Below are 143,867 nucleotides of genomic sequence, written 5' to 3' on the forward strand. Positions count from 1 at the left end.
TAGGTGGTAAGTAGCTAGAGAGAACGATTACATTCCTATGTGGAAGGTATTACAAAGGAAAAGGCCTTCTGTCCCTATCACAAAACATATTTTCCAGATTGTCTGTATCTGATTGCATGTGTATTTGGTGCCATGTCACTAATCCTCAATTTAAATGTAATTTCATACCCATTCTTTGGTCTGTTTGATTCTCCCCAAAAGTGTTCTGAAATTCAGAACCTCTTTCCTTTGTACCCTTTCATTTTCTCTTCTTCCTAGTTTGTATTTAAATGCTTGCAATGTTATTCTACCAAAAGATCTTAGGGAAAATAGTAGACACTTGCTCAGAAAATGTTCAGATTCAAGAATTTCTCTAAGATGCTGTTCTTGCTTTAGGTTGGTTTTTTTTTTTTTTAAAAAAAAAATCTTTTTTCCTAAATAAATGTAAATATATTTAAAACCTGACTGTTGTTGCTTATATTTGAGAACACACAAAATAATTTCATAACCACAGCTCATAAGAATTTAATATTTCTTACCGTTTTTACCATGGGAACTTGGAAAAAATCATGTTACCAAGTTTTCCCCTTACGAAAAACTCTCTGAGCAACAATATACAATTACAACATCTAATCAGTTTTTGGCAGACTGATTTCCACAGCAGTTTTTGGTTGTTCTTATTAAGCATATGGAGCTCCATGAACTTCATTTTTGTCACTGTGTTTCAGATCAAGATAAATTACCGGCTTTGAGAAAGAGATTAAGACTTATATTTCTGCAAGTTGTAGACATTGGTGTGTGCACGCGTGCGTGTGTGTGTATAAATACCTATCATGGAAGCACCAGATGCTGAAAATAGGACAGACATAAATTCCTGATGTAAGGTTTATTTTCATTTTTCATTTATACAGATCATAGGACAATCCTAGGGTTTTCTTCTGTGACTGGGACTTTCAGGCTCCATTGCAATACCAATAATAAATAACGGGAATAGATGGCTATCCTACGACCACCTCAGAGTTGTGTAGGATACTTGTTATTTGCTTTCTTTGGGATAGGAAGCATACCACTAGCAGAAAAAAAACCCTGTAGCGAGCCTTGGAGACCCTCAGATAGTAGTACAGTCCTAGATCAGGTCTCAGGTTGCTGAAGATTATGCCAAAGGCTATTTTAGCCTTTTTTAGCCTTATTTCTCATGACTGCTGGCCACTGCTGGCCACTGGAAAGGAGGTCTTGTGGCATGACACAGCAGACCACTGCTAAGCTATAAGCAGTCAGACATGCTTAGAAATGTACTGCAAGGAATGTAACCCACAGAACTAAGGAGCTGTAGCTATCTCTAACAAAGGTAAGCTAGATTTGTGACTCAAAATCTATTTTAAATCTAGACCTAAATATGATTTAAAAAAACCCCTTCCAGTTTGGTATCCTTCTTACAGTGTCTGGAACATTCACGGGAATTTGTAACTCTTTCCAGAATTTCCTTTCCTCCCAGAATGTGTCACTTCCCCAAAGAGTAACTGCAAAACTGTTATTATCTTTAATCTTTTGGCCAAACATACTTTTATTTTCAGTTCTTGAAACTCTGAAGGGTTGGCACATGCTTGGTAGGGGGTAGAATCTTTAGAATTTCATTTGTTCTAAGAAATCAGCTGCATTTTTTCAAATGCTTACTATTTGGCAACATTTGGGAAGGTGTTCATGATCATGACTGAGCAAACAGATGGTGTAAAAGGCCACTATTTCTCTTTCAAAATATAGATAATTTAAATTATGACCAAATGGTCTGGCTGTTTTTCTCTTGGGGAGCAGAGAGGTAAAGAGTTTGGCGGATTTTGGCTGTTTTTCCTCTTGGGGAGCAGAGAGGTAAAGAGTTTGGCAGATTTTTGCTTTTTTTTTTTTTTAGAGAATTTTTTTTTTTAGGTTTGGGATAAGTTCAACCTAGGAAAGACACTTTACACAGAACTTTTTTATCATAAGAAATTAATGGTTACTTAAATTACAAACAAATAAATTGAGATTTTGTAGTGGGAAGTATAAGCAACAACAATTATGGTCAGCATCACCATCTCTACACAATTGTCGGTACCTGACCCCCTGTGTAAATGAGATTGTATTCATGAAAATACATTTATTCATTTTTAGCACTTCCTTTTTGCATAGCATAATCAGAAAAGTAGCAAGATGACACTTTAGGAAAACCTTAGACTCTATTATTTAGTTTTGCAGTACACCAAAGAGTTTTTCTGAGGGCAGTAGCATTGCTTCAGCTCTTAATAAGGTTCAAACTATTTAACCACTATCTCACAAACTAAATAAAGCTGGTATAGAGAACTGAAGAAAGCAATGGAATTGTACCAACTGTAACCTTTGCTAAAGTTATCTGTGACTTGTGCAATTTCTAAATGAGACCGCGACAGAAACCTTAATCAGAAAACATCTGTCTTCTAAGACATAAGACTCTACTCTCTCTGAAGTCTGTTTAACAAATTCTGATTGCTTTTTTCCTAATTGCAGTAGGAAGAGTGGGACCAGATTGTTTCTATTTATATATGCAAAAGAATTGCGTCTCTGAGGATAAGATTTTAGCTATGAAAAACAAAGCAAAGCAAAAGTCCTCAAGCCTTCCACAAAATCTTCTATTAATTTATTTCACCACTGAAGCGATTAACAGCCAAACTGCATGATTTAGTTTTGTACTCTGATTTTTAAGACTTGAATGACATCTTTAAAAGTGAGGATAGGGAAGCAGTCCAAGAATGTGAGCTTAGCCTGCAGTGTACTCTTGGGATTTCTTTGTCACACTCCTTTTTCAGAAATGTTTTAAGGAACAGCTATTACTCCAAATGTGGCAAATAGAGCTTTTGGACTAATTCTGATGTCAGTAATTTAGGCCATTCAAAGTCTGATTTCTGTAAAAATAGTATTTGATATTAGTTAGTTATGATTATGTCTCCTTTTGCATTTATTTTTCACCTGTACAAGTTAAAGTGAAATAACTCCCATGATACCCAAATAGTAAACCTACTCTTTTATCAATCTCTCTTCATATCACCCTTTTACAGCAATAAAAATAGTTTTTACTGGCACATTATCCTTGCTAGGTAGATTTCAAACAACTATGCATGCACCACTTTAAAGGATTCCGTTCATGATCTAATGCAAGATAGTGTCTTTTCCACATAAGATGCTTACAATGTCATGGTATAGCACATAGTTATATCCATAACACAGAAAAAATTATAAATTGCCAAATCTCAAAATGATAATCCTTATTAAATTCACTTTTTTAAAGATACGTGACACAACTGGTTAAGACAATGAGTGCTTTCCCATAATAATGACTGATTATTTGTGATCCTGGATATCTCATGTGCCTCTGATAACATGGAGAATAATCATGCAGCCTAGTTAAATGAAGCTCCTTATGCCAGCAGCAGAGTCTGTAAAACGTAGATGACGTGCCTCTTTCTCTTGTTTCATTACGTGAGAAAGCCTAAAATTATGTGAAGGGATTATCCCCGCTATCTAATTGCACAGGTCTCTCTTTACTTTCTTTAAATAATATCAATAAAGGACTGCACAAGAGCATGTGTTCTGTGGTTCTGATCTGTGCTATGGAGGAAAAGGCGAGAGGCACACTCAGCCACAGTTTGCTGACGTGTAATGATAGGCTAACGGTTTATTTGATCACTTGATACTCTGAAATGTTAATCTCTTGCTCCTACTGATTTTCGTAAAAGACTCATCTGTAAATCCAAAGGTGATGATTCTTGTATTTACTGTGTCTCCCTTTACTTCTCCCTTTCAGTAGTACAGAAGTTTGTTAGCGACAAAAACTAAGTGCTCTGAACTGACTCTGAGAAATTGATTGAACACATGCGCTCTACCATGGGAAAGATGACAGTTAAGACTTCCTTATCATCATCAATTTCATCAAAGTATAAAAATGATAAAAGTTACAAGGCACCAAACCCCAACCCTGCAGAAGCAAGGATCTGCAAACATTCTTGTTCTGTAGTAGGAGACATGCACACACATGCAGACAGACATAATTCCTGAAATTCTGCAATTGCCAAATTGTTGCCTATGTCTGAACACTTCACTCCCATGAAATTAGGGATATAGGGATTGAAATCTTCTGAAATGGCATTCTGAACTTCAGGCACATTTTCCAAGACAAGTTTCACCTGAGCTGATACGTTCCAATATTTTGGCTTTGATGAACTGGCAGAAAATTCTTGACAAATTCTTAAATAGGAATATTTTAACTTTATTTTTTGAGTTTAAAACTTACCCCCTCTCCCTCAACTACATGCTCTATTTTCTTTCATAAAATATTAATATGGCATGTACTAGTTTATTATATATTCCTGTCTTTTTTTAAAACTGGGCATTCCAACTTGGCTTAAGAGTTTTGTATCTTTTATAGTTATTGGTATATGGATATATAACGGCTAGTAAATGATTTTAACGGAAGTAGCTTTCTAACATTTAACATTACAATTTCAAAAGCAACCCTCCCCTCCAAAATATTTTTTTTCTGATTTTTGTTTTAACTGTTAGTGAGAGAAATTACTTCATTTTGGATTTTATGCAATGTTAAAACTTCATGAAAACTAACAGCTTTCCTCTCTCTTCTCTATGTTGCATGGGTTAGCTCTAGAATGGACATTGCTTGTGATCTATAGATTCAAGATTAGCATTAGGAAAAGATGCCTTTCTTTCCAAGGAGGTAATCTTTCCTAAAGTAGTAATTGAGGCTTTATAGAAGAAATGGCATCTGGATTTACTTCAAACCAAAAAAGCAGTATCAGCTAGGAAAGATAACTATGAGTGAAATACAAACCTAGTTGTTATCTGTTAACTTAACTGAAGATAAAAGAGTATGATTTTGCTGAATATCACAGCCTGGGAAACATATAGAAGGAATGCTGGAAGGAAGAAATACCAGGCCTTGCCTGATATTTCTTTTTTTTTTTTTCATTCCACCTGTGAAAGAAAATAGATTCACAACCTTTCTTGAGGGAGGTGATTCTGCCCCTCTACTCCACTCTACTGAGACCCCACCTGGAGTACTGCGTCCAGCTCTGGGGGCCCCAGTACAAGAAGGACATGGAGTTCTTGGACCCAGTCCAGAGGAGGCCACAGAGATGATCAGAGGGCTGGAGCACCTCTCCTATGAAGACAGGCTGAGAGAGTTGGGGTTGTTCAGCCTGCAGAAGAGAAGGCTCCAGGGAGACCTAACTGCAGCCTTCCAGTACCTGAAGAGGCCTACAGGAAAGCTGGAGAAGGACTGGTTACAAGGGCATGGAGTGACAGGACAAGGGGTAATGGCCTTAAGCTGCAGGAGGGTTGATTTAGATTAGATATTAGGAAGAAATTCTTCGCTGTGAGGGTGGTGAGGCACTGGAACAGGTTGCCCAGAGAAGCTGTGGATGCCCCCTCCCTGGAAGTGTTCAAGGCCAGGTTGGATGGGGCTTTGGGCAACCTGGTCTAGTGGAGGGTGTCCCTGCCCATGGCAGGGGGGTTGGAACTAGATGATCTTTGAGGTCCCTTCCAACCCAAACCATTCTATGATTCTATGATAATACTCTTTTATGGTAGCAACTGCAACACACTTACAAACTTATTTTGAATGTAGAACTCAAGAGACTGCAGTTATTAAAAACAAATTTCAGGCCCAAAGTTGTACTACCAGAAAAATCCAGAACATTCTCAAAATACTTCCAATTTGACATTTAATAATGGGATTAGAACTGATGTAATAGGGTTAGGTCACATGACCCAAAACTTAAGTACATTATTCTAGTTCTCAGCATTTATTGGTGTGTTTTATGTGTTTGTGTGCCACACTGAAGGACTAACTTTCCTTCTGAATTACAGCCTAGATCACCCTGACACAACTTGATTTAATCTTTAATCATAATTAATCTTTATCTTAATCTTTAAAAATCTTACACAGACTGTGCATTTTCTTGGAATTGTCAGGCCTGATCTCATGCTTCTTATCCTGAGCTTTTTAACTCAAGGCATTTTAACTCCTTGTTGACCTTGCAAGAAGGATTACATATCAATTATTGTACAGGATCCTGAAATGCTACTGCCCTATATAACAAAGTGTTATTAATAAAAATCAAGCTGCTAAATCCAGGTAAATGAAAAACCAAAGGAACTTACGAACAATACCAACAAAGTAACTGCTATATGTAGGATTAATAATGAAACCACATTATGCTCATTTATTGATTTTTATTACTACCATTTAGGAAAACAGAAAAGGCAAGGAAGAAAACTAAAGCAGTTATGGCAAAAGATTTAAGAAGCCAAGCCACTAGGAAGCTTTTCTGGAATTCCCTGTGGTGAAGAGAAAGCTGATCATGTACTTTTACCTGTGGCTCGACGAGGTTGCTTGGAACCAAGGGAGGTTTGTGGCTTGGCTGCAGTTCACCCAGCTGGTTTGGGGAATAGGTAGTGTGAGTGGGGAAGAGTTCTTGCAAAAAGAGTGTGAAAGAATTGTTCTGCTTGATGGGCTACTAAATTAACTACAGCCTAAATAAAGCAGTTGGGCTGGCTTAGCTGAAAGCAAACACAAAGTGACAGTGAGCAACCACAGAACAAATAAACGTGACTTGTGTTGGAGTTTAAAGGTAGGGCGTAGGGAAGACACAATAATGCTGAGAGTTGGGATTGTTCAGCCTGGACAAAAGGCGGCTCTGGGGAGATCTAATTGTGGCTTTCCAGTATCTGAAGGGGGCCTACAGGAAAGATGGTGAGGGACTGTTTATCAGGGCATGGAGTGACAGGACAGGTTTAAGCTGAAGGAAGGTCGATTTAGATTAGATATTAGGAAGAAATTCTTTACTGTGAGGGTGGTGAGGCACTAGAACAGGTTGCCCAGAGAGGTTGTGGAGGCCCCATCCCTGGAAGTGTTCAAGGCCAGGTTGGATGGGGCTTTGGGCAACGTGGTCTAGTGGAGGGTGTCCCTGCCCGTGGCAGGGGGGTTGGAACTAGATGATCTTTAAGGTCCCTTCCAACCCAAACCATTCTGTGATTCTATGACTCTGTGCTGGTGTTAATGGTTAAGCTTGCAGAAACAAAGAAGACAATGCAAAATTTCCAAGATTTATGTGGTACTTTAGTACTTTATTGTTGATAAAAAGTGTTTTAAACAGGAAAAGTTGTCACAATCATGTAATCTTTCTGCCTGAACAATACAGAATATGGAGACAAGTAAAACTTGACCATATGTGCAGCAGTATTAACTGGAGGAAAGACAGACTCAAAAAAGATCATTACACGGAAGAGAAAAAACCAGCTAGTTAAACAATAGTTTACTACACCTGACTCAAAGACTGGGTATGAGCAGTAAGAAATGACATAAACACGCAGCAGTAAATGGCCTGGAGAACAAAATGTGAGAATTTAAATTAGTATTGCAGACTGTAAAACTGGATGTTACATGGACAGCACATTCATACGTGCATTGTTTTAACCCCCAAGTCTAACAAATGATTTAAGCAGAATACCACTTGCTGCCTTCTTGGATAGGCGAACCTCTGACACAGCTTCAGTGCTGCTTGTGTCAGGCTCAAGCTCTACACTCGGTGACTGCAGTAGTTTAAGATACTTTTGCTTCCCTCAAGGCCTTCTGGCATTCCTTCCTGCTGTTGTCTCACAGCACCCTATGTCCACAATCATAAAGGCACTTGGTTTGGGGTGTCACTCTTTCAAATGGATTGCAGAAATGACCCAGATGAAAAATCATCAAACCTCTCCCTCTTCCCCTATCAAAAAAAGTGCTGTTACTTTTCTCCAACAGATCAGTGCCCTGATTTTGTTAACAGAACACCGTCATGCACAGCTGTGCCAATGCAACATGGGAAGCGTGTTAGTTTAGTTTCACGCATGTACTTTCTACGGCATCACTTGTTGGACTTGATGAAATACATGACCTTTTGGAACAATTGACAGATGTGTTGATTATTGTAGCTTTGGAAACATTGATGGTTTTGTAGTTGTTGCTCTGGTGAGATCTTGTTTGATTTTGTGTTTGTTGATTCATAGAAAATTAACTTTTGGGTGGTTAGAACAGGAATGAGGAGGGAGTTTTTTTGAACTATCACCTTTTTCCAGAGTCAGCTACAATTATTTAAGTACTTTTCTGCATAAATTCCCTTGCAGGAAGAAATAGAGCAAAGAGCAATGGATATCCAACGGAATTTCCTTTTCTTAGAATAATACGTAAATTGCAATATTGTGACTTATTCAAAGGAGTGATCTAGTTATTATGCACTAATCCTTTTACTGAAGAAAGTAACATTTAAAGAAGATGGAGGATGTTTCAAGTATTCTTTTCAGAGTAGATACCTGGGCCTAGTCGTCTACCACAAGTGTGTGTGAGTCATGCTGCTGCTCCTGCAGCGTTCTGCTGCTGGAGACTGAATTAAACATGATACATCTATATCTTCTGAAATTCCATTTTGATATTCTTTCACAAATGCCTCTATATATTTAAGATATTATTCTATAGATTTTCTCATGCTCATCTCAGTAGCATTTCAAGTCATACAAAAGTGCACCTAACAATCTAAGCAATTAAAACAAAATTAGTACTGTTGAGCTGAAGACATAGCACTTGCTTTTAGTTATGCAGAGACGGTGATGTGGATGGCACTACTTAATGTTCCTCCACACAAAAGTTAGGGCCAGTCTTAAGATTTCTTGTACCATGGATCTCATTCTTATCTGTGATAAGATTCTGCAAGTTGTCATTGTATTGATCTTCTAATGTCCTCCTCTATGTTTACAGCATAGAGAAAAATCTTCTAAAACAATATCAAAACCACTAATAAAAGTGAAATACCGAGAAGCATGTGTCAATACTCAGTTATTACAGTTAATACAGTAAATCAGTAGCTTTAATACTTAAAAGTAAAGCAGTAATAATACTGCATCACATATAAAATAAATATTACTTCAGTTTGAGATAGTAACAAGACATAAAGATACAGTACATTTTTGCTTCATAAACCCAAGTTCATGTCCATAGGGACCCTCTATATTACAGTCAGCTGAAGCTTCAAATTTAAGCCATATATATATACAGTAGTTCAATGTGGTATTTTTATAGCTAGTATTACACTCTGCTCAATAAAATAAACGACACACATCAAGTAACATAGCCGCTACTGGCAATTCAGAAACAATTTTGTGACAAAATGGATCACTCAGTCTATCCATCTATTTGATACTCATTGCAATAACATCCATCAAAATATTACTGACAAATCTCTGTTTCAGAGCTGAAGGAACAGAATTTCTCTCTCTCCTATGGAAACCCTTACTGGGAAATTCTTATGTCTATGCTCTGCATCAAAGTGACAATCAGGAAATTCCATGATGTGCCTACAGATCATTACTGTGTGTATTGTATTCTACCATACATAGAAATGTTCCTGTTCAACATCTAGCAAGATTGGAGGATAGAATAACCTCGTTTTGACTAAGTAAAAAGTCTTTTAAGCAAACCTGCAGTTTTGTTATTACTATCGCTTATTTCCATCACTACTTCACTGATTAACCAATAATTTTGTATTTCTAGCTCTGATGTTTACATGTCAACTGACTTAGACTTTTTACATTTATGATACAAAAATACTGATATGGAAGCCTGCAGAGTGTTTGAAAGCTGTTTGCCAGTCACTGACGTGAAGGAAGTGATAAGATCATCCCCTCAGCCTAAAAGATAAACTCTACTTGACCATGACCTGTGCTGTGTGAATGAAACAATTTGTCTTGATTATTACTGAAACAAAATTATCAATAAGATCTATTCCATAAAAAAATGTAGTGCAAGTATAGTGACTGAGATCAAATTGTATTTGGGGAAGGGGGGGGCAATTCTGTATCTCCATCCTTTTTACCCTATGTCTGAATAAACTCAACACACATTAACAATACAGACCTGGATTCTTACGCAACTGGATCCTGCTGCCATGTCAGGTGCACTCAGGCACGTCCTCGCCAGCTGCCAACCCCTTAGCACACATCTTCCCATCTGTGACAGCATTCTGCAGAGGAATGGAGATCACTGACTTGACTGGATCACCTAGCAACTTGTGGTAGCCAAGGTTAGCTGCTACAGCAAGAAAGAACTGATACATGACATGAAGCTTACATTACTGACTTTTAAAATACCTTTTGCGTGCAATGGGCTTGAGAGCAAACGGCTAATGGAGTGTGTAGATTATCACATATGAATTCAGCAAATTCAAAAGCGCAGGTGCAGCCAAACCTTCAGGAAATGTTTTCTTATCTGCCCTGCGGAGAACTGTCGGGTCTGCTAGCCCTGCCTGCCATTTCCAACTGGTCTGCACTAAAAGCAGCCGAACTCAGAGATGCGCCCGTGGCTGCACTTGGCTGAAGGGCAGTACTGCGAAGGGGAAGAGTGGGAGAGGACGGCACCACCGCTGAAAAGCGGGCACGGGCTGAGTTCCTAAGAGGCCCGGCGGTACCGTCGCCCGCGGGACCCGGCCCTTCCCCGCCGTGCCCCGCTAAAGGCCGAGGTGTCGTGGCACAGAAAAAGTACGGGCACAACCGGAGCGCCGAGAGATTACCGGTCCTCTTCCCTCACCGCCCGCTTCGCCCCAAGGGCTCTTCCCGTCCCCGCCGACCCAGGCCGCCTCGCACCCCTCTCCTCCCCCCGCTCCGGTGATACAAACGCTCGTCCACGCACCAGCCAATCGGGAGAGCTGGTTCTCTTCTCCCTGGCCTCCCATTGGTCCGCAGCGCAGGGCGGTGCGCGCGCCGCCGCTGCAGTATAGCGGCGGTACCGCCCGCGCCCCCCCACCCCAGGTCCTTTCCGCTGGAGCGCGGGGCGAGCGCGCGCCCGCCGCAGTTCTGCAGTCCGCCGCCGCGCAGGGGCTCGCGCACGCTCCAACCGCCGCAGTAGCTGGGTCTCGGCGGGGCGGGGCCGGGCCGCGCCGCGCGGCTGCAGCGCGCTCCCCGCCGGTGCGGGAGGAGGAGGGAGCGGCGGGGTGGGCTGGGCGCGGAGGTGACTGCCCGCCGGCAGCGGGGATGCTGCTGCCGCTACCGCCGCCGCTTGTGAGGGGGCAGCAGGCGGGAGAGCGGGCGGCCGCGGCTCCCGGCGGCATGAGCAGCGGCGGGAACGTTCCCCGAGCCCCGTGGCAGCGATAGGGGCCCCTCCCCGCTCCGGGCGCCACCTGCGAGCCGCGGCGGCGGCGGCTTCAGCCCGCCCGGAGGCGCAGCGCTAAGGCAGGCCCCCTCCGGCCGCCCAAGAGGGGGGCAGCCGGGCCGGCCACAAAGCATCGCCGCCCGCCCTCCTCCTCGACCCGCGGCGCTGCCCCTGCTGGCCCCCACCGGCCCGCCCGCTCCCGGGGAGGCGGCGGGAGGGAGGGAGGGACGGGGCGAGCGGAGCCCCATCGTCACCTCGCTGCCCTATCCATGGGAGAAGCGGGCCGCCTCCCTCTGGCAAGCGCCGCCGCGGCTCGCCGGGATTGAGCGGAGCGGCCGGCCGCCGGCGCGGAGGGAGGATGCCACTGCTCCGGAAGGTGCTGCGGGTCTCCAATCGCTCCATGCTCGCCTTCATCTTCTTCTTCTCGTTCTCCTCGTCCTGCCTCTACTTCATCTATGTGGCCCCCGGGATCGGTGAGTCGGGAGCCGCCCCTTGGGGGGGGAAGAGGTGAGGGCGGGGGTGGGCGCCGCAGCCCAACGGGCGGGGGGCGGCGGGCGCTGCGGGGCGGCCTTGGCGGTGCGCACCCGGCTTCCCCTGGCCTGGCACGGCGGTGGGGAGGGCACGGGCGGCGCCGGGCGAGGGGCGTCTCGGGTGTCGAAACGCGGGCCCCCCTTTGGAGGGAGGGTCGGGGCGGCTGGCAGGGGCCGTGGCGGCGGCAGTAACGTGTGTTAATCTCGCATCTTTGTTCTGTTGGTTTCAAATGCTCTAGAAGATTCATCTGCTATCGCGAGGTAGGTAAATGCTGTTCTTGCTTCCCGGGCTGGAAAAGTGAGGCAAAAAAGCAGCTCACCGTTTCATCATGTTATAAATTAATGGTAGAAACCAAGAAAGAACTGCAGAACTGCCTGCTGGAGTCACTTGAATGTGTTCATCTTTTAAATCATTAGCAACTACATTAATAATAAAGCACGTGTGAACAGAAATTAAGAACCAGTTTGAATATTTGTTGTTTACTTCTGTCAGTGGGATCTCTCTTCACAGGTTTTACAGTTTGTTAGCTTCCACTAACTACTTCAGAGGGGAGACAAACATTTTCTTTAAGAAAAGCTATGTAAAATAACTGTGCAAGTCTAGGTCAGACAAAAAAAATTGCTGTTTTCCTTACTTCACTCTTCTGTTATTTCTGGGATAGCATCAGGCATTTTCTCACTGGATGATCGTTTCAGAACTGGTTAGCCTTACCCCTGAGCTAAGGCAAGCGGTATCCTGTATGGTGCTCTGTGGTATTTTGTTATGTTGGGTGTCTTTTGGCTAGGCAATGTTTTCCTTTTTTTTTTTTTTTTTCCAGGGAACATTGACACGTTCTCCTCCAATTCTCTTTGCTTATCAGGTGTCACCTAAATGCCTGTAAAACCATCTTGCTGTTTGTCCTCGGTGCTTAAAACCCCTCACTGTGGTCATTACTACAAAATGTACACATTGATTTGGCTGCTGAATCTGCAGGAATTGTTTCCTGTTCACTGGTGTCCTTATGCTGTTTGGCTTCCTCTTGTTCACAGTCTTCTATTTAGCTTGTAAACCCTTTCAAAGTGCCATTACTTTTCCCATACTTATAGCACTTCATACAATATTGACATGCCTATCATTATTACTGGACAAATAAATATTAAAAAATATTAGGGAATATATCATGGATTGAGTTTCTTGTCTGTCAGTGTTTCCCTGCTGAAAGGGATGTAATTTAGTCTTGTAAGTGGGAGAATGCTGCTGCTAGGGTCCATTTAGATATGAGACACTACGATACACTTGTGCAGTATCAGAGTAGACTTTAAGTACAAGCAGTTGATGTATGATTTAGAAAGCAAAGTGCAGTTTCCGAATCTTTACAAGTAAGTGAAACTGTTAACATCATACATAATGTATGCAGCTGGAGTTTTAATTCATTATTTAAATGATACACATTGAAGAAGAAACTTCTCTTAGAAGCATGTTCTCTTCTTACTAAACAAGGCTTATGGAGTACCTTCTTGAGAATCAGAGCCTCTTCTGAGACTTTTCTTTCCTGACTTCATGTTGCTGCTTAGCTACTGGGTTTTAGATATCTGTTAGGTTTCCTTTGTACCAGGGGTGAAATGAAATCCAGTGTGCACCAAAAGAATTCTTGGGCTAGGTTAATTAGGTCTGATCAACCTTAAGGAAAAAGATAATGCTCACTTAAACTGCTTGCTCATGCTATCTCAGACATATATACGCAGTTAGCCCTTTCAAGCTGTGGTTTAACGATACAAAAATCTTCAGTAGTTGACACGAGTTTGTGAGATTACAGCTCTTTCCTGTTACTGTTCAATGGTGTGTGCTGCCCTAACTTTGTATGCAGTTGTGAACTCATCCAGCTTAATCAAATCAAACCCTACAATATTTGGCTTATTCTTTGTCTGTGGCACTTCTTGAATCCAGATCAAAATGCTATTATGCTGTGCTGATGCTCTGCTGGCTTTACTGGGGGAGGGAACATAGAAAATGGTAACAGAAAGGGCAATAGGAAAATTTTACACTGGTAATCTAAGCCTGATTACATTCTATATCTAATATCAGGATTATATATTTTAGATTAGATTATATATTTTAGATTAGATTATATATCTAAATATCAGCCCGATACTGATTTCCCAGGAATTTTCTCCTGGAAATGTTACTGTGTAGAATGGAGATAAAAAAGGACAAATATCTTAAAACTAATAGGTATCCTGGCAATATTATTGGGGAAAATATAAGTTGTAAGAATGGAGGATTTGCAAAAAAACCCCAGTAACGCCCCCCTCCCCAAGTTTATAGGCAGACGATTCATCTAATAATCCTATGCTGTATGCTGATGCCATTTGTATATTGCAATGTGTGCTTCCTCCTTTCCATTATATGTGGTGGAATAGGTGTATCTAAATCAGAGCTGATTGTGTGCAGAGAGAAGGAAGGCTTAAGATTGCCTATGGATGTTCAACCAGCTTATCTGTTAGCAGCTTTTCATGAAATATATTCTGCAGTTAAGTCATAAATGGTTGGGATCTGTCATAATTTATGTGTACAGAGATGTTTTAGTGAAGATACTTGGTTCATCAGAACACTTTCTTCCTCAAGAAGCTACAAGTCACAGTGGCAGAGAGGAAGACAGTTCTAGTAATGTTGTAGGGAACTGGAGCTGCTCCCTGGCTGGTTTCTCTTCCTGATGGTCAGAGGAACTGAAAAGAGAGGAAGAAGTTGGACTCCCAAATGTTTTATGGAGCAGCAGTGTACTGGAAGGTGGGAGGGGGAAGGTGTGGCTTCCTGAGATGTCAAAGCTGAGTGAAAATTTGAATTCTTATGGGCTAATGGAGTGGCATTCCCTCCTAGCAAGCAGCTTATTAAGGGGAGATGTCTGCACAAGTAAGCCCTTAGCACTGGGAGTATTCTTAGAGGTCATTATCACATTCCGTGTGTCCTTCATGCTCATTAGAAAATAGACTTACTGCGTTTTTTTATCAAAATTGCAGATTTTGTGACAAATGCAGTGTGGGTCAATTTGGAATTCTGACAATTTGTTTAGAGGGGAAGAAATCTTAATTACTTATTTTAAGGTCTTTAATTATTTCTGTCTAATATTTAAATGTTTTTATTTGCACAGTAATTAGCTGCATATCACTTTTTTGTAGAGGTCTTGCAGAATGTTAGTTCATTGGGAAATAGAAACTTTTGTTATCCCATGTATTTCAGAATATGAGGAGAGGAAAAACATTTAGGTTTCAGGTTTTCAGACACTGTTTTGAGGCTAAGTCATATAATATTTCACATAATATAAAAATACAGGATTTATATGGTTCAGAAGAATTCGTACATTATATTGGGGTTGTTCATGTGCCTTCTTTCCGCTCTCCTGTAAGACTAGAAGATGGGGTGGGGTAGAGATGGCTGCAACCCTACCTCAGCACTCTGGTGGTCTTTTGATAGTCAGAGGAGCTCAGACATGGAAGCAGATTGATTTCTAACTGCTGATTAGAGAAGACAACTATTTTTCTGTTTTTCATTTTCCATGTTTAATTGAGTGGATGTTTTGAAGCAAAACCTGGAGGGATAGGATGGCAAGGTAAAATGGTAGAAAACATTTTAAATGCTTAAAATTTAAAAATCTCACTTGAAGGGTCCAGAGGGAGCTGGCGGGAGTGCTCACCAAGCCACTTTCCATTGCTTATCAGCAGTCCTGGGTAACTGGGGAGGTCCTAGTTGACTGGAGGTTAGCCAGTGTGACACCCATCTACAAGAAGGGCTGGAAGGACTCTCTGGGGACCTACAGGCCTGTCAGTTTGACCATGGTGCCGGGGAAGGTTATGGAGCAGATCATTTTGAGTGCCATAGAATCATAGAATGGTTTGGGTTGGAAGGGACCTTAAATATCATCTAGTTCAAATCCCCCTGCTGCGGACAGGGACACCCTCCACTAGGCCATGTTGCCCAAAGCCTCATCCAACCTGGCCTTGAACACTTCCAGGGATGGGTCATCCACAACCTCTCTGGGCAACCTGTTCCAGTACCTCACCACTCTCACAGTAAAGAATTTCTTTCTAACATGTGATCTAAATCAACCCTCCTTCAGCTTAAACCTGTTACCCCTTGTCCTGTCACTCCATGCCCTGATAAACAGTCCCTCACCAGCTTTCCTGAAGGCCCCTTCAGGTACTGGAAAGCCGCAATTAGATCTCCCTGGAGCCTTCTCTTCTGCAGGCTGAACAATCCCAACTCTCTCAGCCTGTCCTCACAGGAGAGGTGCTCCATCCCTCCAGTCAGCTTCGTGGCCTCCTCTGGACTCTGTTCAACAGCTTGATGTCTCTCCTGTACTGGGGTCCCCAGAGCTGGACGCAGTACTCCAGGTGGGGTCTCACAAGAGTGGAGTAGAGGGGCAGAATCACCTCCCTTGACCTGCTGGTCATGCTTCTTTTGATGTAGCCCAGGACACAGTTGGCTTTCTGGGCTGCAAGCGCACACTGCCGGCTCATGTTGAGCTTCTCATCAATCAATTCCCCCAAGTCCTTTTCCTCGCGTACAGGACAGCGAGGTGATCAGGCCCAGTCAGCATGGGTTTATGAAAGGCAGGTCCTGCTGGACTAACCTGATCTCCTTCTATGGCAAGGTGACCTGCTTAGTGGATGAGGGAAAGACTGTGGATGTTGTCCACCTGGATGTCAGTAAAGCCTTTGGCACTGTTTCCCACAGCATTCTCCTGGAGAAACTGGCTGCTCATGGCTTGGACAGGCATACTCTTGGCCAGGTAAAAAACTAGCTGGATGGCTGGGCCCAAAGAGTTGTGGTGAATGGAGTTACATCCAGTTGGTGGCCAGTCACAAGTGGTGTTCCCCAGGGCTCAGTACTGGGGCCAGTTCTCTTTAATAGCTTTATCAAGGATCTGGACGAGGGGATCGAGTGCACCCTCAGTAAGTTTGCAGACAACGCCAAGTTGGGTGGGAGTGTTGATCTGCTTGGGGGTGGAAAGGCTCTACAGAGGGATCTGGACAGGCTGGATCGATGGGCCGAGACCAGCTGTATGAGGTTCAACAAGGCTCAGTGCTGGGACCTGCACTTGGGTCACAACAACCCCATGCAGCGCTACAAGCTTGGGGAAGAGTAAACAGAAAGCTGCTTGGCAGAAAAGGACCTGGAGGTGTAGGTCAGTAGATGGCTGAATATGAGCCAGCAGTGTGCCCAGGTGGCCGAGAAGACCAACAGCATCCTGGCTTGTATCAGAAACAGTGTGGCCAGCAGGACTAGGGAAATGATCGTCACCCTGTACTTGGCACTGGTGAGGCCGCACCTTGAGTACTGTGTTCAGTGTTGGGCCCCTCACTGCAGGAAAGACGCTGAGGTGCTGAAGTGTGTCCAAAGAAGAGCAACGAAGCTGGAGAAGGGTCTAGAGCACAAGACTTATGAGGAGCAGCTGAGGGAACTGGGGTTGTTTATTCTGCAGAAAAGGAGGCTGAGGGGAGAGCTTACCACTCTCTACAACTCCCTGAAAGGAGGTTGTAGCCAGGTGGGTGTTGGTCTCTTCTCCCAAGTAACAAGCGATGGGACAAGACAAAATGGCCTCAAGTTGTGCCAGGGGAGGTTGAGATTGGATATTAGGAAAAATTTCTTCACCAAAAGGATAACCAGTCATTGGAACAGGCTGCCCAGGGAAGTGGTGGAGTCACTATCCCTGGAGGTATTTAAAAGATGTGTAGATGTGGTGCTCAGGAACATGGTTTAGTGGTGGACTTGGCAGTGCTAGGTTAATGGTTGGACTTGATGATCTTAAAGGTCTTTTCCAACCAAAATGATTCCATGATTCTATGTTTAAATGATACTTCTATGTGATAATCTGAAGTATTTGATGGAAGCAGATAAGAGGTGCTATTTCTCCAGAAAGACCACTTTTCTGACAGTACTTCATCTAGTGCTCCTTTTCTGGTACATGAAATGACAAGATACAGACTGAACTTGCTGGTTTTGAGTTAGTCAATGAAGATGGCCTGTGGTTCTGAGACTTCACTGGAAGTTACAAATTTCTTTGTATACTGCAGTTAGAGACTGAAGAAGCTAGCTGAGAGCAGGAATCTTTGGCACCAGTATGTTCTTTTTCAGTGTTGTAGATAACGGTACTGATAAAAGGAACTTGAATAGTCGATGTCTGGTACTGACAGCTATATAGAACACGTGTGGGTTCAAGTTTACATCATGGAAAGGATCCAAAGATGAGGAGAATAAGACAAAGTAGCAAGTCAGTGGTGACTGAGAGAGAGAGCATTTGCTGAATCTTATTTCACTGCCAAGCCAATCTGAGTATTGCCAGAGAATTTTTTTCTTTGCTTTTCCTATTTTCTCTCAGCATCATAACTGGAATAACATTGGACAATATATAACTGATTTCAGAAAATGATCTTTTACTCATCTCTGGGTTATTCCTTTCTGTCTGACTCAGCAGAGAACCTTTACCAGATCGGGTGGAAGAGTACCTTGGAGCTCTCAATTATTGTGGTCAATTGCAGTCTAACTTGGCCTGCTTGGACATAATAACCTTTGTGGTTCTCATAAGAACTGGTTATGGAACAGTGGAGTTATCAGGGAAGATGCAGTCTGTCTTGGACATCAGTGACTAGAAATCCTGACTGGTAGAATGAGATTGAGGAGGAAAAAGCAGCTACTATTTTCTCTCTTCTGTTGTTCTGCTTCTCTTATTAAGACTTTACTGCTTCTCTGGCAATCCTAACCAAATGGCAGCTGCGCAAGCTAGGTGGAATTTGGAAATATCTGCATTGGTTTTAGCTCACAATTTGATATCAATCTATTTCCTATTCTGTTATTAGGAAACAATTTTCCTAATAGGAAAGGGTGATATCACTCCTTTATGAACTTGTGCAGAAATGGAGGAAAGAGCTGAAAATGCTATCAGCAAGTTAAATAAATGGTTGTGAGTGCTTCCAGGTGCTGAACCCATAGATATAGGTGCAGCCTTTGTGCTAATATTCTTTGTTCCTGGCATCTGTGGCAGTTGTGGTGTTTCTAAAGACTTACTGTTTGATCACAGAATAATTTAGATTGGCACGAACCTCTGGAAGTCATCTGATCCAACCTCCTGCTGAAAGCAGATCCTACTAAATTGGATTGCTCAGGGCCATGTCCACTCGAGTTTTGAATAACTCCAGGGATGGAGATTTTGCAGTCTCTCTGAGAAACCTGTTCCAATGTTTGACAACTGTGAGAAAATTGTGATCTGTAATTGTAATGTGCATATCGTAATTTGCACCTTTTGTTCATTGCCCTGTGTCTTTTCCCTGTGTACCTCCAAGTGTTCAATTTTATCTTCTCTATACACTTCTACTACATAGTTGAAGACAGCAAAAAAATTCATTCTCCCCTTAGCCACTTCTACTTAAGGCTGAACAAACCCATTTCTTTCAGTTTCTACTTGTACATCATATGCTCCATTTTGGAAGCTTTCCTCTGGGCTTGCTCTGGTATGTTAATGTCTGTCTCTTACTGGGATCCCCAAACTGGACACAGTACCCCAAGTATGGTTTCACAAGTTGCTGAATACAGGAGAATAGCTGCTCCTGTCGATATCTCATTATGCTGTTGCTAATATGGGGCAGCATACTGTTGACTGTGTTTGCCACAGTGATACACAGATGATAATACCTTCTCTGAGGGTTTTGTAATAGAGCCTGTTTCTTCAAGGCAGTAGGTTTAATGCAGCTCGAGGGCTGCACTGAAACAGGAATAATACAGCTAGCCTGTTTAAAACAAAACAAATCCTTTGTTACTTTCCTCCTTTGATGCTGTTTGGAAATACCATCTGATAAAAGATTGATGGGTTTTGCAGGGTGTGGTAGATGTTAATGTTTTTTTGCTGCTATCGTCGTCTTTTATTCCTTTAGAGGGAATTGTTCTCATGGGTCTCTTAGAAGTTTCTTCACTGAATGAAACTTATCTGTCCCTTTGTTTCATAATTTCTGCAGGGAAGCTTCTGTACTTCAGACCTAGTTTTGTTTGGGAGCTATTTTCAGCTATATTACTTTGCCAAGGTTCACATGTTATTAAAGGGTACCTTTGGAGGCAGGTGTAATTTTGTTCACTGCAGTGGTCTTTTTCTTGGTTGCAGTGCAGCTTTTCACTTCCATTCCACAAATTACAACAAAGCCCTTTAACAGAAGCATTTTAGTCAACTAGTCAACTTTCTGATGAATAAGATCTGTGCTTTTTTCTTGTGCAAAGAGGAGTATGAGGTTTACTGATTTCTAGTCATGAAAAATTCCTTGGCATTCTGACTAATGGCTTGAGCTCATTATGAGCTCAGGCAGTTTCATGGGTAAGTTTTCTGCCTTATTCTGGGAGGTGCAAAGATTTTTCTATGATGTTGGCCCAGCACAGTCATTCCTAGCACCTGATGCTGAATAAATTATTGCAGTTCAGTCATTCATGACTGTCTTTCACTTTTACCAACAGATAAACTTTGACTAAACATGCAGGCTTCTTTCTGAATCAGTTGTTATGCATCTTTATCTGATGGTTTTCCTAAAGCCCTTAGGGATACTTAGTTATTAGTCAGGGAACTTGGCTGTGTAAGATTTCATGGAGTACTCATTTTGTGGTCTTGCCCTTAGTCAGAAAAGGCAAAAAAAGGTGCTTATGGTGTGCAGCTAACTTCACAAGAACAAAGTGATTATGAGACTTCATGTGAAATATATTTTCACTTAAGCCACCCAGTTATTTGAATGTATTCTCCTCCATTGAGGAGGAGAAACTGTATGCCCTGGAGACATTTATTGGAACTACGATGTTTCGCTGACATGGCCCATTAACCATTTCCACATCTGTGGTGCAAAATACCTTATCTACTGGCTTGTCATTAAGACTGTTTCTACAAGTGACTATCGCTGCTTGTTTTTCTACAGCTCTTAGTCTGTTTTGGGTAATCTTTTGTACTCAGATAATGCAATGATGTTATGGGGACCAGCATGCAATGGTTGTGCATTGTGTGGGATCCAGTGCTAGATTTGTGTGAATACAGTGCAAAGATTGGTTTCAGGGCTTTCTGGTACAAAAGATGCCTTTTTGCGAGGTATCCCCAATGGTCAGTTAACTTTCTTAAATTTGCAGTTGTCCTTCTTTACTTTCATGTTACCGTGTGTGTATTCTTTTTTATTTATTTGATTTATGATGGTACTTGGAATATTTGATTTACAGATACTACAGTTTTCTATTTTTTTTCTCAATATCTGAACTCATTAAAACAAAATTCTAGGAGAATTGGCAAGGCTTAAAATGTCACCATAAAAGTATTTAATTGTTGGTGTCCAAAGTCATCTTGTTGGTATTTTCAGTAGATTGAGGTGCTTATCTTTGTAATGTATTTTCCATACCAGGAGGTATACATATGTAGACTCAAATGCAGTCTCACCATACACGTGAATTAAGTTTGGATTTATTGTTAAATTACAAGTAGTGCAAAACTGGTATTAAATATGAACAACAAATCAAGTTAAAAAAATGTTTCAAGGCATACAATTTTTTGGTTTTTTTTTTCTGGTTGTTGCATACATTTTAGAAATAACTTCTGATTAACAACAAATGTAGATAAATCCTATAGTCAGTGTTCAACTTCCATAGGATTTTTACATGTTCTACGTAGATTTCAGTTTGCGACTAGGAACCAGTTTATAGTAGTCTTACATTACTTTGGCTATTGTCCTTCACTGCAAAATTGTTTAATGAATCTGTTTTACAGACTAAAGTCCCTATCCTGTTGTTGTGGAAAATACTCCTACCTCCTAAAAATGTGACTGTGATGTTTTCGAAGCAATCTTCAGCTGAGCTCTAGTAACTGTGTATTTAGATTAGTTTGTAGAATTTAATCTTTCACTTCTGTGTTAATTTGCCATGCATGAACTCTGCCAATAGTGTATTTATAACTCTCATATTGCTGAGAATAATATCATACAACCTTGAGATGAGAAGAGATCCATGTGGGACTTGTTCTAGAAATGTCGCCATGAGATGATTCCCCATTTACAATTACTAGTGGAGAACTTTGTGTTAACCCATTTGAATCCGTGTCAATTTTTATGCAGTGTGTTGAATGTGCTTTTCAGAAGTCCTGTGAAAGCAGGTGTTGGCTAGGAGATGAGTAACTGTAGGGACAATGGTCATTTGGCAAGACCTGTTTTCTGTAAGGCTGTATTTATTGCATTTGAGTTTTGCAGTGCACGTGGATTCTCTGTGAAGTATCTCCTATCTGAGTTTTTCAGTATTTTTTTTTTCCTCAGAAGGTTAGTGTGTAATGTTCTAGAGCTGTTCTGATGATGATGATCTCACTTTTTAAGTATGGGGGTGTTAAGTTTTTTTGCTAATTGCTTTGAAAGCATTCTTGATGTAAGGCTTTTTTCTTGTGTGGTTTTGTTTTGGGATTTTTTTTTTCTTGTGCAATAAAAGCTGCATTTTTAAATTAAATTTGATCTCCAAGTCCGTTCATCTTTTCTTTGGCATTTAAGAAATCCTCATTAATGCTTTTCTGACTATCTTGTTAAAATAGCCATAGTTCTGACTTCCTACTGTTCTTCAGAATCTTAGTCATTGATGCAGTTTTAAATTCAGTTGTTCTATTGTATACTTCGCTACATTGACTAGTTCTAAGCACATGGCACATTGTTTTGGCTTTGCTTTGATGTATGTGTACAGCAAGATAAATTACTAAGTTTCTATATAAAACTGAATTTGGTGCTTTTCCTGCAAAGCTAAGAGATGTGAGAATGAAATGTGAGGATGAAGCTAATGCAGTGTTGTCGTAAGTGCTTTAATTTTTGGTGTACTACTTGGAAGGAGCTTGATTCCCTAATGGAGAGTGATCTGTGAATGGGACTTTTTTCTTTAAAAGAGGTGTAAATCATCCATGGGCAAGTATTTAAGTAACAGAAAGCTACCTGAGGTAAAACACTGAGCCATTTTTACGGTTATATTTATATTTTAAGTAGTAATGCATGTCCCTCCTGCCAGTGGTCTTGTTTTCAGTCTAACACATAAAACTATTAATAACCAGTGAGCTATAAAAACTGGGGACAAAAAATGATCCATCTGATATTTTTAACATCTTCTCTGATATACAGGATGATCCCTTTAATGCCCTAATATGCTTTATCAGAATGAGTTTTAAATAATGCCTTGAAACCAGGACTTTTCATGGCTGACTTGGAGCTGTGTGTCCATGATTGCTGATACAGATCTAGATCAATTGCTAGTGAAAATTTCATCTGAATTAGGTATGAGCTCATGCTCACGCTGCAGTTGCTTCAGGTGCAACATTTAGTATGGTATTTATTCCAAGGTGTCCTATACAGGCGTGGTGTTTTATATCCCACACTGCACTTCCCATTTGCTTACCTTGTACACTGGATTCTATATGTTTCATGAATAAGAAGTGCTGTTTCTTACTATGGACCGTATACAGTGAAATAAGGAGAATGTGAATAAAACTAATTCTAGGTGATTACATTTCTAGATGTTTTCTTTGGTTAAATGTGAAATTTTGCCTTCCTGGTTTGTGCACTGCCTTGAACTGTGACAAGAGTGATGGTTGGTGCAAATGCAGGAAGACAGTAGTGAAAGAAAATCACAGAATAGTTGAGATTGGATGGGACCTCTGAAGGCTATCTGGTCCAACCCCCTGCTCAAGCAGGGCCACCTGGAGCCAGTTGCCCAGTACTGTGTCCAGATGACTTTTGAGTATCTCTGAGATAGAGACTCCACAACTTCCATGGGCAACCTGTGCCTGTGCTCAGTCACTCTCACAGTAAAGAACTGTTTCCTGATGTTCAGGTGGAACCTCCTGTGTTTCAGTTTGTGCCCATTGCCTCTGCTCATGTCACAGGGCTCCACTGAAAAGAGCCTGGCTCTCTGCTTTTGTCACCCTCCCTTCATATACATTATATACATATATACCCACCCTTTATATACATTAATATGATCCCCCAGAGCCTTCTCTTCTCCAGGCTGAACAGTCCCAGCTCTCTCAGCCTTTCCTCGTAGGAGAGATGCTCCAGTCCCTTTGTCTTCATGGCCCTTTGTTGGACACTCTCCGGTATGTCCATGTCTGTCTTATACTGGGGAGCCTGGAACTGGACACAGTACTCCAGGTGTGGCCTCACCAGTGCTGATTGGAGGGAAAGGATCACCTTGACCTGCTGGCAATGTTCCTCCTAATGTGGCCCAGGATGCTATTGGCCTTCTTTGTGGCAAAGGAACATTGCCAGCTCATGTTCAACCTGGTGTCCATCAAGGCCTTTTCTGCCAAGGTGCTTTCCATCTGGGTGGCCCCCAGCATATATTGGTGCATGGGGTTGTTCTTCCCCAGGTGGAGGACTTTGCATTCATCCTTGTTGAGCTTCATGAGGTTCCTGTTGGCCCATTTCTTCAGCCTATCAAGGTCCCTCTGGATGGCAGCAGCTACTTATGGTGTATCAGCTACTTATCCCAGTTTTGTGTCATCAACAAACTTTCTGAAGGTACTCTCTGCCTCATCATCCAGATCATTAATGAAGATGTTAAAGAGGACTGGATGCAATATTGATCCCTGGGGTACAGTATTAGTCACTGACCTCCAGCTAGACTTCGTGCCACTGATCCTCACCCTTTGGACCTGGTCAATTTTTGATCCACCTCACTGCTCATCCAGCAACATCAGCAGCTTATCTATGATGAACTTATGGGATCCAGTGTGAAAGGCCTTACTTGAAGTCCCGGTAGATAGTGTCCACTTCTCTCTCCTCACCTACCTGGCCAGTTATTTCATTGTAGAAGTTTATCAAGTTGATCAAGCATGACTTCCATTTGGTGAAGCCATGCTGACTACTCCTGATGATTTTCTTTTTGTTCATGTGTGTTGGGTTTGCATGGCAAGGTTTTGGTAGCGGGGAGAGGGGGGCTACAGGGGTGGCTTCTGTGAGAAGCTGCTAGAAGCTCCCCCTGTGTCTGATAGAGCCAATGCCAGCCGGCTCTGAGACGGGCCCACTGCTGGCCAAGGCCAAGCCAATCAGCGCCTCTGTGATAACATATTTAAGAAGGAAAAAAAACAGTTAGAGGGAGCTTTTGCAGCTGGAGAGAGGAGTGAGAAGATGTAAGAAACTCTGCAGACACCAAGGTCAGTGCAGATGGAGGGGGAGGAGGTGCTCCAGGCGCCAGAGCAGAGATCCCCCTGCAGCCTGTGGTGAAGGCCATGGTGAAGCAGGCTGTCCCCCTGCAGCCCATGGAGGAAGGATGAGGGGGTGTAGAGATTCCACCTGCAGCCCGTGGAGGACCCCACGCCGGAGCAGGTGGAGGCACCTGAAGGAGGCTGTGGCCCATGGGAAGCCCACGCTGGAGCTGGAGCAAGTTCCTGGCAGGACCTGTGACCCCGTGGAGAGAGGAGCCCACACTGGAGCAGGTTTGCTGGCAGGACTTGTGATGACCCCGTGGGGGCCCCATGCTGGAGCAGTTTGCTCCTGAAGGTCTGCACCCCGTGGGAGAGACCACGCTGGAGCAGTTCGTGAAGGACTGTAGCCCGTGGGAGGGACTCCATGCTGGAGCAGGGGAACGATGAGAGGAGTCCTCCCCCTGAGGATGAAAAAGCAGCAGAAACAACGTGTGATGAACTGACCGTAACCCCCATTCCCCGCCCCCCTGTGCCGCTGGGGTGGTGGCGGAGGTTGAAGCCGGGAGTGAAGTTGAGCCCGGGAAGATGGGAGGGGTGGGGGGAGGTGTTTTAAGATTTGATTTTATTTCTCATTCCTCTACTCTGTTTTGCTTGGTAATAAATTAGATGAATTCCCTCTCTAAGTTCGGTCTGTTTTGCTTCGTGATGATAATTAGTGAGTGATCTCTCCCTGTCCTTATCTCGACCCCTAAGCTTTTCGTTGTACTTTTTCTCCCCTGTCTGGTGAACGAGGGGAGTGAGAGAGCGGCTCTGGTGGGCACCTGGCCCCCAGCCAGGGTCAACCCACCACATCATGTACCTGAAGAATGGATTCCAGGATTAGCTGCTCCGTCACCTCCCCAGGGACTGAGATGGGGCTGACCAGCTTGTAGTTCCCTGGGTCCTCCTCCTTGTCTTTCTTGAAGATAGGAGTGACATTTGCTTTCCTCTAGTCCTTGGGTATTTCTCCCAGTCACCATGATCGATCAAGGATTGTTGAGAGTGCCCTCACAATGACATGTGCCAGCTCCCTCAGCACTCGTGGGTGCATCCCATCAGGGCCTGTAGACTTACATATGTCCAGTTTGCTTAAGTATTCCCTGATCTGATCCTTTTCTACCAGGGGTACATCTTCCTTGATTCAACCTTTCCCCCGATCTCTGGGACCTGGGATTCCTGAAGGCCAGTCTTGTGAAGACTGAGGCAAAGGTGTCATTCAGTACCGCATCCTTTTCCATGTCCTATATAACCAGGTCCTCGCTTCATTGAGCAATAACCCCACATTTTCCCTAGTCTTACTTTTGTCACCTGTGTACTTATAGAAACCCTTCTTGTTGTCTTTGACATCCCTGACCAGATTCATTTCCATTTGGGCTTTAGCTCCCTGGATGCTCAAACATTGTTTCTGTATTCCTCCTACATAACCTGTCTTTGCTTCCCTTCCACCTTCTGTATGCTTCCTTTTTGTGTTTGAGTTTGGCTAGGAGCTCGTTATTATCCATGCAGGGCTCCTGGCATTTTTGCCTGACTTCATATTCATTGGAATGGAATTCTCAAGCTTGGAGAAGGTAATCTTTGGATATTATCCAATTTTCTAAGACCTCTTCCCTTCAGGCCCTTATCCCATGGGACTCTACCAAGCAGATACTTGAAGAGGCAAAAGTCTGCTCTCTTGAGGTCCAGGGCTGTGAGCTTGCTTTTCCTTTTCCCTCCTGCCTCTAGGACCCTGAACTTCACCATCTCATGGTCACTGCAGCCAAGGCTGCCTTTGATCTTCACATCTCCAATGACCCTCTTCTTGGTGATTATGAGGTCCATCAGAACACGTCCCCTTGTTGGCTCCTCTGTCATTTGCGTCAGGAAGTTATTGTCAATGCACTCCAGGAATCTCCTGGACTGCTTTTATCTGGCTGTGTCCCCCCAGCCAATACTGGCCTGGTTGAAGGTCCCCTGTGAGGACCAGGGCCTGTGAATGTGAGGCTGTTTTCATATATCTGTCTGTAGAGGGCATGATCCGTTTGTTCTTCCTGGTCAGAGGGCCTATAGCAGACACCCTTTATAATGTCACCTTTAATTCTAACCCATAACCTCCCAGTTGGCTCCTCTTCCATCCCCAGGCAGAGCTCCATGCACTCCATCTGCTCTGTTGCATAAAGGATAACTCTCCTTCCTCGTCTTCCCTTCCTGTCCTCCCTAAAAAGCCTGTATCCCTGTATTGCAACATTCTAGTCATGGGAGCCATCCCACCACGTCTCTGCGATCCCAGTAAGATCGTAGCCCTGGAACTGCACACAGATCTCTTAAGTCATCATGTTTATTCCCCGTACTGTGTGCATTAGAATACAGGTGCTTGAGGGGCACCCAAGTATGTTAAGAGTCATATTCATGACAGCATAGGTAAGGCTTGTGGAAGCCCATACCAAGCTCAGGAAGATGATGAGTATTAAAGTACCAATGACAGCTGAAAAGAGGATTGCTGTGGAAGTCATCAAACTCCAGCCCTCACTATTCTGCTGTCAGTCTTGTTCCCCCACCGCACTCAGAAAAGATGTATTTCTCTCACGCTTCTGGCCGTTGTGGACTATCTTGAATGCTTTGTTGCTGTTGCTGCTGGTTGATGTGACATGTGAGCTATACTCTTTTTCACAGGTCTTTGCTGACAAACCTGTGCCAGTAGATGAGATTTATTTTTAGGACTAAATTAATATCTTTGATTTTTGCCTGATGCTTTTAGCTTCTGAAGTATTTAATTGGCTATTCAAGCATCTGCTACTACCTAAGCAGCTGTTGAATGACAGTGGAATAAACTGGTCAGGTCTGTTGCTGTAACTATGATTGTGCTGGAGACCCAGGCAGCTGGGATAAAGAGTGCACAGAAAGGAAGATGTTTCATTGTGTTTATGTATTTGGGCGGAGCCAGATGGTGAGTTGACAAGCAGATCAGCCGGGAAGAGGACGTGTTGGATTGGGGTAGACCACAAGCATAGCTTGATGAAAACACAGCAAAGCTAGCTCCTCCTCTTAGCAAGAACAGCTCTTGAGTACTTAGGCCGAGGTGGCAACAGACTTTGCCTGGCTGGGGTTTTTTGTTGGGGTGGGTTTTTTTTTTTAATTCTATCTTTTTGTGATGCCTGCTTTTGAGAGAAAGTCTTTTCTAGCTTTGTTTCTCACAAAGGTCTGGTGTGTTTGTTCTAATTTTTCTCCTCTTGGTCAGAAGAAGGAAGTTGTCCTTCAAAAAAGGGGAGATGCAAATGTTTCTGCAGAAAATCTGTTTTATCAAGCTTTATGTCTGCATTATCTGGTCTACAGTAAAATTTCCCATAGGAATTGAGAACAGTTTTTATATATATATATATATTCTTGACTTGTTGACCTGTTTGAAGGTCTTAGTCTCAGCTTTGTACTGTACCAGGTTCCTAAGATTGCAACAGTAACATGTTTGAGTAGATTTTTCTAATATTCCTTGCAGTGACTTCTGGGGCAAATCTTTCATCTCAGCCATATCAGGAGCAGTGCTGGAGAGCATGCTTGTTGGCTGCACAGTGTCCATAATTTCTGTCATTGTGTGTGTGTTTGGTCTGTCTGACAGCTGAAATGTTTGTAATCAATGTGATTTGGTGGCAGCCAGAAAGAAATTCCTAAGGCTGGTAAACATGTAAGTAGAAGAAAAAGCACTGATCTTTATCATTAAGAAAGGTGGTATCATTCTTAGGAAGTTTGAAGATAGAGGCTTGTAGTGTTAGTGATGAAAAAGGAACAAGAAGCAGCTAATGAAATGATTTAAGGGCTGTCAGAAAGAGGTCTAAGCATAGGTCTCCAGACACATGCTTTCAATTTGTGACCAAAACAGTGCTGATAAACACAGTGTTTTAGCTATTGCTGTACAGTGCTTGCACAGCATCAAGGCTTTTTTAGTTTCCGCTCTGTTCCCCACAGTGAGTGGGCTGGGAGGGAGCGCAAGCTGGCACAGCTGACCTGTAGTGACCAAAGAGATATTCCATACTGAGTAATGTCATGCTCAGCAATAAAACTGGTGGGGTTTTTTCCCCTCAAAGTAGCCATTGCCTGGGGACTGGCAGGGCATCTGTCTTCTGGTGGTAAGTGTGGTTGGAGGTTTGGTTTTGTTTATCACTTTTGCCCTTCTGATTCTTTCCCCTATCCCACATGCAGGGGAGTGAGCAAGCAACTGGGTGGGGGCTTGTCTGCCAGCCTGGTCAACCCACCACACCAGATATGTGTGAATTAGGGTTATGTTTCTATAAACTCGCTGTTCTGCAGTGTTAAAAACTCAAGTGACTTTGGCTTTTGGTATCATGTTAAAAGGAGAATATAGTACACAATCTTCCAGAGGCTCTCTCTGAAATCAGTATTTGCTAATTGATTTATATTTAAAAAGAGCTTTATTTTTGTGTTGGAATAGGTAAATATTGAAGAGAAGAGCTATACAGTAATTTGTGAGGGAAAGGAGAAGGGAGGATACTAATTTGAAATATGTTAAAGTTTGAAGAAAATCATTCTTTGTTAATTAGGAAAATTTTATGTTATTTGAAAGGCAAAAATCCACTGAGTTTTACTTTCAGGGAAGCCTTGAGTTTTGAAATTGTTTGTTTGAATGTAAATAATTGTTCTTGAGGGAATAGATCAAATTGCTTTTATGTTGATTCTTGAAGGAGAAGGTTTCTTGAGTAGGTAACTTCATATATGAACTCAAGACTTGCACAGATTCCCTGAAATGTTTAATACAGACAACCTAAAAACAGAATTTGAATGGAAAATTACACATGTAAGAAAATAATTAGAACCCCAAAGTGCTACTTCACAGTGAATTGGGTTAAAATTTTGAGAAGTTTTTGTGCAAGTTTTTGTTAAGGAAATCTGAATGTTACCTGTTTTGAATCCAGTTGTCTTGGATCCCAGTAAGTATCATTCTTGTTGGATTTCCTACCTCTGTCATCAGGCCAAGGTTGTAGGTTGTTGGGGTTTTTTTTCTTTGTTTTGTTTCTGGTGTAGTGGCAGGGGATGGGTGTGTGGGTGTATTTTTTGAGACAACTTCAGGATGCCAGCAGCTGAATAACTTCTTTACACATGTAAAATCTCCTTAACCAAAACAGCTAGTCTTGCTGGCCAAGAGTTTGAGAATTACTTGCCGTGTATAGCACCTGACATATTCAGAGCCTGTCTTTTCAGTGATAGTATTTCTTGTTTTAATAAGGAGTTCTCTGAAAGCCAGGAGGGCCCCTCCAGTTGTTCTTTTAAAACCAAAAACATTATTGTAGGGTTTGCAAATAATATTCCTTAAAACATTAAGTTGGTATTTGTGTCTCTATGGATGTTGGTATTGTTGTTTGCTAATGTGGTGGAATTAGTCACTGTATTTTCCTCTGGAAATGTCCCAGTCCCTTATAAACAGTTCTCTATAGCTCCAGTCTCTTTGTGTTGGGCTGTGAGAAGGTATCAAATGATTTGGAGTTACTTGTGTCATGCCACTGGTGCAGGTCATATGATGAAGTGGTGTTCCTGAGATAATTTTCTAATTTTCTTTAATCTCTTTAGGACAGATTAAGATTAATCTGTTGTTTTTCTGGTATATTTAGTTCTTTCCTCCAAAGTCTCAGAGCATTTTTTGGTTAGGGTGGTTACTAGTTACAGCGAGCCAAGTATCTGTCAGACAGATGGATGCTTAACATAGGTGAAGTGACAGATGATCCCTTTAGTCCTCTTTACTACCCAGAGTAAAAACTGTTCTGCAAAGGGAATTTTTCCCTTTACATTACTTTTTGAGCTCTGTGAGTCCTGGATAGACATTTGCTTACTCAAACATAAATGCAGTTTCTTTTCCAACTTAACTCTTTCCTGTTAAGAAAGAATTGTCTTGAGATCAGATTTGGGGCTTTGAGTATAAGGCTGAGAGAGAGGAATATTTCATGCTGTTGTTATTAGTGAGTCGTTTAGTTACTCAGAATGTTGATTTACTCACCCTTGATGCCTATAATATATACTTCACATATAATTATCAAACATTAATACTTTGAGATTGGCAGTGATTTGTAGCAGTTGTATAACAAAACAGCTGTTGGGGGTGAATGAATAGCAGTACATTTTGACTGAAAGTTTTGTTAACTAATGAGTAAAAAGGGGATCTATTCCATGGAACTAAAAGATTTTCTAGATAATTTTTTCCTATATTTCTGTGATGTATATGTAGATGCATATATGAAGGATGTTAACTACATATGAAAATCTTTTTATTGTTAAATTCAATTGGTTTTTTGGCACTGTCAGTTGCTTTTTGTAAGTTAAAGAGAAATGAAAGTGTCATATAAAATGTGTATTGACATTTTATAATTTTGGGCTTTTATATAGACCTGTGGTTATGAATCGATTTTATTCTTTTCTTTTGTTGCTGTTAGGTTTCACTCTTTGTGGATCTTCATCTCGAAGGATTAATGTTCAGTAGCCGTGGATTCAGACATAGTAACAAATATCGAACACATTATAAATGGATGTTAGAATAATTTGGAAATACGTTATTTTAATTCAAATTCAAAATTGCTTTTTTGTTTTGTTCAGCAAACACGTATCTCTTTATGGTGCAAGCTCGTGGTATCATGTTGAGAGAAAATGTAAAAACAATAGGACACATGATCAGATTGTACACTAACAAAAATACTACACTGAATGGCACAGGTAAGAATATTTCTTGTTTAATTTCGTTTTAAAAAGCTTTATGGGGACAAAAAAAAAAAGGCCAAACCTCAATGACATAGCTTGATTATGAAAACCTAGACCCAAGTCCTACTTCTCTGTCACTGGAGTAAAAGCCAAATAGTTACTGTTTATTAGTTCACTTTAGTAGGAAATATTTGTCATAGCTGTAACAAAGATATCTTAATTTAATTATTGTTCCTTTAGTGCAGTAAAATGTTTTGTTTTTTAATCATGCTGCTAGGAATTTGTTTCTTACAAAGTTAATGCTGTCACCTGCATGATGATATGTTAGAAATCAAGCAGATAACATAGGTTTTTACACAAATGAATTCCTCTTTTTAAGATTATCCTGAAGGAAACAATTCTAGTGACTGTGTTGCTCAAACAACAATGTATCTCCCAGAAAACTTCACTTACTCTCCTTACCAGGCTTGTCCAGAGAAGCTGCCTTACATGAGTAAGTTTTAAACTGACCTTAATATTTATATAGTAAATTGGATTGTGCTTAAAACAAAATACAATTATTTTAATATAAAATATAATTGTAAGTAGTCCAAATATATAGCAGAAAATAATGAATAAAATACATCTGAAAATGGACAATAATGCTTAGCAGAGTTTTGCCTATAACTATTGTGTTACTAAAGCTTTTGGCCTTGTTACTAATCACTTAATGTGTTATAAATTGTATTTACAAATCATTTTCCTTCCTACAAATTAAATACTAAATGTCTTTATTAATATGTAAGAATACTCTATAAAAAGTACCCATTCAGAGTTGCATATTTTGAGGAATAGCTAAAGATTTCCTTTTTGGAAATGGTATTCCTGATACAAAGATTCATGAGTCAGAAACTAGTTCTCAGGTCTTCATCAGGTAATCACAGTTACCTCAACAGATAGGAAACTGAACAAGTTGGTGTACTGAAGTGAGAATTGATGGCGGTAAGAAAGTGCTAAAGCCTTGTCATAATGAGGAAGTAGTACTTAAGTACAATTGAAATGTTGTGATCCTCAGGAAATTTTAAAATTAAGCTTTCAAACCCAGCTGTTTAAGATCCCAAGCTATAAAATAAAACTTGATTAGGTAATCGTAACTTTACTTGTCATTAAGCCTAGAATCTAAACTTCTAATTATTTTGTTTGAAAGCGTTAAGTTGCAGAGGAGCGTCATGCAGAAATAAGAAACTGAATTGACTACTTTAGCACCATTGCTGTTTTGGTTTGCTGGGTTTTTATAAAATCTGCAATATCACAGCTGCCCTAAGTAGCAATATCCTAGTGTATGTAGAAGGTCTTATGAGCAGGTATTGCACAATTAAAGCAGTTACACAAACTCAGATTGCAAGAGTTCCCTGATGTAATTCAGTGTCCTTAACATGATTTAATACTGTGGCTGAAAGGCTGTTGGCATGACTTTTTTTAAATCTTCTTTCTGTAGACAAAGTATAGCTTTGTTTGGAAATATTCTTAAAAAAAATCTTGTTAAGAACTGTAATTTTTCATGTGAATTCCCCTTTCCTGCAAACTTGCCATTTTTCAGATTCAGACAAAATCCTGGGCATTGTTTGTTCTCCTCTGGCTTGTAGAAAAAGCAATCCTTAAAGACCAAGAAGTGTTAAGTAGGAGACCAGTTTTGAACATAAGAAGAAAGAGGCAATTCACTCCTGGTGGTTACTGCTTTCCCTTACCTTCACCACTGGTTGGTTGCTATTAGAGATAGTTCTTATATTTAACTTCTATAAAATTGCAGTCCCTTGGCTAAAACAGAGTTCCTTCTTTGAAAGCACTGTTGAGTTTTCAGCTTTTTTCTCTCTGTCAGGAATTGTTGTTACATTATCAGAGTTGCTGTAGGAAGCAAGGGATGATTAAGTATAAATGTTTTTTTTGTGCTCTGCATTTGGAAGAAATCATAACTTGAGTCACTAATCCATGGAATTACTTCAGTTCTAGTAAATGTTTTGTAGACAAACTTAATATTTTTGAGTGAAGAACTAATAGTAGCATTAGTATAGATCTCAAAACTAATTAGTTAAATCAAAATGTCTCATTTGGTGTCAGAATGTACCACCTAGAGAAGAATCAACTCCAAATAAATGTAAATATGTTACTAGAAGTGACTGTTCATTAGTATCTGTTATGCTAACATGTTTATTTTACTTGCTATATTGAAAATCAAACAAGTAAACTACTGACTTGTAAGAGAGAAAATTTGAAATAGTTTCTGAAGATATTTGTGACACCTTCCAGAATTCTAACCTCTTGTCTTTTAAGCTAACACCTGACAAGCTGTGGGCTGTCATTCAGCATGAGCATATAATTAAGTATTTATTATAGCAGTTCAGATCTATATCATACCAAACAATGTTTCTGATAGCCAGACTGAACTGCTGATCATTTTTTCTTCGAAGAAAAATAGTGGATTTTATTAGGCTAATCTAGATTCCATCATAACTTCCTTTTTAATCTCAACAGAGAAGATTAATTCTGTAATTCTAGCAGAATTTGTCTATAGGTCTCCTTATTGCTGCTCTCTTTTCCATCTTTTTTGTTAGTAATCTCTTTGTATTTATTCTGTCCCGCTGAATTTAATGCAGAAATCATAATTTTAATGGAAAAAAAATCACTGGATAAGTTATTGTTCAGCAAAGATACTTATGTCTCACCCTTTGGTTTTCATGTATACCTTTTTAATCACCATCTGTGTGTTTAATTATAATCTAAATAAAACTTCTTCAAAGATGATTTAATGCAATGAAATGTTGTAGGTGGTCCTCAGATAGCCAGGGAAGAAAGCTTCTTCTTGAATCACATATATTTTGACCTGCTTAATAGTCTAAGGTTGTTACAGAAGTGAGCTACTCTTCTTTACATCAGCTTGCCAGATTTACGTGGTGGAAGGAGTATGGTAAAATCATGTTTTGTTCCAAGTACATACACATAGGACCAACTAGTGCCTTCGGTGTGTGACTCAGTCTTTCAGTTTATAAGCCACTGGTTGAGCACTGCTGTACTAATTCATAAGCAAGATACCTCTACTTCAAGATAGAAGCAGTACAAAAAGAGTATTTAGTCAGCATAATTTTAATACTGACTTGAGAGGTAAATGGAAAGCAGATTATTTTTTCAGTTATGTGAATTAAACCCCTCATGTTAAGAATTTTTAAGCAGTCTGCCCAAGTCAGGTCATGGTTTGTCTAAGAACTGGCTCTTAATGAGCTCTAAGAAATATCCAGATCTTGTAGTTTGATCACCACAGCACACTGCAGTTGAATATACCTAAACTATTTTGAATAGATATTGGAAAAATCTATTTTGTATTTAAAAAAAAATAATAAAAATAATCAGTGGAGGAAGTTCTTCTGTCTCCAGAAGTAGTATATTCTAATATTCCATTAACTGAATAGTTAAGCTTTTCCTAATACTCAACGTGGTACTCAACCTGCATTTACTTTTTTCATTTGTGGATGGTTCATTTTGGTTTTATGTTTGTTTGGTTTTTAATTTTTTTTCCCTTCTGCCAGTTAGTTGGATTTCTCCCTGCCCTTCTTGATGCTTGGAAAAAAGTTGCCATGCATGTACCAAATTATTCTGTCTTGGAAAAGACTTATGTTTTTGTCAGTCTCTTCCTTTGTAGATAAGCCAGTACTTTTAGCCTTTCTAAACTTTATAGTTTCTAAAGCTCTTGTCATTCTTCATTTTTTGTATTGTAGACTTCCTCTAAGTTGATTTCCTTTTGAAGCATCGGAACCGGCTAAAACTCTGATTACAAAACAAATGTGATTACCTTCTCTGTCTTTCTTAGAACAGCAGTTAATGTATTCCAGAATAAGATTTGCCATTTTACTGCAATTGCATTACAGTGTATTGCCTCTTATTAATAGACAATCCATTATAAACCATAGAATCAGAATGGTTTGGGTTGGAAGGGACCTTAAAGATCATCTAGTTCCAACCTCCCCTGCCATGGGCAGGGACACCCTCCACTAGACCATGTTGCCCAAAGCCCCATCCAACCTGGCCTTGAACACTTCCAGGGATGGGTCATCCACAACCTCTCTGGGCAACCTGTTCCAGTACCTCACCACTCTCACAGTAAAGAATTTCTTTCTAACATGTGATCTAAATCAACCCTCCTTCAGCTTAAACCTGTTACCCCTTGTCCTGTCACTCCATGCCCTGATAAACAGTCCCTCACCAGCTTTCCTGTAGGCCCCTTCAGGTACTGGAAAGCCGCAATTAGATCTCCCTGGAGCCTTCTCTTCTGCAGGCTGAACAATCCCAACTCTCTCAGCCTGTCCTCATAGGAGATGTGCTCCAGCCCTCTGATCAGCTTCATGGCCCTCCTCAGGACTCTCTCCAACAGCTCCATGTCTCTCCTGTACTGGGGCCCCCAGAGCTGGACGCAGTACTCCAGGTGGGGTCTCAGGAGAGCGGAGTAGAGGGGCAGAATCACCTCCCTTGACCCGCTGGTCACACTTCTTTTTGATGCAGCCCAGGACACGGTTGGCTTTCTGGGCTGCAAGCGCACACTGCCGGCTCATGTTGAGCTTCTCATCAATCAATACCCCCAAGTCCTTCTCCTCGGGGCTGCTCTCAATCCATTCCCTTCCCAGCCTATAGTCGTGCTTGGGATTGCGCCGACCCACATGCAGGACCTTGCACTTGGCCTTGTTGAACTTCATGCAGTTCGCACGGGCCCACCTCTGCAGCCTGTCAAGGTCCCTCTGGATGGCATCCCTTCCCTCCAGCGTGTCGACCACACCACACAGCTTGGTGTTGTTGGCAAACTGGCTGAGGGTGCACTCGATCCCATTGTCCATGTCACCGACAAAGATGTTAAACAGTGCTGGTCCCAGTACCGACCCCTGAGGGACGCCACTCATCACCGTTCTCCAATTGGACGTTGAGCCGTTGACCAAAACTCTCTGAGGGCGACCATCCTGCCAATTCCTTATCCACCGAGTGGTCCATCCATCGAATCCACGTCTCTCCAATTTAGAGACAAGGATGTCGTGCGGGACAGTGTCAAATGCCTTGCACAAGTCCAGGTAGATGATGTCAGTTGCCCTTCCCTTATCCGCCAACGCTGTAACCCCATCATAGAAAGCCACCAAGTTTGTCAGGCACGATTTGCCCTTAGTGAAGCCGTGTTGGCTTCAAAATATCTTTCTGCATACTGCAGCATAGCCATGTATTTCCTGTTTTGTGTGTGTATGCTTCATTTCTCCTTCAGTAACAATCCATACTCTTTTTATTAATTTCACTCTGTTGATTTCAGTATGTGTCTGATTTGTTGAAATTTATTGTTTTCTGATTCTGTTCTTCAAAATGCTTTCTGCTTCCCCAGCTTTCTTTTTTTTACAGGTTGTACAAATATGTTTTATTACAGCATGCCAGACAGTAATGGAAGTAGTGACTACTAAGCCCAGATATTTACTGCGATGCCTTCTCCTGCCCCCCACCAATGACAGGGAAATCCTGCTGATTTCTGTTCGCCCATCTCCTTTGTACGTTTGATAGTACCAATATTTCAGGGTTTACTGTAGCTACTTTTTAAACAGTCTGGAGGGAATTTCTTCATGTCCCATAAAGGTAGAAGCACTTGCCTTATATAAATACTGTTTTACCATTCTTTTTTTTTTTTTTTTTTAAATTTAAACTCTATAAGCATCTGATTACATCTAAACTTTTCTCAGGAGAGTAAGGCACTCGAGTCCTTTCATCATGTGTTGTTTACTTCCTTTTCTGGTGTAATAATTGACCTTTATCTTTATTTTCCTGTTAGATTGTATAAACTGAAAGGTTCTTGTTGCTTCTCTGTCTCTTGGTAGTTGAAATTTGATTTAGAGATTTCTTTTTTTAAAAAAAAATTAATTTGTACATGTTTATATACAGGTCCTTTGTTGATTGCCCTTGTTTCGACTTTTTGTAAGATTTCTTTTTCAGGTTATTGAAGAGTTTCAGATACAGCCATAATGATCTTCTAAGCTTTTTGTTTTTTTAACTATTATTTTATTTTTATTTAAAGCTCTGTAGGATTAGCTTGTTCTGGTGTATATTTATACAGTCTTTTCAGCAACTGCCAGGTTTAATTTTTCTTATAAAATAAATAATTAAATGTGTTTGTTTAAATCTGCTCTTAAAATATCTTCTCCTTATTGTGCTGTTCCTGATGCATTTTTTCCTATAATTTTCCTTTTTTTTTAAATTACCTTCTACATTTGCAAGTAGTTCTACGTTTAATCATATCCAAAACTAAAATAGCTCTTGCAGTATCTTCTGCCTTCTTCTGAAAACAATAGGTTTTCCTAGTATGTTCCAAAAAATTTCAGTCTTTCCAGAAGATTGAGATAGCTAGACAACTCAGTGTTACAACATGAAGCAATCTTTTGGACATAAATAGGATCTTTCGGGTATGGGCACAGGGGAGAAAATGGGAGTGATTCCTTTCATTCACTTCAAAATTCTGACCCTCACCAAAAGACTTAAAGTTTAAGACAAAAATAAGTAGAATAGTTTATGGTGTCTATCAGATAGTTATTGCAAGATTTTTATTTGATGATCTAGCATAGTAGTTGCTGAAGAACTACTTGAGCTTCTGGTTAATGAGTTTTACATTCCTCTTCTCCCCAAATTTTCTTGATTCCTTCTATTTCTGCTTTTGAGATTATCTACTATGAATCATTATTTCCAGTTTTGAAATTTATGTATGTGCCTAAGCTAATGACTGACAACTTTCAGTTATCAACTAAGTCTAAGTATTTTTTCATAGTAAGTACAAACCTGAATATTTTGCAACCAGCTAATTAGTTCTTTCAGTGGCAATTCTCAAATCCAGCCCCTTGCTATAAATTGGTTTGATGCAGACAGTAGTGAATTAGTGGATGAAGATTGTACATAAAATGTGCATAATTATCTAGAATTTAAATTGAGGAAGCTTGTTGAGTGCAGTGATGATGCATTTTCTTTTTTTGTGGAAATATAGGTAGGAAGACACCCAGAATTTGAGTATCAGTTCAGTAATGCAGATGATGTGGAATTGTTAAGTGGTACTTGAAATGAAAGGTGACTAATAGATACAGAATTCAAATTGCTTTGCTTGTTCTCTGTCTTCTGAAATGAGTATTTTGCTTACAGGATTTATTGAAGGAATGTTTATATTGGGAAATACTGAAATTCATTCTGTAAAACTGAATATTAAGAGGATGCTATAAAGTATTTCTTTTTTATCTGTAGGTAGTGTACCTACAAATTTCTGATGCTATTTGTCTATGAGAAACCTTGTAGCATTAGACCTATCGTCTTAATTGAAATTAATAAATACTTTTTTTTTTACTCTATTTAGGAGGCCTTATCGATGTCAATATGAGTGAAATTAGTTTTGATGAAATTCAGCAACTGTTTTCAAAAGATTTAGACATTAAACCAGGAGGACACTGGAAACCAAAAGACTGTAAGCCACGATGGAAGGTGAGATGCTGCTTTTCTGTTTTTGTATTTTTTTCCCCTGTTGATGTATAAGAATAGTTTACCATTGCAAGCACTCAGTCTTTTACTGCTATGTATCGCATATAATAGGTAGTATGTTATAGTCTATGTATTATGCTACCTGTGCTCAAGAAGAGATTAAAGTGTGAAGAAAAACTTGAAATGGATTGTCAAGAACTTCTAAAGGTTCGTTAACTGTTGTTACTGAACATTTTATCATGTGGATACGAACTTGTCCTATATGTATGTTGCTTAAAGTATAATTAGAAGCAAGTGGAAAGGAAAGTCTTGTTTATATTTTACTCAAATTTTTTTTCTTAATTGTTTGAGCAAAATTCCAACACTCTTTCCTAGTGGGAATGAAAGCGAATTTAAATGTAAAAGTTGAAAGCCTGTGTAAGCCATAGGAAACTTGATCTGTATTGAAACATGAAAATTTGAAAATGCTAATATAATAGCTTTATATATATATATATATATGTAATTTTTTGAAGGTGGCGATCCTTATTCCTTTTCGGAATCGCCATGAGCATCTTCCAATTTTTTTCCGTCATCTGATACCTATGTTGCAGAAGCAGCGGCTGGAATTTGCCTTCTATGTTGTTGAACAGGTAACTGCATTTATTTGAAAAGTGACTCTTCGAGATTCTTTACTAAAGGGGATTTGATATTCTTACTAAGATTTGGATGAATCCAGAATTTAAAAATTGTTACTCCGCTGTTCTAATGCTTTGAATGAAAAAGGAAGGTTCAGCTCCATTCCCCAGTTTAAGCAGTGGCTTAAACATGTTGCTTTTCTTCAAATATGGGCTGATATTTTATAGGGGATAACACAGCCTCTATTATCTTTTAAAATAAATCTATTATCTTCGTAAGTTTTGAAGGACAAAAAAATGGGGCTACATCTGGCTGGCAACCGGTCACCAGCGGTGTTCCTCAGGGCTTAATTCCAGGGTATATTTATCAATGGTCTGGATGCAGGAGTTGAATGCACCATTAGCAGGTTGGCTGATGATACCAGACTGGCAGGTGCTGTTGACTCTCTTGAGAGATGGGGTGCCTTGCAGAGCGATCTAGATAGATTGGAGCATTAGACTAAGATTAATGGGATGAAATTTAACAAGTCGAAATGCCAGATTCTGCACCTGGGACAGAGTAACGCTGGCACAAGTATAAATCAGGAGAGGAGTGGCTGGAGAGCAGCCCTGCAGAGAGGGATCTGGGGGTGCTGCTCAATAGCAGCTCAATATGAGTCAGCAGTTTGCATCAAACACAGCATAACCAGTCGGTCAGAGGTGATTATCCTGCTGTACTCAGTGTTGGGGCAGCCTCACCTTGAGTCCTGTATGCAGTTCTGGTCCCCACAATATAAAAGGGATGTTAAGGCACTCGAACGCATCCAGGGGAGGGCAACAAAGCTCCTGTGAGGAGTGGCTGAGGACTCTGGGTTTGTCTAGTTTGGAGAGAAAGAGACTAAAGGGCAACCTCATTGTGCTCTGCACCTTCCTGATGAGGGGAAGTGGAGAGGGAGGTGCTGATCTCTTCTCCCAGGGATCCAGGGACAGGATGTGTGGGAATGGCTCAAAGCTGCACCAGATGTTCAGACTTGACATCAGGAAGCATTTCTTTACCCAAAGGTAGTCAAACACTGGAACAGGCTTCCTTAGAGAGATGGTTGATTCCCCAAGCCTGTCAGTGTTTGAGGCATTTGGACAACACCCTTAATAACATGCTTTAATTTTTGGTCAGCCCTGAAGTGGTCAGGCAATTGGACTAGATAATCATTGTAGGTCCCTTCCAACTGAAATACTCTGTTCTATTCTAGTTGACTGTTTTAGCAAGAAACAAAATGTAATGTTTCTTTCTTAGTTTGTGCTGGTGTTTCTTTAACTCATAATGTCATGATCCATTAATCCAAACCACCCATATTTTGATGGTTCAGAGTTACTAGTACTATAAGTTAGTGCTGTTAAGTTTTGTGTGTGAGGGGAGAATATCTAGACTTTTTAAATCATGAAATACAGTTGATGTAGTTGGTGCTAACCAGAGCTATTGCTCTGCTTAGCTAGAAGAATAACAGGCATCCTTGTCAATGCTTTTTTTTTTTTTGTGTGTGTGTGTGTGGTAGAGGATGTATTTCTCATAGTATTGGAATTTCATGTCTGTCTTCTTGATACTTACAATGTCTCCTTTGTTTTCTGTTTGAAGACAGGTACACAACCTTTTAATCGTGCAATGCTCTTTAATGTTGGCTTCAAAGAGGCTATGAAGGATGCTGTCTGGGACTGCATAATATTCCATGATGTGGATCACTTACCTGAAAATGACCGAAATTACTATGGATGTGGAGAAATGCCACGCCATTTTGCAGCAAAGCTGGACAAATACATGTACATGTAAGTAATTAGTTAAATTCATGTTGTTTCTTAAAGACCCAGAAACATTCTTAAAGTGTGTATGAATTTTGTGACAGTATATACAGTAGGTGAAACCAATAAAACAGCCTCCTACCCTGCTACTTACATCAATGAATATCTAGTTATTAAAAGGAAGATTTAAGTTTAGTGTCTGCATTTGATATGTGGCTGATTTGAAGATACTATTTATAGTTTTCAGTGTTGAACTTGTTGCAGTGAGGTTGATACCTTATTAGAAATCTTTTCGGGCTACATAAGCCTTTGCAGTGGCTGTTAACAAACATAAGCAGATAATCTGCAGCAAAATACAAGAAAAAAGTCTTAATTTTCTCATAAATGTACAATTTATTTCTGCTTTGTGCTGCTTTTTAAACAGAAGATTTTGTTGCTGCTAGACCATTTTGTATCTTGTATTCAGTCTCTATTGAAATTTGATGAATGTAGTGGGTCCTGCAGTTTTGTTGCTTCCTTTCCTTCTGCCATTTTAATGAATGATGTTTCACTTGCTTTTTAACACTCTGTTTTCTCATGACACTCTTCTAATCACTTCGTAAAAAGCTGTAGCTAATTGCTTACTACACGTATGTATTTCCTGTCCTGAAATTTTATTTGTGAAGGTGATCAACTTGACATCCTGGTCAACCTGACAGATCAGAAGCAATGCATTGAAAATGTGACTCTGAACTTCAGGTTGTCAGCCAATTAGCAGTCAAACCTTTAAAGATTTTATATGTATTTAAAAATACATACATAAGCACATATAAACATATATGATATTTCATCTGTCTTTATATTTATTTATAAAATACTTTATGTATTTATATATGCATTTATAAAATGTAAAAATGTCTACATACAGATATTTACAAAATGTGTGTTTATGAAATAGATAAATGTGTATAAATATATATTTATAAAATATGAAAATACATATGTATTTATGTATATATATTAAAAAGTGCACATGCACCACACACGCATATATACATATGAATAAAAACCTCAGGTTCCAGGTATAAAATGTCATACTCCAGTTGTTTTTATTTTTGGTTGGTGGGTTGTTTTTGGGGTGGTGGTGGTTTTTTGTTGTGTGGGGTTTTTTTTTGTTTTGGTTCGTGGGGTTTTGGGGTTTTTTGGGGGGGGGTGTTTGTTTCCTTGTGTTTTTAGAACACCTGTTATTTCAGTTAAATATTGAAAGGGATATATAGTAACAACCTTCCCCAAAAGCTATTAAGATTTGGTTGAATCCTCTGTTTCCACAGAGATCAGAAATTACATGACTGTGTATTTCTTTTTCTTTCCCCTTGCATTCTGGAGTTATTTGTCCTTCAGTGTGGCAATTGTGTCCTAAGCAATGGTAAATCTTTTTGTAGATAGTTCTAACTCCTTGAAGGTTCCAGATTTGGAAGCATCTCCTGAGAAATATGTTCGATTACTTTTATTTGATGAATGTGTGTGCTGTTTCTGAAAGAGGAACAACACACTTTACTGTAGCAGCTTCTGGGTTAAGGATGCAAGTCAATATCAGTGGAAGTAAATATAGATACTTAAATATATATTTATTATTTTTAGATTGACACAGTGTTTTCAGAACTGGAAATCACATTGCCTGGACCTTAGTGTGTTGTGTTATATAGCTATAGTGGCTGCTTATGTTGGCCAACTGCTTATTACTTAATGTGTTAGTAATTACTGTATGCTTACTGATAAAAATGCCTATAGTTTCTTTTGATTCAAAGTTTAGCTTGTAAAAACTGGATTTTTTTTTAAATAAGTATGTATTTCACTGTGATTGAATATGTACTGTTAAACTTTCTCTCAAGTTTTAACAGTTATGTAGAATATAGTCATGAATTAAAATTACTGAATTGATGTATTACTGATTTGTAATTATTTTCAGTTGATTAAAGAGGTTTTTATCAGTTGAATAGTGTCAAAAGGCAATAGTTTGAGGGCTTCATTTTACACTTCAGCTTTGGGTCTAAATCAACTATCTAAAATATACGATAGACTTTTGTTTCATGTGGTGGTACTAATTTCAGCTGCAGTCTGAGAGTACCTTTTATACAAATCTGACACTACCACAAATATTTTATTCAGCTTCCGTATATGTTACTTAATACCAGCGATCTGTGAACCAGTATCCCTTAGTGAATACATTCAGCATCTGTTCATGTCCTTAGTTTGGGGTTCTTGTTATTTTGAAAGGTACTGTTCAAATAGAAGGCTACCTACCTAAGTTCAGCTAATAATACAGAATTTGTCTTTTGTTTTCAGTCTTCCATACAATGAGTTCTTTGGTGGTGTAAGTGGACTGACAGTGGAACAATTCAAGAAGATCAATGGGTTTCCGAATGCTTTTTGGGGATGGGGTGGAGAAGATGATGATCTTTGGAACAGGTGCGTGTTCAGTTCTTATGTCTTTCTCACTGCTCTGTGGTATCTACCTCTTGAGAGCAATTAGGTGTTTTTTCTTTCAGTTGTTACCTTTTTGTTAATTTGTTTTAAATGAACAAATTCTAACATTTTAAAAGAGTTTAATTCAGAAATATCAGAATATACTGTTTGAAGGGATAAGTATGATGTTGATTTTTCTTGGTCTGGGGACGGTTACCAGGCTTTTAAGAGATAGGTCTTGTAACAAATATAACAACAGATAACAGTACTAAGCATATTTAGTCTCATTCCTTCTAGTCTTCTGTGTATTGCTTTTTAATTTTAATTTAAATCTCTCTTGCTGCTAGTGTTATGGAGTACTATCCTACAGACATGTAGAGTAAGCATGGGTTTAGGTATCTTTCATATCTTAGGAGCAGTGTTTGAGAGGTTAATTTGTGACTATATTGATAGTCACAAATTGGACAATGTACAACAATACTATTAATAACTGCTCACAGTAAACAACTAAAATGTTCCAGTTGAGCTGTTGAAATTGTCTGCACGAGTTTTATTTATAAAATATATGTATTCTAAAGGAAGAGTTTGTATGTTTTCGTTCTTTTTCCTTACTAGTGTCATTTTTATGCTGCTGTGCTTTAAGAACAAAGCAGGAAATAGAAATTAATATTATTTCACACTTTATTGGTTTTGCCAGCTTTTTTTAGTTGTTGGGTTAGGAGTGGTTTGGGTTTTTTAGGAAGAGAATGTCAGTGAATGCAAAGACTTAGCTTTGAAAGATTTGATGTGTATTTTTCACTTTTGCTGTAACTTGTAAAACCATCTTTTTAATACTCTTCATACAAATGTTTCTGTATTATACTGTAGGGTTCACTATGCCGGATACAATGTAACAAGACCAGAGGGAGATTTAGGGAAGTACAAATCCATTCCTCATCATCACAGAGGTGAAGTCCAGTTTTTAGGACGGTAAGAAAAACAGAACTGTTCAAATACTAGAGCTAAAGATGTAAAATTTTTTCTTACATGCAACTCTTCCACACATACAAATGAGCAGTTAGTGCTTATCAGTGATATTCCCTCTTTAGTGCTAAACTTTGTATTTTCTTAAACACACTACGTTTGCTGTTCAGATATTTCTTATTTAGCCATGCAAGAGACTGAGTTTGTGTGTCAGAAGATATTATCGTCATAATCTTTGATGCAGAATGTCACTGTTACTTAATAGTTTGGACATTAGTGCTGGCAGGGCTCCATTACTTGGTTAATTTGGATATTCTGCAAAAGGAAGCAGTACAGCTAGGGAAAATGACTCCTATGTGAAAACAGACTTTTAAAATTCCTCAAGGATTGGTTTCTTCCATCATATTTCATTCCTTTGAGATACAGGTCTTCTTATTTTTGGCTTACATTGACATGAACTTTTTCTTTTGGGGTTCCTTTCTTTGGCTACTAAGATGCAAAACACTTTAACTGGCCAGTAGGTTCTGGCTGCACTAGATTGGAATAGCAACCTGCATGCAGCAGATGAGCTACACCTAAAAATCAGAATGCGAAAAGCAGAGTAAAGGGTTTATAATGTGTTTTCAGATAATTAGAAATGCTGCTCAATTCTGTTATCAACGGGTGTCTCTGGGAACATCTTTATTTTATGCTTTATTCATAATTTATAAATAGACACAGTAGACATGATTAAAAACATGATGTGAAACTAAAATGTATGCATTGGTAATCTGGGGGAGATTTTTAATCACCTCAGATTTAGATGTTTGCAAATGCAGGAGTCTCAAGAGCAAAATGAAAAATCAGACATTTAAATGTATACTGATGAACAGTGAACGTTCCTAAATCTTCTCTGAGCTCCATAGTTGAGTTTCATAGCAAAAGAACATGAAGAAATCAAGTTTAGTTTGGGACCATAAAAAGTATACATATTGAAAGCTGTCTTTGTTATTTAGTCTTAATGTTAACTTGTATAAGCGAACATAAAATCTAGGTGTATTAAAAAGCAGAAAGTGCCTTGCTTTTAAAGCTTAGGTAGGTAATTTGGTAATTTCAAAGGACTGAGAGGTAGTTTCAGAATTTAAAGTGTATTTCAAAAAGAAATGACTGTTACAGTATCATGTCTAACATCAATTGAATTGTTTCTTGCAAATCTCTCTTGTGTTTTCTTCTTCCAATTCCCTCTGCAGATATAAACTTCTGAGGTATTCCAGAGAACGTCAGTATATTGATGGGTTGAACAATTTAATATATTCTCCTAAAATACTTGTCAGTAGATTGTATAAAAATATAACTGTTAATCTCATACCAGAACTTGCTCCTGTTAGAGACTATTGATGGAAGTGGAATGACAAGCTACCCTACCCTACCAGAATAAACTTTTAACACTGGAAGCTACCAATAGACACTGTAAAACAAAACAAAACCAACAAACAGCAGCTTAGAATTAGAAATTTTTGACCATTTGATGATGCATATTTGAGATGAGAAGTGATTGTATGTACCATGCATTTTGTTCTGAAAGAAAAGCCAGCAACTACCATTCAGATGTTTACAGCATGAGACTACTGTTCAAGCCTTCATTCTTCATATTCTCTATCTTAACCACTCAACTAAATAAACTGCAGAAAACAGACTTGTAGCTTCTCTGGAAGTAGAGACAGAGGCCTCTTCTTCCAGGAATTTTTTTTATACTAAGCCACCCCCTCCTCGTATTTAAATGAATGCTTTTGTTTCTTTTTAAAATGTGTTTTGTAAATATGTGATGTAAATTAATGTGTGTACATTGCTTTTAAATTGCTCAATATTTTATGCTTCAGTATGTATTTGAGTGTGTTCTTGTTTGAATTCTATAAGAATGTTTTTATTAGCATGAAAGAACAAGTGTAAAATGTAAGTATACTTAAAAAAAGGTTATACCTTATGTGAAATGAAGGAAATATTAATTGTTGGCCAGCTATGACTGTAAACTGTTATACTAGTTTTGAGCTCTAGGCCTCCTGCATATCTATATAGAAAAATTAATTTCGCATATGAACTTGCTAGAAAGAAAGTTTTTAATTTTATTTATTGCCAGCAAAACTGTATGATACCCTGCCTGCCATCTAAATCCTATTTATATGCATATTGCATGCGTATTACAGAAAATCTTGCAGTTGTTGCGTATTATGATCTACAGGAACTCTAACTGTTTCCAAGTGTGCCACTAGTGTCAATGTCAGGGATTTTAATGCCTAAAACAATGTGTCTGGGTGCGTACAGTATTTTGTTTTTTTTTTTTTTTTTAATCCTAGTAAACAGCACTTTTATTCCTCCAAAATCAGAAGAGCCAAAAATGTGTCTTCATTGGAAGAATATTAAAGTTAGATTTTTAAGAAGATAATAAAACATAGTTCTAATAGTTCTAATGCTTGCAGTGTGGGATTTTCAGAACCACGGTGTTGGTCAAACTGTTCTGCTGCTGCTGATGGCATAAGCGGAACTGAAAGCAGGCCAATCCCAAGTGCTTTTTAAAATTCCACTCGTAATATATTAATCAATATAGCTATTTAAGGGCCTATTCTGCTAGAGTGCTGAGTGCTTCTGTGATGCACTAAGTATCCTCAAGTCGATGACTTTCAATGAGATTGAGGTTGCGCAGTCCCGCTAAGGATTGGTCCTGTCTGTTTCTCTGTTTCTGTGGTGTTACATGTATGAGTAACTAGCCTCCTTCCTTGGCTTATAATGAAAAACATATCTTCTTATTTTCTGTTTGCTTGTAATGTTATGCTACCTAAAAGTATCCCGCTGCTAAGCATTATTATCTTTTCCTAATATTTTTTTTACATCCCTTGTTTAATACTAAGGCAGAGGACCGGCTCATTTATTTTCTATGTTAATGCAAAGATATTGACCAAGATCTACTAAACTGTTTTGTTCGTCACAGTTACTCAACTCTTTAGGAACCAAAGACTGACTTCTGCTCCCATGAAGAATGGAAAGCAGTATATAATAAGGATTGTTTATCCACAGAGTGTTCTGTAAGAGTATTGACAAAAAATACTAACTTTAACTCATTACTCTGTGTTGGTTTCCTGAATTGCTGCCACAGGTGGTGTGGTGCTTTGTATATTTAAGTTTGTTTGCCATAAACACCTTTTATTTCTTTGACATCCCAGCAGCAAATTTTACCCTTAGCCATTCCTCAGTATAGTTATAAGCTTAGATGTAGGTATCCCAAATATTTAGTAGAAATGTAATAATTTAATTTAAGTAGTTGAGAACAATTGTAAGGGATATTTTAAACCATATTGGAATTATCTTAAAATCTACCAGTTAATCTGATATACTTTAAGAATGATGTAATGCAATGAAAATAACAAAAAGCGAGCATAAAGTGAACAAAACATCCTTTAAAAGCATGCTTAAGTGGTTTGATCACCTCCTGATATATTTTTCTATAATTGAGTGTATAGAATATTCTGAAGCATATGGGTAAAGGAGAGACAATTAATACACTGTATGAACAATTATATCTTCAAAATAAAATTTAGTCTTATTTCATAACAGACTAATAAAATTCTTTAAGAACTGTGGAATAAATTTTTAAATCCCTGATGTAATTTTGAAGTGATTTCTGGTTTTCAGTACAAGTTCACCTACAATTTAACACCTATGATTATGAAACATCCTTTGGTACTGTAGGTCTGTACTGTTTTCTGAAGCATGCTTTTGTGCCCATTTGTTAGGCATTCTGTGAAATTAATGTGCAATTTTTAAAAATTCTAATGCATATGTATGTATATATGCATACATGCTATATTACATATCTGCTGTGGCTGAACTAATACAACTTTACAGCTCAAAGTAATTAATCATGTATGGTCTTAGAAAAATGTGGTTTAAACCAGTATGTGAATGGATTATGACATATAGCTGAGTTCTTAAAAAGTTTACATTTTGGTGCCCCAGAGTGATGGGTGTTAAATTATGAATTGTTAACCAACGCTCTTCTCTAAATACCTTTTATCACTTTGTTGGGAAGTTTTAAAAATTGCCATCTTAAATTACATCAAAATAGTGTTTGTATACTACCTGCTTGAACTCAGTACTACCCTGTAGTGAATTTTAACATAGACAGTGCCTTCAAACAAAATAAATGCGATGCAGAACTGAGTTGTGCACATTCCTTTTGATATTTTCATGATTCTTGTAAAATGTAGAGAGAAGCCAATCACATTGGCTTTTTGTATTGCTGACAAGGCAAATTAAAGACGTCTTGTCTTCAAGGAGTGAATGTGGACGGAGAAGAAAGAGGGAGTATTTTACAAGATTCTGAAGGTCTTGCAAATTAACAAGTAAAAACATTACAGAAATATTAACAGTGGAATCTGGTTGGTATGTTAAGATAATCTTAAACCCATTTGCTGTATTTCAAATTTAAGTAGAAGAATATAAAATATAAAATCCGTTTTGCAATAGTATATTGAAAAGCAAGTGCAAAATGTCCTTTTTCTTGGATCTTGCCAGTCTATTTTTCTATCATTATGTTTACTAATGACTATGTTGTAGTGGGTTACTAATGAGCCAGTTATTTAAAAATATTGAAAGGATCCATTGCGTATCAGCAAGAGGAAGTGTACTTAAGATTATTTTATTTGTAGAGGTATGTAGGATAGGCGTAATGAAAAATGCACTGAAACAAATGCTGGGAAATTCCTGTGTATTATCATAGTTTTGGGTTTTTGTTGTTCATGAAAATGTTTGTACTTTTTTATCATTGTCTTTTATGAAATACAATGTTCTAAAGAGTGTGTTGGTTTGTTTATTCTGAGGCTCTGTGGAGGAGGTACATTCTTTGTGTGTTGTTTACAGACAAAGTGCTCAGTTTTCTAGTGCTCGGTTCCTCAAAGTAACAACAAAAGGAAGGGACACATGGCCAGCAAGTATGTCAGGTTAGGCTGTGATGGGATCGAGCCTTAGGCTAACAAACCTTATTCCCTCTATTGGTATTTCTGTGCTTTCAGCTTTTGGCTTTATTAGGCTAAATGACTCAATGTTTTTTGCATACTTTTCCAAGATAGGGTTGCTACTCTGTTGAATCTCCTAATGGCTCTTCTCTATGCTTATTTCTGTTTAGGCATAATCTGCCTTATATATGGATTACAAGAATGGGAAATACAAGGATTCATCTGTATTTCTCCTGGCGTTAAATAAGGAGTTAGTTTTCTCAGGAATCATCAGTTATCCTTATTTTTCCTTGTATCTTACAGCTATTACAAAAGTGTCTGATGGTTAGAGGTATGTGAGTAATTTTTGGGAGTACTTCCACTGGGGACAAAGGTATTTGCAAAATTTTATGAAAATACATGAATAAACTTCAGGTACGTTTGATGAATATACTTTCCTGCAACAATGGATATGGACTGTCCTTGCAAGTGTCACCAGTGATAATATATTGGAAAGCAGGAAAGAAGGCTTTTTAAGTATGAGTAGCATCCTTGGCATCGTTAAATGCTATTCTACCTTGCTGTCACTTTTAAGTTGCTTTTGCCTCTATATCTTAAAAATCAGAATTGGGAGGTGAGTTTATCTGATGATTATGGGGGGCCCTGGGTAGTAGTCACATGTGACTTTGTCTATTGTAGGCTTCAGTAATAAAGTATAGATGATGGTAAAATGTATAGATGGTGGTGGTGGATTGCATTTCCTGTGTGCTTGCTTTTCATGAGACACCTTTCAGATGTGTTTGGTTCATTTCCTTTGTAAGAAGAAATGTAGTTTATTAACTTCATGGAAAACTTTGGTTTATTCTCAGAATCCCAGTAATGGAGTTTCAATGCATTTTTTCTAAGGTTAATGTGTTTTTTCGAGCCTTAAACTTCAGAAGAGTAATACTTAAAAGAATACAGAAATATAGAATACTTTTATTCAGAAGAGTATTTGAAAACAAAGTCAATACACATTATTCCTCAAGTTAACAAAGTGAATAAACAACTTGACTGTTACTGTTAGTGATTTACTATGAAATCTAAAGTTGTTGATACAGTCAGAAACTAAGTTCTTATCACTTATGGAAATTTTGCTTTACACATCTAAATTTTCATGCTTAATATCAGCTTCTATTCCACTGGCTCACTAACTACTGCTGTAGTTGAGTAAGAAAAGGGACTGAGGAGAACAGCAATGGAGTAATGTCGATAACCAACATCATTAGCTGTGAACACCACCTGGAAAAAGAACAAATACAAGACGAATGAGGAGTGATCTCTAGATATGAGCCTAGATGGAACCATTGTGATCGTTTTATCTAACCTCCCACAAAACTTTGGAAATGTCTTCTCTTGTGGTAATTTGATTGGTGTGATCTGTGACTGCCTGTCACACACAGTATTTCCACTGGTTAAATATCTTTTGTTAAAAGCATATGTGTCATTTATTTAAAATTTTATCATATACATTTATTATCCAAATTGGGAGTTCTGGGTTTCCTTGTTGGTAGTCATAAATGACAACTAGATTTATTTTTTTTTCTTACTGAAGATCTACATTGAACTCCATTCATTGTCTTTATTAAAAAAAAAGGGGGGGGGCATTCTTTCAAGTAGTTTAATATTTTTGTTGCTCTTATGAAGTCCCGCACTTTGAGGAACAGAATTAAACATAGTGCTACAGTAACTATCATCAGGTCAAAATATGAAGCAATGAGTTTCTTTAATCCTACTTACATATCTAGTAGATAGAGGAGGACTGCATTAGTCCTTTGGCCATAACATGATAATAACCTTACGTATGAATGATTTACAACAACCCTTTTAACATCTCCCCATCAGCTTGCATCCTGTCCCTTGATTTCTCCCTCTGCATAGTAGATTATTTTGTGTTTAGAGACGATAAGTATCAACTTTTAAGAGAGACACAGTGTAAAAACATTCTGTGAGCATTGCTTGTGCTCCTTTGAACATTTATAAAAAAGATGCATATGAAACCACCAGTGAACTGAGCAAAACATGATCCCTACTGAGGCTTATTTTTAAGAAAGGAGGCTCTTGCACTCTGGATTAAATTCATTGCTAGTCTGGAATATAGAGTTAAACATTATATTGATGTATAATCAATTCACTTGCATGCTGTAAATATTTCATCTTTTATTTCAGTTATCACAGAAGGAGAAACTATCCAGCATTAACCTTCATTATTGTCTAGAATAAGAATGTAATCTCTTGTCCATTTCAGGGAGGTAGAAACAAAATTTAACCCAGATGTTTGTCACCTTTTCTGCCAAGGAGATGAGGAATGACTGTTGGAGCAGCAGTTGCAAACTGTACAGCTGGTGGAGCTCACTGATCTGTCGCAGTCCAGCAATACAGGACTGCTTCTGCTACTGAAAGGTCATGTGAAAGGGCTGATGCTGGGGGGGGGGACAGACAGCCCCCAAGGAGTCCCAGACCCTGCAGCTGGCCTCAGTTGGTACCTGGTTTGAACCACCTTCATCTAACCAGTTTACCTGTCCCATGCAAACTAAAAAGGCCCGTTAAACTTTTTTCTGTTGTAAATTTAGGAGCTAAGATCATTCACAACACAGTTCATATTTCGATTATCTTTACAAATCTAAATTATAAACTTTGTCTGTGGACATACAAATACTGGATCCAAAAGGCAGAAAACTCCTTTTCCCAGGAGACTTAACAGAGTACTCCAGCTGTTCTCCCTCAGGTGTCTAGAAATAGTCACAGAAAGAATCACAGGCTTAAGTAGAAGTGGAAGGACAGAAAACCTCTTTGTAAGTAATGCATCTGAGAGTTTACTGAGAGCTATGGGGAAGATAGTAACTAGGTTCTCTCACGATTATGTTGTTACAAAGCATTGAGACTGGATTGAAAGTGCTAATGTGAAAATACTTTAAAGTGAAAAGAAAGTTTAATAAGTGCAATTAGGAATCAAAGCCTAGACATAAAGACTAGTCTTTGCAACTAAAGTACAGGAGAAAATGAATACTCACATCGGCATGATGATGGAAGGGATTCAAGCCCAGCCTCTTCCAATAAGAGGCCGTGTCAAACTCAATCTTGTATGTCCCTGTGACAAATTGTTCTTTAGTTGTGAGCTCATGGAGCTCTCCGTTGTCATTGGTTTGTCTGTGTGAGGACAGAAGAATGCACTTTTATATTTTGGTTAAAAGCCTGAGAAAAATGCAGTTCTTGGCAATCGAATGTGAGTGATGTTGTGTAGCTTAAGTAATATGATGAATACTTCTACTGATCTAAAATGGCTGATGTCCATCTGTATTACGGATGCTTCAGAGCTTATCTTGGCATTTGCTACTTCCACGATCGCCACAGCAGATGGCTGCCTGCCACGTCACTGCTCTGCATGGTTTGGGGGTGAGCCAAAAGCTGGCGTTACTGTTGGCAGAGTCTTGGAGTTAATTAAATGAACCCACTCAGAGGGAAAACCTCACCACTGCTGTAAGCAATGTGGAAGCTCCATGATGCACTTACCGTGCAAGTAAGTAGGGTCAACTGTATTGATTTCTCCATTGTTTTCTTTCTTAATTAAACATATTGAGTTGTTTTATCAGTATGAATATTTTTACAGTTGGCTGTTTGAAATTTGAGATCTATTTGAAATGACTGTAGGTCAGCCAGCAACGTAGCCTTACGGAACTCCCTGTTGTCTGTATCGATCGGGTGGTTTTCCATCCTCAACAAACAGATGGCTTTGTTTGATTTGAAGATGCCATCAGCGCTATCCAAGGTCATAGTACAGGCTTGAAACTATACACCTTTGAACACCAACCAGTTTGGGGCTCCAGAACCAATATTGAATGCTGTCTCTCAGACATGTCTCTTGGTTGAAATCCATTTCTGTGAAATAAGTTATATAATACCAGGGTTTTGACTGGGTAGGTTATCAGCAAATAACAATGCTGCTAGTGCCTGATTTTAGTAGTCTCAACCGCTGTGTTCTAGCTGCCAAATCTTTTTCTGAACATATTTTATTCAAATTGCATGCAGAGAAGAATAGAGCTGAATGCTTTTTATGTCGTTGTCCAGTGCATTACTTAGGATTTGTGCTGTAATACAGCTTTTAACTATGAAATCCTAGAACACCATTTATATCTTACAAGATGCTCTGTAGTCAGTTATCAGACTTTTTTTTTATCTGTTCAGATGTCTCTATTTTTTCTTTGTCATACATTCATCATTGTTAGATACCTGTTCATTTCTCTAATAAGCTTTCTCAGCTAAACCCAAACATATCTTTAACTGAGAACAGTTATTTCAGAATGTCTTGCTAACATTCAATTATTTACAAATTAACAAGGCTGGAAAGGTTGATTGAGTATTATCAGGACTTTTGCATACCTCATCTTAAGGTTACTTTGTTCTTTGTTTCAAATGTTATGTATGTTTTTAAAGCTTCAGTCAGCATCCAGCTGTTTAGCCATGTATCTTTATATAAAGCCTCTAAGCTCAGATTTGAAGATCAGTAAACTGAGCACCCTCTTAATGGAAAATTTCAAGCATTTCCAGTGACAGAATATGTGTGAAGCTATCTTCTTGCTTGAGAGGTGGGAGGCAATTTGAGTAGGGCAACGTGAATAGATTGTTCTTCCCCACCTTGTACAAATATGCGTGGCCTTCACTGTAGCTGTATTTTTCAAGGACACACATGAGAGCACTGCTGCTTCTGCCAGCCCACTGCTCTCCGACACCAGAGAGCCACTTAGGTACAGTTTCTCATGGACTTTCTAGAAATGCTTCTGAGTCTGGGGTCCCACCATTGAAATTCCTGCACTATGTCAGCTTTAGCCCTTATGAGCCCTGTCTCACTTTTTTAGGTAGAACAGTGTTAACAGACCTGGAAAGGTCTCAGGTGAGACTTTGCAACTATCTTGAGGAGGTAAGTGTGGAAGTGGGATGTTGCTTGTTGAATAAAGAATATTCACTCTGTGTACCCCCTAAGAATTTTTTTCAATTTAATTTCAGATTAAGTAAAAATTGCTTTTGAGTTTTTTAAAGTGTTAGTATGTACTAAAAATGATGGGAATTTAAAAAAAAATCATCTACATTTGAAATTCTACAACTTATTTTTTTAGTGGCAAGGCAGTGTTTAAATACCTGGGAGATTCTTGTTTTAGAAGTAATTGCTTCTTTGTAGGGGAGGAGGTGAGAAAGCTTTATCCCCAATTTTCTGCTTTTTGGCTGATTGCTGTTTCTTGAAGCAAAGGTGGCTATCAGATATGATATAGTATATGTTCAAAACAGTTCCGTATTTTCTTTTGAAAGCTCTGGTGGTGTATGAAATGAAAATCAATTTAGAAAGAAGGAAAATAGCCAATAAAGGTAGGACTCTCAACCAGAGTCTTAGTTTCAAACAAATTAAAGAGCCTGCCTGATTCTTCTGGTAACAATGCAGTGGTTCATTGGTGGGTACTAAAAAGTAATGTAATCCTTTATAATGAAATTGAAGAGAAGCGATGATTGAGTTAAAGGATAGTTTAAAATACTTTCTTGTGCTCACAGTAATTATAAAGCATTATAAAACTATTTTGGTAGTTGAAACTAGTACAGTTAAAAGACAGACTGCTGCAAACTCATGCAATAGTAGGTTATCTTTCCTCGGAGTAAAAAAGGACACATTAGAGAATGTGAAACTGTTTTTTCAACTGTTTGGCCTCTTCCCATGGCCTTTCCCTTTCACTTGTTATTTTGGTATGACTTACTTTGAATTTAACAGTTCCCAAGATCCATCTGCAGCTTCTTTATATAACTTTACTGGAACATTTGGAGCTGGACTTCCTCGGACTGAATCCAGAATTTTTATAAAAAGAGGATGCTTGGAGTCAGCAGAGTCCTTCAGATAGGAAGAGAGAATTTTTATGTTGTAAGAAAGGTAAGTGATGGTGCATAATAAAGCAGTAAGGAATATTATTCTTTAGATCTACCGAATATGCTGTATGTTCCTCAAGAAGATCACTGTGTACTGCTGACATGTGGCCTGGAGCTTTCTGGGGGCTGGACGTGGTGGAACCGGGGAGGAAGATGTGAGTGGCTGTCAGGGGGAGTGTAGCCGTGTGCGCTGGGGAGGCACCACGGCTCTGTGTGAGAATGCATTTCTGTTTTCTCATTGGTATGGCTTAGCTACACCGTCTCCAGCATGAAATTGTAACTAAATTGTGACCTCAACAGGAAATAATCATCAAAGGTAGTGGGAATGTTTAAAAATCTCTCTCTGTATTTTGGAGTGGCAATTTGAGCACGGCTTTCTGGACTTGAGAGTCCCTGATGTCTTGTTGCTATAGAGTTATCTTAATTCTGCTGTTAACTTGGTAAGCACCACATAAGAACTGTGTCCTAACACCATGTTGGATCAGATTTGTCAGCCCCTGGCAGCTATGCAGGCTAAGAGAGGAAAACCTTCCTTCAGAGATGGGATGGCTGTAGTTTCACTCCCAACATGTTCATCACCAGCAGTGGTTATGCCCTGACGTATTCAAAGGTAGAGTTGAATCAGGGCTTTGACCTTCCATTACCTAATTCTGTAGATGGACAATGAGAAAATAGAGCTTTGTGGAAGGTGTTAATCAGGGATGATGTCAAAATAGCAATCGCTCATCTCCATTTAATCATTGCAAAATGAATCGTGATGTAGATGGTAAAAACGAAGAGCCCTCTCTTACGTCCCCTCTTACACTCTGTGACGTACCAAACGTCCCATCGGCCAGGAGCCCTGCCCTACGTCAGACCGATGTATCAGCATGTACCTATACCGCCTGTGTGCCCTGACTCCTCAGGCTCCCTTCCCGGGATGCAGAAGCCGCTCACTAGTGTTTCTTTTAAGGCATTGCCAAGGGAGGCTCTAGTGCCACCACCACCTGTTTTCCTGGCTTTTACACCCTGGGAGCTCAGTGAAAGTCTACTTCCTTGCAAGGGTTGCTCCTTTTCCCAAAGATCAGAGCTTGAGAGGAAGAACAAGTAGAGAGGGAGAGAGATAAGGAGAATTCTAGGAGAATTTCAGGCTGAAGCATCTGTGTGTCTAGCTTGCTGTGCTGGAATAAAAGAGCCCTCTGGAAGTGGGATCCTGGCTTTGGCTCTGTTCTGTGCTTGCATCATTGAGTGTTGAGATCCCTTCTTGCTTGCACGGGATAGAGCTGTAGTGGGTAGAGCAGTAAGGGAAAGGAGTAGAGAAGGCATTTCTCCAGCGTGGATCTCATGACAGGAAATAAAATCCTGCATGACGGCAGCTTGTTCATTGTGTTACAAGGGCTATTAGTTACTTTTCAACAGGCCCAAGGTTTTTGTGTAGTGAACATGATATTTTTTTCATTTCTTGTCTTACATCGTTTTTCCACATAGTCGCAGAGTCTAATGACAAGTGCTGCTTCTCTAACCATAAAGCCCTCTCACTACTCACTGGAGAAGGAGAAAGAAGAACCAGAAAAAGAGCAGTAGGAGAGAATTACAGTCAATACATACCATTAAATCATTTGCAATAGAATGGAGTATTTTTCACTTATACTAATTAAATTATAAAAAGAAAAAAAAAAAGCTGGGACTACATCAGTATGAAGGACTTCAATCCTGAGACACTTACCGGTGGTGCAGCTTCGGAGAAAAATGCCAGGCCAGCTAAGAAAACAAGAAATACAGAATGAAAAGCCATTTTGCCTATCACTAGGAAGTCTCAGTGTCAGCAACTAGAAACTGATGGGATCTGTGATTTTTATATCAAGGCCTCTAAACGGAGGCTACTTATCAGAAAACCCATATGACTTTCAACATGCCGATTCATACTATTTGCTTAGTAAACAATGGGAAAATAAGTAACCCATACAAACATGAACCTTGTCTGCAAAAATAAGTCTCTTCTGTCATCGCCTGTGGAAATACTGCGAATATTGCCTAGCTCAACTGCAGTGATCTATTTTCTTGGAAACAATGTCTGTTCTGTTTTATTTTTCCCTTTTTGTTGAGGAATAGTGCTGTATATATCTCATATAGTTGATAGAAATACAAATTTCTTGTCAGCTTGGCAATTTCAGTTTCAGAATTTCTCTGTGGTTATGGCTTGGCATAATTGACTCACCTATGTTTATCTATTAAGAGATTTCTCTCAGTGGTGGCCTTCTCCCCACCTCTGATAAAAGGTAAGTGGATAATGTGTGGGCTACCTAGTTATCTTATGCATTCCCCTGGAGGAAAAATACATTACTTTTGGTTTCCAGCATGATAACCAGATAACTACATAGCCGTTTCTGAAGCACAGTTAAACAGTGTTTTAAGTCCTATCACTTAGTTGTCCCTTGAATTCAGTACAAGTTCAGGACTTTCCCTGGACTGGGAAAAGGCAGGGCAAACTGCAAGGCAGCTCCCACCAGAAGCATCTGCTTCATTTTAGGGAAACGTTATTTCTTGAAATTAAACATGTATGTACACTCTATGTGTTCTAGGTTTATCCTGTCATCAGGTGGATGGCTACGTGCAGAGTAGTTGTTTGGGGTTTTTTTTTGGGTTTGGGTTTTTTTTTTTTTTTTAATGACTACACCTATATGAACATATTTATGTCGCATTTAGGGCTGGGCGTAGCCCACTGCAAATCAAACCTACTGGTTTTCAAGCACCAGGAATAGCAGGATCCCATGAAATCTGCGTTATTTAAGATGGGTGCTGTTTTGAAACTGTTTGCACTGCTTACAAGAGTTGTGTAACTATGGCAGTGTCCAGAAATTGGGGAAAAAAGTAACCAAATAGCAAAATATTAAAGGCAAGCTTTTGTAACTTGTGAATTCACTCGGTATGCAGTCATACCAGCAGGCTCCTGGTGTAGAGATAAACTCCAAGGTCAGTGGCGGATGAGTGCTGATGGTTTATGAATGGCATGATTTCAGTAACTTTCTCTGTAGCTTCTGTAATCTCGTTAAAAAACAATTCCTCTGCTTCAGGATATTTTAAATACGATAGGCCATCAGTCTACAGAAATCACTGCTAAAGCTTTCAAAACCTTTGGTCAGTTTATCAACAACATTATTGAATCACAGTCACTCTACAGCTTACCTTTTCCTGTTTCTAAAAATATGAAGAGAATATTAAGATGATGCTTCTATTTTAGGACTTTTTTTAATGCTGGCTAGAGATTTGCCTTACTAGTGATTTCATTGGAATGCGCTTGAATATGGTAGTCAGCTGGCTTAAAGATCAAAGTTGTTAAAAATGGTGCTAATTGAAATTGCTTCAGAACTTCCTAGACTGTTTGAGCAGCAAACTGTCCTCTCAAAACAACAAAGTGTTGAAGTTTACCTGGAGTTTTAAGTAAAGGTACACAGATTTTAACTCTTTCAGCTATCCGGATATACATATTTCAACAGTCTTTCTGCATTGTTTCTTCTGCTACTAGGTATTCAGAATTTCTCCTGTTTACCCTGTGACCTAGTTAATAGTGGGACCGTCTCTTCTGTGTGTAAACTATGAGTAACATGGATGACTTTATTTTGAGTACATGTGTTTGATAACATTTTTTAAGATAGCACAACTCTATTAACTTTCTTATTTTGAACCAATGCATTTGGTGAGATTTTAGGTAGTGGAGAAAGATAACAGAACCAAATCAAGTGCCATGCCATGCATGTTTTCCAGATGTCCTTTGCACTTCAATGCAAATCATGACACCTTAGAACACAATAAAACTTCACCAACAGAATCAAAACTGTTTTAAAGAAGTAACATTTTATTGACTTGTCTGAAGTTTGCCAGGTTACAAAATGGAAAAAAAACCCAACTAACGTAGCAAAAAGTTATGCATTAGCAGTAGGAAAAACCTTCCTCCTAAAAGCCTACAATAGTTCTAGCGGAGGAGGGTGTTTGTGTAGTGACAGTACGTGTTTATTCCTGGGGATCAGTGACAACAGCAGTGGTTGAATAAGAGAAAGGACTGAGGAGAGCAGCAATGGTATAGTGGCGGTGACCGGAATCATTAGCAGTGAACACCACCTGGAAAAGAGAAAACCTGTGATCACGATGAACAACGTACGTTCGAAACTACCTTATTAAGAAATAGGAAGCACACTCCATTTCCTCTGCAGAATACTTTGCCAGTTCTGTCCAGGCAATGATTTTAACCTTCTGAAGGGTAATGCTCTCCGTTACTTTGTGATGCTTGCTGAAGACTGAGAAATTTGTGAGATTTGGACCGAGGTCCACAAAGAGCTGAGGTGAAGCTAGGTGGAGATAGCTACACCTGAGTCGGGCAAACTAGTTTGTGATGTGGAATGGGAGGATGAGGGGGAGGTATCTCAAATGACCAATAAGAAAGACAGAGAGGTGAAATCCCATCTAGTGAACTTAAATACAACCTCTGGGTGAGGTGTCCAAGCAAGGTAGGCAGTTGGAGCCCAAAGCCACTTTCTGTACTTCAGTGCCTCGCTCCTGGTTTTAACACAGCTGGTGATGGGTCAGTTCTTGCACTGAGAACTGAGTGGCTAGGCTTGCCAGAACAAGGAGAGACACTTGTCCTAAGAGAACTCACATTTGCTGCTCTCCAGATCAGTCCCTGCACCCTGGGACATCCAGTTCCTAGGAAAGTGCCGTCACCTGGATTAAGCTCCCATTTTCTTTGGCTCTCTTTAGCCTAATATTTGATCTATTTTCTGAACCATGACATACTTTCTACAAGAGAACTAGAGAGTTCCCTCCTACATCCCAGTCCTGCCAAAGTTTAAGCTGCTGGGACATGAGGCCTGTAGGCTTCAGTTACCTTGTACACAGCCAGTCGCTGAACTCTGCCCGCTTCCCAGGCTGATTTGCTAACGTCTAGGCTGTTACACCAAAGGAAAGCTTCTTCAACAGCCTAGCTGGAACAGTCTCAACCAGGTGCTTTTAAGCACTGTTTGAAGTGAAACCCTTCTGAAGGCCCCAGCAACTTTTAGACATGCAAATGCTTATGGAATATTTTAGAAGGTTGTTTATTTGACCTAAATGACCCAAGCTGCACCTCAGACTTTTACGGACCTGGGTCTCAGTCGTTTGTTTTAGTCTTCCACAGAGCTTCATAAACTTGTGGTTTAAAATGTTCTACAACACAACCTGTAGCCATTCCAGACCAATTAATTTGGGGAAACTTAATGGCAGATTAAGCCTGAAGAATTTAAACAATTTTATTTTTTTTAAAGTGCTAAGTAAACCTAATAGAACAGAGCACACAATAAATCAGTTGTAGAGCTGAAAGCAAAGGGAGGCACAAGACGTGATTATATTGCTGGCCTGTTTATGAAATTTGAGTATTGATGAAACAGCCAACTTTGCCCACTATGGTTATTTCATTATTTTTTATGCCTTTTTTCTATTGTGTATCTCAGTACTGAGCAATATTTAGAAAAGAAAAAAAAAAAAAGCATATCAGAAAGATTCATTTTATCCTGTAATTTCAAGTCACACTAGAATTCATAGATTTTTTCAGGTGACTGATGTGAGGGAAATCCCTCTGATTAAAGAAGAACTCATTTCCTATAAAATGAGGGGTTTCAAATCCCTATATTCCTTCAGCAATGATAAAAGCAGTCTTTTTTTGTTTGTTTTTCTTGTTTGTTTTTTAAACACTACATGCTTTTGAATAATGTAGCTCTTTTTGGAACAAAGGTCCCTACTGGTCTGAATGGGTGAATGGGCACAGCTCCGCTTTGGAAGAGCTACGTCAGCATTTGCTGGCGAGTTGGCTGCTTCCTTTGGCTTAGCTGGCTATAGACTGCGTTTATTTACACATTCTTACGTGGCAGTGAACTGTTTCACCGAATTCAGTATTTAAGGACTGTATTTGTTCTTTCCAGCTGAAGCCACTACACAGTATATAGGTTATTAGGTATATTTGCGAATACTTACATCAGCATATTCATGGAATGGGGAAAGGCCAAGTCCCTTCCAGTAAGAGCTGGTGTCAAACTCAACCCTGTATACTCCTTCTACAAACTGTTCTTCCGTTGTGAGCTCATGGATCTCCCCATACTCTGTGGTTTTCCTGTAATGGTAAAGTATCTACATAAATACTTTATACTGTCATTTAGATGCTAAACAGAAACAGTCAATGTGGAATATTAAATAGCAGAGGTCCTGCAGAGCCAAATTCTACATGGAATGGTTTCTAATAATCTGAAATAATTCCCTCCTGCTGTGTAATGTATGTTTCCATATTGCAGAGCCTGTCTTTGCTACTAACTCGTCCATGTACATCACAAATCAAAGCTGGCTGGCTTTTTTTGTCTTTTCTGTTGCTACGGAAGGGATTACAGTTAAGGCCCCTCTTTTAATATCACATTTAACTTGTACCAAGTGCCCTCTGGAACCAGATGTTAGTGGCTTACAAAAAGAATTGTCATGACAAAGGGCAAGATGCCAAATCTCAAATTATAATTAGAGAGAAGAGAGATTTTAGTAGGAAATTATTTTATTCTCTAGTTGCTATCACTGAGGCTATAGGTTTTACCCCTATACACTGATCCATTTTTATGTGACCCAGAGTGGTAGTGTCTTGGAACAGCAATTTACCATCACAAGTTTTTATTAATTTGAATTACAGTGCCGTGGTCAAAGAGCAGGGGCCTCTTCCACTGGGTGCCATATAAATGAGCAAGAGGAATTCCCAGCTCAGAGAGATTATGTACTCTCCTTGTAACAAAAAACTCCAGGTGAATGAAGTCCAGAAGCAAGAAGGAAATACAGCTGGCATGGCACCCTATTTGTTTGAAAAGGAGCAAGTTTTGTATGACAGCTGTTTAAATATTTACATACTTAGCTCCTAAACCCCATTTATGTCTTTTCCCTCCTTTTACTTTATTTCTGATTTTTTTTTTTACCAGGGTTGTTTTTTTCTGCTGAAAATATTTATTTGATATTTAGAGCACTGCATAACCACATGATGTAGTTGAAGGAAAAATGAACAAAGCCTTCACTTGAAGAACTAGTGGAACTTTCCCATCTGATGGCAAGGAGTAGTTGTCTGGGCAGAAAACAAAAGCTTGAGGAGGGGAAGAGAGGGAGGGGAGAAAGCGGTGACATGCTGCTTATCAGACAGAATCAGTTGTGCTGTTGCAGCTTTTCTTTCCCAGCCACTGCCATCTCCTTCATCTTTGGTTAATGGTGATGAATGAAAAAAACCTGAATGACAGAGCTTTTGCTTAAATTAAGAAGTAACAGGATTGAAAACCCCATGCTAATTTTCAGATTTTCTTATATTTCAACTTTAGCACTTTGAGGACTGACAAAAGTCTCGCTGCTCCAGCACAAGTGAAATCAACTGTATTCAGGGGATACACAGAGAATCCAAGCCCTGTTTGAAACATGGCTCACAGGTAATTAGTGAAGTGTACGCATCTGTTTTCTTTTGGTTTAATTAAGACTTGCTGGCTTAACTTATATTGCCTTAACAAAAGGCAATAGGTAAAAGGACAAACAATTCATTGGTGAGTGTCCTTGAAACTGCGAAACAGAATTGCCGAGGTCCTGCAAAATGTTCAAAGTGCAAGTTAGCAATTCACGTACATCTGCTTATAAGTTGGAGAGTCTAGACACAAACCAGTTGAAAGAAAAAACGGTGTCTGCCTCAAAATCTTTGTTCAGGTAAACAAGGTTTAGTTTCAGAAAAGCGTGGATGCAGCTTGAATGGTGCCGACCCAGAGTTGCAGATGTTAACCATCCAGAACAGCTGGGAAACTGGAAACAGGAGTTCACTTGCAGACTCTCTCCCACTACCAGGAGTGAATGGCACTTGCTTAATTTTAGTTATTAAGCGGTAGCCATTCAAGGCAAGTGGTCTCACAAGCAAACCCTTCAGCGTTACTGCTGCACTGACAGCCAAGAGGACAGCGTGTGATTCAGAGCCTGGGTGGGATTACCAGGAGGCAGCGGGTGCCTGCATCCGGCCCTGGTAGCAAAGTGCTACAAGTGATTCCTTCTGAACAGCACTTGTATTTCTGAGTGGGGGAATAAATATCGTATGGTTACTTATTCTTAATAGGATATAGATTGTCAGCATCTGTTGTGAGATGGACAGTTAAGTTAAAAAAGCTGTGCTTTTCCAGCAAAAAAATTGCAAACAACTGGTTAAGTTACTATGGCTCTAGTCTAGACTGCAATCCTGATCCTCTTTTTCACTGTCTGGACCTTAGTTGTATATTGTGATCAGGTTAAATCTACGCTGTCTGTGCAATGATGTTTATGAACTCTTGGAATACATACTGCACTGAGATAAACTCTGCCCTGAGATAAACTCTGCCCTCAGATGCAGACTGCTGGGGAAATAGCTCAGGAACATGAACTATTTTGGAGTTAAAAAAAAAAAAAAAAAGGAGGGTTGGGGGAACAACTTAAAATATGCTGCAGCCTTCATTTATTTATTTACTTATTTACCACCAAAGTCACATGAGAACTATGTTTGGTGAATGCAACTCTTGAATTATGAGATAAGACCTAGATTTCCAAAAACATGTGAGGAGTGGGAAGGTCAAAGCTAGTCATGGGAGGAGCTCATGTAGAACCCAAATCCCATGCTTCCCAGGTCTCTGTGCCCTAAAGCCTTCCTCAGAGTGCATCTCAGCTTGAGTTATCTCTTCATGCCTATTTTGGGCTAGACTAATAAAGTCAGCTGTTGCTATGCTAAGTTCCTCTCTGCCTTATAAATACTATTGCTTCAAATTTACCAGTTGCTAGATGCATTTGCTTAATTCCCTAAATTGTATTAGCAAACTAAAAACAAAAAGGCAAAAAAATAACTTTTATAGACATTTGAACAAAATGTAACTTTTCCATATGCATCTGCTATGTACTGTAACTTCAAAATATTATTAACTGGACAGGACTAGTTACAGATTGTGTTCCTTGATTGCATTCAGATTTTCATCTGGTTTAACACAGAGAAACTCTGGTTTTCCCAACACAAAAAATTCGCAATCAAGTGTGAAAACTCAGTTCAAACAAGTGTCATCAGCTAAAGTCAATGGTATTGCTGAAAGCAGCTTTGGTTAAGATGCAAGTCAAGGGAAAGGTTAAAATCTTTACCTGCAAAAAAAAATTTGTGCTTTAACATTCCTCCATTGCCTTCCCCCAGCAAAATGATTCTCACTTGCCTAAGGCAATTCTTCTCAATTTATATTTAAGAAGTGATTTGATTTTTCTCAGGGGTGTACCAACCTAAAGTGCCAAAAGAGGTTGGCTTAGAAGAACTGCAGGATTTGTCTCCTTGGGCTTGTTGAGAGCAGTGTTGCAAACTGAACAAGAAAACACTGTTATGCTCAAAAAGTGAGGGCATTTAACACTGATGTTGCATTTATCCTATTCCTCTGTATATGGTATTTTGTATTACATGTTTGAGATTAAACATTTGAAATAATCTGGGTTTCCTAATAATGTCAGAAATAGTCATTAAGGACAAGACATTTTCCTTGTCTCTGCTTTCCTTGAAAACAATGTGTCATTTTTTTTCACGGGGTTTCTCTGTTTGTTAAAGTAGATAAATCCACTCTGAGAGTCATTTGTTCCTAGATTAACACTCAGCATATGGGAGTAGAGGTGTTTTCCTCCTATCTCCTGACCGTTCTTGTTCCTTTTCAATGGGGAATTTGTTTTGCATTTTATAAAAAGAAGCCTTTCAGATGGAGAGAAAGGTGTCTCTTTCCTTGTAGTCTTCTCCTCTGTTTTTTTTTCTGCAGCTTTTCTGTAAATCATACTATAAAAATTCAGTAAAAGGGAGTTGGATGCTCTGGTGGCTCCTATCCATGCTTGTGCTTGTCATTCTGTGCTTGAATATCCTGCTGTTACTAGAGATTTCTCTTGACTTATTTGAAAATCTGATTCAGTGAGTTGTTACAATGGAATTTAAATGCCTGAATACCTCACCTAGCTGAAGTTTAATAAACTGTATTCCTCTGATATCCATACTTTTCCCATAGACTGAAGATAATAGCATTATGGCCTACCCTCCAGTGATGTTCTGAGGATGCTTTGTAAGTATTAAGCTGTCATTCTAGCAAAAGCCATGCAGATCTATAGAAATGACCACAAGCAAATGCTGAGATTGTGCTTCTGTCTTGTGTTACAATGGGACTCTTTAGAACTTTCTGGTCAAGGAGTTTCTTCCAACCAGCATGTTTGTTACACAGGAGAAGATGACTAATGCGCTTATTATTTGCACGTGTACAGACAAAGCTTACAGAGAGGATTGTGTATGCGACTGCTGCAAATACAGCTCTATATCCATTGCATATGAAGATAACAGGTTAGTTTGGATTACCTACAAAATTCTGGTAAATAGGCTTTGAATTTCTTTTTTTTTTTAATAGAAAGGAAAGATATTACTGAAGCTAGGAAGAAAATTATTAAACCTATTCCCTTACAAAGATGAATATCTCAACATATTTTTTACAATTAGCGTGTATTTCAGTCATGGAAAAATTCCACTTGAATCTGATGGAGTTTAGACCAGAATTCACGTGCTGTTAACAGTGACAGTGTGACATATGTGCTAGAAAACTTATTGGATCAGAGCTCCATTCCCTTCATTTCTCAATTCTTTGCCCGAGGCACCTTAAAAATGGCTCCATAAGACCGCATAACTTACCCAGCAGCAAAGTCCTGCCAGCTTCCATCTGCAGCCTTTTTAAAGACTTTAACAGCTACGTTAGCTGCAGGACTTCCTCTGACTGCATCCAGCACTTTCACCATGAGAGGGCATTTGGAATCAACAGAGCCATGGGAGACCTTGGGGAAAGCAGGAGAGGTTGTATAGGAGCTGTTCACCAGCCCTGCAAAAACCTTCTTTCAAAGAAAAGATGGATTCTTATCACAGAATTAACGTTGACTTGAAAGCAAGTTCTTTGCCAAATGGTATTCAAAGCTAGTTCACAAACACCTGTTTCTTAAAGCAGAGTATCTTAGAGCTTTGTACTGATAACTTTATTACACATACAAAACCAGATTGCTTAATAAATACTTAGAGTTGCATATGGCCCTAGGAAAATGTAATAAAGTATGCCTTTTTCATGAGGTCACAAATAAGAAAATAGTAAATTATTATAAGTGCAGGCAGACTATGTTAGCATAGGAAACCAACCAAGAAATACCTATGGCATCCCTAGGGTTGAAAGAATATTTGTTTCTTAAGCTTCATTATACTACAAGGAATCCTTAGTCATACTTCAAACATATTTTTTCAGTGCTTTAGAGAAGCACTTGTTTGGCGAAGAAGGTAAAACTACCGCTATATTGAAGATACAGGATGTGAGTCACAAGCTGACAGAAACAGGCAGAAATAAAAGGTCACACCTCCTAGATCCCTGACCCTTTCATAATATCCTAAAATAGATGGGCAAATGGCAAAAAAAAAAGAGAAGTTTTAAAAATTCTGAAGAAGCTACTGAAAAAATGATAGCAAAATAACACTCCAGCAAAGCCTAATGGTTACAGAATTTCATGGAAAAGGAGGATGCTAGTGATCTAGAAAATCTAGATTATCATTCTTGTAATGATTGCGTTTGAATAAAAAGAGACTCACCAGTGGTGCAGCTTCAGAGAAAAATACCAGTCCGGCTAAGAAAACAAAGAGCACAGAGTGAAAGGCCATTCTGTTTGCTGTTAATGAGCCTTGGTGCCAGCAGCTAGGAGCTGAGGGGATTTGGGATTTTATAGCCAATCCTACAACAAAACAGGCTGCTTATTGGGTGCCCATATGACTCCAAATCTGCTGATTCTGATTATTTGCTTAGTAAACAGTCCAATCCTAGAGTCAGTTCATGAATATCACTGCCATTGCAGTCAATGGAAGGACTGCAGGATCACCAGAGCAAAGAGAATAAGTAACGGACACAAACATGACCCTTGCCTGGGGAGATTAGACTCGTAGAAAGCCCTCCACAAAATAATGCAAATGACCTTTGTTTGCCCAGAAATCCAACCAGTTCTAGGAGATCTTTACCTTGCCTTCAGGTTGTGCACGATAATACCCCAATGCTTTCTCTGCGCCTGCTCTGTGTTTCTTCTCAATGTATTCAGTGCTTTCTGAAGACCGGTTCCCACATACAGATGCAGACTCAGTGCATGGGTGATGGAGTTTGTTTGTTGTCTGGCTCAAGCAGTGCTAATGGTCCATGCTGGGACACAGATTCCCAAGCAGTTGTCCTGCTTGTTGAAAAGGAGCAATGTTTCTGAAACCTAATTTAGATAGGATCTGACAACATCTGCCTCTTAGCAGAAGTTCCTAAGGTTTCATCTTTCCAAATGTTCAGATAGACATCGAGGTTTCCTCTTAGGAAGAGACCTGGAGAGATCTTTCCCCTTGGGAAGATAAAGGTCTCAGAAAAGTGAAATGAGTCTTCTCTCGCTCCTTGTACCCTCGAAGGAGCCAAGGCAATAAGCATAGGCTGGTGGTTTATGTTACTGTCTAACTAACGTTCTAGTTGCCAAACTCATATTATACTGGAAATGTTATTGTGATGCTCTGAGATGTACATTTAGGTGAGAGGCTTTTCAGGGGTGTACTCAGCCCCAGCCTAAGTTGGAAGAAGATGTCAACTGGGGGAGTAGGTATGGTGTAGCTGGGTTTCTCCAGCTGCATCACATAAAAATTGTCCATACTGTACCCTGTGCTAGTTGAGAGACAAAGAAACAGCCCTGTTTGGCATTTCCTTCTCCCCATGTCCTAAACAACCCTGAGTTTACACTTCTGTTCTCGGGAGCTGGCACACTTAGTTTTTACTGATTTCACAGTATTCTAACAAAAAGCAATTTTGCCTCTTAACTTGAATAGGATTATGATGAAGGTCAGAAGGAGGGAAGTCATGGATGGTATTCTCCAGTGGCTTTCATGCCTTCAGGCTGCTTTATGCAGTTGTTCTCTTTAGGCAAAGTTGTTTTTGAAAAAAATCTATATTACAGTAATCTCCTGAACTGGGATCAAAGTGCCCTTTGTACTTACAGCAAAGCAGGTTGGTACGTAGGTAGCATTCTACACTCACTTTGCATGTACGTGAAAGTCAATGCAAGGTGCCCGGGAGTAACAAATTGTGCTGCAAACTAGTGCTTGTGGGTTGTATTCAGATCTTGGAAAGGTAAATACTGCTCTTAGATGAATATATTGTAAATAAGTATAGGTAAGTATGTTGTAAATATTTCTCTGAAGCAGTAAAGCTTTGTATGTCAGGAGGAAGAGAAATTATCTGTATTCTAGTGCAAGTAGACTGTGCAGTGATTTGCTATCAGCTGTTCTGCGAGGAAATAACGCCAAGGAGCTAATGGTATTGGCACCTGCCTGCATGTGAAATTGCTCTTCTATGGAAGGATGACTTAAAAAATAATTATTTTTCCTAGGTTTTCCTGCAAGGTAGCAATTTCTGAAAAATCAAGTCTACACCTTTCAGCTGTCCGTATTATCTACTTTACTTTCTTTTATAACATTGACCTTTTGGCAGCTGGTTTTTAAAGTGAATAAGGAGCATGAAAAACTCTAACCTCAAACATGGATTTTTTTCTTATCCTTCATTTGCTGTATTTTTTAACTCTCTCCATCCCATACATAGCTGAGATAGAGATTCTTTGACTATTAGCAGGGGAAGGGAAATTAGACTTTGTGTCTTTGTGAATCTCCATTCACACATTTTGCAGATAACTAGATTATTGCTATAAGTTCTAAGAAACAAGTGGATTCAGTGAGAAGGTAAAACAAAAGTGTTATTTCTCTGATCTGGAAGGCCATGGAGCATCTAGAATTTATACAGAATTCTATTCAAATCCCATGTGAACTTAATTTAAAACTACTATAGCCTGGTGAAACCAATGCTAGGTAGATCTTCCTTCTTCCATTGTCAGCCTCAACCTATTAGCACAATATGCTAATGCCTTCCATAAAATGTATGGGAGCGCTCAGGAATTTGGAATAGCTGGCTGAGAAGAATGATTCTCCCTCGGTGGAGAATCAAAAGCATGTGATTGTGGGAGGGAAAAGGAGAAAGGGGATGGGTAACTGCTGAGCATCCAACAAGTGTTGATTGAAGGTTGTCTTTCTATTGTTGTTAAACCTTTTCTGTGCAATGGGAGTCTGAAGCTTATAAATGAATAACTTATCCTAGATAAAAAAATATGGGAGTGTGAAATGACAGGGGGCTGAGCACTGAGGAGTAGGTGGGGCTGGGAAACGCTAGTCCTTCTGAAGGAGCAGGAAACAGGGCAGCTCCCAGAGACCGCTGGCAGGATACATGCCACGAGGAAAGCGGTGCGACACAGAGCCTTAGCACAGAGCAACAGCATAAAAGCCCTACTGTAAGAAAAGGATAAACAGAGTCACTGAAAACTCTTCAGAAAGAGATAGTTAGGAATCCTGGTGTGGAAGAAACAGTAGGGTTACCTAGCTAATACAGAGATAGCATAAGGCTATTTGGGGACAAGGGGATACACAAAACTCAGAAGAAGGGGGGATCACCCAGCATACAGGGTCATTAGGGGGCTGGAGAAGAGAATGGCCAAGAGTCCCTGGTGTGCACAGTAACCTCAGCATTATGGAAGCTAAGAAGTGTGAGACCCCCAGTTATGGAAAAATTTAGATAATCCTCAACTATGTAAATGTTTTAAAGGCTTATCTGAATTCCAAATCAGTTGAAGTTCATCTCTGAAGAATTAGAATTAATGCATATTTTTAATGAAAGCATGTTCCCTGCTTGGAAGCATTACAGTGTTCAGGTCAAGAACGTGTCCCGCTAATACTCTTGTTTATGTCAAGGATTTTTCCAACTGCGCGATAGTATTTTTCTCTCTCTTCCATGTAGTCTTACACACTCATGCTTGTTTTACATAGATAAGCTCCTTATTCTCTACTCCATTTCCTTCTATTTGATTTTATTTAGAAAGCCAACTGCTTCTACATGACAAAATGCCCAGACTGGGATACCTGACTTCGACCATAAAAACCTGTAAGCTACTCCTGTAGTAACTCATTGGAGTGAAAGGGGCTGACAGATGGTAAACCATTCAGTAATCTAGATAGATTTGCCTAGCACTTTCCAAATAATTAATTGATTCCTGAGCTCTGAAAAAATCCTTTCTATACTATAGAGACCTGAATGGGACACTTTCTTTCACTTTTCTGGAGTAACATTGCATTAGGGTTTATAGGAAAAGACCTGAGATTTACCTCTCAAAGAAGTTTTCCTGTATTTTCTGAACTGGAATCAAGAACTCTTTGAGTTTTACTCCAGGTGTCTGCCAGCTGAGTCGCTGTGGCAGAGCTCTGGCACATCAGCAAGTGCTCAGTACAGTACCCGCCGAAGTCACTGAGAGATTTGCTGTTGATTTTACTATTTGCTAATTATGTAAAATTTTCCCTCTCTGCAAAGCCAGGGATAATACTTTTCTAATTAAAAAATGTGCTCCAGGAGGTTCATGTTGGAGCTTGAATTTCAATTTGTAAATAATTGCATTAAAAAATAGTGGCATTTCAGGTGTGTGTGGTGTGTGCATGTTTGTCAGCCTGCTGCCCATTTTGGTTTTCTCTGAGGAATACGCTTGTATTTAGAGTTTTAATGATCATTCTCATATTTCTTTGTTCATAGGACTAAAACTGGCTATTTTAATGGGAAGTGAGGAAACACTAGTGATCTTAAACAGAAAAATAAGAAAATCATCCTTATTTTGCATACTACATCAAATCCGGTTAGTTTGAAAATGAGGAAATGTAAACTGCTAACAAAAAAATTAGAAGACAGATGGGTTGGGCTGGGCTTCAGGTACAAAATCACAGGTTTTGATCATTTCAGGGTTATGTCCAAGGAGCATCCTGGGACATAGCCCAAAGTCCAAAAAAAAAAAAAAAGACATCTAAATAGATGATTGTTGCTTTGGAGAATTTGTAATGTATGAATTCATCCAGCACCTGCTCATCTCAGCAGGCTTTTGCCCAAGGTCACTGGCCACTGATCACTACAAGGTACCACTTCCTTCGCTACCCCTATAGTCCCTGTGATCCCTCTAAAACAAACTTCTGTTCTTCCACTTTAATATGTATTCATGTCTACATACTAATCCATCAGTCTAGACAAGTGACTGCAAGAAAAAAAAAACCCAAATCAATTTATACACAAAGCTACCCGAGTAACCCTTGTGCCAGCCCTGACGCCTTAACCTTTCCTATTGCTGAAAGATGCTTGGAACTTGCCATGAGATCAATGTTTTTAAGAGTCAATTTCTTTGTTTAGCAAAATGATTACATGGTTCAGGTTATAATTTTTTTTTTGTCCCCTTCTTATAGTAAGAGGTACACAGTAAATCTACAGCATGATACAAATATTTCTGATAGCAAAAAACATTAAGAGAGGCCACTATTTTCCTAGGGTCTTGGCTAGGCTCTTATGGGAGTGTATGACAATATTTAAGGGAATCTCCATAAATTCTAAATTTATTCTCAGTGGACTGCAGATGTCAAATGAATAATTAGATCAGACATGACAGAAAATCTTCCCCTAGCTATTATGACCGTTGAAAAGATTCTGTAGAGTTAATCTTTACTTAGGTTATATATATATTTGCTAAAGGTCCTATGTCAGCTATTGCAGCTCTGTACTTTGCTCAGCATCTTGCCGTTCAAGATTGTAAAATGCTGAGTCTAAGGCACTTCGTTCTGGTACCCAAATACAAATAGGTGTGTGGAAATGCCTGTTTTTCCAGCATGCAGGGCCACCTGGGTAGTGTCTTCAAAAGCTTCTTCAAATTTGCACAGGGCCAAATTAGCTAGTGGTTAATGGCTAATCATCCTATAATGTCATTTAAATTACTCAATTCTTTCTTTAGTGGAGATCAGTATACGGAGATCACCGCATGGACTCATCCGGCTGCAGCTTGGATGTGAAGTGTCACGGGAGTGCCCGGGAGTGCTTTTACACTCTGTCGTGTGTCCTGGGCTGCCCAGCCCTGTATCCCTCCTGCCGACCTGCCCCACCTTGGAATAAGTTCCCCATCTGCCCTGGAATAAAATCAACTGGGCGTGCTGTTGAGCAGGGAGCTACCAAGATACAGCGACAGTCACACATCTATGCCTTTATTTTTATTAATTGAACCGGTGCCTGCTTCCTGCCAAAAGCTCTGAGGAAATGCTGCACTAATCATTTTATCTCATAAACAGCGCTCCTGTATCTACCACGGGCTTCACTGAACTTCTGCATCAGTTTCAAAGTACATTTACCAGTGTCACTGGTCCGGCTAAAACAAACGTGTACTGCATGACAATGGATCTGAGAGGAAACAACCTTGTATCTTTTGAGGGACAGAAAGAAAAAGGTATCTCGAAAGGGCAGGAACAGGGCAGATTATGACCCTTATGTACGTACAATACAGTAATAATAGCTGGATTTCCTTTTTTTTTTTTTTTTATTTCGCTCTTCCTCAACTTTTAAGAACAAGAATAAAGTATACTACAACCTTTAAGAAGAAAAACTGTTGAAAAAGGGCTAGATACTTCTATGCTGTGGAACCAGCAGTGTGATGCATAAGCAGAATAAAAGAGTTAATAGCTATCATACACCAGACAGTGCTCTTAGACTAGCTTACCTGAGCCAAAAGCTGTTGCTGGTTATACCCATAGTAGATGTGAAAGCTAACTCTGTGAGCAAGGTAGGAAATACGTGGTGAAAGCGTACTATAATAGATGTCAATATCTCTGAGATTCCTAGTGCTTCGAATCATAGAATCACAGAATGGTTTGGGTTGGAAGGGACCTTAAAGATCATCTAGTTCCAACCCCCCTGCCATGGGCAGGGACATCCTCCACTAGACCAGGTTCCCCAAAGCCCTATCCAACCTGGCCTTGAACACTTCCAGGGATGGGGCCTCCACAACCTCTCTGGGCAACCTGTTCCAGTGCCTCACCACCCTCACAGTAAAGAATTTCTTCCTAATATCTAATCTAAATCAACCCTCCTTCAGCTTAAAGCCATTACCCCTTGTCCTGTCACTCCATGCCCTTGTAACCAGTCCCTCTCCCGCTTTCCTATAGGCCCCTTCAGGTACTGGAAGGCTGCTACAAGGTCTCCCTAGAGCCTTCTCTTCTGCAGGCTGAACAACCCCAGCTCTCTCAGCCTGTCTTCACAGGAGAGGTGCTCCAGCCCTCTGTTCATCTCTGTGGCCCTTCTCTGGACTCGCTCCAACAACTCCAAGTCTTTCTTGTACTGGGGCCCCCAGAGCTGGACGCAGTACTCCAGGTGGGGTCTCACGAGAGTGGAGTAGAGGGGCAGGATCACCTCCCTCGACCTGCTGGTCACACCTCTTTTGATGCAGCCCAGGACACGGTTGGCTTTCTGGGCTGCAAGCGCACATCGTCAGGTCACACTGAGGTTCTCATCCACCAAAACCCCCAAGTCCTTCTCCTCGGGGCTGCTCTCAATCCATTCTCTGCCCAGCCTGTAGTTGTGCTTGGGATTGCTCCGACCCATGTGCAGAACCTTGCACTTGGCCTTGTTGAACTTCATGAGGTTCGCACAGGCCCACCTCTCAAGCCTGTAAAGGTCCCTCTGGATGGCATCCCTTCCCTCTAGCATGTTGACTGCACCACACAGCTTGGTGTCATTGCCAAACTTGCTGAGCATGCACTCAGTGCCACTGTTCCTGTCACTGACAATGATGTTAAACAGTGCTGGTCCCAATCACAACCCCTGAGGAATGCCACTCATCACTGATCTCCACTTGGACATCAAGCCACTGACTGCAACTCTTCCAGTGCAACCATCCAGCCAATTTCTTATCCACCAAGTGGTCCATCTGACAAGTTCATGTCTCTCCAATTTAGAGACAAGGATGTTGTGCGGAACAGTGTCAAATGCTTTGCACAAGTTCAGGTAGATGATGCCAGTTGCTCTTCCCTTGTCCACCAATGCTGTAACTCCATCGTAGAAGGCCACCAAATTTGTTAGGCACAATCTCCACTTAGTGAAGCCATGTTGGCTGTCACCAATCACCTCCTTATTTTCCATGTGCCTGAGTATAGTTTCCAGGAGGATCTGCTCCATGAACTTGCCGGGCACAGAGGTGAGACTGATTGGTCTGTAGTTCCCCGGGTCTTCCTTTTTTCCCCTTTTTAAAAATGAGGGGTTATGTTTCCCCTTTTCCAGTCAGTGGGAACTTCATTGAACTGCCACAACTTCTCAAATATGGCTTAGCAACTTCATCCATCAGTTCCCTCAGGACCTGTGGATGCATCTCATCAGGTCCCATGGACTTGTGCACCTTGAGGTTCCTTAGATGGTCTTGAACCTGATCTTCTCCTACAGTGGGCAGGTGGCTCTTCATTCTCCCAGTCCCTGCCTTTGCCTTCTGTGACTTGGGCGGTGTGGCTAGAGCACTTGGCGGTAAAGACTGAAGCAAAAAAGTTGTTAGGTACCTCAGCCTTCTCCATATCCTGGGTAAGCAGAACTCCCATTTCCTTCTGGAGAGGGCCTACATTTTCCCTAGTTTTTCTTTTATCACCAACATACCTATAGAAGCTTTTCCTGTTACCCTTGACGTCCCTGGCCAGATTTAATCAGGGCTTTAGCTTTCCTAACCTGATCCCTGGCTGCTTGGACAGTTTCTCTGTATTCCTCCCAGGCTACCTGCCCTTGCTTCCACCCTCTGTAGGCTTCCTTTTTGTGTTTGAGTTTGTCCAGGAGCTCCTTGTTCATCCATGGAGGCCTCCCAGAGTTTTTGCCTGACTTCATCTTTGTTGGGATGCATTGCTCCTGAGCTTGGGGGAGGTGATCCTTGAATACTAACCAGCTGTCTTGGGCCTCTCTTCCCTCCAGGGCTTTGTCCCATGGTGTACTACCAAGCAGGTCCCTGAAGAGGCCAAAGTCTGCTCTCCTAAGGTCCAGGGTAGTGAGCTTGCTGTGTGCCCACCTCGCTGCTCCGAGGATCTTGAACTCCACCATTTCATGGTCACTGAGCTGCACATTCCCATCAGCCCCTTCTTGTTGGTGAGAACAAGATCCAGCAGGGCACCTCTCCTCCTTGGCTTCTCTGTCACTTGGAGAAGGAAGTTATCATCAGTGTATTCCAGGAACCTCCTGGACTGCTTATGCCCTGCTGTGTTGTCCCTCCAACAGGTATTGGGGTGGTTGAGGTCCCTCATGAGGACTGGCACTTGTGAACATGAAGCTGCTCCTATCTGTCTATAGAGGGCTTCATCTGCTCGGTCTTCCTGGTTGGGTGACCTGTAGCAGACCCCCACTATAGTGTCCCCTGTCCCTGCCCTCCCTTTCATCCTGACCCATAAGCTCTTGATCAGCTCCTCACCCATCCCCAGATGGAGCTCCATGTACTCCAGCTGGTCACTGACATAGAGGGCGACCCCCCCTCCTCGTCTGCCCTGCCTGTCCTTCCTAAAGAGCTTGTATCCTTCCATCCCAACATGCCAGTCATAGGAGCCATCCCACCACATCTGGTGATGCCGATGAGATCACAGCCCTGCAGACATGGGCACAGCTCTAACTCCTCTTGTTTATTCCCCATGCTACATGCATTTGCAAGAGGCATTTCAGTTGGGCCTCTGATGGTGCTGACTTACTGGTAGAGTGGCTGGAATTCCTTTGAGGTATTTCACTGGTGTTTCTCTGTTGGCTCCTATTGTCTCAGGAGCCCCTGGCTCATCTACATAAGACTTCAGGTGTGCTGCAGTCTATCTCTGAGAAACAGGCTGAAGGTCCTCGCTAGCACCCCATCCCTCTGACCTCGGGGTGTCAGCGCACAGCTTGTTGCAGGCAAGCCTGATCCCCCTCCCCCTTCAAGCCTAGTTTAAAGCTCTGTCAATGAGCTCCGCAAGTTCGCAAGCAAAGACCCTCTTCCACCTTTTAGAAAGGTGAGTCCCATCTGACACCAGCGACCTTGGTGCCGTGTAGGCCATCCCATTATTGAAAAACCCAAAATTGTGGCAGTGACCAGCCATGGACCCATGTATTAATAGACTGGGTCCATCTGTTCCTCCCAATATCACTGCCCACAACTGGAAGGAGAGAGGAAGAAGTAATCTGTGCTCCGGATCTCCTTCACCAACAGTCCCAAGGCTCTGAAGTCTCTTTTGATCACTCTTGGACAATGCATTGCAGCTTCATCATTGCCCACATGGAAGAGCAGTAGTAGTAATAGTCTGAGGGCTGTACCAGGCTGGGAAGATTCCTAGTGATGTCCTTAACTCAGGTCCCAGGGAGAGAGCAGACTTCCCTAAGAGCAGGGTCTGTCCGGCTTCTCACCACATTGCTAGTAAATCAAGCTAGTTTTGTACTATGTGAGAGAAAAATAATTTAAATGCTTTGAAATGCTGTGGGCTACATGAGTCGACAGGACATTAACTGGCAGTCATGACTTGGTATATTGTAAGGGAAAAATCTAGCTTGTGTATGTCTTCATACATGTAAATATGCAAACTCCAATTATGTCTGCCTTACATAATTGCAAACACAGATTGCTGCTTTAAATGGGTGAACAATGGCAACGTGTATAGTTTTCCCTGATTAAGTCTGTGTGGTTATCACCCCCTTTACCTGCTGCCAGCCAAGCTGGGAGACTGAATTCTAATCACGTAACAGGTACATGCTCAGGTTTATAGAGTGCAAGCTTGTGAGTAGTTCAGTGCAACCCCTGCTGAGGATAAAAACAGCAGTTTCTTTGCTATCTCTGAACAAGGTTCAGAACACCTCTTGTAGCACAAAAATAAAATATATATCAGATGAGGCTACAACTTAGCTGTATGTATGGCCATTGTGCCACTGTTCTAGATCTACAATCATGGCTATTATAAAATCTGCTTTTTGCAGCTGGGGAATGCATTTTATCCCTGCCCTGTATCTGTGTATGTTCTTCCTGGGGAGCACATAGCTCCTTTTTCTTGGTCTGCATAGTATATGGGTGCACCATATACCATTGCTGAGAAACTGTTCAGTCACAGGACTGTTCAGGACTTGTTCTGCATCCAGGGATGCTTTATCAATAACAATAATGAAGTGGTGTGATCCACAGCGCTGCATGAGCATGGAGCTACTGGGGAGTTATTCCCACTGCCCGCTGTCATGGGATGTGGAGGTCTCAAGCAACTTTGTACAAAAGCTCATTTTCCTTGCTCGCAGCAATTCAAGCTAGTAGCAGAGCTGACCAAAGGATCCCTTGATGCTGGATGTTTGTCCACAGACTGCTATATACCAATGACAATTCAATATAAGCCCACAGGTCTTTTATATTCAGGCAATTAGTCTAAACCCTTCTCCTTGCTTGGCTCTAAAATCTTTAAATTCTGTAATGCAGATTATGTTGTAGAATGTACCAGTAAAACATGCCTAGGTTGTGTTTTACCTTTTGTGACACTTTTTCCTCCAGGGGTTGAGTTTGGGTTTTTCAAATCTTTAAGGAATTCAGTGTTGCTTGACTAAAGTAATCCAAGAAAATCTGGAGTCCTTATAGTATGAACTGTGGTTACTGTACAGGCTCTTCTAACAGCAGTTCCCAGACCAGAGCTCATGGACCACTCCTGCTCCTCATCACCCCAGCATTCGTGCAGAGCTGATCCTGCCCAAAGGCATCTGCCAGGTAGTGCCCTCCCTGTTTGTAGGGCAGCACTATGGTCCCTTCGCTACTACACGATGCAGTACACAGCACCCCACGTCTTCCTGAAACTGCATCACAGCCCATAATATCAGAGCCACTGGAAACCAGCTTAGGGAAATATGTACTGGTAAACCAAACTCGTTTAATCCCCTTCATCTCTGTGATTTTCCTCTCTAAGCAAGTTTCAAAGGAATTTTAATCCCCTTTCATGTAGGCCAGAAAAGGCACCGAGGCCAGCAGCTTGTCCACACCTAGCAGAATTGTTACCACACTTTATGTTCTCATACTGCCCTAACTCAAGTGTGGCCAAATAGTCAAATCCTTAGGACCGCTTGGATCCCTCAAAATGCTTTGGAATGTCAGATCAAAATCTTTATCCATCCTTGCTAATTAGCATTATCCCCCAACAGAGGACAAAAGATTTATGCACTCTGGATTATTTTCTTTATTCTGCTTTCCTTCACGCAATTTAAAAGATTCCCTCTGTTCTCAGTATTGGATTTCTCTACGCTATCGGCTACTACTTTGTACAGATGATTTCCCATGAGTTTGACATCATTTGCTATTGGGCTCCTGGTGAAAGGTAAAAAGTAAATTTTAGCTTTTTCTTTAAAGATGATACTTGGCAAGTAGGTGCTTTAGTCTTTGAAAGATGATGAAAGAAGCATAGCCTGAAATGGGCAAAACCAGCAAATAACTCCAGCCCACGACTATTATCTGGGGAATATTTGACTATAGACAGAATTGTAGATCTTTTATTAGTATCAGCTTGATGAGTCTATTGAAGTTCCTCCGCAAAGTACGAAAAGTCACATAAAAAGAGGAACACATACTAATTTGGCTCCTTCTTTGTACCATTATGTGAAGAAGGCTGTAAATAGCAGGAAAAGTGTGTAATTGCTAGTCACACTCCTTTCTGTTGAGCAATTTGTCTTTTTTTTTTTCTTTTTTCCCACCCAGGGTTGGCATGCAGAAGTTGGGAAAAACTCAGTGCACGATAGCACTGAGCTATACATGGTTTATGAGACTTCCCCCCCGCCTGAAGTGGCACGCACAACTGCGTGCTGCATACATGCATCTGGCTTGTGGATGGTGGGTTTATTTCCTGCAGAGGTCCATAAGTACTCTAGTCACATCTACCAACACAGGTGTAATTGCTTTGAGAAACCATCCCTTGGGCTCTTTTGAAAGTCAGAACTACTTCCTTTCACCCAACCACCCAAAAAAAAGCAGAGGAGAGGTAGCAGAGTGCCCTGTTCTGCCCTTCCCATTCGCCCATCAGCTCCTTCCCAAGGGGACCCTGCCCATGGCCTGTGGCAGGGCACCCAGTGGTCCTGGAGCTCTGCAGCCTCCTTGGCAAGATCCATGCCACCACGGCTCATTTGGCCTGGGAATAAATGGCTCCAGCAACCTGGAGCAGAGTCATGTCGTGTTATGGAGTGACTCTGTTACAGGGTTCATGGGTCTGGCATAGGCAGGTCTTGGCTGCTCAGTTTTGGAGCAAAATACCACTGTAAAAATAAAAAAAAAAAAAAAAAAGCAGCCATGGCCTTGGCTAAAGATAAACAAACCTGGCAAAGCAAAGTTAATCCTTTTAAAATGTAAATATTAAATTAAACTTTCCTTTTAACAGCACCCTTGGGTGTGTTGCCCTTTGGCTGGAATACCTTCCCTCTCTCCTCTGCTGCTGGGCAGCACCGCTGGGATGGCAGCCCATCCCTTCTGCAGTTCGGGGAACAAACTGCTCACGGTGGGAGGAAGCTGTTGTCGCTGGAGTCTTGTCCTTGAGGATCACAACATGTGCAAAGAAAAAAGCATCCGAGCTGGACTATGGGGGAGAATCTGCTGAATGACAAGCAGGGCGTGCAGTCTTACCAGCCGCTCCGAGGCGCGGCTCAGCCTGGCTGTCAAGTAGCTTATAGAATGTCTTTTAACTGCCTCTCTGCCCCCAGATTCACAGCAACATTGCAAAAGATGACGGCTTGTCTTGCTGCTCCAGACTCTTTAGTTAAAAAGCACAGGAGCAGAAAAAGAAGTAAGAAGGAAAGAAAAGGTAAGAAGGAGATGGAAAAAAGAGGCTGGGATGTAAAGAGCATGGTGCTAGGCATCTAAATCTAAGACTTTTTGTGATGTTTATGAAAAGAGCTGAACCTAGGAGAGGGTTGAGGTAGGCTGGCACTCTGTCAGGTGCAGACAGTCTCTCAAAGATGGGACGATGAAGGCCAGTGGCTCTGGGTGGGGATTGTTGCAGTAGGATAACACCTGCACCACTCTCTGAGCATCTCTGTGACATTGTGGATCCCCAAAAGGTGTGATGACTGTTGTTTTTATCCACCAGTGAAAAGTAATTTCCAGTGCAGCAGTTTTGGCCCACTGGTCCCTTCTTCCACATTCCTCCTGCTTATGACGTACGATCTTAACGCAGTCGGTGGACGTATTTGTTTGGATTAATCCTGTGTTTCTTTGAGTAAAGTTTGCTAATTCTTATAAACAATTTTATTTGCCCAGCTGAGCTGGACTTTGGGCAACTTGAAATTCAAGTGTCTGCATAATAGTGCTGAAAGGCACAATACATCCAGTACCGGGGAAACCTGTTCTGCCTGCCCAGACAGGGACCTTTTCTGCTCTCTTCTCGGCAAAGAGAGGAATTTTAAGTCACTGGCTTTCCATCCTCGGTTTGTAATTGTGTTGCTAAGTGGCAACGAAAGAAGATTATCGGATCATAGATTAACAGAAACCTCTATTCAGCGCTCTTGTGTAATTATACATTTCAGTTATTTATCTGAGAACTGAATTTAGCTGCCGTGCTCCCACCCCACCCTCGCCCCTGCATAGATCTGTTATCCTCAGGGGCTGGTCAGGATCGTGAACAACTGGCCCTTCCTTTCCACACAGCCTCTGCACCCCAGGGTCGCTCTGCCTACTCGGGTACCCCAGGGGTCTCTGCTCTTAGGGGGGTCTCAGAAAGTCCTACTCTAGTCCTGAATGGTTTATTTTGGGATAAAGCAGGATAGAGCGTATAAAAGAGATTAGAGAGTTCAGATCTTTCAGAGGTCGCCCATTTCCTTCCTTCATGGAGAAATTTTCCGTTTCTTTTTCTTTTTTCCCCAGCCATTATGGTTCCATTCTTTCAAGCAAAAGTGGTCAAGCAGCTTCAGAAAGTGGAGGAAGAAACAAACATGAGTGGCCAAGGTAATTATTAAATGTTAAGGGTTAACCTCTGGCAGAAATTGCTTAGGGTGGGGTTTTAGATGGAATCAGTGAAAAAGGCACGGAAAAATCAGGCAGCAGCATGGAAAAACCAGGCAGCAGCAGGGCTGGCCAGTGTCGGGGACACAGACAGAAAGGGAGTCTGGGAGGGAGATGTAGTTTGTCATCTGGGAGCACGGGATGGTCATGCACAGCACGTGTGTTCACAGAAGCACGGGGAGCAAAGGCCTCCTCATGTAGGAAAGCAGTTTAGATAATTTTAAGTCAAAAAGCTGCACCAAAGAGAACCATGTGAGAAAGAGGAGACAGAAAGAAGGGCAGAGCTGCACGGGACCCATCCCTGGGACTGAGAGGGAGGGAGGAACATGAGCCATGCATTTAATAAGGGCAAGGAAGGGGAGGAGAAGAATCGTGTGGCTAAAATGTAAGTAGAAGGATTGGCATGGAGGGATGGTGAGAAACCAGAGCTGCAAAAACAACAGAAGGGAAGGATGTGTGGAGGGAGAGAGGTAAACAAAAAGATACACTTTCAGGAGGTGATGGACACAGATTGTAATGCAAATAAAACATAGAAACAGCAAGTAGCAATGTATAGAAAAGGAAATCTGTTGGCAGTTCAGTATACCTGCTTTCCAGGGGACTGGTATTTTCAATGTCTTTTATGCTTGAGTCTCCCAGGGAAGCAGTAACTCAAGAAAAAACAAGGCCGAAATAATATTTTCTGGGATAGTTTCTGTGTTTTAAACTGTAGCTGACATTAAACATGTGCTGCCCATGTGTCTGCTCAAGGCCTTGTGTTTGATGGACATCCTGCTTTACAGAGCCCCTTGCAAAGGAGACACTGGGTTGGTTTTGTTTTTTTTTGTTGTTGTCGTTTCAAATTTTAGAAGGAATAAATACGCACTGTCCTTTTTTCCAAAGAGCTTTTGTGATTCTCCTGTCACCCCATTTTGGCTTAGCTTTGCATGTGATTTCTCTTTGGAGGTAACTGTGCTGTTTTCAAACAGGACGCTGTGTTTGCTAAGATTGGTTTTGGCTCAGCGGCCACACCAGGGTAGCTAGTGACTAGAGTAGTGGGTCCAAAAATGGAGCTCCTCTTGCTGGGATGTGCTAATTCAGCTGATCAAACACAAGGCAAACATTCACTTTGCAGTTCCTACCCCAGAACAGATTTTTCCCACATATGTTATGGGTCTCCTTCAGACTCAGAGAAGAGAATTGGTTTTGATTTCTCTTCGTCCTTAGCAGCAAGCTGCAGGAGGTGTTTGCTGCCCTTGCAGCTCTTTTGTTTTGGCACAGCACCCTGGATGAGATCAGGAGGTTGCTCCCTTTCTTTCCTTCCTTCCCATCTGAGTCCATTCAGATCTTCAGCTCTTGAGACACAGTTTTTTGGGATTTCAGTCTGAACGGGTAGCATTGACTTCATCACAGCAGTGCTCCAGAAGTAAGGGCCTGGGAGAGCTTGCCAGGTGGAGATGGTGGAAAGCAGAGAAGCGATCACGCATAGGGACCAGCATGTACTTCTGACCAGGGATACGCACGGCCTCTGCTTTTGATTGCTGCCCCCAGGAGCAGTCTGCTTTTGGGAACAAAAAAAGGTTTTACCTAAGATCAGGTAGGGCCCCTCATCTGAAGTCATTCTGGAAGGAAGAAAAATACCCTTCATAAATGGAGAGCATTCTCTTTTCACTGCTACAGACATCCTACTGTTTTTGTGATTAGTCATCTGCAGTCTAAACTCCATTTTTGACCAGAGCTATCAAAAACTAAATTTTCGCACCCATGAAAACTAAATTACTAGGACTATGGCAGCCTTGTTATTTGTCAGAATGACAAGGTGACTAATTTGTCCCTGACCTCGTAATTATATATGTTTCCCTGTATGACTGCTGTGATTAACACAGCAACTCCCTTTAGAATTACACTTGCCTCTCATCCCAGGCTGAGTTCTGCTCAGAAGGAAAAGGAATTGCTGGACCCTCCTGTGGTGCTCTTGCCTAGATGCTGAGGAAACTACCAAGTGAACCCTGATGAAGCAAACATAAGAGTGCCTTCGTGGCAAATAAGGTCTAGTCCTAGTTCAAGTCTAGTCTCCTCTTATGACTCTTCTGGCATAGCGGGATGGAAGGGATGGACCACGAAAGAAAGCAGCACCATTAGAAGAAAAACAGCTTTCTGTGGAAAAACCTATGAAGCAAGGAGAGAGAAAAGGGGTGAAAAACGTACTGTGTTGCAATAGCACATAGCAAGACTGTTAGCTTTCTGAGGGAGTGGACATGCTGTGCTGTTTTGTGTATTTTTTTTTCTTGATCCCTTCTTAATTTTTGCTGTTAAAAAAATACATCTATAATAGGTATCTTCTCTAAAGGCATCACTGATTGGTTGTTCCTTTTGACTTAGGGTGACAGCCATACAGAGGCCACCACGCATTGAACTGGGGTGCTGGGATTTCCATCCCTACCCCCACCCCCCCCACGCCCCGGAGCTTGATTCATCACCTGTATAAGCTCAGTACACTGGTTGAGCTGCCTCAGGTTAAAACCATGCAAAGTTGAGAGCAAGAAGAGTGAAGAAAAGGGGGACGGCGAGATGCTGCTAGAGACTTTGCTCTGGCATTACTTGATAAGACCAATAAGGAAACCTACTGCTCCCCCAGGCTGCCTTTTGTTAGCTGCAGTTCTATTAATCAGGTTGAGTATTGTTTTTTTTTCATTACAAAATGTGTCAAACCTTCTGAAAGAAAAATGCCATAAGTGCTTCCTAAGGGATTCGTCCTTTGAGAACAGGAAAGTGTTGGTATGTTGCCAGAGAACATCTTATTTAAGAGATCAATGATGAAGCTGGAAAAATCATTATTCTTTGGAAGAGATTTGTTACCTACACAGAAGGAAACACTAGAAAAGAGAGATTGTATTGCACTCCAAGACCTTGGTCTTTATTCCCATGGGCTTTATTGAATACAACTGGTCACATTTCAATTGCCGGTAAAGATGTCTTTCTAACCGACCCAAAAATCTTTCAGAGGCAACAACACCGGAAAAACCTCACTGGCCGCCGCATCGTGTGAAGGCTTTTTTGCCAGCTGCTCTGCTGCCCATCCCTTGCAGAGGCGTCTGTAACACCGCGTTTTCGGGTACCACCGAGTGACCTGGCCCGTAGCCCCGCCTTGGCTGAGCCTCTCTCAGCATCGCTGATGTCACCGGGGCTTTCCGCACGCGGGGAGGCAGGGGACACGCGCGATCGCAGGCTGCCACCTGGTGGCCGCAGGCACCCGCATGCCTCCGCCTCCCACCACTCGTTTTTCTCACCAACTCCGGGAAAATCAGGTTGGTTTGGGGTTTTTTTGTTTTTGTTTTTGGGGTTTTTTTTATTTCCCGATGCGGTGGGGCGGGAGGTGCCGGGTGTGCTGCCTGCGGGCCGCCCCGTCGGCAGGGCCCGCTGCAGGCAGGAGGCAGGCAGGGTAGCGAGCGTCATGGTGTCCTCTACAGAAGGAAAGATTTAATGGTTCTGCTTCAAGGAATGCCTTACACCTCTGGTGCCTCTAGGAGTAGCTGGTCATCTGTTGGTAATAAAGATAATAAACCAATTCTCTTTTCAACGACACCAGGGAAAATGCCTGGCATTCCTCTGTCACTGCGATTCAGAAGCTCATCTGTCGTGGCAGACAGAGCCAGCCATAAAAAACTAAAAATCATTCTGTCACCGAGGTAAATAAAGAAAAAAAAAATGCTGAAGGCAGATTTCCCTTCCCCTTGAAAGCCTGGATCTCTTTCCTAATGCTCTGAAAACAAACAATGAACTCAGGTCAGATATTGTCAAACTCCAACTCCTCTAAACAAAAAAGCACCGAGACTGCTGGATGAGTAGGTGGCACAGTGGAGTGTTTTGATCCCTGTTGATCCCTTAATCTGGCTGTAGAGCACAGCAGGAAAAGGTAGATGTGGGAGAGAAACGCAGAGGGGTTATCTGAGGGGCAGGGCTTTTCAAAGGAGGCTCTCTCCGAAATGAACCCTGGTGGTACTAGCTGCTAATTTATTTGTGGTACAAATTCCTTCCAGTGCAGCAAACATTCCTCACAGATTATTCCTCTCTAACACACAGTGGATAATCTTGTAAACTCAGACTGAGCGGTACATTCAGCACACTCTCTTCCAGAAATGATTTTAAAAATAACAGCTTCTCTCCTTCTTCCACACCATTACATATTGTGTCACATATTGTCCTTTTCTGCTAATCCCAAACTTCAGCTGATGCAATAAATCAGCTTTCAGGAGCCTAAAATCATGTTTACAGCAGAACACCACTGCTCTGGAGCTTTCTACCCCACATTATTGTCTTGCTCTTCACACTAGAACACACCAAGAATGTTTCTGTTCAATTCATGTGCTTCAAAAGTATTCTTTTTTGCCATAGGGCAATACTCCTTCTCAGTGAAAAACCTGAATAGCATATCTGAAAAATAAGTAAAGACACTCTGGGACAGCACCATATTCTGTCCTTTCTTTTGGATTTTGCACTGTGGGTTCTGTGTCCCCTCCCAACTTTTTGCCCACCCCCAGCCTACTTGCTGGCAGGACAATGTGAAAGGCAGAAAAGGCCTCAGTGCTATGTGAGCGCTGTTCAGCAATAACTAATGCATCCCTGTGTTATCAACACAGTTTTGGTCACAAATCCAAAACACAGAACCATAGGAGCTACTATGAAGAAAATTAACTCTATCCTAGCCAAAACCAATACAGTGGGATGCCAGACTGCACTAGAAGTTACCAGTGGGATTTGTAGGAAGGGGATCACAATAAAATGGTGAGGTCTTTGGTAAATAATACACTGAAATATCTCTTACAAGTGGGTTAGTGGGGGCCATGAATGCTCAGGAGTTTTAAGCAGAACATTTGCTTAAATATCTCCTTTAAAAGACTTCCTTAATCCTTGAACAGCTAACTATACTTCTATACTGATCTGGACAAATTTACAAGTCCAATTTTACTGTAGTTGCTTTCCCAGCTCGTAATACAGTGTTATGCTCAACAGGTGCAAGGTCCTTGTGTCTTCTTTTAATTTTAAACTATTTTGCAGGAATTTTCTTGGATTTGAAAGGAAGATAACATAATAGGAAGGGGTGAGGATTTAAAGGCAGCTAAGAATTTTTTTCTAATTGTATGTTTCAAGAAAAATTGATTCTGAATGTCTCACAAGTATTTTGAACTAATCTTATGAAGTAACATGAGCAGAGTGAGCCAGGAAATTTAGCAGAGTTTATAATGGTGGTTGCCTCTATTCAGGTTGTAAGGGAAATTTTCATGTGGGAGAAGACCTATGTTTGGTTCCATCCTATCTTCCCTTTCTTTGATAAAAGCATCCTAACTAACAGCTTCAAGGATGCTATAAGGTCATTCTGCTTGGACTTGTTTCACATGGTATCAAATATTTAAATGCCTATTAATATGAAGAACAGGGGTGTGAGAATGAGCCTCCACCCACTGTTCAAGACATGTCCTTGAGATCTGCTCCAGCTGTCTACTTGCTGTAGCCTGGGCTTCATCTGCCCCAGCAGACAGCCCTTTATCCAAAGTGCAGTAAGCTCAACCACTACTTCCACTAGCACCACCCATTAGAGTGGTGTTTAACCAGGAAAAGGGTATCATCTGGGGCATTTAGGGGGCAACCACACTTTTACCCATCTGACACTGAGTCTAATTTGCTTGTTTGTTTTAAGAGATGCCTAAAAAAACTCACACAGAACTCTGAATGGATACAAAATCATAGAATCACAGAATGGTTTGTGTTTGGAGGGACATTAAAGATCATCTAGTTCCAACCCCCCTGCCATGGGCAGGGACACCCTCCACTAGACCAGGTTGCCCAAAGCCCCTTCCAACCTGGTCTTGAACACTTCCAGGGATGGGGCATCCACAACCTCTCTGGGCAACCTGTTCCAGTGCCTCACCACCCTCACAGTGAAGTATTTCTTCCTAATATCTAATCTAAATCGACCCTCCTTCAGCTTAAGGCCATTACCCCTTGTACCATCACTCCATGCCCTTGTAACCAGTCCCTCTCCAGCTTTCCTGTAGGCCCCTTCAGGTACTGGAAGGCTGCTATAAGGTCTCCCTAGAGCCTTCTCTTCTCCAGGCTGAACAACCCCAACTCTCTCAGCCTGTCTTCATAGGAGAGGTGCTCCAGCCCTCTGATCAGCTTCGTGGCCTCCTCTGGACTCTCTCCAACAGCTCCATGTCTCTCCTGTACTGGGGCCCCCAGAGCTGGACGCAGTACTCCAGGTGGGGTCTCACAAGAGTGGAGTAGAGGGGCAGGATCACCTCCCTCGACCCGCTGGTCACACCTCTTTTGATGCAGCCCAGGACACGGTTGGCTTTCTGGGCTGTGAGTGCACACTGCCAGCTCATGTTGAGCTTCTCAACAACCAAAATCCCCAAGTCCTCCTCCTCCTGCTCTTAATCCATATGAGCAATATGGTTTGGTTTGTTTGTGTTAGGGAAAAATATTTTATTCTAGTGAGGCAGAGTGTAGGGAGGAGGAATAGCCCCTCTCCAAGTTACCAGGCCTATGGAAAATTATATATTTGCATGAGTTTGTATTTCAGTTCTCCCACATCTGCTTACAGCAAGAAAGCAAAGGCAGGATGGATGACAAAGAAGCTTTTCTTTAACAGATCTATTATTTTGACAGTACCTCTCTGGGGTCTCAATTCAAAAGGAGTGTGAGAGGCTTTGTCTTTCCTGCTGTTGCAAAAGTCAGGCTGCTGGCTATAGGACAAAAATGTTTGGTGTATCACAGAATGATAAATGGCCAAATCCATGCACCCCTGTGCACAGAACAAGTCTCTCCCTGCCAGCAATGTTGTCAGATGTGAGTTATATCAGGTGCAATGCATCATCTGGGAAATGTGATTTGGCTCCATCTAAAAACTCATTCCATAAGTATGCAATTCCTTCTACTTGGAAGCTCTGATTTTAGTTTTCTTTTCAAGAAAGTATGAAAGGAGTAATTGGTAATGCTTGCAGATTTGAAAAAAAGAAAAACAAACTGCCTTACAGGAGTTTTTCACAAGGGGAAGAAATCAAGGGAAGCGAGGAAGGCACCAGCTTGACCAGTGTGGGTGGCAGGAGAAGGCTGCGAGGGCAACCAGCCAGGCTGGAGGTCACCCCGGGAGGCTATTGCAGTCCTGCCGCTGGTACCCAGCCCAGGGTGCCGCTGCAGCCCTGCCCTCCTGCTGCCCAGTGCCGTGCCGCTGCCACCGAGCTACTCCCAGCAGCTCAGCGCCGGCCACCATCCTGTGTTCCACAGCTGCTCCCAGATACCCCGTCCCCGGCAGCAGTGTAGTTGGGTGCTTTGGGAGGCTGGATGCCAGGCCTGAAGGGAGACCCATCAGTTGGTACCAGCACTGTTCTCTCAAACTCCTGCGCTCACCCAGGGTTTAAACTTTAGCCATGCTCCAAAGATCTTGGATAATCATTAGCCCAGGAATCAATCCAGTTTGTTGCTTAATCACTGGGAGGTGATATCTCATCTCTGAGTTTTATTTGCTAGAGATAACAGATCTAAGAGAAATATTCTGATGAAACATTTGAATTGTAGGTCAGAAACCAGCATGGAGCTGAGGCGGGAGGGCTATAAACCCTCCCACCCCAGTGTCCTGCAGAACAAACTGTTTGCCATGAGGTTTTCCCCCAGCGCATCCGCAGCACCTTCTGGAGGCATTCCCACCGTGCGGCTGAAGACACTTTCTGTCATATATTTCAAGGAAATGAGTTTCAGGGCAATCTTAAAATGACTGCTATCACTTTGTACACATATTTCAGTAACTAAAAGAAAATAATGAAATAACTGGAGGGAACATCTGCATGGTGTGAATCCTTCTCTCCCTGGGCTTCCCCAGCTAATACAAGGTAATGATGAAGTTTCCCTCAGCATTTGGCAATTCAAAACATTTGCTTAGTATTAAATAAAAATACAGTTTTCATCTGTGAGCCCTAGTCTCATGCTCCCTTTCACGGCAGCCTCAGTGGCTCCATGAATGGGGAGCTGTAACAAAGAGGACTACCTCCCCACACACACTCCCCCCACGAATAGGGGAGCCCGTACCCAGCCCTGCTCTGCCTCAAAATTACACCCGCAGCTTTGCCTACTTGGGTGGTTTTTCTGGCTGTGGAAATAAAGACACGGTGCAGTGAGGAGGATGGCATGGGCCACTGGTACAGCTTATTTTGTTTGTATCCTTTGACTGCAAAACCCGAGACCCTCCAGCACTCAGTACTGCCCGGGGGAGTTGTCCGTCATGGCAGGCAGTCAGCAGAGAGCTGCGGACACAGCGATGCTCTCTGAGGCAGCTCATTTGGGAGCAGCTTTCAGCATCTGCTCTGCACAGACTGTAATGCCACCTATCCCTTTCTTGGGAGAGGGGGTATCCTGAATTTGATTTTCAGCTGCCAAGGTGCTGAGCAATAGGATGTGCTGGGAAGACTTAACCACCTGCAGTGCCAGCTCCTGAGGTGAGGCCACCCAGAGAAACTGGGAGCTGGAGACTGCAACGTCTTTGTGTGGTTCAAGGGTCACAATGGCTGCATTTGTGCTGTTGTTTCTTGGCAGAGACTCTCATGGGAGGGTTGGGGCACTGGGCATGGCTTATCTGGCAATCAGGTCCCTGCCCCGTGTTAGTTTTTTATTCAGTGATTGCTCTCTGCAGGGAGAGCAAAGCGCTCCATTTCTCCTCATCCAGTCACCTCCCTCATCTACTGTCCATTTGCCTCAGGTGACTGCTGTCCTCCCTTGACATTGAGCCTCTCCTGGATCATGCCAAGAGTCCTTCTTGTTTAGTATCCCAGCAGTCACCATAAGGAGATGCCTAGGAAAGAGGGTCTTCTCACCAGGAATCTCAGCTATCAGCTTTCTCCAGAGCTGGAAGCCATTTCTGTGTTTTCAGTAACCCTCGGTGGATTGCTTTTCCATGCACTTGTGCCTTGAATCCGCACAAACTCTGTCATTCACAGCAGCTTTTGTAACGGAGCATCTGCTTCAGCTTCAGCTACGGGTGCGGACCATGGGGCGGGAGACATGGTGCCTGTTCCCACATGGACCATCCCGGGCTGGGGGAGCAGTAGATTCAAATCCCTCAAGGAAAGGCAAAAAATCCTGAGTCCTTGGCCATGCTCTACTCATGACCGCCCCCAGCTATGACCCACGGTGCTATGCCAGTCCCATCACTGGGCTCCAGCCCAGGTTGGTGTGGCCAGGGCTGGGGTACATGTGCTTGTGAACTGCGGCCTCTGGGCCAAAGCCTACACAGGACCAGGTGAACAGGAGCCATTTTTCTTGTCGTGCCAACAAAACCAGGTCCCATAGGGAGCCTGCCCTGCAGCTTGGCATGCACATCTACGCGACCTCAGGCACCTGTGGGCTGACCTTCCTACCTTGTGTGCTTCAAGGTGGGCTCACAAACTGCACCCAACTGGCACACAGAGCCCAGCCTCACATGCAAAAGGAGTTTGACACTGATTTTTACATTTTCCCCCACCCCCCGATTTTCACCCAAGTTGGTTCACCTGGAGGAGTGCGTTCAAAAGCCTGTGCTGGTGCCAGAGGGCAGCTTTCCTACCTGCAGAGCAGGTGGTTGTCACCGTGTTTTGAGCTCATGGGGAGCTCGAAGGCCACCAGGAGGGAGAAGGGGCCAGTAGAGGAGACAGCCAGAGCCAGCAGCTCTGCGACCACAGTGCAAGCAGAGGGAGTGATGCATTTTTGGGATGCCTCAAGGCCATAAACACTTACCAGCACTCTCCTCGGGAGAGCAGCTAATTTATTTAACTTTTTAAAAACTGATTTACTGCTGATAACCCTGACAAGCTTTAAACCTTTGATGGTGGACAATGGTCAAATTCCCAGGAAAGAACAGCGCCTGGAAGAGATCATCCTGTCTTGCAAGGTCTAGCCTGGCCCCAAGTGCACGCCAAGGCACAACACAATGCAGGAAATACTTTCTCGTGGGCGCTTGGGGCAGGCGCTCCACTTGCCCTCCCGCTGGAGACAGCCGCATCTTTGTTCATACTTGTGGAGTCTGACATGCATAGTGAGGATCCGCAGGAAAAACAAATCATGGAAGAGCAGTGTGGATACAGTCCCTGTCACGCTGGTATTTCAGCATAACCGTGCTCTGTTATTTTTAGATAAGGAAATTATAGACTTTGTTTTTACTTTTGAAGTCAGAATGAGGCATCTCTCACAAAGATAAGTGTTTAGGGCTAAGCCCTGTCTCAGGGTTATCTAGTGGTCAGATGCTAACCAGGCGTTTCCATTACTTTGGGTCTGTACATTCCTCCCACCAGCCACCATCATTTACAAAACACAGCGCCATTAGAAGTGACTTACTTAATCCGATTGATGTTCTGCCAGCATTAGCACATGCTGATAGCATCTGAAGTCTTGGTACAAGACTAAGCCAAATAATGGAGATTCACTCTTAACGAATCTATTTGAACAGATTCTTTACAGCACTAGCAAATCTGTGATAAAAGGTTATATATAAACAATACAAAGGGGAAGTCAGGATTTCTGTGACACCATCCTGACTCTTACATCCTCTTCTAGATGTTAACAACTATCTGTTTTAGCAGACAGTATTTTATGCCATGTTGTTTGGAAGTTTAAACTGATTAGAAGAGTTTGACTCAAAGCCCAGTAAATCTGTGGATGGGACGCTGTTGTCTTGCATCAAGTTCTTACAGAATTTTGTGCGCTTAACCAGCAGGTAGAATTCACATTTTTTTCAGAATCTGTAAGTTAGCAAGACAACAACTTTTATTACCTCTGTATCTTTCAGATATTCCTTCAGGCTGTTTGGAAAATCCCAATCCTCATTCTATCTTTAAACCTTTTATTTGCAGTAGTAAAGTCAGTGTTTTCACCAGAGTAGCTGTCTTAAAACTGAAGGAAAAATAAATAAATACAGTAGTGTTCTTTATTTTAAGATTGCATAAAACCACAGAAATACTCCATTAAAAAGTCAGAAATAAGTTCATTCCCTCTAACTGCAGGAAAGACTGGTGACCACTCAAAACTGCATGCTTGCTTAAAAGTAAATACACATACTTTAAAAATGAAGTTTAAGAGATAAATAACCAATAGGTCCCAAGCAAACGCGTCGTTTGATTTGCTTGGAAGTACTCCTCCACTTAATGTAATGGCCTATCTGTCAAGATGTACCCCAACTTTTATATCCTTATCAGTAAAATCAAACACACTGAAACCATTTCTAGTCAAAGGCAAAACATACCAGTGGAAAACAACACTGCAGCTGCAGGAAAATTCCAGGAGAGATGGAGGCAACCAGAAAGCCCTGCAGATGCACGGGCTATGCATTACCATATGACCAGATTTGCTGACTTTACAGGTATGAGATAAACACGGTATAATACCTCATCTAAAATACTCCTTTCTACTCTGACAAAACATGCGGAGTGTATGGCTATAAAATTCACTTTAAAATGTTTCAAACTGCGTACAAATAAATATTTACATGTGCATATATACATAGTGCCAAACAGCATACAGTACTCCTGCTTTTACCACATAAACTTCATGGAAAATAAAAGTAATTTTAAGTATTACAGAATTATAATGGGGCTTTCTCTTGTCTTGTCAGAGCTAAGGAAAGCTGCCATTATATGGCATTACACAGGCCACCCGAGCTCTGGTGCTGGAGCCAGCAGAACCTCACACGCACACACATCAGGCTGCGTTTCTGTGCTTGTATCTGTGAGTTCAGACAGAATTAAAATCACTTAGCTAATCGCACTTGTAAATCAGGTCCTACAGATCTCTAAGGGCCATAAACTTTGCTAGCAAGGTCACTGACAGAATCTCTGGCTCTAAAGCTAAGGTAAGTTTTGGCTGTTTCTCATATATTATTAAAGGACCAGTCAGGAGCCAGTGAAAAATCTGTACGATGCAAATGCTTACTTGCCCGTGTCAGCCTAGACCCACACCGAGTAATGGAACTTTTACACTGAGGTACCAAAAAAACTGCAGTTCTCAGCTTTTTGTGCTACTTGCTCTCTTTAACCCCTGTGCTAATATGCAAGTATTGATTGCTTAAGGTAGAAACGCCGATAACCCAAAGTTGTGACCTCCCTCCAGGAGATCAACACACCACTGCCCCGAGGACGTACTGGCTTTGGTGGCCTGGGCTTTTCAGGAAGGAGAGATTTCTTAGCAATGCACGAAGGTGCAGAGATCTGCACGGGGGAGCTGCCCTGGCCCACAAGGTAATCGATGGCAAACACGCAATGAGCAACTGATGCCCCTTAAGGGGAACTTCAGCTGATACACTAAACAGCAGGTCAGAAACTTAACTTGTGCTTTGCACGCTACTATCCATCACTAGATTATAGACTTTTTTTTCCTGCTTTCCCATAATTATGCAGCTGTGGTTATGTGGTATTATTACACTAACTGAATAATAAAAAAGCAATTACAAAAATAGCACACAAGGAAAAAAAAATACATTTCCCACATCTTTCCACTTCAAAAGCATCACTGCCAATGTCGCCTAATAACAACAGCTGATTTCCTTACTAGCTTCTTGGTCATAATCCTTACTTATATAAACTACCACAAGCAAGCCCATGTCACTCTGAAAGCTCCAGCAAATGTGGGTCTCAAGAAAAAGCCTGAGGTGAGACACGCAGTGACACAAGGGTGCCGGACACCGCTGCCCCTGCAAGGGGCCAGGCTACGAGCGAGTGTACTGCACCGTGCTGTATTTGGTGACCCTGGAAGACTTGCTCAGCGTGGCGCTGGCAGAAGATGTCCCCTCTATGTTGGAGCCCCCCTGGTTAAGCAAGGAGTCTGTGATCAACGCGTGCTCTTGCCTTCCCGAGCCAGCACCCACCGCCTGTTCGGCTCTGCCCTGCATCCCTGAGGCTGTCACCACCCTTTCGTTCACCACCACGCTGCGCCCCTCCGCCACCGCGGGGAAGCTGAGCGAGCCCTGCTCTGCGGCGGGCACGAGCACCCTCTCCCGCTCCCTCACTACGACATACTGGGAGTCGGGGAGATCCTGAACCGTCAGGGCTCCTGCTCTGGCGCCCTCTGACTTCACCATCCTCTCTGTAACCACCACATTACTTCCGTGCGGCAAGTCGGGGATTTCCACCATACCCTGCAAGCTCGACGCGGGTGCCAGCACTCTCTCTGTCACCACTACGTTCTCCTTAAACTGGGGCTCTAGAAAGCGAATGGCTGAGTAGTCAGGAGCCCCTGCAGAGTAGGATGTTTCCATCAAGGTGAAATTGGTCTCCGCATGGGCTGTGGGAAGGGATTGGTTGCCGTGCTGCCCAGACCGGGATGCAAAGGTTGTTTCTGTGACGACCTCCTTGGACACCGTGTCTTCTTCTGTGCCTCTGCCCGTGTACACTGGTGGGGTGGGCTGGAAGCGGCTGCCTGAGGCAAAGGCTTGTTCTGAGCTGGAAGCATTTTGCTGATCTAAGAACCGTGACTTGGTGTCATTAAGACCGAAACCTGATTCATTCCTGGAGCTACCGTCTTTCATGTTGATTTGTCTGCCTATGCATATTTCTGCTAGAGTCTTAAATTTGTCTCCTAAATCATCAAGGAAATGGTCATCAAGATCACCCTCAATAAAACTGCAGCAGCCGACAGAGCCATGGGGGGAGCCTGACTCTCCCTGGGAATAAACCAGGAGACAGTCATTTGCAGCTTGGGCTTCATCTTCGTCCGCGAAAGAGATAGCTTTCTACAGATAGAAAACAAAAGCAAGCAAAAGTTCATTAATGGCAATTCTAAACATAGCAAATTTGAAAATCAATGTTGCTTGGTCAAAAAGGTTAAAATAAGAAAATTTAACTGAACCCACAGGAACTGTCAACGAACCAAGGGCAGCACCTAAAAGTGCTTTTTTGAAGTTAGTCTGAGCTTGGCAGTACACTTGATGAGAAGAAAAACACAGGGTGCTCTGGGATTAGATTGAAAACCTTGGGTACTATACCCATCTGCTGCTATTCCTACCAGATAGCCATTTGTGATACCACTCCATCCTCACAAAGAGATTGCTTTTATTTTGGTTCAGTGAATGAACTTCACCTGTAACTAGGTGTTGGTGGGAGAGTGCCAAAGCCATGCCTGAGAGTATCCTAACATGTAAATGCACATTCAATGAGTACATGCTGACATGTCATCACCTGCCATGGCCCTTTTCACTAGCACAGCCTGCAGGATCACACCCAAGGAGCCCAACAGCAAACAAATCACCAAGTTAAATTGTTTGATAAGTATGGGAACATAGCCCAGCGCACAAATTTTTAGGCTCTATTCAGGCCACTTTGCAACAAGGAGGTCTCAGGGCTTCTGACTACAGAGCTTCCACGGCCAGCTCAGTCTGAAAGCAGCATCTGCAATGGATTGCTGTTGGTGCACAAATATCTGTGTACGTGCTTGCACCAGCTCCAGGGGTGAAGACAGCCAAATCCTCTGGGCCTGCTGAACCGGCTTTACCTAATACAGTTGCTGGCTTGTGCTCAGAACCACTTTTCTGCCACATCTGAAATTCCAGAGTGCATTTAGCTCAGGCATCTGTGTAATGTGGTATATGTTCAGACCCAAGCTGACTCTGTATGTTTATCTGCGTTTGATCCTGGAAGTAGGCACATTACCTGAGATGCTTCTACAAAAATCAGCACACATCTGAAACTATTTGGCTCTGTTACTTGTCTGGGGTTTTTTTCCCCCTATAATATAAGATATTTTAGTCTCCCAGAAGTTGTAAAGAGTACTGTAGTGTATGACCTTTACTAAGTGCTCCTGCAGGACTTCAGCAGGCAGCTATGCTTAAAGCATGCCTTAATAATTAGGGAGCTCAAAGAGCGGAAGGAAAGCAGAATTGCTGCTGTTGCATTTGTTCACCCAGCGGACCAGCAGCTACAGCACTCACGAGCCATACAAGTGTCTTAAGCTCAAATCCTTCCCTGGCCTGAGGTGGTGATTCAAAGCTGCACAGCTATTCGCCTGCAGGACCCCACCATCAGCCAGCTGTAGGGTGTGAAGATATTTTGTTTGTACAGGTGATGGACAATCTGTACATTCCCTGGCATATGGAAGTGAAAATTCTACTATAAGGAGCTCACCAGCCTAAGGACTAATGATGTGCGTTATGCAAAGAGGAATAGCTGCAAGGAGTAGGAATAGCTATTGGTCAATGTTTAGGTCACACACACACACACAAAAAGTCAGAAAGGGGGTTGCAACATGTGCCTCATGCACTTCTGATGAACGGCCCTTTACCCAGGCTATTGGGCAAAGAGACAAGTGCAGCACCACTTCCTTCATCAGCTACTTTGAAAATGCAGACCCACCTACTGTCTGACACCTACAGCTTATCTTTCAAAAGCCTGCTCCATTATAAAGTTTGTAGCTGTGACTCATGATGAATCATAGGTACCTCCCTACAGGCCAGTTTAATGTGCTTAAATCCCTGAGATTTATATCACATAGTCTTTCTCATGGCTGCTTCCTGGGCAAGAGGATCCTTGGTCATTGTTCAATATTCTGGATCCCGTTCCCAAGTACGTCCCTCAAGAGAAGGGTCTTGTGGGAGATCTTGTTAGCACTCAGTGCCACAAGACTGACCATTGTCATGCTCTAAGTCCCACATGTGAACCTAACCCAAAAATCCTTAATGCCCCCGCTCCACATGCACACAACATTGGCCACTGTATCAGGACTGTTTATACACACATATCTACTCGTCTGTGTTTGCAATAACATGAATGGCATCTCACAATGCTAAGCGTAAATATCAAAATACTGTTATTTTCGGGTCATATGCTTACATCATTGAAGTAGTCTCTTAAAAATTCTTCATTCATGGCTCCTGCCGCTCCCACCGTGACTCCTCCTCCAGCCACCACTGTCTTGCCTTCCATACCTGCCATGCCTTCAACCCCTCCAGCTGCCATGGTTCCATACTCAGCACCAGAAAGGAGATGTCTTTGCTCTTCCCATCTTTCCTTGGTGATCGTGCTGTGATGCTCTCTTACATGACAGGCAGAGCTGCCTCCTCCTGCTGCAGTTTCCTCTCCACTCATTCCTGCTCCTGCTGCTCCTGCTGCTCCTGCTCCTGCTGCTCCTGCTCCTGCTGCTCCTGCTCCTGCTGCTGCTCCGCCGGTTGCTCCTTTTGAGTTCCCCAGCGCAGTGGCTGAGATGAGGCTTAGCACTGACTACATAAATAACACAAATTAAGATGTGACATGAAAGCTGCACTGTCTAGCACATGGAACTCACCAAACCAGCAGTAGGGCTGGGTGGGACCTGGGAGGGTACTGTCTTACGACTTGTTCAAATTCGCACTTATACATGTTGCTGCAAAGAGTAAATGGCCTCCTGAAATAGGGTGCAGCTTCCACAACTGCTTTCCCAAGGAGAAGCATGGAAATGTTTCTATAGATCATTGTTTTCTTGAAACTCAAAGGGTTGGGAGTGAAAGCGGGAGAAAGAAACCCCACGAAAAAAAAGGCTTGCAAAACTCCAGGGAGCTGAGCTGTTCCAAGACTCTGCCCAGCTTTCCTCAGACACAGAACGGGGGAGTGTGCACTGCCTGCTGCCTCTATGGTGCTGCCTGGCCCTTTCTTCTTTTCTAGCAGTTTGGCTTCCCTGTTAATTGTCTTCTAATGAGAATTTGGTGTGAGCATTGGCCCTAAATCAAAGTCTTTTATCTTACTTCTTTGTTATTGTGCAAAAGCATGCCAGTGTCATGCCCTTTTTTTTGCAAACTGAGTTTTGTAGCATAACAAGAAAGGTCAAACTTCTCTTGGCATTCACAGTTCCCTCTGCATATTTGCACTTTTTTCTGCCCTTTTTTTTTTTTAATTAAGAATTTCCTCTGTTTAAGAAGGCAAATACACAGGGAAGTCATTTAAAATGCAGCCTGAAACTTTAAACTAGTGAGGAGAAGCTAAGTTTTATAACCCATTCTTTTGCTGCTTTACCATGCTACCAAAGGGGTGCAGAACATTCCAGGTTTGCAAATGCAAATGCTTCACTCTTTACAGCATCCATGCTTTTCCCACACTCCTATCTTCTCCTCAGATACCATCAACATTTGCTTGATTGCTTTCCCTTTACTTTGGGGTTTAAACAACATGGTTGTTTTTTCTAGAGCTGCTGGTGGAATTCATCTTCCACGCATCCTTCACTGAGCCTCACAGGGTTAATTTTAATTAATGTTCATGTGCGGTTAAAATCTGCTGTACAGCTTTGAAACATCAGCCCGTAATGTGGAACAAGCGCCAAGTGCCAAACTGAACACTTGGACAGAAATCAAAGAGAAATGCTATTAGGGATACATGCCTTCTCCTCAGGAGCTGCCCCTTCGCTGTTCCACTGACGCAACATCGCTTCGCTGTAGTCCGATATCACAGCAAATCCCTTCGCTCTCGAGCCGCAGGGACACAGCAGCAGTAACAGTGGAATGACTACGGGGAAACAGAAGTTTGCCATTAACTATGTGATGATTAAGGTCAAAGGATGCTAAAAGCCAGTACCAAACTTTGGTCAGCTCTCAGACCGAAATGTGTCGTTAGTGAGCTAGTGATCAGTATGAGGGCTGATAAGGACTGAAGACACGTTCCCAAATCTTCAAGGTATTTCCTAGAAACAGATGCCAGGATGGTTTCCTAGAGAGTAAACTGACAATTAACCTGTCAGGGCCTCAACCCTGCAGATGACCACGCATGTATGTAGCTATACTTCTATTGAAGATCTCATATACCTAAACCAAGCCCTAAGTATCACTGTACAACCTCAGCATTTCTAACACCTCCTGTTCTTTTACTACTAGATAATGACATGGCGTCATGTAAATTCCACCTCACCACTCCTGTGACACGTCTAGAGCGTTGCCTGGGGAACTCAAAACAAACCAGTTTCAGGAGCAGAGCGTATTCCTGTGGCATGAACTTTGTTTTGCCACAGCTAAGTTGCTACTAGTACAAACAATAAACTATTGCCATTTTAAATACAGCACTGGTACACATGGCCATGCCCTGACTACAAGCATTCTTCTATTTTTGAGCTTCTGTTTTGTCTTACCAAAGAAAAATCATCACGTGCTGCTCAGAGCAAGGCACCAGACCTGGGTCTGCGGTGAGGGAGAAGAGAGTGGAGAGAGCGCTGCGGTTCGAGTGGGAAGAGTTAGGGTTCACATGGGGAGGTGTGGGAAAGAGCTAAATGATTCCTTACTGCTTCCCCACCTGTTATTTACAATACTATAAACTAATATTAAAGTTGTACACATTAATTTTAAAATGCACAGCTTGAAATCCTTTGAGGGTGAAATGCTGATGCTACCAAAATTAGCTGGGGATTTGCCATGACTTCACACATACTAGGAGTTTACACAGAGTATATCAAGATGATAAAACCTGGGAGCTGGACTGTTTCTTTCCTGATGCCTTTGCAGACCATATTTACAGTGCTTCTGAGATAATATGAAACAATTACTTACGCAGCAAAAGTAAAAATGCCAAGATGATTAGTGCAATCGCTCCTGGTCCCAGACCCACAGACTTAGCGCCAATAATCTTCTCTTTGCATACGCCGTCACCCGTACACTTGCAAACAGTCAGTTGTAGAGACTGTGTTTGAGCACAGCTCAACCCTTGGAAATCCTTTATCAGGAAGGGAACTTCAGTTCTGCCCAGCTTCAGGTTTTGTGGTACCAGCTGTATGCTGGTGCCTGCGGCAGGAGGAGGAGGTTAAAGAAAAAGAAAAGACAAACAAGAAATGAGTAGTGAGAAAGTTGACTCCTGTAAACTAAGGGAAATAAAACCATCACAGCCTCCAAACAAGCTCCCTCCAGTTAAGTTCAGCCAATGCAACACAATTAAGTTAAATTAGTTACTGCTACAGCGTATGTGCTCTTATTTTTATCAAGTAATTCATGCTGGTAACAAAACAGCCGTGCTCACTTGCAGTCTCAGATAATTGCGAAGAGTTTCACACCAGCAGAGACATATCACGGAAGACAGCCCAACCCCCTCTACAGCGTTAACCTTCATGTCGTCCAGATAGCCAAAGGCTGAATTCACAAAAGAACAGCTTAAGTCTTTAGGAGATTAATCTGTTGAAGGCCACAGGCAGAGACTGGGCAGCCAACACACGACCTGCTCCTGTGGCCATGTCATGTCAAGGACATAAGTAGGCAAGAGATGCCCAGATGATGTTCCCAGCTGGGAACGCCACCCTGTTTGGGTGATCCCCACAATTACTGCTAGTCTGGCTACAAATGGGGTGAGAAAAGGTAAGAAGATTTCTTCTTGGTCCTAAACCAGGCCATTACAATGACTCTGCTGATTGCTTTGCAGAGTTATACTGTAGGATTATGGATAACAGAATGAGTCTGAGAAGAAAAAATGCCTTCAAGCTACCTGAAGCATTTCCTTCAAGCATTTCCTAGGCTTTTATGAACAGAAACGTAAGAAGAAAATGCTCATTAAAATTATTTACGATTTATGACTTATTTTTGTTCCTATCATGCTGGATAATCTCACGTTACATTGTATTTCCCCTTTTCAAGATCCACTATGCAGGCAGGTTGATTTGTTTAAGTTAGGGCAACTGCAGCCAGTAACACAAACATTATCTCCAAGGTCAGTTCTAACAAACGGCATCCTTCATCACTGCATGCTTTTTGTGGCAAGATGGGAATGGCTGGATCCCAGCATCACCCACAAAATCCTGGTGACCACATATGGGTCATCAAGCTAGGCAAGGACAGTCCAACTGAGGGAAGGTGACAGGCCCTAGAAGACATGAGTGTGCTTTTATAGCCATTAGAGAGAAGGGAGCAGAACCAAAGTGATGTGTCTTCATGTGTGACTCCATATGCATATATGGGATTTTTAAGTCTGGATCAGCCAAACCGTCAGTTTGACTGTAACTAAATCACAACACTAGGACTCCAAAGAACTGAAAGTAATTAAAAACACATTTTCTTACCATTTTCAGATGCAATTATCCAATTCTTTGCTGTTCCTTCTGGCTGATCAATGACAGAAAAGCTGAAGGGATCACTGTTTGGGTAACCATCCAAATCATTAGCTGTAACATTAACTAATTTTGCATCTGAACACACAGTCTGCACAGCATTCACAATAAGTGGGCAGTTATCATTCTCATCTTTAACTTGAATAACGACTGTGCCGGTGATCGTTTTCCTAGGAACATCTAAGATTTTAAAATATGAAAAATTAAATTGATTTGAAAAGTGCAAAAAATTTCTTCTTAAAATAAAAACACTTACTATTTCCCAAAACACAGACATTTCTGACAAAAGTTAAAGAATCTCTCCCTGGAGTTTATGGGAGCAATACTTCATTCCTAATGTTAATAAACATACTGACAAAGTTCTTCTGAAGGCAAGCTGTCTTACTATTTTGACTTAAAAAAACCAACGTACTTCCTGTGTATGGTTACACAATAACATGCAGATTATAAAAGAATTTTAATTAGACACACAAGAAGTTTAGGGAGTCTTTCTTGCTTAGCATTCAAGAAAACTTAGGACTCTGAAGTATGCCGATTAGCGTACTGAGATACTGGCAATTTCCACCTTGACAAGGGATGTTCCTATCAAACTTGGTCTTTGCAAAACTTTTACAAAAATTTCACCTGCATCTAGTCAGGGAAACGGGCACCTCGGGAACCCATTTCAAGGTTCATCCTATTTTAACGAGTTGCCCACGTCTCTCCTCCAAATACAGAGCCTATGGGAAACTGCACTAGGCGCCTAACTGTTAGGCAGTTAAAGATAGGGAGGTTAAACCAATCAGAGTTGCAGAAAGGCAAACTCAACCCTAAACAAATCAATCAGTGTGAAAACAAAACCCTCTTAACTTACCAGTAGTTACACCCAACACGGTGATAGTGTAGGTACCATTTACTACATGAGACGATTCGTAATCGAGTCGTTTGGCAAGTCGGATTTCAGCTGTGACTGTGTCTACTGTGATCCAGTTTGCTGTATCTCTTCCTTTCATGTATCTGAACAAAATTGCATGTAAAGATGTACACATTTATAATGAGGAACACAACCATCAGTGCAAAAAGCAGCTTCACGGTACATTTACTCTTCGTTTAAGCAGAGACCAAATCCCTAGGTCTGAGGTCTGATGATCCTGCCACTGGAATCGGTTATAAACCTCCCCTGAACGCTGGAACCTGCTTTTCCCTCTGCAGTCAGCATTTAGGTGTGGAGGCATTATAAAAAGTAAACTCAGGGAGTGAGACCGGAGCAGGAGAGGGAGCTGCTGGTTGTGGTCCTCTTTCCCTCCATCCCTGCTCCCAGCAAAATCTGAGCAGCAGCCACCTGGGAGAGACTGTATTACAGGTGTGGGGGAGAGGGGTCCTCCGCTGGGTGCTGCTCTGCACCATCTGTAAAAGCCATGGTGGTGATTCGACAACATTTTAGCTGAAGAGCCGCGATTCAAAAATCTAAACGCACAAATGCACACACAGCCTCATCCACTTTACACCCTTTCTGTCCCACTGTTAGATGTTTCTGCCTATTTCTTGCTAACATTTCTGCAGATGATGAAGTCAGACGAGTAGATCAGCTCTCAAAAGTAGACAGGCGTGACAAAAAACATGCAAGCACAGACAACTTCAGCCCAAACACTCATGTCTCACCATATATGACCAAACAAGCAGGCTTTTCAAGTCAGCTATTTTCTGCATAATAGAATATTGATGATGATGCTGTTTTAGGTGTGAAATATGCAACTGCCTTTGAAATTATTTCAGTTCCACATATATATTTTTACAATAAGATGTGATTTCTGACATAGATATTATGGCTATAAAAAGATTCTTACACAATGCGCTCTGCTATTTTTCCAGTGTCTTCATCATAGGCTTGATACTGTCCAATAACTTGTCTTATCTGCAGGTTCTCACTTGCTTCAATAATTTTTGTGCCACCAGGGAATATAGGGCCTTCCTGCACATTAATCACATGAACTCTGATTGGAATTCTTTGTGCTTTATAACTGTGTTTAATTGACTTGTGGAACTCCGCTTTGTTTGTAACAACAAAGCCCAACTGTAGGCTTTGCATTTTTTCATAATCCAGCTCCTGGAGTAATTTAAAAAGAAAAAGAAAATTCACTCAGAATTTGACAGAATCTTATATCTAGACAACATTCATACATTTAATATTTAAATAATACTGTTTAAATAATATTATAGCATCCTTATTTAAGTAGTAAGTAATACAGTGCACAGAAGAACTGTTGGTTAACATGTTACTCTCCATACATAATGCTTCAACTCTTTATAAAAAGTACATAAGGAAGATTATTCTTATTTTTAATGGATGGCACCACAGGTGTGTCTTTATATTACTGAATTTAAACTAATTTAAGGTAGGTGAAATGACTCATACCCATATATTCTGTCTTTACTTTCAGTGAATCAGTGCTCAATATTACTTGGCTCTTCCAATTTTTATTTTTAACAATTCATTTACTTAATAATGCTTATCAATTTTTTTACAATTATCAGTTTTCAGATAAGGAAACCAGAGCAGGGGGAAAAAAAAAAAAGAAAAAAGGTGCTTAGGACGCTATGCATCTTCAGTTCTTGTGGACTAAAGGGGAGTGAAATTAATAAAATAGATATTTCCCTTTATGGAAAATATTTTCATGCTTTCAATTTATGAAAATTCATAAAATAGTCTATAGCCCATGGCTCATGGAGTAGGTGTTGCCTGAAACATTATCTGTGGCCATAGGAAATAAATTTAAACTGAGACCAGCAAGGAGAGCAAAAATATGGGAAAGTTTACAGCATATGCATTAGCACTGTTGCCCGACAAGGAAAGTTTGGGGACTTCTGCCCCACTAGACAAATTTAAGATCACACAGAACGTAAGCGGTAAAGCTGGACAAAATTATTATTTTGCATGGAATTACTGAGTGCCCCAACAAAGAATATGCCAAAGGAGGAGTGTCCACCATGTAAATTTACAGTTTACATACTGACTGAATATAAATATATATGTCAAATTAAAGAGAATAAATTATTCCAATATTTAAAGAAGACTCCCTAAAGAATATACTAACCTTCACAACAGTCAAAATTCCTTCGTTTGTTCGGTTATCTGTTACTATATGAAAAAAGCCGCCTTCATTACCAGAAACAAATGAAAAGTTCGCCAACCAGTTATCAGAAAACTCTTCATCTTTGTCAATTACTTTTATTCGCAGAATTTCCACATTTGCTTTGTTTTCTTCGATGCGTACTTCAAACTGCAATACAAAAACACCCTTCTTTAAAAAGGTGTCATCATTTACCTCATTTCACCAGTGAAAGAAAGTTCGCACAACCTTGTATGAAGCAATACTGTCATAAAGGTACTTACTGCACTACTTTCAACCACAGGCACATTGTCATTGACATCCAAAATCTTGATTTCTAAAGATGATGTTGCAGCATTCCCACCTGAAGCACCATCACGGTCTTTTGCTTCCACCACTAAAGAATAGCTACTTTGTGTCTGTCACAATAAGAAAAAAACGTTTAAACCTGGCTACAAATTTTTCCTTTCCTGTATTATCCTTATTAGATTTTGGTAATCCCTCTCGTGGCCACCTATAGCTCCTCTTATCTCTAGCTAGTAGCAAATCTCACACATAACTACCTTGAAAGGCTCTGCTGGAGTGAAGCTGAGGCTTTCAAAAGGATTCGGTACTTTTGCATCTCCCCCACAAAGAGTTAGATTGTACTTGCATAGAAAATGAAAAAATTCCAGTGGCCAGCGATACCTGCAAGTCAGGACAGGGCTAGAGGCAGAGACGCTGCCCTCAGCTGCAGAGAGCTAACATCCACATCTCCATCTGCTGGCCAGTGAAAATTCATGCAAGCACAGGTAAAGCTGCTGGCAATACATGGATTTCAATGCTGCTTCTCAGCAACACACTTCCTAACTCTCTGCACCATCGATTTGCGTAGCATGCTACAAAAATCTAGATGCAGCCAGCAGCTTTGCAGATGGTGATCTAGGTTGTCTTTGCCATATGCTCTCCAGCACAGCGGGCCATGAAGATGATCAAAGGGCTGGAGCACCTCTCCTGTGAGGACAGGCTGAGAGAGTTGGGGTTGTTCAGCCTGGAGAAGAGAAGGCTCCACGGAGACCTAACTGCAGCCTTCCAGTACCTGAAGGGGCCTACAGGAAAGCTGGAGAGGGACTGTTTACAAGGGCATGGAGTGACAGGACAAGGGGTAATGGGTTTAAGCTGAAGGAGGGTAGATTTAGATTAGATATTAAGAAGAAATTCTTTACTGTGAGGGTGGTGAGGCACTGGAACAGGTTGCCCAGAGAGGTTGTGGATGCCCCATCCCTGGAAGTGTTCAAGGCCAGGTTGGATGGGGCTTTGGGCAACCTGGTCTAGTGGAGGGTGTCCCTGCCCATGGCAGGGGGGTTGGAACTAGATGATCTTTAAGGTCCCTTCCAACCCAAAGCATTCTGTGATTCCATGATTCTATGAAATGACCCCTTGCTTCATGTATCTGCTGCCCTGGCTGCACAGGAGTGACAGAAAGCAACAGGCACTGGGCCAGTGCTGTGCTAGAGAGGTGACAGGGGGAATACAAGCTTGACCCCGACATACCCCCACACCCCCCCAGTCCCCGAAAGACATGCATCAGCCAGACAAGGCTTAAATCCTAAGGGAGGTGAAGGAAGGCAAAAGGGCCAGCTCTCCAACCCAGCAGGCAGAGCTGAAGGTAACACAACAGGCATCACAAGACTGCTGTTAACAGATAAAAAATGGGAGGGTTTTTTTTTACCTCTCTGTCAAGGTTTATTTTTGCTACTCGAACCTCGCCAGTATGCTTATCCATACTGAATGCAGCACTAGGGCTTTGGGAAAGGATCTTGAAAGCAATTTTGGAATTTGGGTTATTTGGTTCATCTGCATCTGTTGCATTTATCCTCATTACAATTGTACCTGGAAAAAAGCAAGCAAAACATAGTATGTTTACACTGCCATGAACTGCTAAGTATTTTTACTGTAATGTCACAGATTGAGAGACTGCTGTCAGATGCACCGCACAATTTTCTGATGCTCTTGCCTTTATTTATTTAATGAATAGAGCTAAAGAAATGTTCCTAAAACCCAAATAGTACATGTTAACAATATATCCTCTAGCAAACAAAAAGACTGTATCCACACATCTGTAACTCATAGAATTCAATGCACCAGCATCACAGAGCAGGTTGAATTCTCTCAAAAATTCTGACAGAAAGCTGTAGATAAAACAAGTTTTTGAACAAGCTGCATTTCCCTCACACGTTACTCTAAAGGGAACACTATTAGCTCCTCTGCCTGAATGTTACTAAAACAATTGCTCTGTACTGATGCCCTCCAACACCTCCACTCAAAATCCATGGCGGTCCCCACGGTGCAATCCCCTTACAACTCATGGCACAGGATTTTGTCTTCTGGGAAAGGGTGTACCTCAGCGTCCAGTGCCTGAATTTGAACATTAGCTGGAATTCAGGCAAAGAAGCAATTATCATATGGCTGCTACTGACTTGAAAGAGAGCTGAGGGAACTCAATACCTCACCCAAGTGAGTCAGTAATTTCTTTCTTCAGATTATCGTGATATTGAAAGGGACACAATGTCAGGTATTTATTAGGCTGTTTTACTCCAGCTTTTCTTATCTTCTGGGAAATAATATGTTGCTCTTATGTTTACTGACATCAATAGGAAAACTGTCACTAACTTATTCTTTGAGGATTAGGTCACAGCCATATGTGCTTAACAGTGAAGCACCTCTCCAGCCCATAGATAAAGCAGGGCTTTTCATGAGTGTGGCAGAGTGGAGTCCCTCCCAGATGGGCTGGGATTGCTGGGGCAGAAGGTAGACTGCATTTCCCCTGCAATTCCTGCTGCTCCCTGGATTTGTGGTAGCTTTGACACCAAACCAAAGATGCCATCAGAGGAAGTGGTGGTCTCTGTTGCCCTTATGTGGTTGCTTTCCCATCATCACATCACACAGCTTAGCCCTGAATAAAAACTTGCATTCACATGTGGATAACCTGGCCTACACAAGCAAGAAAATGCATCCTTGTTACTGTAGATATGCTGCTGCAAAGAGTATGTTCACTTGTGCCCTTGCATGTGTTGGGAAAAGCTAAATGAAAGAAAAAAATTAAAAATAAGTTACCTGTTTCACTTAATTCTTCAATTGAACCAAGAAAGGTTTCATGTGAAAACACTGGAGAATTGTCATTTATGTCCAGGACTTTAATTGGGAGGTCTATTGGCTCTTCCAGTTTTGCTCCAGTCTTATCTAGTGCATGACCTCTGAGCTGAAATAATACAGACAGAAACAATAAGCAATGAGTGACTGTAATATATATAAATACATATGCAAAATAGAAATAAATATAACAAAATCTAAGCATTATATAAGCATATAAACATAAGCATACATACACACACACAAGTATCTGGAAACTGGATTAAAACTAATTGAAGCAAACACATTTGAACAAAACAAACAAAAAATGGATAGAAGGGCACCTATAAGGAAAAAGTTACTATTCAACTTACAAGCAGCATTGGAGTCTTTTCTCTGTCAACCTTTCCTGTTACGTTGAGGTCTCCAGTCTTTCCATTGATAACAAATAATCCGTAAGGGGGTTCTGTTACTCCTTGACCAGATATAGTATAAGTCACCACTACCCCTTTGTCTTCCAGATCAGAATGTATCTAGCAGGAATGTAACAGGTTAAATACCGTTTGGTAAATAAAACCACACTTAAAAATGCAAATAAAATATTTTTGCTATTTTTGTAATGAACAAACAAAAATAAATATTAAACACATGTTTTCCCGCATTGCTTTGAGTGTGGAGATGTTGAGATGAAGGCAGGAAGAGTTACAAGTTCTGTCTGAGGATCTCGTGCAGGGAGATGAGGAACATGATGGGCAGTGCAACAGTTGGGAATCACAGAGTGGAGAGGTCTGTGGGAGAAGAAAATTGGGACTGCTTGGACAAAGAGAGTGGGATAGGATACAAGTGCAAGGAAAGGCTGGAAAACCACCATCATAAGGTGAAAAGTTGGAGTGAGGGAAGAAGAAGGAAACTGGCTGATTAATAAAAATAAGTGAGATGTGGAGAAAGGCCAAGGGGAAAAAAAAAAAAGAGAGAATCTGGAACAATGACTTGAGCAAGGGAGATTGAAGTTACTTGAGCAAAGCCTGGAAATAAGATAGGACAACTTTTTAAGGGAGATTAGAGCTAAGCTAGCGAGGAATCACTGAGGAAGTGATAGGCTGGAGGAAGTAAGGTCAGACCTAGAGAGGAACAGGTAGAAGAGGCTGCATAGACTAGAGATTATACCATTCCTCTGCTGTCAGAAAATATCTGAAACATCTGGAAAAAGCACGAGTGCATTGCGCCAGCATGACCAAGCAGAGGGTAACAGCCTGCTACCGTCTGCAGTTACTTTATACGCTGACGTGACAGGTGTGGTGAATTCAGGTGTCAGCACTGGTGCTAAACCAAACGCGTATCACTCTTGCACAAAGGATAACACTTTGTTATTTTTAGCTGTTTCCTAAAAAATTAGGCATACTAATCATGCTTCATGTACATCCTTCTACTCAATCACTGCCAGCAGTTTTGGGACCCGCTTGCCAAGTTAAACCACAGCTGTGTAGGGGTGGTGGAGTGAAAAAACTCAAAGACATTGCATTCCCAAAAGTTTTATGAAAACTAGTGGCTGGGCAAAGATGAGAGACTGAGCCAAATCAGGCTGCAAGAGCAACTCATCTGCTGAAAGAAGGAAACAGAAGGAAATGTGCCAATCTTCAACTGACGTTCAATAGTCCTTTAAAATTCAAGACATATTTGTGCATGTGTTTAGGGCAACCACGCCCTTATTTTACATTTTCATCTCTACTTTTATGTGCATTCTGTATTTATCTCTTTTCTGGGCTTACTCTAGCAATTGGATTCTTATAAGAATTGTCCTCCTCTTCCCGTATGAAAGCCGGAGGGACTGTCCATTCTCGCTTCTGTCTCAGTAGGCTGTTGGGGTGAGACAACATGCCACTCCTGCCATTTCGATTATAAACCTGTGAAAAAACAAGGTTGAATGTCAGAATTACATTTAGCCATTTCAGATTAATATTTTATTGCTGCCATAGCCCAGATTTCTGAATAGCTTCTACTCTTTCAATACCTAGCAACTTCAAAATCGTGGAGCAACACTATCCTTCCAAGCCACAGTCTAAGAGCTATATGTTCCTCAAGTTGGTTGAAGAGGAAAACCATACGAGTCTTTTCCTCAAGACAGAATTAGGTAAGACAGGCTTTAAATACATGAGCAAGTTTGCATGAGCAGGGCTTGGTGAAAATAACACCTGTTCCGGATGATTTAAATACTTGTCATCAGATGTGGGAAGAGGTTTGGCACTAAGGCTGTTTGAAACCGTCATTTCTGCCTTATTGCCCTGTTAGCATCAATACTGCATCAGACTCAACCTTCTCTCTGAAATCAGAATACACGAAACAGTGGGCCTCTATTCAACCCATCCACTGTCTCTGCTATCCTCGCTCAGTACCCCTCGTTCTCACTCTGCATGACACCCTTCATCCTTCTGTCCAGCTCAGTCCCTTCTGTGTCTGTTGGCTTCCAAGTTAACAACTGGAAATGTTTCTACAATTAACATCTTCCATAAAATATCAGTTGATTTCATTACACGGAGTTAAAAAAAGATACCTACATATTTAATGTTTTAGGGGGAGTTTCTCCAAATTGAATGCCACTGAGTTTGATGGATGTAGGAATCTATTCACTTACATTTCAGCTTTCATGGCATTATTTGTTACACAGCTTTCATGTTTCAGAAGATGGTAAAAATCACAATATTTATTCAACTGAAGTAAAGCATGCCTTTGACACTTGCTCTTTGCTTAAGAACCCTTCCTCAGACACTGATAAAGAAAAGCAGTTTTCCATTATTTCCTACCTTCACATAGAGTCCATTTCCGTAATTCAAACAGATCTGCAATGGAAGTTATGACAATCACTATTAATTCTATGTCACTTTAGCCACACTAAAACTTAACCGACACAACCTACCTCATAAGAAAAGCAAAACCGTAAGGAAGAGGACATCTTGTATCTATCAATTAATATTTACTATTTAGACATAATAGCTTCTGAAAAATTTACCCATAACCATTCACATGAAAAACATACACTATAATTATATCATTACTAGGTTTTGCACTTTTCTCCCAGCAGGAAACAGATAATAAGAATTTTTTTTTTTTAACTGAAGACTTTATAGTTATTTTTAAACAACCATTTCTTATTGCTGAGTAATGCTTCAATATTCCAAACGGATGGGAATTTGCTATTGATTGAATTAAGTGTTGGTTGCCAGCAGCACCCTGGAGAAACTCCCTCTTCTGGGCAAATCATGGATTACACAGGCTGTGGAGGGTCACCAACCACATCAGAGAACAAAACAGGTTAAATTACGTTTAAAAGCAAAGACTAATCAAAACATCTGCTGAAGTGTAATCAACAGAAGCAACTCTCTACTTAGCACCTTGCTGGGAGGATAAATGGCACATATACATCCCTTACTTAAACAAGGCGGGGACACGCGCATGCAAGCAAGCAAATCATGCTTGTTCTGACAAAACCTTACATGACCACATCCATTATTGGGACTGCCCATCTCTTCATGCACCAGGATAGCTATAGATGCCCTTAAACACCTCAGTTAGGTGCCTCACCCTGGCTGGAAGGAACTGGAGCCTCAACCAGATTACCATAGACCTTGTGTTTATGTCCACTCTGCATGCACCAAAGACTCTGCAAGTAGCAAAACCCCTCAAACAGTGCAAAAATGTACGCACTGGGAAACAACAACAAAAAGTAGGCTATTACAACTGTGAAACCAATAAATACAGCTTTTGAGCTTTGCATAGCTAGAGAAGAGACTACTTTTATTGTTCTCGGCACTATTACTTCTACCTACATCTTGCATCTTAGGTGATTTTTTTTTTTTTAATACTAATGCCTCAGGCAAAGCAGGCTCAGAAAAAGTGACTTCCTACTGATTTTTCAGAGGATATTTCCTGATATTCTCTTTGACTGGTATTCTAGACTGTTGACTGGGCTCTCCTTATTCATCCCTCTGACTCAGCCTTGATTGCTGCATTGATGACAGCCTTTTTTTTTTTTTTTTTTTTTTAAAATACGTTATCTCTTTCCCACACAATGCAGCAATGTAGCGGACGGTGTTGAGCAATGTAGCAGACTGCTGTTTCGACTTGCACAACAGAACTGTTTTTCAAATGGCAATTTTCCCAATGTGTGTATTCTGAAGACAAAAATCAGCGAGCACTAAGTTCCCCAACAGATATGCATTGTGAGGGCTACAGGATCTTACACCTTATACCAAGTTGTTTTCATGAATATTCCCTAATCTTATTTGGTTTTATTAGTTATATGGCTTTTTAAAATTTATTTTTTATGAATAATGAGATTGTACAGCAAGAGTGACAGGAGGATTTTGATTTATAGTCAGGGTTTTCCAAATGAAGCCGCAACTCTTTCGGAAGATGAATAGCTGTCAAGATGTCATTCTGAACATCCTTGTCTGTTCTTGCTGGTAAAGCGAAGGGAAAAGAGTTTCTGTCTCAATACTGAATGGAGACAAGAGGCACAAGGTGAGAAGCTTTGTTATATTGGAAACCACAGTATGAACAAAAGTGTCTGAACTTTAAGAAAAGCAAGTCTTCCACTGAGATGCATATCAAGAAAGTGGAGAAAATCCTGTTAGTCATTATAAACAGGAAGTCTTTCATTAAGATAACTAAAAGTCAAAACCAATTTGTTTGCAAATGCTGCAAAGCAGCCTCCAAAGATTCTGTTTTATTGCTAAGACAGTAAAAAATACTTTTGTTTTTGTACTTTTCAATCTGTAGCCCACAGGCAATCTCATAAGGGACCTTATGACATCAATAAAAAGTGTTTAAGAGTGGCAGTTTTACTTAGGAGATGCATAAATACATTTGGAAAAAATATATAAAGGGATCCTGCAGTTTTATTGCAAATTTTTAGAGGATGCAAGAATTTTAAAAAGGGGAAAAGTTCATTCAATGAAATTTTATTCAAGAAAAAGTGAAAAGTCACATATCCAACAGGTGTTGAATTCTGAATTTTCCCTTTTTTTAACATCCTAGAGCTGCCTTCTATTAAATGGCTTAGTAAAGAGCAGGAAAGCCCCGTCTGTTATTTGATGTGGATCATAGCCTTGGCACAAAAAATAGATGTCTACTGATGACATCTGTTGATGACACAGAGCTGAGAAGGCATTGTCAGAAGACAACTGGATGGTTACAGAAAACAAGGTGGAAAACCAGAGGCCTGAAGTAATAGAAATGGAATGAAATACTGCAGGAAAGCAGCAGGAGTAGGCGAGAGGGCAGGGGAAAAAGAAGGGAGTGACTGACGTGTATCCGGAGTGCAAGGCTGCTCTTGCCCAAATCCATGTTCATGTATAGCTAGGAAGTGACTAAAGGACAGACTTCGAACACACAGCTTAGTTTTATAACGTGAAGATACAGACAGAGCATGCAAGAAAGTATGTGTCTGTATTTGCTACATTATGAAACAGTAAGTCCTAGAAATGTGGTCTTTCGTGTATGCTGTGGGTCGGGAGATGTAGATCTCACACCTCCTGCAAGTCAGTTTGGTTTTGAAGACAATGGGCAAGTGGTGATCTTCCACACATAGAGAAGCAGGCTGAGGAGACCATCCAAGGTTATCTACTAGTCCATCTCCCAGCCCTGGGGCAGGACAAACTACACTAAATGCTTCCTGACAACGGTTTAACCTGTTCTTAAAAATGAGTGATGGTGGTTCCACAGCCTCATTAGCGAACCTTACAGGTGGAAAAGTCTTTGTTAATTTTTATACTAATTTTATTATCTTTATTTTTAGCTCTTTGCAAGTTGATCACATTGCTGTTTGAATGTGATTCAGTTTCAGACTAAGGCACACAAATTTACATGTCTAAATGAACTCTAAGTGCCTAAACTTCTGTTATACTCAACAGAAATACAGCCAATACAGACAAGGACATCAGAGAGCAGTTCATTTCACCCCAAAGCCAGCCCACATCTGCTATTTCTCTCTGGACTCCACTGACTGTAGCTATGTCTACTTTGCAAGCCCAATACGAGAGGATTTGTTGCTGCTGAGAACCCAGCACTATATAAACCATGTTTTGTGGTTGTTACTTCAGACTAAAATTAGCCTCGTCCCACCAACCAGACACCCACGAGTAGATGGATGCACCTCCCAATGCAGTTTCACCCAGGAGGGATCAGATTCACACACTCTGGGGATTTGCTTCGAAAGCACAATTTGATCCAACCACACAGGTGCACTCTGCATCCACTGCATCTCCATTTACCATAGAAACTCAGACACCTATACTGAGATGTCTTAATCTCAAACTGCATCTCCCTCTTTGCCAGGTTGGTGAAGTTCTCTTTGAACAGTGTGATTCCCTTTTCTTCACAATTACCCTTCATGTATCTGAAAACTTATCATACATCTTACCCATTTTCTTTTCTCAGTTCCTAGTTCTTTAATCTCACTTCAAGAATCATAAAACAGGATTTCCTGAATTTAGATTGCATTTTTTTGCTTTCCTCTAGTCTCTCCTGGGTGGAATTCACTTTGTTCTGAAATCTGGTGTCCAAAATAATACATCACTTTAGTTCAATAGGATGGATAAAATATTGGATCTTATGTATTCCTCACCTGCTTTCATGTCTCACCATAGCACTGTTTCCCCCCCCTTTTCAAAACAATATTAAGTTGTTGAATCAATGCACAGATGCTTGTAAATATTTTTACCATGTTTCAACATGTTACTGGCGACAGAAGCTAGGCTACTTTGAATTTTGTCACCTTTGCTCTTTCTAAAACTAAGCATCATGTTTTGTTTGTTTTTTTTTTTTTAAGTTTAACTTCTTTCTATGAGTTTTGAAAAGTAATTGCTACTGGCTCTGACATTACAATAGTGATCTAATGTATTCTGGACTGAATTTCATCATACCCAGCCTAAGTCTAACATCCTAAACATCAAGAAGTACAATCTGGGAAGATGTTTAGAGAAAAAATAAGTTTTTCTACTCGCGTAGTAAGAGTCATACATTTGTCAACCCTTCTTTCACTCAATGTAGGAAGTGTTCTAAGACTTCCTCTCTTGAAGACGTGATGTCTTAAGAAATGACCGAGAAACCTCCCAGACTAATAATCCTCGATAGCCGTGCCCGCCCGGCAGGCCCACGGCTCTGGGTGTGTGCCCTGGACACGCGCCAGGTCAAGCCCAACCCTACGGGTGCACTACTGCCCGGCATGCCCGGACATCCCTGGAAAAGGGTTGGACATGGGGGACATGGGGAAAGCTGCCGTGACCTCGGCGAGGTACCCTGGCATGAAGATACAGGGATGCAGCCGGCAGGCAGGGAGGGAGCATGGATGACCAAGAGAGAGCTCCAGGAAAAACAGGGAGAGGAAGAACTTACAGTCCTCGATGCTTCTAAGGTAGAAGACGCTTTGGGAAGACACTACTTTCAGAGTGGTTCTGTTTTTCAGTAGTTTCTTAAGGTTTTAAAGTTATCAGTGCCATCTTTGCACGTCATAAGACATAAATGATCCTAATCTGATGTTCTCAAACAAGCAACTAGACTTTCTACCACATGAATGGCTTTGTCCAGATGAGGGGGAAAAAAACCCCAAACCAAAAAAAGGCAAAACCCAGCAGTGCCTCCATCTCTCTCTGGACATCAACCAACTAAGGTAGCTTTATTTGCTCTAATACTCTATCTGACAATGAGGCATTTAGGCACCAAACTGAGTTCACTCTTAGTATACTGTACCCTGCCCCAACTTTAGCTGAGACTGAGGATGATGAGGATTGAGAAAAATAATTTTCCTCTTCTCTTCAGGCAAAACCAACAGCATCCTGAGCCAGTGCAAGCCCACCAAAACAGACGACGGCGTGGCTTCAGATATTACAGAAAGAATCAGTGAAAACTTTTGTACAAGTAGCACCTTGTATGTTTCCCATTGGTCTTTTGTGCAAAATGAAGATAAAACATTTTCCAACCAAACCATAACTCCCAGCTTGCTGCAAAGAACAGGGTTAACTGTTGCTGGCTGACTTGTGGCCAACCGCAAGCCTACATTAAAATTACCAGGCAATGGGTCTCCATCTAACAAACCTGATTTTGCAGGATCTCAAGCTCAGGGAACAAGGTCCCGATCTACAGCACCTTCCAGCCTGACCATGCAACAAGCTGTTACTGAACCCTGCCCAGCTCCTCGGCAGCTCCCCGGAAAAGACCGTGACCTGGCCTCCACCCTTGCCTTTGTCTGAGCAGTGGCGGCCTGACTTCCGCAGGCATTTTGGCAGCCTGGAAAGGTGAAGAGCTAAAGAATAATGCTCCAGATATGAAGGAAAGCTTCCAGTAAAACGTCTAGCAACAACTAGAAAGCATCAGTGCAAATCAAGCAAGCCAGGTGTTTTGGTCTCTGTTATGGAATACTCCCTACTTTTAGCCTGAAAAGGTATTTCATAGGATGGAAGGTCTAAAGGCTGATGGCTAAAAGTGAGCGAGGGTGGGGAAGGAGAAAGCCTGAAGTGTCTTGGATTGTTAAGAATTACATATCATTTCCCTAAGGCAATAAAGACTTCCATTAAATCATACTTCACGATCCATTTTCCCTCCCGGCACCATTCCTTCAAAAAGGTAATGCAATTTATTAATACAGATAGTATGTTGAACATGAAGATGGCAACAATATGAACTCTTCACCGCATTCCTATTCCTCCTGGCATCTCAAAACCCCCCACCCATTCGAGATACCGTTCTTATCAGGGTTTTCTGCCTTTACCTGCTTTCGGACAGCTAACAGCCATCGTTTTTATCTACTGTCCAAAGAAAGGAAGAAAACCCGTTCCCAGTCACAAGCAGCCGGCGGCACCCACGCCTCCCTCCCGCACAGCGCCGCGCAACACCCCCCGCAAAGCAGCGCCTTCCCCCCCAGCCCCGGCACCGCCGAACCCCCCACCCCGGCCCGGACTCACCAGCAGCACCAGCAGCCGCACCGCCGCGGCGGGGCACCGCGACATGGCCGCCGTCTCTTCCGCGCTCTGCCCCAGGACTGGGGTCACCTCTTCGGGCCAGCCGGGAGGGGAAATGGGGCGGCCGGTGGAGGAGCGCGCAAGTAGCCGCGGGTGGGTGGAGTGTGCCGGGCGGGGAGCCGTGCCCCGCCGCGCCGGGAAGGGGACGGTGGCGCCCGGCCCGCCCCGCCCCGCCCTCGGGGCGCCCGGCCCGCGGCGGGGAGCCCCGTCCGCCGCCCCGCCGAGCTCCGCCCGCGGGAGCCGCGGAGGCTGCTGAGGGGCCGCCGGTGCAGCCCGCGGGGCGGGCGGCTGGCGTTTCCCGAGGGCTTTCAAAGTTTGATTTTAATTCCTCCGCAGCCCCCACCGCCCCCTCCCGCCAAGAAAAGCCAGCTGGGGCGTGCAGGAGGGATGCAAAGCAACTGGGACAACAAAACGAGAAATTAACGAGTAATTGATAGGGGGGAATACAGTCTCGTGGGAAAATAAAACTGTGAGTTGTTTTAGCCTAACCTTCCCTGTAATCTTCTTTTTAATACGCTCCGAGCCATATCCTTCCTGCTCCTATCTGGCAGACATCTTTCCTGGATACACCTAATTAATTGATGCTTACGAAGGCATAACTGATTCTTCATCATGGCGCAACAATTAAATGTACTTCCCGTACATCCACTCTTCTTTGAGGCACTTAATCCTTCTAAGATCACGCTCAATTGTTGTCAATAATTTCTGAAGTGGCTGGTTATGGTGCTATGTGTGATACCATTAGGGCTTGGGGAGGGAACCAGACTTACGGGAGTCTTTCCAATGACATTATGTCCCCTCAATTGCTGTTGTAACAGTGTATGATAAAAATTTTCGCATTGCATGTGACATCAGTTGCAACACTTATAATTTACGTGGGGATCACAAGGGAAACAGTTTTACCTCACGATTTATTCAGAAGTTATGTATATCTGTTTGTATTACTTAGAATATCACAATTTATGGAGTTTGCCGATACCCTTGTATTAATATCATTTTCCTAATTTAAAGAAAACAAAAGGCAGAAACAAACCAATATACAAAGAATGCACAGTATTAAGGGTTTCCATATTCTTTCTTGGTTCTGTCCCTGAGTCACTGCGCTGGAGTGATCACTTTGTAACCGAATAGAAATGTGTACATTTGCGCAAGAACACACGCTGAGATCCTTTGAGGATCTTCTTCAGGGTCTCAAGGGCAGGGGTGTCGTTTGGTACAGGTTTAATAGCCAATGCAGCTAGTGCAGCTAATGTTAGTAAAAGTAGTGTGAAATTCTGTTAGTAATTCCTGTTTGAGATAAATGAGGCAGAGCATGTCTCGGAGAGGCTTCATATTACACTACTTTTAATTTGGTGATTTAGAAGCAGATTCTGATTCTAGCTGTGTATTACATTTCTTAGCCTAATGGTTTAAGCATAACTTGAAAGTATTTCTTTACATCAAAAGGCTGCAAGACAAGAACCTTGATTTGTGACTTTCTCCTCAATCTGGAAGTTAGCTCCCTTGAATTCTGCAAAAGTTTTTGGTTGCCTATCCGACACACTGTTAATGAAGTGTTAGGGAATATATGTATTTACAACTATTTGCCGATTTTTTTATGCTTATATGATAGAGTATAAAGCTAATTTATTTTCCTTTAAAAATCCTTTCTGTTTTCCCTTTGAAGTTACCTATATGTTTATAGGAGGAGTGAGTAGAATCATCTCTTCTTCACAGAGCTCAATAACCACAGAGCGACAGAAGCTGTTCCTGCAAATTATTTTGCCAGAGCTTAGATGCCTGTTCTTATGTTGCTTATAACTTTCACGTGAGTCAGCTACATGTCCTGCACATCCTACAAGACCCTTAGTCATCATAAAAAAGTTTGAGGTTTTATTTTTAACTTAATTGATCAAAGCAGGAATAATTAAAATATTATGAAGGTTCTTCAGTTCGCCTGTATGGAAAACTTCTATTACTCATATTTTACAGAAGTAATTTGCCTGAAGTTATGAAATAAATGTCAAACAGTATCAATTTGTTCCCAAGACAGCTAGTAGCTGTGTCAATGACCTCTGAAGTCGAATTTCTTTTTGCCTTTCCTCCATTTTAACCTGGCAGCTGCTGAACACTCCTCCTCCCACAACCTAGCTGCAGTTCTGCCCCTGCATACAATCAGCATGCACGGGAGATCCATGGATCTTTGTTTCCCCTCTGGAGGCAGTTCAGAGTTCACTGACACCACAGAACAAAGAGGAAGTTCATCTTTGCTTTTTAAACCATAGAAACAGCTGAGCCCTTTGGTGCTCGGTGAGGAAAGGGGCTTTCCAAGGTGTGAGGCATGCACCAGGTTGCTCTTTTCTCAAGGTACAAACATCTGTCTAAATTCTCTTAGTAAGCTTTTAACAGCAAATAAATTATCTTCTACAACAACCTAACTTTTCTCTGGAGAGTATTTGCTTTCAGGGATAATAGTTGTCAGCACAAGTACTCTAGCGAGTTACGATCGCGCTGAGTGGCCTCGGTGTAAGGGACAGTGGCTGGCCCTCGGTGACTCCCCCAAAACCCTGTCTTGACCCCAGCTCTGCCTGCTGCTCCCTCCTCATGCTGAGTAATGTGCCAGGCAGCTCCTGGATTCCCTGGGGTGGAGGACAAGGATGTGCTTTAGATCAGACCAGCAGAGTCCAACTCTGCTTCTTACAAAAGCAAAGGTAACTTCACTGCACCTGTGTATTTTTTTTTTTTTTGTCCTAGAAAAGTACAGTTTCTTCTTTTAGACAAGCGATTCAATCCAATCAGAAAAGTGCAGTATTTAGTAAATGGTGTTAAGGTGGAAAATCCAGTGTATATTCTTAGTAATCAAATGTTGAAATTCATTTATGATTCATATGAAGCTATTATGCAAATATTTCACATTGTTTGAAATGATGTCATTAATCTTTTCTGCATTGTTTAAAGATTCTTTCCTGCACCATGGCCCCAGCTGCCAATCATTTTTTTGGGAAAACATCCCAGTAGAAAGCAGCGTATCGAGGCTGCACATGAATATGTCAAAATTACATTTAGTATTCAAGATATATAATGGATAATGCATATTCTGTGAAACCATATGCACATCACAGAGAGGGCTCCTAAACCCCCAACAGCTCTTGGGACTGGAGCAGTTGCATTAGGTATAGTTACCAGCTTCAAAGCGCTGGCAGGACCAGGGCCCTTGGGGGGGGGGGGAAACGAACGGTCTGAGGAGAGAAGTACATTAGCGACAGGGTTTGATACTGTAAGTAAACAGTTGGCACACTCAGAATGGAGTAATTGTTTTTCCTGTGTGTGGTAACTGTGGTTTTGATTCTCCATGCCTCCTGTCACGCTCCCTAAACAAATGCAAGCTGTTTAGTCCCGTTTACCCACCAGGAATAATCTCCTCCTTTCATTGCTTTGCCTCATCTCTCTCACTCAGCTGCTTTCTCCTTATTTTTCTCTCTTCAGCTCTTTCCTCTGTATCCACTCTCCTGCTTGCTGCCTGCCTGGTTTTTCTTTTCCGGTGCGGCCAGGTTGTTGAACTTTCCAGGTGCCAGGTGCAGCTGTAGAAATGAGCATGCCTGCCCAGCCGCGGGCTGTGGGATTGGCGGAGCTGTAGAAAAGCCAGACCAGATCCTTGCCCTGAACACAGGCGTTTTGTTACTGTCTGACAGCATGAAATACCGTCTTTTATGTGCACAAAACAGGGAGTGGCAGAGCAACTCTTGTTGTTTTCCTCTGTGTAGCAACCGAGGCTGCTCTGAAGTTGTCTTAGAGTGTTTTTTCAGGGTAGCGTGACTGTCTTTCAGGGAAAACTTACATGACAGAGAGCGTTCAGGTAGATACAAACGAACAGTTGCTCTTCTGTGCAGCTGGTAGAATAGAATAGAACAGAACAGCATAGACTAGTTCAGTTGGAAGGGACCTACAGCAATCAGCCAGTCCAACTGCCTGAGCACTCCAGGGCTGATGTCGTGGTTTAACCCCAGCTGGCAGCTCAGCCCCACGCAGCCGCTCGCTCACTCCCCTCACAGTGGGATGGGGGAGAAGAGTAAAAGTGAGAAAACTTGTGGGTTGAGTTTAATAGATAAAGCAAAAGCTGAGCATGCAAGCAGAGCAAAATAAGGAATTCATTCCCCACTCCCCATGGGCGGGCAGGTGTTCAGCCATCCCCAGGAAAGCAGGGAGCACGTAATGGTGACTTGGGAAGACAAACACCATCACTCTGAATGTCCCCCCATCCTTCTTTTTTCCCCAGCTTTTTATTGCTGAGCATGGCATCATATGGTATGGAATGTCCCTTTGGTCAGTTGGGGTCAGCTCTCCCGGCTGTGTCCCCTCCCAACTCCTCGTGCACCCCCAGCCTGCTCGCTGGTGGGGTGGGGTGAGGAGCAGCAAAGGCCTTGGCTCTGTGTGAGCACTGCTCAGCAGTAACGAAAACATCCCTGTGTTATCAACACTGTTTCCAGCACAGATCCAAAACATAGCCCTGTACAAGCTACTATGAAGAAAATTAACTCTATCCCAGCCAAAACCAGCACAGCTAACCAAAAGTTAAAGCATGTTATTAAGGGTGTTGTCCAAATGCCTCTTAAACACTGACAGGCTTGGGGCATCGACCACCTCTCTGGGAAGTCTGTTCCGGTGTTTGACCACCCTCTCAGTAAAGAAATGCTTCCTGATGCCAAGTCTGAACCTCCCCTGGTGCAGCTTTGAGCCATTCCCATGTGTCCTGTCCCTGGATCCCTGGGAGAAGAGATCAGCACCTCCCTCTCCACTTCCCCTCCTCAGGAAGTTGTGGAGAACAATGAGGTTGCCCTTTAGTCTCCTTCTCTCCAAACTAGAGAAACCCAGAGTCCTCAGCCACTCCTCACAGGACATGCCTTCCAGCCCTGTCACCAGCTTTGTTGCCCTCCCCTGGACATATTCAAGGACCTTCACATCCTTCTTGAATTGTGGGGCCCAGCACTGCACACAGGACTCAAGGTGAGACCACACAAACACTGAATACAGCGGAATAGTCACCCCTCTTGATGGGCTGGTGATGCTGTGTTTGATGCACACCAGGATGAGGTTTGCCCTCTTGGCTGCCAAGGCACGCTGCTGGCTCATATTGAGCTGCTGTTGACCAGCACCTCCAGATCCCTCTCTGCAGCGCTGCTCCTCCAGCCACTCCTCTCCCGATTTGTACTTGTGTTTTGCATAAGTAGAAATATTAGCCTTTTTTTGGTCCGTGAATCTTCGTCAGTGTTGGACAACTGAACTGTATTCAACAGGAAGATTATTTTGAAAAGTCACAGCTTGGGCTATGGAAGCAATCTCTGTTGTTCTTATTGTAATTTGTCAAGTCCAGTATCAGCTGCAATGGTGCACTGCAGTGTAAGTTTTCAGGGACCATAGGTACAGGAATATAGCATTCCCTGTCTCAGGAGAAAAAGAGCATTATTCTGTGATTCTTTTCTGTCACAATTGAGGTATATGTGCTAATACACTAAGTCAGCAGATAACCTTAGAAGGGGCTGGCTTAGCAAAAAAAGAGGTCTCCATTTTAAAAGTGAAGAACAACACAGGCACAGAACCAGATATCAACTGATCTGAAGTTTAGGCTGGAAATTAGAAGAACGGTGAATGCTCAGATTGGTGGGGTTTGGGGTGACTTTCAGTTGGAAATGCAGGGACAAGAACTCAACTGTTTGTTTTGGCAGATTTCAGTTAGCTCATAAAAGAGTTACTATAATGTGTTTGCCAGTTATCAATGGACTGGATGTGGTAACAGAGAAAGTTCCTTCAAATTTTCGTAGAATCCTAGAATCATAGACTAGTTTGGGTTGGAATGCACCTTTACAGGCCATCTAGTCCAACCTCCCTGCAATAAGCAGGGACATCTTCAACTAGGTCAGGTTGCTCAAAGCCCCGTCCAGCCTGATCTCGAATGCTTCCAGAGATGGGACATCTACCAGCTCTCTGGGCAACCTGTTCCAGTGCCTCATCACCCTCATCATAAAAAATTTCTTCCATATATCTAGACTGAATCTACCTTCTTTTAGTTTAAAACCATTACCCCTTGTCCTACAGGTGGCCCTACTAAAAGGCCTTTACTTGTTAAAAGGCCATTTGAAAGTTACATCGATGTACAACGTATACATCTGAATGCTACCTAAAACCTCACCCCTGTTGTTTCACCATAGAATACCTTGTTGAAAAACGTGCTCTTTACAAGTGTTGGCTAGCTTGTTGGAGAGTGCACGTCTGTCATATCAATAAGCATAGGAGCTGGCTGATGTGTTAGGATATGTTTTCACCCCATGTAACTCATGTTCTTAGTTGAGAGTCACCACAATACTATCCAACTGTGACAACCTCTCATGGTTTTTATATTAATCATTCTTGTGAATTTAGCTGGGTTGTTCTTTTCACCGAGGTACTTTGCATAGGTAAACTGTCAAAAGAAATGTTTGATTTTGGAATACAATGCCTTTAGTTGTGTTTACGCACAAAAAAATTACTAGTGTTCTCTAAAAGTTTTATGCAGGCTAAATGAGAATGCATATTGGGCCAAGCAAATATTATAAGATGATGATGATGATAATAATAATAATAATAATAATAATAATAATAATTCAAGTTAACTGGAAAAGCAAAAAACCCCTCAGGACACAGTATATACATATTCTTAAATTTTCTAAGTCTTTGATTTATGAAGTGAGAGGGGCACTCAGGATCACTCACATGATTCAAACTAATAAATATAAACCAGTCAATCTGAAGGTAAAAGGAAATCTTAGTCCTCACAGAGTCCAAGAAACTTCAGTAAGGCAGGATGAATCAGGAGCCCAGGCGGTCAGACTAGATAATCTTTGAAGGGCCCTTCCAACCCAAACCATTCTATGATTCCGTGATGTTGAAAAGGTACATTAAAAAGGACTTATGTGCTCTCTGCATTTACAGAGGATGAGAAACTGCAAAAAGGAAGATTTAAGTAAGCTATCAGTTGAACTTTCCAATAGTAATTAAAGGACTTGTATCAGCTGGGAGGCTGTTGAATCCTCATTACTGGAAGATCTTAGGGTTAGGATGGCCATTTGTCAGGAAAGATCTCAATAGAGTTGATCCTGTGTTGAGTCCCTTCTGTTCCCATTTTCATTAACAGAAGGCAATTGACTGTGTACAAACAAGTTAGATGGGACTGTGAGGTCCAGTCCTTTAAAGCACTGGGCTTTCCTATTCAGCATCTCCTGGTGATCTGAGAGGGGCTGCTGATGTAGTCAGGTGCTGTTCGTTTGTGATTGGGGGTGTAGAATCTGACCCAATAGCTTTGTGTGCACTGGACTTTTCTCATAAAGACTTGAATGGATGGTGCTGAGGTCTAAAGCAATTCTCAGAATTAGACTTTTCTTTTTTTTTCCTTTCTTTTCCCTTCTCATCTCTTCATACCATACCCCTCCTCCACTCCCCAAGGAAAAGGTCTGGATGCTCTTTCACCTTCTCTTTCCCTTTTCACCTACAAATCAAAACACGAATATATATTGCCAAGAATTTTCCATATTGCCTAGTTTTACATGGACTTTGCACCTCAGACCCTGTTCTCTTGAATATTGCTTGTGGGCTTTACCATGAATCCAAGATTAACTCTTTACTTTATGTTCATACTGGAGGGGTTTCACATGGCCAACCCTCTTTAAAAGTACTTACTGATGACTAAAGAGGAAAGAAGTGATGCTGTGAAGAAGTGTCATGCCTGTCATCAAATATTAGTGTCAAAAGCCTGTCACAAGTGAAAATACTTTTATCTTAGCTAAATTTAATCAAGGAAATTATTTTAAGGATGAATGAGAAAGCAACAAGCTATAGTTTCAGGAGTTTAAAATATCAAGTGAGTCAATCTAGTCACAGCTGATTTCAATAGAGAGCTCAATTGAATGTAAAGTTAAAAAATCAGCAACACTTTGCTTTTTGGGGGAGAAAGATCTGCTCTCGACATAGTTAATATTTTTTGGTACCTCAGTATAAGGGAAATCAGGGCATATTGCATTCAGATATTTCATTATTATTTCATGACAACTTTCTCCTCCAAGTGACAGAGGAGCCCATGAGGAGAGGTGCCATGCTGGACCTTATTCTCACCAATAAGGAGGGCCTGGTAGGGGACGTCAAGCTCAAGGGCAGCCTTGGCTGCAGTGACCACGAAATGGTGGAATTCAAGATGCTCAGGGCAGCGAGGAAGGCATGCAGCAAGCTCAGTACACTGGACTTCAGGAGAGCAGACTTTGGCCTCTTCAGGGATCTGCTTGGTAGAATACCATGGGACAAAGCCCTGGAAGGAAGAGGGGCCCAAGACAGCTGGCTCGTATTCAAGGGTCATCTCCTCCAAGCTCAGGAGTGATACATCCCAACAAAGAGGAGGTCAAGCAAAACCACCAAGAGGCCCCCATGGATGAACAAGAAGCTCCTGGGCAAAGTCAAACACAAAAAGGAAGCCTACAGAGGGTGGAAGCAAGGGCAGGTAGCCTGGGAGGAATACAGAGAAACTGTCCAAGCAGCCAGGGAGCAGGTTAGGAAAGCCAAAGCCCTGATAGAAATTAGTCTGGCCAGGGATGTCAAGGACAACAAGAAAAGCTTCTATAGGTATGTCAGTGATAAGAGGAGGATAAGGGAAAATGTGGGTCCCCTCCAGAATGAAACGGGTGACCTGGTTACCCAGGATATGGAGAAGGCTGAGGTATTCAATGACTTCTTTGCCTCGGTCTTCACTGGCAAATCCTTGAGCCACACTGCCCAGGTCACAGAAGGCAGGGACTGGGAGAATGCAGAACCACCCACTGTAGGAGAAGATCAGGTTCGAGAATTTCTAAGGAACCTGAAGGTGCACAAGTCCATGGGACCTGATGAGATGCATCCACGGGACTTGAGGGAACTGGCGGATGAAGTGGCCAGGCCACTCTCCATCATATTTGAGAAGTCCTGGCAGTCCGTCAAAGTTCCCACCGACTGGAAGAAGGGAAACATAACCCCCTTTTTTAAGAAGGGTAAAAAGGAAGACCTGGGGAACTACAGGCCGGTCAGTCTCACCTCTGTGCCTGGCAAGATTATGGAGCAGACCCTCCTGGAAACTATGCTCAGGCACATGGAAGATAAGGAGGTGATTGGTGACAGCCAACACGGCTTCACTAGGGGCAAATCGTGCCTGACAAACTTGGTGGCCTCCTATGATGGGGTTACAGCGTCCGTGGATAAGGGAAGGGCAGCTGACATCATCTACCTGGACTTATGCAAGGCATTTGACACTGTCCGGCACGACATCCTTGTCTCTAAATTGGAGAGACATGGATTCGATGGATGGACCACTCGGTGGATAAGGAATTGGCAGGATGGTCACACTCAGAGAGTTGTGGTCAACGGCTCAATGTCCAATTGGAGAACGGTGACGAGTGGCGTCCCTCAGGGGTCGGTACTGGGACCGACACTGTTCAACATCCTTGTTGGCGACACGGACAATGGGATTGAGCGCACCCTCAGCAAGTTTACCGATGACACCAAGCTGTGTGGTGTGGTTGACACGCTGGAGGGAAGGGATGCCATCCTGAGGGACCTTTACAGGCTTGAGAGGTGGGCCTGTGCGAACCACATGAAGTTCAACAAGGCCAAGTGCAAGGTCCTGCATATGGGTCGGCGCAATCCCAAGCACGACTATAGGCTGGACGAGGAATGGATTGAAAGCAGCCCTGAGGAGAAGGACATGGGGGTATTGATTGATGGGAAGCTCCACGTGAGCCGGCAGTGTGCGCTTGCAGCCCAGAAAGCCAACCGTGTCCTGGGCTGCATCAAAAGAAGTGTGACCAGCAGGTCGAGGGAGGTGATCCTGCCCCTCTACTCCGCTCTTGTGAGACCCCACCTGGAGTACTGTGTCCAGCTCTGGGGGCCCCAGTACAAGAAAGACTTGGAGTTGTTGGAGTGAGTCCAGAGAAGGGCCACAGAGATGAACAGAAGGCTGGAGCACCTCTCCTATGAGGACAGGCTGAGAGAGTTGGGATTGTTCAGCCTGGAGAAAAGGCGGCTCCGGGGAGACCTAATTGCGGCTTACCAGTATCTGAAGGGGCCTACAGGAAAGATGATGAGGGACTGTTTATCAGGGAGTGTAGTGACAGGACAAGGGGTAATGGGTTTAAGCTGAAGGAGGGTCGATTTAGATTAGATGTTAGAAAGAAATTCTTTACTGTGAGAGTGGTGAGGTACTGGAACAGGTTGCCCAGAGAAGTTGTGGAGGCCCCATCCCTGGAAGTGTTTAAGACCAGGTTGGATGGGGCTTTGGGCAACCTGGTCTAGTGGAGGGTGTCCCTGCCCACAGCAGGGGGATTGGAACTAGATGATATTTAAGGTCCCTTCCAACCCAAACCATTCTATGATTCTATGATTCTATGATTATATATGCTAACTTTGTCCTGCAAGCTCTTAATTCGTGGTGCGTAAAATGAAGCCAGTGGAACTTTTGCGATGAAACTTTTGCTGATGATTTTGTCTGCGACATTTATGCTGTGTGGTATGGCACAGCTGGTGATATATTACCCTGAAACGCACACATATGAAGTGCTGTAAAGTGCTGCGAGTCTGTCACACGTTGGACCTTTCAGTTTTATTCCTCAGTGGGCTTATGCAACTATTAAAAATGCAGCCATTCTACATAGACTTTTCTTAGAGAAATGAAATGTTAAGGATGATGCCAAAGTAGTTTTCACACACTTATCCTAATAAGATTTTCTTTTTGAAATATAAAATTATATTGATAAAAACAATTACAGAGTTACTCTGTGAATCACAAATGATGATGTCGGAGCGGGCTGTGGACATGCACGTTTCTCTGTGGGGTGCTTACAGTCTGTGTATCTCACCACCTCGAGACCACTGATATTCTGTTGAATCAAAATATGTTCTGATTTTCATGGCAAAAGGCAAAAAATCCCAAATGACCCAAGGGCTGCATTCAGTTTTTTCCTAATGGTTACACGGCTATGAATGTGAGAAAGTGCAAACAGTATTGGTTAACATCAGTGTTAAGACTGACAACTTTCCATTAAATTTGCCTATTTCAGATGTTTTCAGATGATTCCTCTATGAAAAATGCAAATCCCAGACAATGTCCTAGAACTGAGATTAGGCAACTTTTCAAAGGTGATAAATCAAGCTATTTGCAATCACTGGCAATACTCCTGCTGAATTTTTGGATTAGATTGTGAATTTGGTCATAATAAAATTGAAAGCATCTCCCGCATGACAGTGGAGTGTAACTGATAAGACAAGAAGAGTGGGTGTATTTCTTTTCATTCGGTCTCTGACAATGACAATGGGAGGTGCCGTTTAGAAAGCGTGTGCAAGCCTGGCCATTGTTTGCAGTCCATCCCCTAGTACTCACCCAGGTGAGGCTATTTAGTTTGTATTTATAGACCTGTTACACATGAATTTCTCTAGTCCCTTTCTAAGCCTGCTGATGGTGCACCTACAGCCTACCATGGTCATTTTTATTCAGTAACATATTAACTAAGGAAGATGAGGAGACAAAAGTCAGGCTTACATACCCAGAAACAACACAAGAACAGCATTACTTTCCTGCTATTGTAATAAATTTTGCATGTCTAATAGCTTTTCTTTTGCTATTTATATATGCGTAATTGACCTAGAGTGGATTTTACAGAGAAACGGCATTCGTTTTAATAGACATTCAGCATCAGAGACTCAAGAAGCGTCCTCTCTATGGTGATACGGGCACATTGCTGGCAACGTATTTATACGTATTACCAAAACACCTTAACACCTGAGCGTCTTACAAACAATGATGAATTTATAATCATATTCCTCAGGTGTAGAGATTAAGTTGCCATTCCCCTTTTCAAAGACAATTGATTGAAAATTCAGAAAAATTAAACAACTTACCAAGGCCCTGTAAGGAGTCCTGGGGAGATCTTTGTCTCTTGAGTCCTGGTCTGGTGTCACAAGTTGATTGACCTCCCTGAGAGCCTGAGCCTGCATTGACTGGCATGTGGACAGACCCTCGCCCAGATCTTTGGCACTGGATCACTGTAAGATCAAAGCCTGCAGGTACAAAATTGCTATTTATTTTACTTAGATTTTGATTGGCTAGAATCAAATCTTTAATGAATGAGTTGGAAAAAAGCCTGTAAGTAATATATATATATTTCATTTTATTTTTTAGAGCTTTCCTGAAAAATAGGAAAAATAAAAGGGCTGAACAGCTAGCTAACTAAATTTGCGGGTAGGCCCAACAGTGTATGATGAGTATCAAAGGTCAGGGTATGTGATGGGTGTCAGTTAAGCAGCTTTTGTTTCCTAAGTTGGCTTTTCATGACTGTTCCGTTTCATACCTCATTGTGCTGTATCCTGAATTACAAGACGCTGTTTAACTACTGGTCACAACAGTAAAATACGACAGATTTGTCATTATACAAAAGTGCATCCAAAACTGTCACCAATTGTAATTTTGTCATTGTTCTCCTTTTGGTAAAATTTCAGTGCCTTTGGAATTTGAAAGAACTTTATGTCTATTCACCCATTTTTGACTTGTACATGCACTCCCATAGATTTCAACAAAAGTTGCTTAAACATAACAAATGGTTTTGTTTAACAGAATTTTGCTTTATTCCCACTTAAGCAGGTTCTAAATATGCAGAAGATAAATGATAACTTAGCTTTGCTGCACTGGAATTAGCAGTGTCATCAGACTGATAGCTATATTGTTGCTGTAAATTGGAAGATGGGCAATGATTTTTTCTAACTTGACTTCCTGAAGAGATATTTAAATCATTATCTGAGGCATGCGTGAGTGCTAAAAATCATGCTGTATGAAATACTAAGAAAAAATATGTCAAAATGTTAAGGCATAATAAAATTATACATTAGACTTAGAAGTAAATATATGATTATCTTTTTAAGAGCAATATTTTACTGCATTTAAATAAGCCTTTTTGAAAAATCTCTGTACAAAAAAAATCATTATTATCATGAATACTGGCCTGGAACATTAGAAGGAAATGTGATTCAGAATTTTCAAAATATACTGTTTTTACTTTTAGAACCAAACTGTTTTTGCTTGGCTCAACTCAGCTTATATGCACTGAACGTACCCGCGATGCCTGTGCTGCCCAAATACTGTGATTCAAGTGTCTTTTGCTCTCTTTCTTCTCTGTGACTTGTACTCCAGCGTTAATCTATAGCTCCTCTGAAGCACTGTTTCAGAGTTGCAGGACGGAAGGGTATCATGGAAAAGGCCGTGTAAAGAGAGAGAACAACCCAGAGAATGAGGGCTTGAGGAAATTGTGCTATAATTCTTGTGAGACCTGACACAAGTTTCTGCTTGAAAACCTAAACCAAAGTATCCTAGTCAACTTGACACATGAATTAGTTTCATCCTGGGATGCCCTGACTTCCTAAATCAATACATTTTGTTTAAAATTTTTTTTTTCTGAAAGAAAATTGAAACTAGAATTTTCCTGCACAAACCAGCAGTTTAAAGGAAACTACATTTCCCACTGTTAAATTAAAAAAAAAAAAATACCCTGAGCCACTCTACTTAAAACATCATGTTCCAAATGATCATTTATTGCATTTTTTCAGGGCTGTTCAGAAATTATTACAAACAAATCTCTAATGTTTTTATTTATGAAAATACAATAACACTGTAATATTAATTATATTTTAAATAGAATGAAAATGATGCATTTGGTTACTCGGTAGTGAGGAGCATTTGAATTAAGCAGTTATGTTAATTCAAGCAAAACAGTAGACTTTTTTTTTATTTTTGCTTAAGTTGTGTGGTCTTTTCATATTACAAGTAGTAGGTGCTGCTCAAAACAGTTTAAATATCTTATTTATTACCACAAAATAAGGACTGAGTAAAAAGAATCAAAACCCGCAGTTCAAATTCAGACAGTGTTCCCAAGATAGAAATCTAATGAGACCCTCAGCTTGTGGCTCTGTTTTTTTCCACGGCAGTATACTTTTCCTGCCAAGATCTCAATGAGCCTGTGTAAAATTGTAGGATCCAGCTCTACAAAACCCAAGTGAAAAAAGAAAGCCGTAGACTTAGCGTTGCACGCTGCTGACACTTTAAAAAGAGCTTTTTGCTTGAATGGTTTAGAGCAGGATTGATATCACTACGCGAAGTTGTCTTTCTTTCCTGAAAACCATTCATTCTTCATTATTAAACAATACGATTAAAGGTAGGCAGCAAGCGGGCTTCTAAATTACAACTGAAGGAAAAGAAACAAAACTAATGTCTGCTAGTCAGGTTTAAACTATATGCTATTTTTTTAATAATAAAGCTAAAAAAAAAATTGCACAGAATTTTTAATGAATGATTTGTTCACATCCTCAGATACATTTTTCTTCCACAATTTGTAGTAGCCTAAAAGTGTCCACATCTCACTAAGAAAATAATTTTAAGAAAGTTTGTAAAAATTACACAGCAATAGAAATTAATATTCAGAAATGCACTGGAAATGCACTGAGGGATAATGTGATTGCTGTTTAATGTGAGAAATCAATATTAAAAAATGCTAGAAATCTTTCAAGAAATTCTATTAAATAATAAACTATTGATCTTTAAAAAGTTGGTAAAAGATAGTACTAGAAGTAGACAACCAAAATCTGTCCTTTGAAACAAAATTTTTTCTCTGTTAATTATTCCCCTTTCTATTTCTAGGCATGCAAGAGACCATAGTTAGTTCAGACACACATACTTCACACAGCATTCCTGTTCAAGAGGGCCACAAAGAATTCAGCATGTGCTCCTGAAGACTAGTTTTATTACTCTGGAGCACAATTAGGAAAAATATTTCTGATTTGCATAAGATGATTATGGAAATATTTACATAAGAGTTCATTTATTTTTTTTTTTTTTATATTAAAAAATATCTCTAGTGGTCTTTGGCTATATTGCATAGGCTTTCTAAATGTCCAGAGAGTTATACATATTTCAGATATTTGTGTTGTTACGTAAATAGAAGGTTAGCAAAATGAAAGGGAGCTTGTCAGCATTTTAGTGAATTTCAGCACAGATTGTCCAGATATGAAAGTATAGAGCTTTATGTATTAGTACCTATTTTCCTTCTTTAAAGAATGGTTCCAGAAACCAGACTTATAGTTGGTACATAACATATAGGAGACACTAATCCCACTGAAGTCATTGCCATTTTAGTGATGCTTAGGATAATCAAGGCTACAAGGATGAAGTTAAAATAGCAATACTTCAGGGATTATGGGAGACCATCTAGCATGCTCAGTTGCTTCAGAAAAGAACTTGAAGCCATGAAAGGGACTCTTTCTCGAGGTAGCCTTGGATTTGGTCATGACTCCTGGGGATTACTGGTGTTAATGGCAGTGGCATTGACTCAGAGGGCACTGCAGGTTGTCTTTGACAGCAGATCTAGTCGCATTTCTGAAAGCTTCTTTTGAAAAGCCTTTCGCTGACACTTGTCATCCAGTTCTTCTGAGATAAATTAATCTTGATACACAACTAAAAGGTTTTTTTTCCATTTTATAGAGTGGGAGGTTCACAGACAACTCTTAAACTTTTCACTAACCTATCCATCAAAGCTGAAGAAAGAAAATAATTTGAGGGAAAACTACTGATTTTGTGGTCTAGCAAAAAAAGCTAGTGCCTCTGTATAACTCTATTGTATTTACACTGAAGCGATGTTGCGTACACTATGGTTACTATACATATGATACAGAAGTAAAATGAGATAGATATTATATTTCCATATTTTGCTCCTTGAGATCATATTCTAAGCCACGTTAAGGTATTATTAGAATAACAGAGTCCAGTAGAGCTGTTTTTGTGGGAAAATAAAAGCCGGATTTAATTAAGATTATAGAATCATAAAGACTTTTTCAATTAACACATTCAAATAAACTTTCAAAATATCAATGCAAAATACATTGACATATGAAATAACAATTATTCTCCACATTGCTTACTAGCAAATTTATATTGCTCCCAAGTGTTTTTTTCTTTTCATGAAGGACTTCAACTACCAGTGTCAGTAATACAAAACTATTGCCTGCCCACATCACAAAGCTTCTAAGATTTTATTTTCTTGTCAATATTGGAAAAGAGAACTGGCACAGTATATTATAGCCCTTTTAATATAACCTGACATTGGAGACTTAAGTGGTAGTCATAGTTTGGCACAAAAATCTGACTAAGAGCTCCTGGTTGTCACTGAAGTCCTTTTAGAATTAAGTAAGGCTGTGACGGTAATGGAGAAAAGATGAAGCCAACATCTTCCTGGGTGACAGTGTCAACGCGGCAGCATTGGCTGCGGCGAATTGCTGGTCACGCTCCTCGCCATGAAAGTAACAGAATGGCAGGCTGCGGCAGGGTGTTCGTTTTACTGAGAACTTCAGAAAGCAATGAAAATGTATTGTGTTTATATGATTATTATTTATAACTATTGTTGGTGATGGGAGAAATGATTGAAAGTGCTGTTTTGTAGCGCTTCTTGAATTACATGCAAAGTAAAATGGTGCATTCGAAAGTGCTTATTTAGTCTTGAGTTGACTAATTATTAATGACATTCTTTTCCTGTCTTGTCAGTGAGCGGCTGCTAACCCAAATCTGCTTATTGTGGGAGATCACTCAGCGGTACAGTATTTTAACAATCTTTTATATGACATTAATTCATGCTGATACTGTATGCACACAAGGATCCCCTCTCACTGCTCCGCTTGGTAATCAGATCTCTCTCCAAAAACATCAGTATCTGTTTGTTCACATGTAGTGCTAGGTGGAGAGAAAGAAATAAATTTAAAGCTAACTTCAACTTTCCCTTCACTGACAAAGTCCTGCATTTGACCTTGAAACAGGGCACCCTTCGGAGATCCTCTCACAAGGAGGAATCCCTGAAATTTTAGCGCTATTTCCTAGTTATAAATAATAACAATATTCTTTGGTGGGTGGCAGCTAACAAGTGTCGGTGCGAATGGTGATTTCGGCAGGAAAGGGCACCGGCAGAGGCCTTACTGATTGGAATACTGCATGGTGCTGTACTTTGTCACTCTTCTCCGGGAGGTGCCGGGGGATGCCGTGCCCATTGCCTGGCCAAGGTGACCTTCGGCGCTGAGCATCTGACCCGCACTGCTCAGGCCCCCCAGATTCGCCCCCCCCAGGCTGCTCATGCCAGACCCTGACACTACCCTCTCGGTGACCACCACGTTGTGGGTGTTCGATAACTCCGAGGGAATATTTATTAAGCTGCCTGGCATGCCGGAGGCAGGCCGGAACACCCTTTCTGTCACCACCACATTCGACCCGTCTACCAAATCAGGAATGCTCAGAGAGGTTGGGAGCCGGGAGTTAGGCGCGATTACTCTTTCCGTGACGATAACGTTGGACCCATCTGTGAGATCGGGGATATCTAGCATGCCGCGCAAATCAGAGGCAGATGCAGGACCGACAACCCTTTCCGTTACAACAACGTTGGATGCACGCAGAGGGTCAACGCAAAGAGATGGGGAGCTGGAGGTGAAGGTCTCAGTCACCGTCATGTTGCCGTGGAGCAAAGGATCTGGCATCGGCCTTGAGGGCTGTATGGTTGACCCAGATGTGTAGGTGTTTTCAGTAACAATTGTTGTAGTGCCAGCCGGGGGGGGCATAGGTGCGCATCCATTGACAACGATGGTGGTTCCAGGTGGTGGGAGGTTTAGATCACTTTCAGAGTTGGGAAAGTTGACATTAACACATGGCCAGGGTGGGTTGACATCAGGGAAAGGCTCGATCTCTTTGCCCAGACAGATCTCTGCCAGAGTCTTAAATTTTGGTCCTAGTGTATCCAAATATGTTTCGTCTGTATCTTCTCCAATAAAGCTGCAGCAACCCACAGAGCCAACAGGAGTACCGACTCCTTCATGATCATATATTAATAGGCAGTCATTTGCCGGCCGACCTTCATCTTCATCTGCATACACAAATGCTTTCTGTAGTTTGCAAAAACAGAAAAAAAAAAAAAAGAAGAAAAGAACAACAAAGTGAGTTTTCATCAGATTTTTAACTATGAAGTCTCAAAACACAGTAAGGTTTCCCTAACCGCAGTAAGGCCAGCTGACTTGAAAAACAGGACATCAACAGGACAAATTATATCATCAACATTTGTGTAACCTTGAAATAAGTTTTAGTCAAATCTTATTGATGTTTTATTCTTGTTTCTGCCAACACTTAGCATCTCAAATTTGGTTTGTCATCAGTGGGTCTGACTGTGGGGTGAAGGGAGAGAGCGAAAGGAACAGGGGAACACATTACTCTTTGGCCACCAGTATCCGAATGAAGTGGTAGGAAGAAGAGCGAAGCAGGATGGCGAGAGGAGCAGTGGAAAGGCCAGGACAGAGGGGATGGGATGGAGGGTTGGCTGCAATGGGGAAGGCTTGGTGAGCCCAGAGGGGAATCCATTTTGAGCAGGATGGAGATCACTGATTTGGGATAGCGTTGAGGATGATGGGGCGGTCAGTGCAGAGGGACTGGGCAGGAAAGAGAAGAATTTAAAGTGAGTGTGTGGTGAGGTTGGAGGAAGCAGGGAAGAACAAAAGGGGAGGCCCGAGAGGGAGAGGCAGAGGGTTTGGAGACTGAGATGGTCAGTAGGAGGAGTAATCTGTGGAGACCTAAGGCTGGCAGACAATTGATACATAGTGCTCCCAGCCTAGGCAGGGAGATAGCCATCTGGGAGAAGTCCATGCTCAGGACTTCAGGACTGCTCTGTCCTCTCCTCCACTGAATCTTGTTTAGCTTTTGAAATACAGCAATCCTTATATATTAATTGACATTTTTGGTGACATATGCGATTATAGTATTTATGCATTACAGTTCATGCTAATTAAGAAAATATATCCCATTAATCCATTAATCATGTAAACTCCATAGCATTTTTTAATCCCATATGTAAAGGCTAATTAATATGTTGCCAATTACAAAACTACATATTTGTGTCACAGTTCACAAGTCTTTAAGGAACAGAAATGGCAATAAAAATAAGGAAGAAAGTGAACTGGTGTTCACAGTTCTTAAAGGGTTAAAGTCACTTCATTAAACAATCTGTACAGGAAGTACATGTGAACAATTTCACAAAGTTATCTATTCATACACTGAAAAATGTGGCCAATATATAAATTTGGTGGTCACTTATGGAGCTGAAATAACTGAATTGCTTACTATCCATACCTGCATTGTGTCCATCGGTGTTACAAAAAGGCTATTGAGCAGTCAAATCTACTATGGCAGCAGCTCACAAGCAGTACTACTAGTGTTGTAGTTTTTCCTACTAGTACAGTCAGCTTTGCTATCACACCATTCTTGTATCATGGAAGTTTCAGTTTGAGTGGAGTTATTTTGGATTTCCACCATGTAACTTGGGGAGGAGAATCTAACAGTATGCTCACAGATACAATGCAAAGATCAGGTAATTACCTCAGAGAAGTAGTTGTCTAGGAAGGCCATGTTCACCCCTCCTTCTCGATACTCTTTTATTGTTCCTCCAACTGACCCTTTTGCTTCCCCTGTTCCAGAAATTCCTCCAGCTGTTCCGTAACCAGTACCAGTGCCATAGCCAACACCTGTAGTTTCTTCAACACCAGAAGCTACTACTCCTCCTCCTCCATATGTGTTTGTATATATGTCTGAAAACAGAAGAAATTATCCTTCCTGTGCTCTGAGAAAATTTACACAGAATTTGCCAGTTGTTTTTACAAATAGTACAATGACACTACTGAGTTTCTAAAGGTATTTTAGACTAATTTCAGTCACAGATCCATGCCCAGGTGCCAAACATTGAAACTGCAATAAAAATTGAGCGCATATTAGTAGACATCTAAGACCTTGATTTTATTCCGAGGCTAGGCAGCACGTGCATATGTGCTTTAGAAAATCAATGATTTACTTGTGTAATTGACTGGAGAGATTCCTCTGTCTGGTGTACATATGTGCTGTCATGGGATTTGCATTAGAAAATTAGATAATGCTTATGGATATTTATGCAAATACATAAATGTATATTTATGATCACATCGGGGTTAAAATTGTTTTGCCTTAAACTCTTTTCTAAAAGAAATAGCTTTATAACTCCTTTCACATTTTCTAGTCGTTAGATTGTTAAGGGGAATTTGGGAGAACAACAATGGATCATAATAACCAACAGTGTTCATAATGCAGAATGAAAATGACCTTTACAATAAATTATAAAGTCATACTTACAGGATTTTATCTTCTCCAGATTTTTCCATATATGATAACAGGGAATGAGTGATCTTAAATATCAGCATGTAATATAGTAAACCAATTGCATACAGTAGTCTTGACTATGATTACATTAAGAAACATAGGCTAAATTATATTTTTTTTTCATTTAATCTCATTAGTGTCAGTTTATAGAATTTGAACCAGGGGCTTTCACCATAATGGTACTGAACAGTGCAAATAAAGTAAAATCACATGTGTAAGTCTTAAACTTTTCAATTGTCATCGCAGCAGAACTTCCCTGAGAATGAAGACTCTTAATTCATGTTTATGCCCCAAAATGTTCTCTTTTGATTTTACCTTAAGGATGAGAACATTTTTGAATAATCAATAGTCATCAGAGAAGTTGGCCTGCGGAGTGACATTTCTTCCTGTCAGATGCTAGTGAAAATGGATCTGTGCCAGCATCCTTCATTCCTGTTGTGGAGTAATGGGGAAAAAGAGAAAGGGGCACTGCACAGCTTGACTTATTTGCTATGGCCATCGAATTCCTGGGGGAACCTTATCTCAGAAGCATAAATTTATTGTGCTATGTACCAGCTTTCTGTCTAGGCTAGTGCACAAATGGGCAGTAATTAACTGGCTGCTTGACAGGTCCTATTCTCCCTTGTGGGAAGCAGAGCCTGGAAACTGGGAAGAACTGAACTTTTCACCACTAAGTTATGAAATAAAAAGTCCCTATTCTGGCTTCAAGATTGATTTCTGCTAAAATTGGTGTCTTGAAAAGACCCTCCCTTCACTGGCTGGAATGATAAAGAAAAATTGCCTGAGATTTGAAAGCCTTGACAGATATTTCAAAATAAATGTAGTTTACAGAAATAAATCTGCTCAACGGCTCAGGTCTCAGATCCTTTATTCATACTGGAAGTCCTACTAGCATCAGTTGGACTATCTACACATGTAAGACCGGAAGGGTTGAGTTACAGCTGCGAAACCAAAGTGCTCCCTGAATCAGAAAACATGAAGTTCTGAAAGACAGCTTTATGACAGTGAACATAGAAAATTTTAGGATCTGCTTACCAGAGGGTTCACCAAAATCACCTCCTGCAGCTGTTGTTGGGGCAAGAATGTGTGAGACATCCTGGAAAACAACATTTTGACTCCTTGAATGATGACTTTGAAACTTCCATATGAAAACCAAGACTTTGTGAATCATGTTAAGGAATTAGCAGTCTAAACTGTTAATGACAGCTATTAATTACCATCCCGATTTAAAAAAAAAAAAAAAAAAGACTCCATTCAAGTTTTTTTTCATCGTCAACATAAAAGGTGATCAAGTGAAGATGGTTTGTCTTACCTTGTCCCACTTTGCACTGAAAAAGCTTGCTAGTTACTGTGTTTCAGCTGAGGGAATACTAACACCAAGCTGTTGGGCCAAGCTAACTGAACACAGCTTAAAACACACAAACTCCATCTGCAGATGTTAGTTAAGAATCACCTTTCACATCTGCCTGGCAATTGTTGACAATGCCAGGCTTCTTTCGGAAAATGACACAGCGCTACAATCGCTTGCATGCTTCTAGTCAAATGCAGTCTTTTCTGTAAATACCGTGGGTTTTAGAAACATGGGATGTACTGACCCTGTCTTCAGGCTGTGCACCTTCTATTCCCCATGGATGAATTGCTCCTTCTGTGCATTCAGGTACAGGTTCAAATCCAGTTCCAACTCCAGCTGCAGCGCCAGGTCCACAGCCACAACAGTCGCTCATTGACATCAAAATTGGAATCACTTAACAGGAAAGAAACAGGAAACAGGGATTTAGGACATCTCTTCCTCACAGGAACAGCTGCTTTTCCCAGAGCACAGGTGCTCAAAAACTTTTGAAAATATGTTTTTTAAAATGTTTCAAACCAAGCAGCCTGCAAGTCTGGCTTTCAGAATCATTAGCTGCTTTTGGAAATGTATGCATTTGGAAACTGAGAATAATTTGTACCTTTAGTTAGAGCAGAGCAAAGCAGGGGTGGAGTAGGGCTGTTACTCCAAATGTATGCCTATACATCTGGGAACAGACTTTGATCTATCTCAGCTGAATTAATATGTTGCATACATATGAAAATTAAACAGACGGAACCAGTCTTGCTATGTATAGCATTCAGTGATATTCATTCTTGATATATTAGCACACATTTGTCTCTTCAGATATTGTAATTGAAAAGAAATACACATTAGTAATAACAGACATCCAAGAATCAGTGGGGAGAGATCCATCTGGCTACAGTGATCTTTGGCTAAGGCTCCAGTTGAATTTCTCACATCACATATACATAATGCCTGGTTTGAAAAAACAATAGGGGCAAACCCCAAACCCCAGTTTTAACAAATGATTACATAGAGTAGTCAGGTTTCCTGGTGTGCTGCTGTATTATGCTTAGTTGTTTCAAGAACTCAGTGTTAGAAATTGCTGAATGCTATAAACGCCAACATTGAAAACATTGCTCATTTTAGAAAGGCACTGCAAAATTAATTCTGGCTGTCTTTAGGTCCTTAACCTAGATGTCTAAGTTACTAAGTGGCCTACACCAGACTAAGCAGAGCATCTACACCTCTTAGTTTAACATCAAAGTGACCTAAAAAGGGGAAAGGGCTATACAATGTAAGAAGTGCTACCTCACACTGCGTGACTAAGGACATATTTACTCCAGACTATCAACTAGATTTCCAAAGGCAGAAAGACGGTCTGTCCTGTAACATTAATCACCTGGGAACTACAAATAAAACAAATTTTTTTGGCTTCAAAATTTTGTGTTTGTTGCTTCCTACTAATCAAAGATCAAAACACAAAACAGAACCCCCTCCTCAAAAAATCAGGGGAAAAATCTGTTTCCTCTGCTTTTGTACTCAGTATTTCTGCACTGGGAAATTTTAGATGTTGATTGCTTGATGCCCAGGCCATGAAAGAAAGATGGTCACATCTGATTGTGGTGGTCTGAGAAGTAATTGCTTGCATAAAGTCTAACTTGAGTCATTCTTATCCCTGAAACTCATATTTCTTCAGAAACACTAGGATATAGGAATGAATGATCTGTTTTGATCCTGTTATCACAAATGCGACTTTTTTTTTTTTTAATAGCTGTAATGTGTGGCAGCAGTAGCCAAAAGGTTCAAAATTTATGGTTGTTCTACTACTGAAATCTGACTTTGAGTTCAAAGGAATTTTGTTCTTTACATCCTTTCACACCCAACTTGGAGCTCATATTTGTCCCTTTCTTCTAGTAGTGCAATGGAAGTATGAATTGCAAAGTGTATGTTATAAGTGACAGGGACAGCTCCTGCCCAAAATCTTCTGAATCTTCTACTAAACATTTTTACCCTGTCTGATGGTCTGAGAACTGGATAACACCTTAGGAAAAACCCCTAAGTCTTAGGAAGGAAATAGTTGTTTCTGAATGAAATATGCATATAAATACGTAGAATATAAAATATAGAGAAATTCTTATAGTTTAAAAGATAATTTTTTCTCTGTCAAGTGGCCCATGGATGCCAGCATGCTAACAATCAGCTAGAAAAGTCACCTTATTTTAGAAGAATTCAAAAAATACACTTTTTTAGAAAATTAATATTCTTTTTTCTTAATTTTATACTTACGAACAAATATTAATCCACCAAGAAACATCAGGCCAATGGCAGCACCACTGAGTGTGGTAGAAGACAGAATATTTCTGCCATAATTTCCATTTCCATTAAAAGTATCATCAGTGGCTGCAGAATATCCTTGACCGTCACTGTAGTCAATAGTGTAAACCTGCCAGTCTGTGTGTTCCTTAGGTCCTTCTCCAGGTCGATAGTCATCATAACCACCGTCTTGGTCTCTTTCACCTCCACCATCACCAATGATAATTATTTTTGTGGCCCCACTGGTGCAGTAATTACGAATATCGCACTGACAGGCTTGCACAGGAATTACATGTGGTTTAGGGCAGCTTCGGCCTTGGCTATCTCTTACACTGATATAGATCCTATAAATGTAAAAGTCAATGTTCTGACTCACTAGTTCTGCAGAGGAAGCTTTGGGGAAGAAAAAAAAGAAAAATATTTAGATTAAGGTATTGACTGTAAATACTGTACAAGTCTATAATTTTTGTGAGTAATGTTCATAGAACAGAATTAAGAGTAAGTGTTCCCATTCTAAGATCTTCAGTTACTTATGCATCTACAGTACGTATTCAAAGCTTAAACTTATGATATTCATCTATGCTAGTTTTTTCTATTGGAAAACCTGAGCCAGATTCGTCTAGTCATCACTTTTTAATGTGAGAAATATAAAAGGGGCAAAAGCACGTTTTTATATCTACTGCTGCTTTTCCTGATCTTTATTCACACAATGGTGAACATAAAAATTTTTTCTCTCTCACAAGGAATTTACGTGTGTTTTTCAAAATTTTTTTTCAGTAGTTTTAAAATATTTAAAGTTACACATTTGCATCTGTTTAGGATAAATAGGGGAGTAGTTGTAATTGTGATATTTACCATTTAATATAGTCTTCTATGCATACAGTAAGTTATGCAAATTCTGTCATTTAGTAATGTATGAGATTTAATTCATTCATTCATTTGTTATGTCCTATTGGAGGAAACTGGAAAAGTTCCACTGGGCACTGACTAAAATGTTTTTTCTTAGAAATAAGCGTAAGTACAATTTATACCATAATTGCAAAAGATGTAATCCTTACTTGCCCTTTTCATGTGCCTCTCATAAAAGTAAAGCTCTGCCAGCTAATAACTTTATACTCTAATAAATAAATCTGAGAGCTTTGTCATATGCTTAGAATTTTTTAGATAATGTAGAAATAAAAAGGTATCAAATTACTCCTTTTGAATTACCTCATTAGGTATAGACCAATAGAGGTGCTTATCATTGCTACATTGAAGTATATAGTTTTGCTGTTCTATTTTTATCAGTATATTCTTAGTTTCCTTTAAAAGATGATAACTAGATAAAACACATGTAATGATTCTGATTCTAGTTCTAATATGATATTTTTTTATATATATATATGTAGGTATATGTATATAAAGATACAAATCCAGAGCAACTTCTTGGATTCATATGAGCATAAAATCACATTTCAGTGAAATTATAATAGAGTCTAATAACTGTTTTGTTTGTTATTAAAAGGTTATCCTAATCTGTTATTTTACATCAGAACTTATTACTATGGTTTATTCTGTTATAAAATGTAGGTTAATTTACCATTTATTGATCTGATAATCCATGTAGTTTGAGGTTCACCATGTATGCTGAATGTAAAGGGGGTACCACTATACGGATGACCATCCATATACTTTGCTGTGATAATCACTGATGGGGAATGCATACATACTTTCCTTAATTCGGTATTAATACTTGGGCAATTGTCATACATGTCTTGAAGTGAAAGCACAATGGTGCCAGTAGCAGTATATCGAGGAGCCCCTGTAAAAAGATATTTGTGGTCAGGAGGGACTATTGATACTATAAAGAATGCAGTTCAGGTGGGAAAACTAGAAACAGGAAAAAACACTGAGAGAAATCTGGAACAAAGAGTTTTGTTTCAGAAAACTTAATCTCTTTTCTTACCTCTGGTGATAGCCAGAACCTCTGCTCTGTACTGCCCATTGGTTACATAGACTGAATCCCGGTCAATAACTTTGTTCAGTATGATTTCACCAGTGTTTTGATTGATTCTGAACCAGGCACCTGGATCACGTCCTATACTATATCTGTATTTGGTGAAGTAAAAATACTCAGCATTATGTTATGAATATAGTATTAAGTATTTATTTTAAAAATAATATTTGTCACTTTGGAATATTTTCTTTAGGCTGTGGTTGCATTTCACTCTATTCAAGCAAAATTCCTGTAGACTTCAGAAGAAGTAGGCCAGAAAAATAATTAGGAATAAAGTAAATGTGTAGAAGTCCATTATAATTTGACAATGGTATCATAGTCTAAAAGTAAAATCTTTCTGGAACCAGTAAACCGTTACCAGAACCCTTGCTGATATCAGTAGTTAAATCGACAGCTCTTCCTATAGAATAGAATGGTTTGGGTTGGAAGGGACCTTAAAGATCATCTAGTTCCAACCCCCCTGCCATGGGCAGGGACACCCTCCACTAGACCAGGTTGCCCAAAGCCTCATCCAACCTGACCTTGAACACTTCCAGGGAGGGGGCATCCACAGCTTCTCTGGGCAACCTGTTCCAGTGCCTTTAACTTTCTACAGTTGTATTTACTAACATATTTCTCCATTTTATGAAAACTTTTCCAACTTTTGTAAATCAGATGTATTTATTTCTACATACATTAAATGCAAATTATAGAATATAGAATCAGAGAATCATTTAGGTCGGAAAAGACCTTTAAGATCATCAAGTCCAACTATTAACCTAGCACTGCCAAGTCCACCACTAAACCATGTCCCTAAGCACCATGTCTACATGTCTTTTGAATACCTCCAGGGATGGTGACTCCACCACTTCCCTGGGCAGCCTGTTCCAATGATTGACAACCCTTTTGGTGAAGAAATTTTTCCTAATATCCAGTCTAAACCTCCCCTGGCACAACTTGAGACCATTTCCTCTTGCCCTATCACTTGTTACTTGGGAGAAGAGACCAACACCCACCT

At 41.2% G+C, this 143,867-nt stretch overlaps 5 protein-coding genes across 6 annotated transcripts in view; 1 reads left to right on the plus strand and 4 right to left on the minus strand.

The window, feature by feature from the left end:
* Nucleotides 1–10,983: 10,983 nt before the first annotated feature.
* Nucleotides 10,984–49,702, plus strand: B4GALT6 (beta-1,4-galactosyltransferase 6). 2 transcript variants are annotated; one of them, XM_054815093.1, is made up of 9 exons: nucleotides 10,984–11,649; nucleotides 31,467–31,583; nucleotides 31,948–32,061; nucleotides 38,953–39,077; nucleotides 39,590–39,706; nucleotides 41,304–41,491; nucleotides 43,790–43,912; nucleotides 44,777–44,878; nucleotides 46,102–49,702. In XM_054815093.1, exons 1-9 carry the CDS (start codon nucleotides 11,535–11,537, stop codon nucleotides 46,247–46,249), a joined length of 1,149 nt encoding a protein of 382 aa, XP_054671068.1. In that variant the 5' UTR covers nucleotides 10,984–11,534; the 3' UTR covers nucleotides 46,250–49,702. The 2 variants fall into 2 exon arrangements, with proteins under 2 accessions (XP_054671068.1, XP_054671069.1); XM_054815094.1 differs by lacking the exons at nucleotides 31,467–31,583; nucleotides 31,948–32,061.
* A 1,095-nt stretch (nucleotides 49,703–50,797) lies between these two features.
* Nucleotides 50,798–57,640, minus strand: LOC129202424 (transthyretin-like). Its single transcript, XM_054815096.1, has 4 exons — nucleotides 57,491–57,640; nucleotides 55,620–55,750; nucleotides 52,893–53,028; nucleotides 50,798–51,120 (listed from the first exon to the last, which is right to left on the minus strand). Exons 1-4 carry the CDS (start codon nucleotides 57,557–57,559, stop codon nucleotides 51,013–51,015), a joined length of 444 nt encoding a protein of 147 aa, XP_054671071.1. The 5' UTR covers nucleotides 57,560–57,640; the 3' UTR covers nucleotides 50,798–51,012.
* A 1,960-nt stretch (nucleotides 57,641–59,600) lies between these two features.
* Nucleotides 59,601–67,546, minus strand: LOC129202423 (transthyretin). Its single transcript, XM_054815095.1, has 4 exons — nucleotides 67,430–67,546; nucleotides 66,497–66,636; nucleotides 61,768–61,903; nucleotides 59,601–59,883 (listed from the first exon to the last, which is right to left on the minus strand). Exons 1-4 carry the CDS (start codon nucleotides 67,496–67,498, stop codon nucleotides 59,776–59,778), a joined length of 453 nt encoding a protein of 150 aa, XP_054671070.1. The 5' UTR covers nucleotides 67,499–67,546; the 3' UTR covers nucleotides 59,601–59,775.
* Nucleotides 67,547–92,641: 25,095 nt separating this feature from the next.
* Nucleotides 92,642–117,160, minus strand: LOC129202421 (desmoglein-2-like). The gene is made up of 15 exons (XM_054815092.1): nucleotides 116,918–117,160; nucleotides 110,762–110,797; nucleotides 109,730–109,864; nucleotides 108,335–108,493; nucleotides 107,946–108,090; nucleotides 106,561–106,721; nucleotides 105,134–105,268; nucleotides 104,835–105,020; nucleotides 103,587–103,846; nucleotides 102,614–102,756; nucleotides 101,713–101,940; nucleotides 100,220–100,450; nucleotides 99,064–99,188; nucleotides 97,548–97,934; nucleotides 92,642–95,455 (listed from the first exon to the last, which is right to left on the minus strand). Exons 1-15 carry the CDS (start codon nucleotides 116,960–116,962, stop codon nucleotides 94,433–94,435), a joined length of 3,399 nt encoding a protein of 1,132 aa, XP_054671067.1. The 5' UTR covers nucleotides 116,963–117,160; the 3' UTR covers nucleotides 92,642–94,432.
* Nucleotides 117,161–133,999: 16,839 nt separating this feature from the next.
* Nucleotides 134,000–143,867, minus strand: part of LOC129202950 (desmoglein-4-like) — a 21,519-nt gene continuing 11,651 nt past the window's right edge. The window contains exons 10-16 of the mRNA XM_054816713.1: nucleotides 142,820–142,962; nucleotides 142,454–142,675; nucleotides 140,848–141,267; nucleotides 138,842–138,990; nucleotides 138,282–138,342; nucleotides 136,437–136,645; nucleotides 134,000–134,956 (exon numbers count right to left, since the gene is read on the minus strand). Coding sequence (XP_054672688.1) covers nucleotides 134,000–134,956; nucleotides 136,437–136,645; nucleotides 138,282–138,342; nucleotides 138,842–138,990; nucleotides 140,848–141,267; nucleotides 142,454–142,675; nucleotides 142,820–142,962 — 2,161 coding nt within the window. The remainder of the gene's footprint in view (nucleotides 134,957–136,436; nucleotides 136,646–138,281; nucleotides 138,343–138,841; nucleotides 138,991–140,847; nucleotides 141,268–142,453; nucleotides 142,676–142,819; nucleotides 142,963–143,867) is intronic.

This window comes from Grus americana, chromosome 2 (genome assembly GCF_028858705.1).
Source record: "Grus americana isolate bGruAme1 chromosome 2, bGruAme1.mat, whole genome shotgun sequence".
Classification (NCBI taxonomy): domain Eukaryota; kingdom Metazoa; phylum Chordata; class Aves; order Gruiformes; family Gruidae; genus Grus; species Grus americana.

Excerpts from the sequence above, each read along its gene's own strand:
- LOC129202421 (XM_054815092.1), bottom strand. The coding sequence starts at position 116,962 with ATGTCGCGGTGCCCCGCCGCGGCGGTGCGGCTGCTGGTGCTGCTG. Across the intron at positions 105,269-106,560 it reads AAATAAACCTTGACAGAGAG|ACACAAAGTAGCTATTCTTT; the intron begins GTAAAAAAAAAC and ends TTATTGTGACAG. Across the intron at positions 103,847-104,834 it reads GAATTTTGACTGTTGTGAAG|GAGCTGGATTATGAAAAAAT; the intron begins GTTAGTATATTC and ends AAATTACTCCAG.
- LOC129202424 (XM_054815096.1), bottom strand. The coding sequence starts at position 57,559 with ATGGCTTTTCATTCTGTATTTCTTGTTTTCTTAGCTGGCCTGGCATTT. Across the intron at positions 53,029-55,619 it reads TGGGAACTGTTAAATTCAAA|ACAAACCAATGACAACGGAG; the intron begins GTAAGTCATACC and ends GTCCTCACACAG. Across the intron at positions 51,121-52,892 it reads CCTTCCATCATCATGCCGAT|GTGGTGTTCACAGCTAATGA; the intron begins GTGAGTATTCAT and ends TTCTTTTTCCAG.
- B4GALT6 (XM_054815093.1), top strand. The coding sequence starts at position 11,535 with ATGCCACTGCTCCGGAAGGTGCTGCGGGTCTCCAATCGCTCCATGCTC. Across the intron at positions 39,707-41,303 it reads CCTTCTATGTTGTTGAACAG|ACAGGTACACAACCTTTTAA; the intron begins GTAACTGCATTT and ends TTCTGTTTGAAG. Across the intron at positions 44,879-46,101 it reads GAAGTCCAGTTTTTAGGACG|ATATAAACTTCTGAGGTATT; the intron begins GTAAGAAAAACA and ends TTCCCTCTGCAG.
- LOC129202423 (XM_054815095.1), bottom strand. The coding sequence starts at position 67,498 with ATGGCCTTTCACTCTGTGCTCTTTGTTTTCTTAGCCGGACTGGTATTT. Across the intron at positions 61,904-66,496 it reads TGGCAGGACTTTGCTGCTGG|GAAAACCACAGAGTATGGGG; the intron begins GTAAGTTATGCG and ends TTACCATTACAG. Across the intron at positions 59,884-61,767 it reads CATTCCATGAATATGCTGAT|GTGGTGTTCACTGCTAATGA; the intron begins GTAAGTATTCGC and ends TCTCTTTTCCAG.